Genomic DNA, 144,179 nt, shown 5'->3' on the forward strand with positions numbered 1-144,179 from the left:
ATCATAATAAAAAGTCAGATGTGAGTGCTCCCTCTCCCCTATTACACCTCCCTTTCTCTCCTCTGTCTCTCTCTTCTCATTCCCTCTCTCCATTCCTTTCTATTCCCCCCCCCCCTCTCTGTCTCTCAGTCTGCCTTCTCTCTCTCTCTGTCTCTCTCTGTCTCTCTGTCTCTCTCTCTCTCTCATCTCTGTCTCTCTCTCTTCTCTGTTCTCTTCTCTGTTCTCTGTCTCTGTTCTCTCTCTGTTCCTCTCTCTCTCTCTATTCTCTGTCTCTCTTCTTTCATTCCTCTCTCTAGTTCCTTTCTCTGTCTCCTCTCTGTCTTCTCTCTCTCTCTCTCTCTCTCTCTCTGTCTCTCTCTCTCTCTCTCTCTCTCTAACTATTCTGATAACCCATGTGGTTAGTAAGTGACTAACCAGCAGATAGCATATACAGCATGGATACATTAGACAAAGAGATGATTCAGGTCCCAGGCAGGATGGAGTGGGAGAGATAGCATGAGATTTCATCATGCTACTCAGAATGGTGCATGATTTAAATTTTTGAACATTTTATTTCTGGAATTTTCTATTTAATATTTTCAAATCACAGTTGAGCATAGGTAACTGATACTATGGACAGCAAAACCTAGGATAAGGGGGAGACCACTGTATTCTCTTCATCAGGTGTTATTTATCCACATATTTTTAGCATCTGCCATGCATTAGGTGTCCTGACATTAACCACCCTAATTGGCAGAACCATTTAAAGATTAAACTCCTTTAAACCAATGGTCCAAGGTTTCTATATTCACATTATTGGCTTTTAGGGCAGACCTACTGGAGATTTCTTTTCACTCCACTTTTCTAGTATTGATCTGCATAAGCAGGTGGGGTAAGAACAGACCATTATATTTTATTGTTTTCCATTTTGCTTTCAGAACATATGATGTAGCTTGAAAAGCCAGTAATGTCTGTCCTAAATTTGCTCATCTGAAAGTAATTTCAGTTGAGTAATTTAATGATTGGAACATTTCAGAGCTTTTTCCAAGGCACCAAAATTCTTAATATGGTTTATGAATTCTACATCACTCTCTGGCTTACTGTTCCCAGCTGTTGGGAAGCCTTTATCAAGACTCTCTGTAGCTCCACAGATCTGGCCTCACAAAGGGTTCTCATACCTTTCATTTCCTTAAAATATTTTCCAGTTGATCTTGGAATTAAGCTCTGATTAGAGGGAAATACCAGAGACAGGAATGATTCAAGGTGGGTAATATTACTGTAAACATTTACTTAATAATCATTTGGTGGAAGAGTTCTTGAATCTGGAGTCTAGGAACATTCAAAATTCCTTCTCAAGACCTGACAGGGTTCTGTTGAGTGAGAAGATTATGAAAAGAAAACTTCATGAACAAAGGCTGTGGTGGTTGTTACCACTACTTCCTGCTGCTTATTAGGGATTAAAAATAATAATAATAATTAAAAGTAATTTGTAGATTAAGTGCATAATGCGTGAATCCAAAAAAGTTTATCCTTAACTAAGTTTAGAGTGTCCTAATTCAGGGATCAAATATACTGCCAACCATGGAGATGATGCTATGGCTAAGGCTTCATTGGCAGAGCAGGCTTCACCGTGCACTATCAGTGAAGGCTCACTCACCCTCAACAAATGCTTTCTTCCTTACTTTTTTCTCCTTTCTGTCACTCCGAGAATTGTAAGCCGTATTAAAGAGTTGGACATACCATCAAGAAGAAAACTATTCGGGGCAGAATTCCAGAAAACACATACCCAAATGACTTCATTCCTAGCTCTATCACATGTTGTTATCCTTGGGCAATATGTGGCGATTAATATTCCCTTCAAATTCTGAAGTAGCTAGAAACCTCTTAAAGAGTTGAGATCTGTAACAAAGAGTATTGTAGATTTTTTAAAATGGCTTCATTATAGCAAAAAAGTGATTTTTTAGTTCACTCTTCTGTATCCTTGCTCAATCATGTCCAATCATGGGTAAGGAGAGGCTTCCCAAATTAACTTACAGATCAGTTAAGGCTAAAATGAGATTTCTGCTCTTTAATAGTCTTTGACAAAGAGGACACTGATTTTGGTTTATATGGTTAACAGGCAATATCCTTGGGCTCAACTGGATCAAGACAACTTGCTCTGCTAAAAAGAGCAAAGAACTGAACTTCTAGAAGGTCTTGGAACTCTTCAATTTAATTCAACATTTACCAAGAAACTGTTTTATTGAAAACTCTTTGCTGCAGTAGAGTTTCAATGATAATAAGACTTGGTCTCAAACCCTCCAAAAGCTCAGAGTGTGTATTTGATGGGGGTAGAATGGGAGAAAGTGAACAAATAATAAAAACAATACTTGATATTCTATAAAGACAAGTATGATAAATGTCCTCCTAGACAAATATAAATAAATGCCTATCGAAGAATAGGCAGAACCTGTTTATACCATGTATAAAATAGCAACAAATCTTGACCTTCAAAATATATGGTATGGAAATCCATGAAATTCAAAGTTGTGCAAGTACATATTTCAATGAGTAAATCAAATGATGTTCTCTGTTACATTCTGGAGAAAGGAAAACAGGAAGAACTGAGAGAAGATATTGCAATTGGTGAGGTCTATCTCTATTTTTGAAATCCTTTAAGAGATTCTAAAATATGGCCATCTGATGTGCTTTCTGAACATTGGAAGTTGCTTTGTCTGTGATGCACAGTAAAACTGAGGTCAACATTTATAACGGTTTTTCCAAAACATCCTCATACCTAGACTGAAGGGCCATGTGAGAGTTCAGTATCAATATTGTTTTTGGTCTCCTAAGGGAGCCCACCAAAGTACTCTGGGGAGAGAAGCCTGGACAACTGGCATCATGGCCTTAGCCCACATTCCAATAAGTAGAAAGAGAGCCCAGGAAGTAAGAAAAACCAGAGCAATTCCAGATATTGAAAACGAAGATGCTTCAAATCTACAGAGAATACTATATATATATTGTCCTCCCACTGAATGGATTTTCTCCCCGACTCGTTTTTCCTCCTTGACAATCTCTATGTCTCTGAATTCTGCCCATCTTGTTTAAGACTTATGTCTCTTTGACAGTTTCCACGCACATCAATCTCTTCATTCTTTGAGCAGTTCAGCAGCTACCTATTTTCTGTGTCATAGATGTACATCTTGGCTCCATAATTAAATTCTAAGCTAAGCCATTCATCCATTTGAATATGGAGTGTCTATTATATTCTGGGCACCACATACAGTGCTGGAGCACAGTAATGAACAAGGGCTGTTCCCCTAGTGATTCAAACTAATAAAGGACATAATTACACACTATGAAAAGTACTAGGAAGGAAATTAACAGATTCTATGATGGAGAGTATCAGGCAGGACATCTTGGAGGAGGCAGACTTCACACTGAGACCTAGAGCAAGAGAAAAGACCAGTCACATGAAAGGGGCTGGGGGTGAGAGGTTGCTCCAGCCAGGTGCATGTATACAGAAACAGAAGTGGAAGGAAGTCAGCCTTCTTAAGGAAGGGGCAGATGGTCAGTGTGACTAAAGTATGGTGAGCAAGAAGGAGGAGGCAGAAGATGAGATCAGAGAAAACAGAGACTACACCAGGTAGGCCTGTGAAAGGACCCAACATTGTATATCATTCAGTCAATATTTGGTACTCAGCCTAGGAATTCCTTCAGTAGTCCCCTTGATGCCCAGCACAGACCTAAACTCATCAAATACTCAACAATTGAAATGGCTGAAAGGTCTTAGTCTTGCATCAACACTTCCAGAAACTTCCAGCCCGGTAAATCAGTCCTTCTTCTGAGACTTGGGTTTTTTTCTCTGTAAAATGGGTCTAAAAAGAGAGCTTTCTCATAGGATTTCTATGAGTATTCAATGGGATGATTCATGAAAAGCTCATAATACAGCACCTGGCACATAGTGAGCACTTAATACACGATCAGCTATTGTCATATTATTAGTGGTATTATCAACCATGACCCTTAAAATACTCAAAATTTTCCAATTCTACCCTTCTCTTCTCTATATGTAGAAACCCTAAGGTGCAGCTGGGTGCCACTCCCTCTATGAGGGCTTCTCAGATACTTCAGGCAGGAGTGCTGATTCATGTTTCTCTCTTTCACTGCAGCGATGCATGTGCTCCACTTTGGTGATTCTTGATATTGCATTACATGACAATTGTTCAGGTCTGTCTCCCCTACAAGACTGTAGAGTCTGTGAGAACATTTTCATATCTCTGAAATTAAGGATGCATCTAACTAATAATGGCATGATGAAGTTAATTGACCTAATTGACAGTGTTTTTCCTTAGTGTCACATAAAATAATGATATGTCTTATAATAGATGACACCTGAGGTTAGGTGAAATATGGTTGCTTTGGGCACAGGCTTTAGAGTAACACTACTGGGGTCACTTATTTGGTATGTGACCTTGAGCAAGTCACACACTTAACTTTTATTGTATTTTCTGATTTGTACAATAGGCATAATGATAACTGTATCTCTCTCATACAGTTGTTGCAAGGATTCAGTGACAATATATCATTCAGAATAGTGCCTGACACATTGTAAACCTTGTAGAATTGTTAGCTACTGTTATCTGTGTTCCTAGTGTCCAACTCAATATCTGAGCAGAGTGAGGCTTGATAAATATACATCTGACAAGTACGTCAAAGAGCAAAAGACCAAATTCTGACAACCATTAGAATGCAAGCTCAGATCAAGTTTTACAAGGCCCCTGCCAAGGAAGTTAGCTGATTGCCCTCTGCCTTCTGGATCACACCCTAGCCAGCTACCAAGTATAACTGGGGTTCTAAAGTTGGGTAGTTTCTGTCCAACATAGGTTCTTCCAACAGCCAGTCTTTGCTTTGGGGCCCAGCAGCTGCCTAGCTGAGACTTTCTCAGAGGTGTGCAATGGCCTGAGACTTCCTATCAATCCTTCTTTCCTTCTCTTCTTTACCAACTATTAAACTTCCATCATGCTCTGGGGCTCCCTTCACCTTCTGTTCTTCCCCTGTATCCCTCACAGGGCTTTCCTCCCATAAATCTCTTCTTTGTCTAATTCTATCTTGGCCTCTGCTTCTGAGGGGAGCTCCTAGAAAACATAGTAGTGCCTATGTGGACCCAGGCAACACTTTCACATTTCCTGCCTGGACAAGCATGGTTTTGCCAGAGGAGAAGCAGCTGAGAACATTCAGAATAGCCCAGGAAGAACCTGATCCCCATGGAAGCCTTATCCCAGTGCCCACATTTGGTACAAACTGTACCAGGATTTCAGGGAGCATGAACCAGGCAACACTTGCTTAGTCAAGGAAATTCTTTCCTCTTTTCAGGCCTCAGGAAGGCTGTATGAGAGTCACTGCAAAAAGCAAAACTCAGTGGGAAACCTGAGGTAGGGATTTTACCCTCCTGCCCCACAGTGGACCTGGCTGCTTTGAGAACCTTTGCCTGGTTCTTTGTGCCCAACCACTAAACAAGGCCATGCCTGACTTTGGTTGTATTTGAGCACAGCCATAGCCTTTGGGATCTTTTCTTGGCCAGGAGCCAAAGGGGCCTAATTTTGTCTTCTGTTACCAAAAATACATTCTGTTTCCTCCCAGTCCTGTGCTTAATTCAAGAGAGTAACTAAAAATGCTGGGTAAACTCACATGCTATTTTTATTCCCACCTCCCATATGCACTCTCTCTTTTTCTTCCAAATGTGGCTTTTCAAAGTCTGCCCAATTGTTGCAATGGAAAAAATGAAAATGGTCTCTCTCAATAAGATGAACACTTGTTTCTACAGCGTGCCCCTTCTTCACTTGCCCTTCCTGTCTCAAATGCCCACCTAGCTTGTACTCCCAGGATGAGGACCATGTGAAAAAAGGGATCTGGCTTCTGTCCAAAGAAATCAATGATTGTTGGAGACAAATAACGACAAGTATGACTTGTGCTTGAGCCATCAACATGGACTCCAAGGCAGCCCCTTAGACTTTAGAATTATTTATCATCTCAGGAGGCCATCCTCCTTGTCTTAAGAGCTCAGATGGCGTACAAATGACCAACACATAGCATATACTGAGGAAATTGTTTTGAAATGCCAAATGGAGCCTGTATTATGCTGGTAGGTAAGAATGGAAAACCAATAAAGTGGAAAGTAATGGTTTATAGTATAAACTATTCTTTGTGTTTTTACACTGTCAATATTCCTTTAAATAGCCAACTCTCCAAGCACAAACACAAGTCAGGTATTGTGCTTTACACAAACATGTATTTTATATGTATTTTTAAAGGGTCACTTTACACAAACATGTATTTTTAGAATAATTTTGAGAGCTGCATCTTTGGTGAACAGAGACACGTTGCTGCTCATTGCTCAGCTCTGGCATACAAAAGGGGCTACTCTTCTGCACTTCCTTCTTCTCGGCTTCATGGTTGGACTTCACAGGTTCCAACATGGTGGTAGAGTGAACTGAGTCTGGACCCACCAGGCTGCTCTGAGTAGAAAGGTCTCTGTGGGCAGAGGAGTGGCTCCTGACAGTGGCCCCTCAGACCTTCCCTGAACTCTGGGCAATGATCCAGAGTTGCATCTGGCCAAGGGTCTGGGGAGGACTGGTTAGGGTGAAAATTACCTAAAAAGTAGAGAGGACTGGGAAGGTGGTGTTCTGAAGAAGGATGCTGATTCAGATCCTGAAAAGGATCATTTTCCACAGCAGCCTGGTACTTACTTGGCCCTCAGGGATTGTCTCAAATAAGAGTCCTCAGCTGTGGTTGCACAATAAACTCACTTGGGGAGATTTTTTTTAATATTAAAGCTAGGTTACCCCCTTATCCAGAGATGCTAATTCAGGTGTAGGTGGGGTGCTGAGATGAGTATTTTTTAAACACCTTCTCAGGTGATTCTAACATGCATCCACTGAGGACAATTGGTCATTCAACGCCTGACTACACTTCCTGGGACTCCGTCAGAGTGAGACAGGCTTTTGTGTGGAGAAACATGGGAGCAATGCCAATGTGTGTGGTGTTTGGGGAACACATGTGCATCGTGTATATATTGTGTAGATATCTTCACGTGTGTAAAATGTATATTTAAGTGTATTTATTTCAGTTAATATTGTAAAACCTGTTTTAAAACATTGATATTATGGACAAATATTGTATGATTTCATTTATGTGAGATGCTTAGAATAGTCAAATTCATAAAGACAATAAGTTAGAATAGTGGTTACCAGGGACTGGGGTAAGGAAGGGAATGAAGTGTTGTTGTTTAATGGGTAGAGTTTCATTTGGGAAGGTGAAAAAGTTCTGGAAATGGATGGTGGAGATGATCGCACAACAATGTGAATGTACTTACTGCCACTGAATTGTGCACTTAATAAAAGTTTACATGATTTTTAAGTAGAATTTTAAGATAATGTACTTTTTTGTTGGGTAACTTTTAAGGTTCTGGTTTAACAAGCTTCCATAATGCATATAGCATTGTACAGAATATAGCATTGTACAGAAACAAATCATTTGTTTCTTGCATTGGATCCCTGAGCAGTAACCTCAGCTTCCTGCCTATGGATTATCCATACCATACCAGGACCAACACTCTGAAATACCCACTCTAAATTTACTGATCCCCAGAACCAACTGAGACATTATACATAGCTTCTCACAAGAGTTCTCATCTATACCTACCATTCCCACCCCTGAGACCCTCTTAGTCTCACAGCTATTTCTTAACTACCCAGAAATTCTTGGAGGCTTTGTCATTTATAGCCCTTATTTGCCACTACAGACAGCTCTGAGTATGTTAGAATGGCACATCAAGGTTTGCTTGTAGGAAAAGGAAGATCAGTGAAGTTGGAGTTTAAGGAGTCTTTGAGTATACTGTTAAGTGAACATGAAGAATGTAGTACCAATTTTGGCTAATGAGTGGCACTTAAATGACAACAACATAAGTGGCTAAAATAAATCAGCTATTTCTTTTATTCATTCTTTAAAAAATTATGAGGAAACCATTATGAGCCAAGATTTGTCATAGTGTCAATGAGAAGATTCTGAGAAGTCCCAGACCAGTTTGGGAGATCAAATGGGCATTAATCATAGAACATAAGAAAGGCCATAAAAAAGGTAAAAGTATCTATTCTTTTGGTTGCAAGTATAGAAATTCATTAGGAAATTCATTAAGCTTTAAGTAAAATATAATGTAATGGCTCATGGGATAGAAAAGTCCAGGGTAAGTTTGCCTTCAGACACAGCTGAATTCAAGTACACTTCTTAAAAAGTTTCTCCTCTCATCATTTGACTCTCTGTGGTCCTCATTCTGAGGCAGACTCACCTCTTGTGGTGACTAGATTGAAAATTCCATATAAAGAGAACTCTTTTCCTAAAGTTTTGACTAAAATTCTAGGAGTGAGTCTCACTGAGATGAAGTGCCTATCTCTAGAGCTGGGGGGAGGGAGAAAAACAGGGAGTTGGCTTTACTCAAACTATATAGACTGATCAGGTGGTGAGGGAGATGTTTTCCAGTGGGAAATAAAATTGCTCTTATTAGAAGAGGAAATGGATCCTGGCCTGACAAGTAATTTTCCTCACCACGGTGTGGAAGTTTAGATGGTGAAGGGGGCTGGTATCCTATAGGAAATCAGAGAAGCCTTCTCAGAAAGACCAGTATTTAAACTGGTCTTTATGAACTTAAAAATGTGTAAGATCTGGTCATGGAAGGAAGGGAAGGGTGAGAGGGAGGGCACACCTAGGGAAGAAGCAGCACAAGAAGTATGGATATCAATCAATGATTTTAGATAAGAAGGTTCTATGTGATCAGCCTATTATTGGGTGATACAGGTTGATCCAGAGAGGACATTAAATTGAACAGGAGAGACCTCTTGAGCCCACCTTAGCAGACCTGCCTTGAGACAGCCTCCATATTTTAGTAATGATAATAAGATTTCTTGAGCAATAATGCAATTTTAAGTGAATTAAATATCAAGTCACAGTCACTCTTGGTCAATGACACAAGTAAAATACCTATAAAAGGTATTCCTCAGGTTGGGGTATAATTTGTGAAGTAAATTCGTTTTTGGTGCTCTTGTGCTTTGCTTTGTTTCATTTTGTCTTTTAATGTATGGTTATATTGGAGAGAACCTCACCCATTATGGGACTTCCAATGGCCTTGTGTGAAAAACATAGGTAAAAGAGTTCAAAGTACAGGATAATATAAAACAATACTGAAGTCTTAGAAACAGAGTTTAAATATTTCCTTTTGTTTCATTTTTTTTACTTTAAAAATATAATAGAAGCCCACAAAGAGGATTATTTATGAAAATACAACTCTATGGCCTGCTTCAGCCATCAATGTCAGATCACCTTTTCAGATATAAGTTATTTTCCAGAAAATTCTTTAAAATTCTGAGAGGTTGTGTAATGTTGAATTCTTTCATGGCTCAAATCAGGAATCAAACAATAGCTCTAGGTCTAAAAATGTTTCCAAATCTCTAAGGTTCCCTTACCAAATTTTAAAAATTCATAGCATATCTGCCTTGAACTCCTCAAACTATGGTCATGAGAGAGTAAATTTCCATTTTGTTGTAGACCCCTCCTCTTGGGCTAATTCTACATTGAAGGCAATTTTGACAACCACTGTTATCTAGCCCTTTTCTCAAAAAATGCAAAGAACCAGGAAGCAAAGCCAAAGAAATTTGGAAAACAAAAATAACAGCTAACATTTATTCTCGATTTTTGTCACTACTTCTTTCATGCTTCCTTACTTTTCTCCATATATTAAATATATAATAACCAAATTTTATTAATACACACACAAAGAAAACATGTGTAGCATGTAAGCATGGTAGGTAGTGGGTAAACTAAGTCAGCAGTTGGTTTCTGCGATAGCATTCTATATGGCCTATGGCAGGCTTGTGCCATTCCCAAATAGAAAAATCTCAAATGAAGGGTGACATAAGCCACACTGAGCTAAAAAAAAAAAAAAAAAAAAGCTAATAACACTGAAGAGTTACTGTTCAAACTAAAGGACAAAGGCTCCTTTTTAAATTTTTAATGAAACTTCACTTTGTTCTTTTTTCCAACAAATGTTTTTAAATTAGTGAAATGCCAAAGAAAACATGAGGAAGGGGACACAGGATGGAAACATAAAAAGCATAAATGGAATCCAAGAAGTTCTGTGGTAGACAACTAATAAATTTTCTTGACAAAGAAAAAATGAATAAACTATTTCATCATCTCATATTTCCCTAAAAGGGAAAAACACATAAGTTTTGTTTTGGGATAAGTAGCTAAGGCTTTTGTAGAGGGGGAAAGTGTTATGCGAAAATGAAAGTATCTCTAATGTCCATAGCACATAAAATATCTAAAAGTTACAAAATATTAAAGGACAAGAAGGTAAAAAATTTTAGTGCACATGTTGGTGGAAAGCAGAATTGTGGGATAAATGGTTGTATTACTGAAATAGAACTTGGTATATAAACTCACATTCCTTTCAAATTCAGTTTCTCAGGGGTTTGACTTCAGAGGCCTGAGCACTTTTGACATTATCTTTGTCTTTATTCTTCATTTGGATAAACACAGCTGCTAAAATTATACCTGAAAGAGAAAACTCAGGGTCAAACAGATGGGATCTTAAAATATACTGTCACATTCATTTATAAAGTAGTATCTTGGTAGGAAAAAATGACTCATACAACTTCGTTTTAGTTTGTGGTACAATAAAGTTTCGTTGTCCTGGTGAATAAGAGATTCTAGGCATTGGTTTTCTTAGATAAGTAAGTTTATCACTTATCTTATTGTCAGTAAGTATGTACTAAGTCCTAAGTCATATCTAAGCTAGTGGCTATCGCTGGGTCTCTATCAAGGAATATAGAACTTAATACCTGCACTACTCTGAAAACTAAGTGTGCAAGCATCTGACAATTTCCAAACTTTGTACATGCTCAGTAAATGTTGATTCTAGTCCTTCTCCTTCTCTAGAAAAAAATAGTCCAATCAAACAACCAGAAAGCTGTTCAAAGATCTGTTCACCTACCCAAAGCCTACTTTCACTGTCTCCAGTCGAAATATCACATGTTGGGGATGCTTTCCTCATGACTCCAGTTTGAGTAGACTACCTAACCTTTCATATTTCTCCTATCTTTAAACTCCTAGAAATTACATTGTACATTTTAGCACTAAATGTGTGTTAAAAATCAGAGACCAATATGGAAGAGGGAGCTGTTTTAAGGAAATTGAACTGGCAGTAAGTTCACATCACTAATCATCAGAGAAATGCAAATTAAAACCATAATTAGATATCACTTCACACCTATCATATAGGTTATTATCAAAAAGACAACAAATAACATGTGTTGGAAAGGATGTGGTGGAAAGGGAATACTCATGCACTGTTGGTAGAATTGTAAACTAGTGCAGGCACTGTAGAAAACAGTAAGGAGTTTCATCAAAAAAGCTAAAAATTTCTACTTCTGGGTATCTATCCAAAGAAGACAAAAACATGAATTCAAAAAGTTATATGTACTCCTATATTCATTGAAGCATTCATAATAACTAAGATATGGAAGCAACAAAGGTGTGTATCAATAAATGAATGGAAAGAAAAGATGTAATAGACAGATAGATGAGAGAAAGAGAGACAGACAGACAGGCAGACAGACAGAAATATATAGATAGAGCTACTGATATATAGATATATATAGGTATACACACAACACACATACACAATGGAATATTACTTAGCCATTAAAAAAAATGAAATCTTGCCATTTGTGACAATATGAATGGACCTAGACTGTATTATACTAAGTGAAATAAGTCAGCCAGAGAAGGACAAATACGGTGTGATGTCACTTACATGTGACAAACAAACAAAAAAAGTGAACAAACAAGATAGAAACAGTCTCACAGATATAGAGAACAAACTAATGGTTGCCAGAAGGTAGAGGAATGGGTAGATGAGCAAAAAAGGTGAAGAAGAATAAGAGGTATGAACTTACAACTGTAAAATAAGTCACAGGGATGTAACGTACAGCACCGGGAATATAATAAATAGTATTGTAATAATTTTTCATGGTGCAGATGGTTACTTGATTTATCACAGTGATCACTTTGTAAGGTACATAAATGTTGAATAACTATATCGTACACATGAAACTCACATAATATTGTATGTGAACCAAACTTTAAAAAAAGATAAATAAAATAAAGGATATTGCATGGTCTTTATTCTATTGTTATTTTTAAAAGAATCTTGCAATAATCCCAACCCTATTTTGCAAAAAGTAATGATTAAAACTATAAGATCCTATTACTTCTATCTATATCTGCAAATTCATCCAATCTTTAACTTGCAATAAAATTATGGGATTGAATGGTCATACTAGAAAGCTGCTATTTGGTATACAAGCTCAAAAATCCCTTAAGATGGGAAGTCAAATAGAATAAAAAAAGGCATAGCGGTAGAAAAGAGTTTGGTAAGTAATGGAACCTCAAAAAGGTGTGCACCAGACTCTGGTCATCAGAGGGAAATGATGGTCACCATGCACATATTAGGATGGGTAATAGCCATGTGATGAAGGCCCTGCCATATCATAATAATGAGGATTTTGGATGGAAGAGTATAGGAAATGAGAACTCTGTTAGTGCTGTGAATCAGGGTCCAATGTGACAGATTGGGTCATTGCAGAAAAGACAGATGCTGAGAGAATAATTAAGAATACTTAGAATAATCCCAGCCCTTCTTTTAAAAAAGAAAAGATATTAAACTATGTAAACACCTACACTCCAATACCCATGAATTGATGAAGTATCTATTTCCAATACTTAACTTGTGGTGAGAACAAAGGTTGAATGAGGGTAAGCACTCATTTGAGGCACTGAATTGTTCATAAAAAAGCAGACAGCTAGATTGGGGACTCTGCTATCTAGCCAGGCCAAAGACTAAGGCAAATGAGGCCTTTAATGCAGTGGAATTATTTGGAAGCAATAAAGATTTATGGTCCACAGTCATGGAAATGTACAGAGAAACGTTCTGCAACATTTCAGGTATGTCAACATCTCTGGAAGGCTAACTTGTACCTATTCCAAAAATGATGGACTAGATCATAAGCTCTGTGAGTATAGGTTTTGTTATGTCTTTCCCATTATTATTCCCCATACCAAGCACAGTGCCTGCCTGATAGATAGCAAAGTCACAGCTATTGCATTTCTTTCTCTTTTATCATGTATGCTCAGTAACTAGGCATAAAATACAACCATTTATGCTTTAAAGCTCTGTATATTTCTCAAACTAACCAACAAGGCAATGATGGGTAGAGGGTGGTACTAAAGCAGTATTTCCCAACCAGGTAATCTATATTCTTGGTTATTGCCTCATTTACTATTTGAACAGCCACTAGACCAGTCCATGAAGCAGAACTTAGGTGAACTTATGTTTCTGAAACCAGCACAGAAATCCTTGAATCTGAGATATTATACTCACCAATGACCAAAAACGTAGCCAGGAGTATGCCAACTGTCATGCCCACAGTGGGCATCCCAGGCTGGCGCCCTGCTGGCTGGAAGCATCGTTCTTCCACACAAGTGCAGAAAGTAACTGAAAAGCAAAACAGTATTTGGTAGGATAAATTTTTAAGCGAACATTTGCAGAACTCCATATCAAAGACTAGAATTCTTTCAAACTACCCATGGTGATAGACATTATCCCAAGTTGCCTACAGCAAAATACCTACCTGGTAAAAAAACAGTCCCTTCCATGGGTGGCCGACCACCATCATTGATGTGAACTGGGATATTATAAACTCTCTCCTCAAAGCCTGTGTGCTTGGTGGAAAGTCTGGCATGAGTTCCTGACAGAAAAGGAGTAAAATGAATGACATGGAACACAACTTCAGACCCCTGGATTTGCATGGTTAAAGCTCATCTTTATATCATATACTAAGATTAACTGGGAAATGGTTAGGTATAAGTATGAGTTAAACTACCTAAACTTTCCTAAAATATCACCATGTACCTTCCTTCCATAATGTCAAAAAGGGTTAAAGCATTCTTTAAGTTCTCAATTCCTGATTTCTCTGTAAAAATGAATACTGAATACAGTCAATTATCATTATTCACAGTAGTTATGTCCTATAAAATTGCCATGAACACTGAATTAGAAAAATAATTTAAAGAAATAATTGCTAAATTTTTCCCAAATTTAACAAAAACTAAATCCTCAATCCAAGAAGATCAGCAAATCTCAGAGAAAATCTTAAAAGCATCCAGAGGAAAAAAGACACATTACACTCAAGAGAACAAAAAAGAAGCAATATAATCCAGAACACAGTGGAGAAATATCTTTAAAGTACTGAAAAAAATCTCAATAAATTGAAAAGATTTCCAGTCAAATGTTTTCTGGTCACTATGGAATTAAATTAGAAATCAGTAACCAGAAAGATATAGGAAATACTAAAATATTTGGAAACTAAAAAATACACTTCTAAATAATCCATAGGTCACAAAAGAAACCTAAAGGAAAATTAGAAAGTATTTTGAACTGAGTGAAAATGAAAACACAATACATCTAACTTTGTGGAATGAAGTTAACGTGACACTAAGAGATGAATTTACATCAAATGCCTATGTTAACAAAGAAAAAATTCTTATAGCATAAGAAGAATAAAAGAAATAATAAATATCTGAGCAATGAAATGCAAAACAAAAACACAGTAAAGAAAAATCCATGAAACCAAAATTCTCTTTGAGAATATCAACAAAATTAATAACCTCTAGCAGACTGATCGGGGGAAAAAAGATACATAATTTTCAATATCAGAATGAGATTATATCACTATATATTCTGCAGATATTAAAAGAATAATAAAATAATATTATATATAACTTGTGCCAATAAATTAGACAAATTAAATGAAATAGACAAATTATATGAAAGATACAAGCTAATAGCTCAACTGAAAAGGAATCCATTACTTGAATAGCCCTGTATCTATTAAAGAAGTTGTATATGTAGAAAAAATTTCCTACAAAGAAAATCCCAGGTCCAGATGGCTTCACTGGTGAATTCTATCAAACTTTAAGGAAGAAATAAAAAGCAATTTTGCAAAACTCTTCCAGGTAACTGAAGAAGTAGCATACTTCCTAACTCATCCTATTAGGCCAGTATTACTCTGACTTACATCAAAACCAGACAAAGGCACTGTGAGAACAGAAAAATATAGACTGATATGCTTCATGGATATAGGTGAAAAAATTCTTAATTTTTATCATATTAAATCTAACAATAAAAAAAATGGTAATATTTCACAACCAAGTAGGCTTTCTCTCAGGAACAGAAGACTAGTTTAAGATCTAGAAGTTAATTGATATAATTCACCAATTAACAGACCAAAAAAACAAAACAAAACAAAACAAATCAACCACATAATCATCTAAATAGATGCAGAAAAAGCTCTTGAAAATTTTAGCACTCATTTTTATTTTTAAAAAAGCAAATAAACCTCTCAGCAAGTTAGGAATAGAAAATAAAGTCCTCAATATGGTAAAGGGTATTTATAGAGAACTGTACACCTAATGATGAAAGATGAATGCTTTCTCCTTGAGATCAAGAATAAGCCAAGTTATTTCTGCTCTCACATCCTTCATTAAACATTGTACTGAAGGTTTTAGCCAGTAATAAAGCAAGATGAAGAAATAAAAGGCATTCATATTGGAAAGGAAATAAAATTATTATTACTCACAAACATGATTGTCTATGTATGAAATTTATGGAATCTAAAAAGAGAGAGAACTAATAATGAGGTCATCAATGTTATAGGATACACAATCAATACATAAAAATCAATTATATTCCTATATTACATAAAAACTAAAAAATTTTAAATACCACTTAAAATACCATCAAAAATATAAAATGCTTAGGGAAAATTTTACAAGAACTATACACTTAAAATTAAAACACATTGCTCAGAGAAATTAAGGAAGTCCTAAATAAATGGAAATATCATGTTCATGGGTTAGAAGACTCTATTTTGTTAAGATGTCAATTCTCCCCCAGATTCAGCTATAGATTGATACAATCCCAATCATTATCTCCATAGGCTTTTTTTTTTTGCTACAAATGGATAAGCTAAATTTTAAAATATATGTAGAAATGCAAAAGACCTACAATAGGTGAAATAATCTTGAAATAGAATGAAGTTGGAAAAAATTATACTACTTGATTTCAAGTCTTATTATAGAGCTACGGTAATCAAAACAGTGTAGTATTGGTATAAAGTTAGGCAAAGAGATCAATAAAAAGTAAAAGAAAATCCAGAAATGATCCATATATATGTGGTCAGTTGATTTTTGACAAAGCTGCCAAGACAATTCAATATGAAAAGTATATTTTCAATCAGCAATGTTCAATAGATAGCCATCTTTAAAATAATGAACCTTGACCTTTACCATGCACCATATACACAAATTAACTTGAAATATATCATAAAACTAAATGCTAAGCTAAAACTATAAAACACTTGGGGAAAAAAGTGGAAAATTTTAAGTGACCATGAGTTTGGCCAAAATTTCTTAAACATCACACACAAAAAAGTCACAAATTATGTAAGAAAAACGTAAGTCAGATATCATGAAAATTTTTTAATTTCCTCTTCAAAAGACTGTTACAAAATGAAAATTCAAGCCACAGACTAGGAGAAAATATTTATAAACATGTATCTGACAGTGAACTTGTATCAAGACTATACAAAGAATACTTATGACTCAACAATACAAGCCAAAGAGGCAATTTTTTAAAATGGCACAATATTTGACTAGACACTTCACCAAAAAAGATATATGAATGGAAAATAAGCACATGTAAAGATTCTCAACACCTTTACTTACTAGAGAACTATAAATTAAAATCATTATGAAATACTACTACATACCCACAGGAATGGCTAAAATTGAAAAGACTGAGCATAGTGAGTATCGAGGAAAATGTTGAGCAACTAGAATTTTCATATGCTGGTGAGAATGTAAAACGTTACAAATGATCTGGAAAGTGATTTGACATTTTCTTAAAAATTTAACCATTTTCTAAAAATTTAACCATAAACTAACATATGATCCAGCCATTCTACTTCTATATATTTAACGAAGAAAATGAAAGCATATGCTCAAACAAAATATTTGTTCAGTGAATGTTCACAGCAGCTTTATATGTAATAGCAAAACTTGTAAGCAACCTAAATGACAATAAATAAGTGAATGGATAGCAAATTGTGATATAGTCATATAATGGAATGCTACTCCACCATAAAAAGAGATGAAGAATTGATACACACAACAACATGGATAAAACCCAAAATAAGTATGCTAAGTGAAATTAGCCAGACAAAAAAAAGTGTATATTCTATTATTTTGTTTTGATAAAATTCTTGAAAATGCAAACTAACCTGTAGCACACAGAAAGCAGATCAGTGGTTACCTGGGGATAGGGTAAGGGCAGGGTGAGCTGAAAATAGGAATTGCAACAAAACATAAAAAATTTTGGTGGTGGTGAAAATATTCTTATATTGATTGTGTTGATGGCTTCAATAGTGTATACACATATAAATTTTAACAAATATGTGCTATTTTGTATGTCAATTATACTTCTATAGAGCTGTTTTTAAAAAGCATTATGATATTTGCTTCTTGGCTGCCATTGGAAATTTTGCAATTGCTACTCAGATTGTTCAGCTGAGGGGGATGCTGTATGTTAACAATCTTTCCTTTTTTCAAAGCCGGGGGCTTTTTCCTCTATGGAGAACTTCCCTCTGCAAGTTCCCAGAGCATGAACTGCCTTCCTGGAGCATGGAAGAAAGCCTTGTTTTGAATGCTGCAAGCACACCTAGGCTAATAAAAACTAATTTCACCATACATCCGTTTTTTTGATGTACTTTTGACAACTTACCATTGATTTTGGAAACTTCCCAGTCTTTTTGTAAGCTTTCACTGCTAAGGGAAAATGTAAATTGGAGACCTCGAAATGACTGCTGATCATCATCGGTGGCCTCGAAAATGACACTTCCAGGTTTTCTGAGGGGATAGCAGAAGAATAAGCCTGTGTACTCCTTAACTAGCTTTGGGGGATTGTCATTCACATCAGTAAGAGTCAGGTGGAAATTCGCTGTGGAGCTCATGGAGGATCCACCTAAGGAATTAAGTGATTGAAACATGGTATCAACTCTCTCATTTCCTCTTAATAAGAAAGGAAATTTTCTTTTTTTAAAAAAAAAAAAAATTATAATTTAAGTAGCTGAATATATTGAGGTAGTAGGAAGATAACAAAATTTTATAATCAGACCTGGTTTAATTTCCTGGTTAAAAAGTCTTAATAATTATGACGATGATAATAATAATAATAACAATTAAGGTTTATGTGCTAATATTTTCTATACATCACTTCAAATAAACTTTGATTTACTTTTACAGATGAGGATGAGAGAAGTGTGACTTGCCCAAGGTCACACAACAAGAGAGGCTTCTGACCCAGGAGGTCTGACCTTAGAACCTACACCCTAAATTGCTCCTCAATACTGAGGCATTTTCATTAAGTTTTCTAAGCTTAATTTCTTCAGTCGTAAAACAATTGGCTTTGTGAGGATCCCACATGTAGTGTTCTTAGAAAATAGCAAAAGGCTACAGAATAGTTCTTTACAATGGCACAGTGGTGAGCAAGCTACTTAACTGTTCGGTGCCTTGGTTTTCTCATCCATAAAATAAAGTCAATAATTATACCTACCCCATAGTGTTGTATGAGGAGTAAATTTTTACACTGAGTGCTTAAAATAGGGCTGTTAGTGCAACATGAATGCTGTCTACTCTCTTTCTCTCTGACCTCTATCACAGATACTATTTTTGCAATTTCTGCCTCCTACCGGCTTTAATTCTAGTAAACCCTGTTTTCTTGCTTTTCTTTTCAACTGTCTTCTATGTTCCTGACAACACTTAACCAAAGTAGGAAAAGCCACTGTGCTCCTGAGGTCATTTTACCTATTTGCATAATTTCAGGGTTGACAACTGCAAATGGAGCAGGGTTCTGAACTCTGGTTTTGGTTTATGAAACAACTAAATGTGAGAGGCCCTTAGGACACATCCAAAGTGAAGTGTTGACCTCCACAGTATATTGCAGTGGAATGCACAGCATGAAGGCCCAGCCAGAACATTCCTCCTGATTAATCGGGAGCTTATAAATCAATAGTTAAATGTATACAATGTGATAGTGGAATGTGCTTAACTAGAAGCAATCAAGAAAGAGAGTCAGGGCCTCACCCACTTTGGCTAACCTGTCCACTCATATGTTCGTTGCAAATTCAACACACATTTCCTCATTTCTACCCTCATTGGTTTCACCTGACTACAGTATTTTTGTTTTTATTAATCTTTTCACAAGCAGGGAACATTTTTATGATTCTCATCTATTGGAATGTTCCCTATTCCAGCTCTCAACTCGGCCTCACATTTTAAAAGTTTATTTTTAGTCTAAAACTCTATTTCTTTAGTCATAATTTGTTCAATTCTCATTTTTTGGTAAACCAGGCAGATATATTTACTATCTAACTAGAGGCTCTAATCAGGATAAGATCAATGGAATTCCTATTCTAAATTGGAGAATTCGGTTTAAATGACAAGAGCCATCCTTACTATTTCTGTGAGTTTATTTTTATTGTAATTTTTTAAAGTCCCTGGAACTCCACACTCAGAACCAGTGGGTAATATAAATCACCACAACTGAATTAAATGAGTTGTAAAGATTACATCAGGACAATTCAAGCATTCTTGGCTTATCTAAATAATGTCTTTCCTTTTCAAAGTTCATTTTATTTCATCAAAACAGATATCCAGGGCCACCCAAACCCGAAAATCAGAAACTCCAGGAGTAACTAGGGTCCATACTGAATAAGCTCCCCAGGCAATTCTGGCACATATCAAAATCAAGAACATTGCATATAACATTTTGTTTCAAGAAAGACAAAACCTGAGGTGCTACAATTTAAGACCGAAGGAGCAAGTAATGGTCTAGGTGAGCAGGGCAGTAGTTTGACCCTGCTCTCAGGAGAAACCTCCAACCATTTTGGAGAAGGCAGTAGTTTGGTGGGCACACAGGAACCTTCCTAGAGCTGCAGTCCCTATAGGAAACCACAGAGTGAGCAGTATCCACGAAGCCGAGCCAGCTTGCAGGTGCAACCTTGCCTGCAGGAGCCCTGCTTGGGGAACGTGTGGTTCTCATCTTGAACAAAACAAAGAAGCACTTTCTTCCACTCCTGTACCCTCTTGTTCTTCCACTATAAGATTTGACCCAGTGAACCTTCCCACTCACCTTCCCCTCTCTTCCATTTCTATTGATGTATCCCCTAATAATTTATGTTACTTTTTTTTGCTCACCTACTTCAGTTGCCACCACTTGTACCCGATACAGACTTTCAGCTTCCCTGTCCAGCGGAGCCACACTAAATATCTCTCCAGTGACAGGGTCAATTTTAAGCCAACCTCTCGTGTCACCTCTCAGTGAATAACTTCATAAGGTGAAAAGAACAAAAGAAAGCCCACATTATTCTGCATGAAAATGTGAAGATAGTTTATGCATCACTACATCAGCACTATCCCTTGCATATTATTTACAGCATAAAAGATCATTATTTAGTATTATTAATGTTTTATTTGCATAACATCTATCTTCAAAAGGAGGACTATCTTTACAGAGTGGTAGCTGTACTTGTTTTATTAGAAAAAGAATAGTCACAAACTCTAGGGGAAAAAGTTAAACTTTTCTGGCAATCAAAGAATTTCAATGAAAACAACCTGGAAATATCTTTTAAAACTTATTAACAACCCACCCCTCTAAGAAAACTTGAACAACCGTTGTGTGAATGAATGGATATTCTGAGGTTGCTGGTGGCTCAGTGAATTCTCTCATGCAACAAACATCTATTGAGTGCTCAACAAATATCAGGCAGTGGACCAAGAGAGGAGATTGCAAAAGGGGGCTCTTAGGCCCATGGAGGAGTCTGATACAGAAATGATAATTTCAACAAAATGTGGTGAATACCATGGAAGGGGCCTCATGGAATCCCAAAGAAGTTCACAGGAATAAGAGCAGTCTTCCTGAAAGAGTAGATGTTAATTTAACTAAGGTCAGAAAAAGGAGGTGGCTTCAAGCAGGAGATGCATAAGCTAAGGCTGAGAGGCTGAGGATGAGCTTGCAGGTGTAGGGGAGTCAGACTTTCCAGCAGTGTTGGGAATAAATGGGAAGCAGTGAATGGGAATGATGAAGTCCCAGAGACTGGAAAGAGCCAAATCATGAGAAGAAGTTAGCAGCCATGGAATGATATTAAGCAGGAAGGTGCCCTAGTCAGTTTTGTGTTTTCAGTGGAACTCATTGGCAGGTGTGTGAAAGATGAATTTGCGAGAGACAAGACTAGAACCACATGAAAAACCAATTGAAAAGGCCTTTTTTGAAACAACACATCATAGTCATAAGGATGTCCATATCTTTAGGCCAAAGAATTTCACCTCCGGAAATTTTCCCCACACAAAAACAATTTAATAGAAGTTACAGGAGAATCACAGGTATACATATAGTCAAAATATTTTATATAATAAATACTGAAAACAACATACATGTGCAGGAAGAAGGTGATGATTAAAAAGTTATGATGTATTAAAAAGATTTGATGTATTAATTCATCAAATTAATTTTTCCCAATCTTAGTATATTCTATATGCCAAGTGCTATATTAGGCATGTGTACAGGTGATGAACAAGAAATTCTGTGTAATCAGAATTTCATCCTGAGTGAGATGAGAACCCTTCAGAGGGTTTTCAGAGGAGTCATATGATCTGATTTGCTTTTTTAAAGGACCACTCTGTGGCGAATAGATTTAGGGTGAGGTGGAAGAGTGGCACAGGGGCAAGGATGAATCCAGAAAAGAGATGTAGCCTGAACTATGGCAGAAGTGGTGATAAGCACTTGTATTCTGGATGTTTTTCAATGAAAAACATCTCTAATATTTGCTGGTGAATTAGATTAGGATCCATTGGTTGCTGATGGATTATAAGTTTACAAAGCTGAGAGAAAGAGAACAATTAACTTACTCAGGCCAAAAACTTTGGAATCATCTCCATTTTTAACTAATGTATTACTAGCATCTGAACTACTAATTGTTCCTCATTCTTAAAGCGCTTTCTTCATTTGGACTTCTCTTACAGGGCACTTCCCTTTTCAGACTTCTTCCTCATCTTCTCAATCTCAACTTAATAGTGTATATATATATCTTTTCTTTGATCTATTTGAGAAATTTTCTTAAATGCCTTTGTTTTCTTCACTCATAACTCAAATTTTTATTCACTTGTCTTTGACTAATGACAAGTCAAATGCTATTTTTAATAGCATTGTCGCAAAGGAGGAAGAAACATTTATTAAACATAAATGGTTATAAAATTATAAACATTTGTGCCCCATCATAATTGGTGGTTCTAATGTAGCATATCTACACTAAACCACACAGTAAGTCTCCCATGGTTTTTCCTCTCTTATGTTTGTCTTTATAAAACTAGAGAAGTAAACAAAAAGAGTTAAACAGTAGGTAAGAACTTTACTCTTTGACAATCAGAAAAAGGTCTTAGCACTGATTCCAAGTACCTAAATGACAGCTCATTGGAGGCAAGATTCCCCTCAAATGTTTAGAGAAACTTAAGGAATTACCATTCCTAACCACATACATTGTTTTAAATCATGCTGAAATATTTGCCATGCCTTAGACAGTAGGGCTAATGTTATACAATAGACGCAAAAGATGTGGGTTCAAGTCTTACTATGTGCTCATTAACTATGTGATTCTACAGAGGTTAGAAATATTGACAGATATAGATATATACATGTATGTATGTGTATATATATATATATACATATATGTATATATTTGGGGCAAATTAATTATCATTGTACTTTTTAAGAAAAATCTGTGTTGGTCCTATTGTACTGGAAGAAAAATGATTGAGAATTGCTAAAGTGGAAATATTAATACATTTTGTTTAATCACCTCAGCCTGAGCATGAGCCTCCCCAGGGGTGGGCCCTGGAATGAGTCTTGTTGCCCCAGACCTACTCTCTGGAATACCAAGGGACCTACCTATATACTCTACATTCAGAAGATTCCCTTATCCCTGCCGAGTCTGCCCAGTTGGGCTTTTGCTTCATTCTCTGTTTAGAACTCCAGTCTGCCTTAGGGTTGGGCTGGAACTCTTCTCCAAACCCCAGCCCCTGCCTGGGACTGTTTCAGACACAAGGAGGTCTCTAGATCCCATCTCCTGAATTCATCAGCTCTCAGTAGAACCTGTAGTGAGTGGGCCAGAATGGAATCTAACATGCTTACAACTTGCCTGAGCCTGAATCTCCCCACCATCTACCCACACCACCCTTCCATCACCATCTTCCACCTCTACCGTCAAGAACCAAGGAACTGCTGCCTGCAAGAATCAAGGTCAAGTTCACCATGTGTACTGGCATTGAGTTTCAGACCACTGGCTGCTCTCTTAGAGGAGAACCCTGGAGTCAAGCCAGCTCCTCTGCCCCTCCCAGCCCTTCCTCCTCCCCACAGGCCTTGGTCACTGCACAGCCAGGCCTGCCCAGCCCTCTCTCTTCTACCTTATATCCAGACCTTCCGGATCTTTGGCAGTCACGTTGCCCACTTTTGTGCCTACAGCCACACCTTCACTGACTTTTGCTTGGAATACTTGTTGGGAAAATTGGGGTGCTTCATCCACATTTGTTACAAAAAGACTGAACGTGGCAAAAGATCTGGCATCATACTCTACACCAGGCACCAGAGGCTCAGGATTTTCCGCATGGAACAAAATGTTGTGAATGAATGCTGTTTCGAAATCAAGAGGCTGTGTAAGGCAAAAAAGAGATACAATTAATTTTGGGATGACTAGCTCCCTTAAAAGATTTATTCCCTAGACTCCTTTACAAAACTCTTTTACAAAGCAACAGTTCTCAATTCAGTGTCAACAAAAACCTACTTTTCAGAATGGTAATAGAACCATGAAAAAGTCTGTGCTGCAGGATTTACCAGAGCTTTTAACATGCTAATATGCTTTTGACTCTCCTAGAAGAGGAAAAAAATGCAGCACTCCTGAAATTTATTTAACCCTGGAATAGTTCATTAAACAGAAATTTATTGATTCTCTCAAAAATAAAGGTCAGAATTAAGATAATGCTGAACATTTAAGTTTATCATCTGTTGGGTGCTATGTTAAGAGCGATATACATATTTTCACATTTACTCTTTCAACATCCTTATGAAGAAGTTGCTATTATTTCACCCATTTTTATAGATCAGAAAACTGAAGCCTGAGAGGTTACATCATTTGGTCAAGGTTATAGAGCTAGTAAGGACATCACCAAGCCTCAACAGAAATAATTTCCTGAGAGAAGCAAGAGCCTGGAGTCAAGTTTTCAGCTCTGCCATCACTGGGGTACCTGACCATATCTTGCTGTGGGCCTGAACCTCATCCATAGAGTGGGACCTAATCCTTATTCCTCAGAATCAATGTGAAAAGCAAAGGAGAGCATCTGCAGAAGTGCTTCGTAAAGTGAAATGGGCTACCTTTGTGGGGTATGGGCTTCTTGGTGAATTTTACAAATTACACATTTGTAATTCAGATGAGCAGTTGCTGACAGAATTGTGATTAAGAGACTTGGTTTATAGCCATGAGACCAAGGCATAGGCAACAAAAGCAAAAATATACCAGTGAGACTATATCAAACTAAAAAGTTTCTGCACAATAAAGAAAAGAATCAGCAGCATGAAAAGGCAACTTAGGAATGGGGGAAAAAAATTTGCAAATCACATATCTGATAAGGGGCTAATACGCAAAGTATATAAGATATTCCTACAATTTAATGGCAAAAAATAAATAACCTGATTTTAAAATGAGCAAAAGACTTGAATATAAATTTATTTTTTCCAAAGAAGACAAACAACAAGCCTACAAGTATATTAAAAGATGCTCAACATCACTAATCGTCAGAGAAATGCAAAAAAAAACCCATACCTGTTAGGATGACCATTATAATTTTTTTTAAAAGAAAGAAATAACAAGTATTGGTAGAGAAACTGAAACCCTTGTGTACTGTTGGTGGGAATGAAAAATGGTGCAACAGACATGGAAAACAGCATGGGGGTTTCTCAGAAAATTAAAACTAGAACTACTCTATGATCCAGCAATCCTTTTTCTGTGTGTTTATGCAAAAGAATTGAAAACAATATTTTTACTCTCATGTTTATTGCAGCATTATTCACAATTGCAACCAAAATGTCCACTGACACAAGAAAGGGTAAAGAAAATGTGACGTATACATACAATAGAAACTTGTGTAGCCTAAAAAAAAAAAAAAAAGAAATCTTGTCATATCCTACAACACAGGAAAACCTTGAGGACATTATGCTAATTGAAATAAGCTAGTCACAGAAGAACAAATATTGTGTGACTCCACTTAAGGTTCATAGAGCAGTCAAAAGCATAGAAACAGAAAGTAGAATGGTGGTTGCCAGGAGCTGGAGGGAGGATAAAATGGAGAGTTGTTTATTCAAAGGGCGTAGAGTTTTTATTCATGCAAGATGAAAGAGTTCTGGAGATCTGCTATGCAACAATGTACATATAGTTAACAATACTGTAAATTTTATATTATGTTTTTTTACTACAATTTAAAAGCATACCTTAGTTTAAACACTTAAATGATTAACATGATAATTTAGAAGCAACAGTATTCCCCTGATAGCTTAATGAATAGGGAATTAAAAGTAAGCCTAAGTCATACACAAGAAACCATATTATAAGTCTAATTTATTTAAAACACTAAAAACATATAAATACACACATCTTTTGTAGTAAATACACACATCCTAGGGGCAATTGGCTAACATTTGGTGTAACCTAATGAAGAATCCATACCTCAGGGGTGGTTGTTGCTTAGCATTTGAAAGATCTTACTCAGAGATCCCTCTCCAGAGGCAGCTACTACAGGCCTTGAGCTAGCACTATATAAAGCAGCACTAGAAAGTTTGTTAACTGGCAAAGTGATCTTACAAAGAGATATTGTGATATTAGTGGTATTCAAGACATGCAGTTTGGTTAAAAATATAGTATATCACTAGGTCATCACATGAACAAGAGTGTAAGTATCTGGCTAGTCCAGCAGCTTATTCCTTTCTGGGTTCCAGGACTCCTGTCCTGTTCTGCCTAGAATCACCTTTCTATGAACAGTCAGATGAATCCTTTCCCTAGAGTTCTGTTATCACAGTGTCTGAGGGACACAGAGCTAGGACTTCACAGGCCTAAAGCACAAGTTAGATGACCCTTTTCTGTGCTTGCTTGTTAACAATTGTGTATGGGACAAAAGTCAATAATTTATTTAGTCAATCAGTATTTATTAAATCTCTACTATGTGCCAGGCAATATTCTAGACACTTGGAAAGCAACCACAAACAAAATAAGGATATGACAAAGATTTTGGTCAGAGGCTCGCTCCATTGTAATATACTGCCTCAAGGTTGTGTAGGAGGATACTTGAAGTTCTAATCTACCACTAATAATCAGGGTTACCAACATCTCCCTAAAGGTGCCCATTAACCACAAATGGTCAAATCAACTTGTTTCCCAACAAGCCACCATGAAAAAATGTTGACGTGAGAATCATTCGTACTGAAATGGACAGGCCTCGAACTTCTCATAGACCCTTAAGAGAGCTCTGATCCTTGGGGAGGATGGGAGATATGCTGTCTGCAATACCCACTGCAAACTCTGAAAAATGCCCATTCCTTTATCATTTCTTTCTATAGTTCTTTTTCTCCACGTAGACAGCATGAATGGAAACGTCAGTTGTAATGGAAATGTCAGACTGACACAAAATGCTAATGATTTGAGTTGGTCCACACACAAACCTCACTGCTAAAACCCAGTGAGGCCTTCTGTTGGAAGCAGAGTAGATGGTAGATAATGGGATCAGGATTCTGACACTGTTCTTGGGCTTGTTTCACCACTAGCACTCTTCTCCTGGTGCTTCTATTGCCTATGAAATTATTTTATTTTGTCTTCAAAAGCCTGTACTTCAGCTTTCCTTTATTGTGGTTCAAAACTTTCCTCCAGAGTCTTTGTTTTTCTTTTTTTCTTTTTTGTAGCCTTCAGCACAAAAAAGAATATACTGCAAACCTTCAGCATGGTCATAAGTAAATTAATCAACAGAAAAACCAAATTCCATTAAAAGGCTATTTACCTTTTTAATCATGACATATCCAGCATTGGTTTGGGGATCTGTCTCAATCCCTAGTCGCCCTTCATTGTCTCCCTGTATAATATGATACAGGATTTTAGAACTCCCAGTAAATGGCTCATCATCATCAGTGGCCTGGATGGTTAAGATGACAGACCCAACAACTGCGTCTTCAGAGAGAGTTAGGTTTCCATACTAAGAAGGAAACAGGGGAAGGAAATGATGAGAATGTGCATTGTCATCCAGCATAATTGCCAAGAGCTAACTTGTCTCTTTGGTTTCAGAATGGACACAAGTCAGAGTTTGCATCAATACTTACCAAGCCTGCTCTTCTTATTGATGAATATTTTGCAGTTGATTTTGACATCAGTCACACTCATAGACTGATATCCACTGTACCAAGAAATACAACATCTCAGAGAGCTACTAGATATTTTAGGATTCTAAAAGAGACCCTCCCTCCCACATCCAATAATTATTATTGTAATTATTATACTAGTGATGATATGAATAGACACTATGTATTGAGTACTTACAATGTGGCAGGTACTTTACATACATTATTTTAATAAATCCATAATCAACCAAGAAGTAGTAGTTGAGAGCCTGAACTTTATAGCCAAATGGCCTGGGTATGAATTCTAGGCTTGTCACTTATTAGCTGGGTGACTTAACGCAAGTTACCTAATGTCTTTAAGTCTCAGTTTCTTCATCTGTCTAATGGTGGTAATAAAAATAGAACTACTCATGTATTCTGTGAGGATAGAAAGATAATGCGTGTAAAGCTTCTGAGTGCCTGGTACACAGTATGTACTCAATAAAGATAAGCAACAAGCCCTACTAAGTAGTTATATTATCTTCTCGATTTAACAGAGGAACAAAGAACTGGAGAGGTAAAACCTACTCAAGATCATATAGAATTGAGATTCAAACCCATATTTGTCCAACTTCAAAGCCTGCACTCTTAATCACTGGCCTAGACTGTATCCCATCCTCCACTCTCCCCACTGAAAATCTCCCAGATCATCTCTCTGGAAATCACAATTTTAAAGAAGAAAACAGCCAGAGTCCAGGAGAGGACCACAGCAGTGAAAGCAGCAGACTCACTTTCTAGAGCCCAGTTTGCATTTCCAAGCTCTGAGACTTCCAAAGCAGGATTCTCATGCTCAATCTAAAACCACTGTCTAGATGTAATGCAAGGAAATCACAACACAAAGATGGGATCATGGAGGCTGAGAAGAAAATGGTTCTGCCTCATGTTTGTTTAGCCTCAGTGCCTGTTACACAAGTTACATTCAGTCACTCATACCTCTTACCACCCCAAAACCTCTCATAAATCATCTTCTCTTCTTGGTCATAGCCTTGTCCTTATTTTGATTTGTGAACATCGTTACAGAGCTCTGTCTCATAACTGACTTCCAACATGACATAACAATCTAGTCAAACGGGCTTCTCTCTGCTCCAGAATAAATAAATGGAGACACCCCTTCTAAGGAGTAGTGGTAAAACTGCCCCTAGTTTAAAGCCTTCATCAACAATAAGTAAACATTTTTCTTGATGTCCTCAACTGATCTTTTTTCTCCTGCTTTTTCTGCCCATGTTCCTAATTTTTGCAAATGTCTTGAACACATTTTACTTTGGCTTAGGCCAGAGATTAGTTTTTTCTTCTCTTACCCAATTATTGCAAAATGAGTTTACTAAAAATGCTTATTTGAGACCTACTAGTAATCTATTTATTGTCCTATTACACACAAAATATATAATGACAAACTGCAAGTATCCATTAAACTCCTTTCAATTTGACAAAGATTGTGGTTGCAGTTTTTAAGCAGCCCTTAGAATAAATGAACAGTTGGCAGTTTATAAACAGATGTTCCCAGATACTACAACAGTTCCTTGAAGATTTCCACTGAAAAAGGTGTCTGCATTTGTTACCAGTGCATTGACTAAGGCTACCTGTGAAGTCTGGCATTTTTCCTAACTACTGTCTGTGTCTTTATTCCAGAGTCAGGGGCAAGTAATATGAACAAAGTAAAGAAAAAACAACAGATGACAACTACTCACATCTGATTTTTCAAAGACAGGAATCTGATCATTTATATCAATAACGTTGACTTGCACATGACAGAGGGTCTTGAAATCTGAAAATCAAAGTCACGTCACAAAAATTTTCACTGAAAAATTATGCATTAAAATTAGATACCTGCAAGAAAATATTGGCCAGTAAGTGACAGCCATAGTCACAATTTTGCCATTGATCTGCAATTTATATGGAAATGGTGTCCTCTGTTCCCCACTTGTACCTACAAGCAGGTCACCATGGGGAGGCTGAAAGAAGTCCTGAATACAGTTTCCCTGGGCTTCCTATAGCCCACCGCCTTCCCCTTCTGGAGTAAGGTTCGTTTTTGAGCAAGACTGCTCCTTTTCTGTGAAGCAATCTCTTTTTTCTAACTAGAGAAACTTAAATAGCCTTCAAAGCCCAGTGTGAAACTATCATTTCAGAAAGCCTTCCCTGAGCATCCCAGGTGGCTTTTTTCTTCTCTGAACATCCCAGCATCTCCTCTGCTCCCTATGGAGGGAAGGTTTGGGGTGCCTATTTCCTCCCCTTCAATGAAGAAGAGAGTGGTACAATTAGTCCCCTTCAAAAGGCTTTATTGCCCAGTCTGCTGGAGGCAAAAGTGGGGAAGAGGTGGCTCATGGAACCCTGGGGAAATGACACAGGCTTTAAGGGATGGGTTTGACAATCCCAAGTCCTACTCAGAGACAGCAGATTCAACCTAGTTTTAAGATGAACATGGAGTGTGGGCGAGAATGGAGAGCTCAGGGAAATATCCAGAATAAGAAACAACATGACAGGTTCTTTGTTTGGGTCACCGTTATTCTAATAACCACGATGTACTATACATAAAGATTAAGAATCTGGGTTCTAAGAGGTGATATCTCACTGATGTTTTAATTTGCATTTCTCTGGTAATTAGTGACACTGAGTATCTTCTCATATACCTATTGGCCATCTGTATGCCCTCTTTGGAGAAATATCTATTCAGGTCCTCTGCCCATTTTTCAATTGTATTGTTTTGTTTTGTTTTGTTTTGGTGTTGAGTTGTATGAGTTCTTTATAAATTTTGGATATTAACCCCTTATCAGACATATAATTGACATATCTTCTCTCATTCAGTAGGTTTTCTTTTCATTTTGTTACAGTTTCTTTTGCTGTGCAAAAGCTTTTTATTTGATGTAGTCCCATTTTTTACTTTTTTCTTTTGTATCCCTTGCCTGAGGAGATATATCAGAAAAAATATTATTAAGAGCAATGTCAGACAGTTTACTGCCTATGTTTTTTTCTAGGAGTTTAATGGTTTCAGGTATTACATTTAAGTCTTTAATTCATTTTTAGTTTATTCTCATATATGGTGTAATGAAGTGGTCCAGTTTCTTTTTTTTTTTTTTTTTTTTTTTTGCATATATCTGTCCAGTTTTCCAAACATCTTTTATTGAATAGACTTTCTTTATCCCATTATAATTCTTACCTCCTTTGCCCTAGATTAATTGACCATATAGGTGTGTGCTTATTTCTTGGCTCTATTCTGTTAGAATGGCTATCATCAATAAATCAACAAATGACAAGTGTTGGTGAGGATGTGGAGAAAAGCAAACCCTCGTACACTGTTGGTGAGACTGTAAGTTGGTGTAGTCACTATGGAAAACAGTTTGGGGGTTCCTCCAAAATTAAAACTAGAACTACCTTATGACCCAGCAATCCCTCTTCTGGGTATTTATTCAAAGAAATCCAAAACACTAATTCAAAAAGATAGATGCACCCCTGCATTTACTGCAGTATTATTTACAATAGCCAAGATATGGAAGCAGCCTAAGTGCCCCTTAATGGATGATTGGATAAAGAAGATAAAAAAAATATATATATATTTATGAAAATAAATATATATATAAAAATATATATGAAAATATATATATACATATGTGTGTGTGTGTGTGTGTGTGTGTGTGTGTGTGTGTGTGTGTGTGTGTGTGTGTGTATGTTACTTGGCCATAAAACACATTGCAATCTTACCATTAGCAACAACATGGATGGACCTAAGTGAAATAAGTCAGACAGAGAAAGACAAATACCATATGATCTCACTTATATGTAGAATCTAAAAAAACAAAACAAACAAAACAGAAAGAGACTCATAAATACAGGGAACAAACTGATAGATTGGGGGGGGCTGGGGAATAAATGAAAAAGGTAAATGGATTAAAAATACAAATTGGTAGTTACAAAATAGTCGTTGGTGTGTAAAGCATAGGGAATATAGTCAATAATATTTTAATAACTATGTATAGTACCAGGTGAGTACTAGACTAATTGGGGGGGAGCACTTTGTAAATCATATATAAATGTCTAACCACTATGCTGTATACCTGAAACTAATATAATATTAAATTTCAACTATAATTGAAAAATTAAAATTAAAAAAAAGAACTGAGGTTCTCGAAATAATACAAATTGTTAGCATTCTCTAGGTACCAGGCACTGTATTGAGTGCTTTACCTGTATTATTTCACCTTCATACTGTCTTGATGAAGTAGGTACTGTTATCATTGTCATTTAGTTCACAAATGAGGAAGCCAAGGGATAGGGATGTTAGGTAACCTGACCAAGGTCACACAACTAACTAGTGATGGAGCATAATTCAAATCTTTGTGCTCCCTTTCTCCTCTCCATCCACTTCCCACCCTCTACTCTGTATTGTGTCTAGGAGGCCTACCTTATAAACTTCATCATTGAGCACTCTGGTCCCTCTGGGTAATAGGTGAGTTCTGTCAGTGGTAGCACTGGCAGGAGATGTGAGGAAGAGCAGGAGGAGAGAGGTCTGGTATAGTTCCACACTGCCAGCAGCCTTGTCTATAGACACAGGCACAGGACTTGCTACTTCAGATAATGCTCCCTTCCCTCAACTCTTCACATCTTATGGTAGGAAGGGCCATTCATTGTGCTTCATACCTCTTGTTGGTTTCCCTTCATCTTGCCCACAACCCTCATGAATAATCCCTTCTTAAAACTTTGTTACTCCTTTTGAGGAGGGTCATCTATTTCCTTCTGGGGCCCTAAACACTATACTCAGGCAGTCTTACACCGTAGATCATGCTCAATGCCTGGTACCTGAGGCCAGGCATGTAACCTAATAATAATCAAAGTATAAATAAGTGCATGTTGATTAAAGCTGAAGCCAGTCCCAAAACATTTGTAAACAACAAGAATGGCAGAAGATTGGTAGTAGGGGCATAGGGTCGTGTCCTAGGACCTGCACACTGGCTCCCTTCTCTGTACAAACCTCCTCTGGGCCATCAGGGGGCCTCCTGGTTAATAAGCTCTCCCTGATTTTATGTAAAACTATATTAATTACAGCCTAGTCTAATTTTCTGTAGTGCACACTTTAATGTTTAATTCTATCAACACACATGCACACATATATATTTACATATAAATATATTTTATGTTCTGGCTCATATTTTTTATAGATGTATCTGTATACATAGACAATTTGTAATATGATTTCTACTTTAGGCTTTTACAGTCTTAAATTGCTTCATCTTCCCATGCATTTGAAAATGGGAGTTTTTTCTCCTCTGTAAACGCTATACTATTTTGTAACTTATCATATTCATCCTTCAAAACTCAGCTCAATGTCCTCTCTTCTAGAAAGCCCTACCTATTCTATCCTATTCATTTCTTTCATGGGCAACCTGTACATGCATCTTGCATTTTGTTTACTCACATATCTACCTCCTCTATCATAAGTGCTCTCTGAGAACAGACATTGGATTTTACTCATAGGTGTATCAATACCTTGAATAGTGCCTCAAATACTGTAAACTCCCAATAACTGTTTGCTAAAAGAATGGAAGGCTGATGGTATGAGATTGTTAATTCATCATGGTTTATTATACTTATCACTTTTGTTGTACCTTTTTACCATAACACTAGACAAATGTTAGAACCTCAATATTAGTCAAATTACTAACTCTCGAAAATTCAGCACTGGGGGCCTATTAAACCCCAGTTCACTCCAGTATTTCAACATCTGTGTAAAGGAAAAGAATGTGAAGCACAGTGTGAAAATTATGCCCCTTTCTTCTCCATACCTATATAATTTGTGCCATACCTATATAATTTGTTCCTCCCAAGTGTTATACACTTACTGAACTGTTTGTTACGCACTTACTGAATTATTTGTTAATCTAAGATGCAGTTTTAGTTAACCTAGTTCTTAACCTAGGAGTGTGTGTCTCTTTAAAATAAGCCTGTTTCCAAATACATGTGTCTGTGCACATTTGTCTGAGAATGTGTGCATTTGTTTAAGAATGCATGGTTTTCATAAGATTTTCAAAGGATCTTTTGATACAACAAAAGTCAAGAATCACTTGCTTTGAAATTACATAATGAGTAGGGAAGAAAATCTCCTAATATTATCAAATGGCCAACTAGAAGATAATAGGAAAAGATAGAACTTCCCAAAGATGCATTTTTCCTCCATTTTCATGGAGTAGAATCCTTTGAGTCCAACGAGAATTGGAAAATACAATTTTCTTGTTCATGATCATGGTGACCATGACAACATGCCTTGCTGACCTCCAACAACAGAGGGACCTTAATTGATGATGACTCCACTGCTGCACTCTGAAATCCATCACCACATATGCACTGAGGCCTTGCTTTTCATGGCTGCTCCTAGCCAGTGACTGAGGAAGGCAGGCATGCAAAGGCAGTTTCATTCTTAAATATTATAGACTCTTTCTCTGTTTAATTTTGGAGTCTTTAATGACCTTGCCAACCTTTTTTTTTTTTGCTCAGTGGTCTATGATGCTCCCACCAGCCTTTTTTTCCTCTGTCTCCTTCACTCAGGGTCAGGCTTGTATTGTAGTCTGATGATTCTCCCAGTCTTCTCCGTATCTCTCCCATTTTTTTATCATAGACATTTCCCCTAATAAAAAAAATCCTTGTACTTTTAATCCCCTCTTAGCATCTGCTTCATGGAGGACTAGGACTAAAGCAATAATGTTGCCTAGTTGTAACTTGGACCAGCTGCCTTTGTGCTGCATGTATGTTTCACCTGAGAAGCAAGAACTCTTAAACAGCATCCTTCTGTAATATACCCAGGCATTACAGCAGCTTAACAAATCACAACTAAAATGAAAACAAGTATTTTCACTCTTGACAGCAAATATGATACCAACCTTTGTCAGACACCTCTACTGTTAAATGGTACTGAGGAATGTCTTGCTTCTTCAAGGATTGCATGGCTAACTGGAACACCCCTGTGTAGGCTTGGACCAGGAAGAGCCCTTCTGTGGGAGACTTGGGGGCTTGATCCACAATTCTGTATTCTAAAAAACTGTTGATAGTGTTTGCTTCATCTGTGTCATTGGCAATAAGAGTCCCAATTTTGCTCCCTATGAAAAAGAAAAGAAGGAAATCTATCCATTACAGTCTCCTTTTAATCTAATATAAAATGGTTTCACTGAATGAGCAGGTTCCTAGAAACCACTGTAAATTAAATAGCTGACTAAAGTTATTAGATTTACTTTGATTCTTCTAACCCTCTCCATAGTATAGTGTGTTGAGTAGTATATTAGTTTTATAGGGTCACCATAGGGTACTTTAGCAACAAAAATTTATTTTCTCACAGTTTCTGAAAGCTAGAGGTCTGAGATCATGGTGTCAGCAGGGGTGGTTTCTTCTGAGATCTCTCCCCTTGGCTTGGAGATAGCTGTCATCTCCATGTGTCTTCACATGGTTATTCCTCTGTACATGCCTGTGTCCAAATTTTCTCTTCTTAGAAGAACACTATATTGGTGATAGATTCAGAATGTTGGATTAAGATTGAGTTTCTTCTATATATGTAGGCTAACAAAAGTATAAAACAATGCTCCTTTCCTTTGCCTGAGGGTGGGGGTGGTCTTACTGTTTAGCTCAATGAAATACTAAATTACTCCTTAATATGTCTATATTCTCTTGTTTGGTATCTTCTATTAGCCAGAATCTTGTGTGACTCATGTCCCCAAGTCTTAGCAATACCACCATCAATTCATTCGGATTAAGACCCATACTAATGACATCATTTTGCCTTTATTTCTTTAAAGACCCTATCTCTAAATAATAGTCACTCTTTGAGGTATTGGGGGTTAAGATTTCACCATACAAATTTAGAGAGAACATAATTCAGTCTATAACAAATAATGTCCCCCCAAAATTTAAGTTCACTCGAAAGCCCAAATATGATCTTATTTGGAAATAGGATCTTTGCAAATGTAATTAGTTAATGATCTTGAGATAAAATCATCCTAAATCTAGTGATTGGTATTCTTATAAAAAGAGAAGACACAGAGACACACACAGAGGATTAGGCCATGGGAATAATGGGGCGGAAACTAGAGTTATGCTGCCACAAGTAGCCAAGGAATGCCAAGAGGCACTGAAAGCCAGAAGAGGCAAGGAAGAATTCTCCTCTAGCTGGCACCTTGATTTCAGACTTCTAGCCTCCAAATCTGTGAGTATAAACTTCTGTTGTTTAAAGACACTAACTTTGTGGTAATTTGTTATTGTCACCCTCAGACACTAACATACAAGGCAAATGGTATAACTGAAGAAGAAGCCAACCATGGGTCACTTCTAAGCAACTTTATGGAACAATTGCAGAAACTGACTCTACCCTAAAGGTAACATAGGACAAAGAATAGGCATGCATCCTATCCTGTCTTCCTTACTGCACTTTATGGCCCTAAGTATTTTATTCCTGTGAGTGTTTCAGTCCAGGGAGTTTCAGAAGTCAGAGGCTATAAGTCAGTGCTTCACCCAGCTCTGGGTGAGGTCTGATCAGTACTATTGCTCTGTGAAGTGGGAATCGTGAGTTTCTCTTCATATACCAAGAATCCCACTGTGGGACTACAACTCGAATATATCTCATGTGTGGAGCTAGGTTTAACACCCTCTCTCCCATATCAATTGGCATCCACTGACTTATCTAGAAATCTGAAGGATTTTAACTGTGGGTGGTAGAAGGAAATACTTTTGTTATGTCTGTAATGGAACTGGACCCATGTAGACATGACTCATTATGCTGATGAAGGGAGGCATCATGAGCAATAGAGCAGATGAAAATATGTACTAGTATAGTAGCAGCTGCTATTTCTGAATCCACCACAACCAAGCCACCTTTGTGGTGTGTATATGCCCTTGTAAGAAAAGTATCTGTGTGCGGGATGAAAGTATTTTACTGAATTCTGTGATTCTTTGGTGTCAGCAGCCATACTTTGAAACTTTCCCCTCAACAAGTGAGTATAACCCAGAAGATACTGTTCTCTCACTCCACTGTCAGAGTCACCATGAAGCTGTTGACATAAGTGACTATGGAAATTCCGCTGGGGGATGTTACTCACTGTGAGTATAGAACTTTGTGGATGAGCCAGAAGTGAAAGGAGTGCCAAAGGCCAGGAACAAGTGGCAGCTCAAAATGACTTGGAGGTGTCGTAGCACCTCTTGGGGCACTCAGAAATACTTTATGAAAGACTAAATGTCCTGGATAAACACATAAAATTTGGTAGGAAATAGGATTCCAAAATTAATGTTAGCATTGCTAAGACTTGAAGAAATGAGTCTCATGAGATTTTGGCTAATAGAAGACACCAAACAGGAGAATATAGACATATTAAGGAATAATTTAGTATTTTATTGAGCTAAACAGTAAGCCCCCTAAAGGACAGGGACATTGTTTTGTATCTTTGTTAGCCTACATATATAGAATAGATTCAATTTGTGTTGATTTATAAGGATTCCTGGTCCACTAAGTCCATTCAAGACTTTGAAATATTGTTACAAAATAAATTCTCACTTTTAGAGAGGCAAATAGCATAAACAATTTATTTTACCAGAACAATTTATTCTACCAATAATAACTTTCTCACCAGTCTGAGAAAACTAATATGGCAGGCAGCCTCTAAAATGGCTCCCAACAACCCCTCGCCCTTATATTGATCCCTGATGTAATCTCCTCTTTTTGAGTGTGTGCTGGGTCTAGTGACTCACTTCTAATAAATAAAATATGAAAAATGTGATGGGATGTCACTTCCAAGATTAGGTAATAAAAAGACTGACTTCCATCCACTCGACATTTTCTTAGTGCACTCTCTCTCCTTCTCTCTCTGAACTCTTCCTCTGAATCAAAGGCACCCAGCTAGCTGCAACCAGGTTCCTGATTCACAGAAACTGTGAGATAATAAATATTTGTTATTTTAAACTGCTAAATTTGGGGGCAATTTGTTATGCAGCAATACACAACTAATACTAAATGTTAGGCTATATGCAAAGAGACTTGAGGTTTCATCTAGAAAGGTCTTCAGAGGTCTTTCGCCTTCATTCGTCATCTTAGACCATTCTAGATTTCCAAAAAAAGTCATGCTACAAGTATTTCTTGGCTATTGTCACACATTCCATTGTCGTTAGAAAATTCCTTCTTAAAATTAACTAAAATTCTTCAAGTTGCCATTTAACACTTTCTGTTGTAGCAAGAATTGGAATAAATGAAAATAAGAAGACCTAAGCAAAACACACTGACAACAGGTAGCCTACGTATGACTCCTGTCAGCAAGAAGAAAGAAATAAGCACTGAGCAAGCAAGCCACACAGGCAATGCTTATCAAGCTTCCAAGACACTACCCACTGTGTTAAAAGTATGCAGCAAGAAGAATAGAGAGACCAAAAGAAAATAATGAGAAGATCCACAGGCATGTGAGGATCTTCCCAGAGGGCAGCAAAGCCCTGGGAATGGTAGTCATACAAGGCTGCTAACCTTGTAAAGCCTCTAAAACTCATATGAAACAACAAATAAAACATTTCAAGAAATGCCAACCTGCTCAGCCAATATGCTCAACACCAATAGGTAATAGATAAGAGTGTTCCCAAATCCAGGGAAGTCATAAAACTCCCAGAAATCATAATGTTCTCATGGTAAGAGTCCTTATATGAATATAAAGCTATCATGAGATATAGTAAAGGAAACATAGCAAGTTAAGAACAAAAGGACAAAAATAGATAGGACTATATCATCAGCTTCCTAGATAGAAAGCATCAAGGGTCAAAAGTCAATTTCCATTTGTCATGCTTACTTACTACAGGGTATCTGACATTGAGTATAAATGATGATTTAAATTATTTAGCAAATTTAATGAAATTTTATCTGTTACTGAGTTTGTTAGAGAGCAAATAAGAATCTATGGGAAAATTTTGCAAATGAGATAACCTTATATATGTATACAGGATACTAGTGTAAGTGGAAAGAGTGGTAGTAGTAGTAGTAACAGTAATAGTAGTGGCAGTAATAGTGGTAGTAGTGGTGATGGTAGTTATAAAAACCTCCAATTTAAGAACACTATCCAGATATTGACTGAGCCCAAATACTGTACCTAGGTGAGTCTCAAGATGCATTGAACCTCTATGCTGTGCTAGGCATGGGAAATTGATCTCCAGTCAGGCTTACCTGCTCACTTTTTACAAGACAGAAAAGAGAAAGGGATTACAGAGTTAGCATAGAAAGGACAGTTACACAGCTGGGAACAGTTCTCATTTCTTACCTATTTTTTCATTCTCCTGGACCTCAAATACAGTCACTGTAGATGGACACGTAGGTGGATTATCATTAATGTCTTTAACTTTCACATGAATTTTCAGTGGGAATGCAAGTGGTATTCCAAGATCATCCTTTGCAACCACATGAAAAACATACTACAACAGAAAGATCAGAATTAAGACATGACTCTTTCATCACTGTCTTGGAAAGGTAGAGAAGCAGCTATTTCAATTATATTTTATTTACTCCTTACTTTGACTTTAAATGGAGAAAAAAATAAAATGGGTCAGATTTGTGAGGATATTATCATATCTTTGAGAGCAATAATATACTGTGGTTCAGAACACAGTTTGGGTTTTTTGTTGTTTTTAGGTAAAATCTTTTCTGCTCTCAGCTACTTATGGGTACAGGACTGAGTTTTGTCTCCTGTGAAACTCTTCTCAGTTTTACTCACTGAATCTTTTTCTTCTCGGTCCAAGGGCTGAGTCACATAAATATCTCCTTTCTGGTCAATTGAAAATGGGAATCTTGGCAGCTTCTCCTTTTCAATTAAGAAATAATGTGCACCTGGCTCATTCCACCGCACCTACAGGGTCCAAAGTCAATTGTGAGGAAAGATACATCTGGACCGAGAAAACTGGAAAGGAAATAAACAATTTTCTGGTTCTTAGTTTCAAATTTCTGACAACCTTGTTTGTATGTCTGTGGTTTCTTATAACTACTAAATTATATTTTTTATTTTCAACCTAAAATAAGCCTTTTTTATTTCTTTTTGCCATTACGTTGCTCAAAAAAAGCAACATAAGGGTATTTTTCGTCTCTAAAGCAATTTTTTGTGAACTCACTAAAGAGTTTGTAGGTTATTCTTTTGAAAGTCTCACTATAAAGGCTGCATATATCATCGATCTAAAAAACAAAATGTACTTTGTAGCTGGCATTATCTGAGGAATAAGCCATGATATATGAAGAGCTTCATGATATATTAAGAGTAAAGAAGAAACTTTAAACTCTTCTCCATGCTGTTATTTAAGTAAGACAAATGATACATAAATAAACCACATTCCCCCCTAAATATTTAGTCTTAAACACTTTAGGGATAAAAATAATTGCCAACTCTTAGGATTGCTTTGTAAAAACTTGGCAAAATAAATAATGTCAATAGTAAAAACAATCTATTTTCTATAGACAGAGCTTGGCCTCTCTGATATTCTAATACTAATAATAACCCTTATTGAGGGTTTACCACATGCCAGACAAAATTCTAAACACTTTTATGTATTATCTCTTTAAATCCTCAAAAGTCCTATGAGGTTGAGGCTATTGTTATTCCTATAAACGAGGAAACTAGGACACAAAAAGATTAAGTGATTTGCCCAAGCTCTTATAGCTATTTGAAATTTTCATACTAAACTATTCTCTCAGACAAGCTTGGGAAGGGTATCAAGGGAGCATCATTGTGGCTTGCTAGTTATTCAAGCATCGCCCTCTGTCCAAGCCAAAGACCATATTCCTGGGTCTAAGTGAGTACCTCTTCTACCCTAAAAATTCAGTATGAGTTCTCCTCTATTGAAGTGTCCCCCTCCACATTTATTCCTGGATTTCAAGAACCCAAAACACTTTCCCTGGGCCTAGGTATTGGGTATGGCACCCCATAATTTCTTTTCTTTGACAGTCCTGAGAGCAAACAAGTGTATGTGTTCTTTTTAGCATTCATAAATCCTTATGGGGATAACCTCAATAATAAATGGAAAGACTTTAGTAAGGAACTCAAATCTGCAATTCTCATGGTAGTGAGTTCTGACACGCCTTCTTAGCTGGCAAAGCAGAATACCACTTGCTTTCTTTTTTTTTTTTCCTGACAGTGAAGTTCATTAATTCAACATTCAATAAATAAAACTCTTTTAAGTTGTACAATAGATATGATGAGACAGGCTATTCCAGGGCCCTTTAACAACAACAGTGTTACTTTAAGACAATCTTAGGGAAACCACAGATTGGACTCAGAAATATTAATACCTGTCATTACCTTTCATAGATACTACTTCTCAGTTAATCTCCACAACAACCCGGAGAGTTGTTATTATCCCCATTTACTGATGAGAAGTTGGGGCTTAGAGTAGTTAAATGACTTATTAATGATAAACTATTAAAGTAATGGAGCAAGGACATGGTTTTGGTCATCCGCTTCCAAATCCAGTGCTCTCTCACTAACCCACAGATTTCAAGGAACTGCCTGATCTTCCAGAAAAGATTAGATCTCGGCAGAGTCTACGGTGAATTTCCAGGAGCTAAGGTAGGAGGAGACTCAGGATGAGAGCACCAGCCATGGAGGTAGGAAGGGGGAGCATGTGAACGGAGAGGAGGGCACACAGAGGAGATGCAGTTGGGGGAGATTGGTCTCCAAGAGTAAAAGTTGCCTACTCAACTCTTACTTTTGGCCAGTCCTGTCTGTCCTTTATGCTATGATGGGATGAGTATACTGGATAGAGATTTTTTTCCACAGAATAAGAAGCAGCCTTTCGAACTTCAAATCATATACATGTACATGATGTGTACATCATATACAACCTATTCTAGTGCAGCCGTATCACAGACTACTGATAGGGAACAGCAAATATTAGTGGTATCCACTTGGAAGGTGAAGGTGAATAAAATTCTCTTTTAAAGCTCAAATATATATATATCAGAATCCAATTTGGTGAAGTCCAGAGTTTATCCATAATAGTAAACTCCAGACACCTGGGGCCAGAGACTTTGTTTATTTAGTTTGCTTTATAATTATTCTATATAAAAATATATCTAATAAATCTGTCATTGAAGAACATGAGAGTGGGCTTCTACAAAGTGAGATCATTTATCTAGTAGGCTCTAGGCATTCCTTGGGCACTACCTGAGTGATTTTGATGGGATGAGGATCAGTTGAGTTTTCTATAATCTCCACAGGTTCTGGCGCTTTCCAAATATTCTCCTTCACTGTAATATCCACAGATGTGCTGTCACTGAGGGAATTCTCATTCTGGCCTCCCATATCCTTCACTGAGACCACCAGATTATAGAAAGTATTCTTAATTGGATCCAATTCCTGAGATCCTATGGAAAGTAGGAGAAAATAGGAAAGGAAATGTCTCTGAAGGTGACAGATCTAAGTCCCTTTTTCTGACTCACTCAGTCCTGTGAGTGCATCACCTGACTTACCTTCTGGGGTAAGTGAAATTGCTCCTGTTTTGTTGTTGATCTGAAAGTACATGACATTGTTGATCTTAGGAAGCTGAATGATAATTTGATAAATAAGCTGGCCATTGGGAGTGGCTGGATCATCCAGGTCTGTAGCATTGACAAACATGAAGGGCTTTCCTATTTAACAAAATGTACCCAGAAAAAAAAGATATTAATTGAAACCTAAACCAAACATAGTTACTTTTTCCTTCAAAAGAAAGGGGGCGTTGATATGGTTTCAGATTCCACATTGTAAGAAACCACCACTTGTTGAGTTTTGGTATAGTATCAAAGAATATCCACAGTTATTTAAAAAAGCTATTACAATACTTCTTCCTTTTCCAAGTACATATCTGTGTGAGGCAAGTTTTTCTTGATATGCTTCAACCAAAACAGTATATGGCAACAGAATGAATGTAGAAACAGACATGAGAATCTAATTGTTTTCAAGTAATGCAAACATCAAAGAGACCTGCAAAGATTAAAAAATGCCATTCTTCTTAATAATTCTTTTTGTATTTGAAAATATAATTATTTTTCATTAAAATATGCATTTTTAAATAAATTAATAAATATCCTGAAGTTTCTCAGTTTTAATCTTTAATATGATAAATACTGGTAGATATAACCAGTGATGTACTGAAGCCAGCTCAGGAGGGCCATTGTTGAATTTCCAGTTTTGTGAGCTAATTAACACCATTGGCAACTCAAAATAGGCCATGGTGGAAGTATTTTTACCACAGAATTAGGTAAATGCTACAAGTAGGGTTTTTTCCCATAGAGAGATAGCTATTAAACGGTTACCAGCATCCCTCTGGACATACTCCACATGTAACAACATTAGATATGTAAAAAAGTTCTTTGGAATCCTTAATATTTTTTAAGAGAATACAGGAGCCCTGAGACAAAAAAGTTTGAGAACCACTAATCTAAAATATCCTATTGATGAAAAGAGAAAGGGGAAGACCTGGAAGATTTTTATTCAGCAGAGCTTGTTAATGAGTCTTTGGTATGCAATTTCAGGGGCAGAGACAGTGAAATTAATCCATTTAATAAGGTGAAAGGAATATTTTTCCTAATTTATTAGAAGTGAGCATTAAAGAATGAGAGATAGAAAAGATTAAATAGCATAGAGGAAAACTTGACTGTTAGTTGATGGAAATGGCCAAGATTGTTTCTGAGAATTCAGAAGTCTAATATCCGTGTTTATTTTGTGCACTGTTATGATATAATTCTCCTTCACCTACACAAATCTTTAATAAAGCCTGTGGCACACATCTATGCCTTGATGAGGAGCTTTTGTGGAAATGAAAGGTAGAAGCACAGTGAATGGATGAGTCACAGCTACGGTTGGAAGTAAGAAAAGAAAAAGAACTGGGAGCAAGGGTGATCATGAGAATGTAGATTCCTGGGAAGATGTGGGAGAGCGAGTTTGTTTTTCCAGAGTGTCTAAAGTGTTATAGAGCTCTAAAGTGTTCTAAAGCTCACCCTAGAATAGTGGTTCTCAACTGGGGGCGACTTTACCTCCCAGGGAACATTTGGCAATGTCCAAAGTTACAATTTTGGATGGTGAGGGATGGTGTTGCTACTGGCATCTGGTGAATAAATGTCAGGGATGCTGCTGAACATCCTAGAATGCACAGAACAGCACCTGACAAAAGAAGAATTATCAGGCCCAAGACATCAATGGTGCAAAGTTGAGAAATCATGCCCTAGAGCAACAGGGATAATAAAACAACTCCTTGAGGATTGCTATGAAATTTTAATAAGATAGTGTTTAATGAGTGATAGCTGCAGTTGTTAGCCATGCAAATCTGCCCCTTCTGCCTGAAACTCTTCCATCTTTCCTTAAATATCTCCAGGCTCCTGCCTATTACCTGGGCGAGAATTTTGCCTTACTGAGCCTTCATACTTTGACTGGAGAAATGTGGGTCGATTGTCATTGATATCTTTCACTTCTATGGTGATGGGGACTGGGCCTTCCACTATAGTTCCATGAACATCCAGGGCTGAGACCTTGTGTTGAAATGAAAAGGAAAACACGTTGGTGAGTTTGGACTTCATATCACACAACAAAATTCACTTGAAGGAAATTAGAGTTCAAAGAACAAATAATCTGGTGACTACAAGAGAGTAAGAAACTTATAAAAACCTAAATTGGGAGCTGCTAAAATAGAGGCCCTATAAGTTAAACCTGGCTAATTATGACTGTATTTTTCTATCAGTGGGGTATGCTGAACACTGCATATGCTTCTTTTCAAAATAGCTGGAGTCAGTGAAATAAGAGAGCTTTTACCCTTGAGGCTATGGAAGTGTCATGTCCTCTTACAGAGGCATTTTAGTGGTCAACATACAGATTCATTAGAAGTTACCAAACAGAAAGCTTTTTCCTTGCTCTTTTTCCTGCAATTAGCTCTCATCCATTATTGTATTCAGATACCAACAATTAAAACTAAGGGGAAAGAAGGGGGGAGAAGAGTCTCTCTAGTTAGCCTCTGACCATTGGTTGTATTTGCTTCTTGCAAGGTCTCCATCCCAGCACTGATGCTGCCTTCTTTGTGGGTCCAGAGCCCACACAACAGCCATAGACATATACCAGTGATATATCAGAGCATTGTTGGCTTGGTTTTGATCCAGTTGCCTGGACACAGCCATACTTGGACAAGTAATGCCATCTGAGGGCCTTAACAATGTAAATTGGGTTACTCTGGTCAAAAAGCTTAAGGAAGAAGGGATTTTTGCTATAAGCCTCTGTAGTTGGTAAAAAAAGAAAAGAAAAGAAAAGAAAAAAGAAAAAAAAGAAAGAAAAGAAAAAGAAATAGACAAATGAGGTTTTCAATGTATGCAATTAATGTCGGGAGAGCCCTAATGGATGCTCTGCAAGGGATGAAGAAACCAGTGACACTTCCAGCACAAAGGGGGCTCATCAAGGTTGTAGTTAGATTCCTTTTTCTGGTTTCAATTCACCTGGAGTTTGTGAACAGCTCTTGTTTCCCTGTCCAGAGATCTGTTATGATACAGAAGTCCATCTGGTTGTATCTGAAATATTCCGTCTGTTTCCCCAGTTAGTTTGAAAGTCACTGCAGGAGAACTGGCCTTAAACTGGGAAAAAGCAAAGTTAGACGAGGTTGTAAGAAAAAAACAGTGTTGTAGAATTTGTAGAAAGTCACCAATTTTAGGTAACATTTTCATCTGTACAATCACAAAACAAGTTCGGAGCTTTTAAAGTAATATATTCTAAAAGTTTGCTTGACTATTAACTATTTAACATTCAAAATACATTTCCTTCAAGAAACAATGGATGATATATTTTAATATATTGACAAAAGGTCAATTGATGCTTTAAATTGTAACAAGTTAGGTGAGATTTTGCTGGGAATATCTGAAAGCTATGACATTACTATCTTCTAAGAAAATTAAAAAGGGTAGCTTTATTGCTAGAATAAAAATTTATCATTTAGTACTACTAAAAATTGTGTCAAAGATTAAGAGATATTTTAATATTAAGGAAAACAATTTAAAAGTAACTTTCACTTGATAGGATTCTATATGAAATCTCTTAATACTTGTTCAGAAATGAAGAAAATATCAACTTAGACAAAGTATAACACTTTTTAAACCACGAGAATAGAAAATTTACATAAAATAAAGACATAACAATTGTTCAACCTCATTAATAATTTTAGTGTATTTTATATATTTTTATTAACAAATTAAAAATCAATAACGGTCATGTTTCAGGATGTTGTAAAGGATGTAAAGAAACATATATTATTGATGCAAATATAAATTAACACAATCCTTTTGGAATTAACTGAGGCATAAAATGTTTGTAGCTTTTGATAGAAAATGTTACTAAACAGAATTTATACTAAAGAAATATTTTTAAACAGTAAACTACACACTTGTAGTACAAGTAGCCTTATTTACAATACTGGTAAAGTTGAAAACATCTAAATAGTCAAAAAGAAAGATGATGAAATTAATATAGCATATAAACTTGATAGAATTTTAATTATTAAAATGCTCATTCTACATATTATAAAGCAACATAAGAAACAATGTAATGAAGTAAAATAATCAAAGGAGAATGTTAGAGCAAATCTAGACTATGATTGTAATAGTACCAAAAGTATTAAAATTGGTGGGTAAGAAATGGAATTTTATAAAGTAAGTTTGACATTTTAAGTGGGTAGGGCTGTAGATGAAGAGTTTTTATGATTGTTTGCTTATTGATATTATGTTGTTTATGTAATAAATTAAAGTGGTATTGTATGTTTTAAGTTAAAAGTCTTTGTATATAAGTGGGAAAAGTAGAATAAGGATCTACAAAAAATATTTCCCTCCATAAAAGCAATGAGAAACTGGCAAAAATTGTAAATATCAACTTTTTCAGAATTAAATGTTTGTAAAATCCAAGGAGTATTTATTTAAGAACATGACTATTAGTAAGAACTAAGCATTGTGGTGATTTTGATTTGCTCTAATTCCATTGACCTTTCTCAAAATATGCAGTAGCCTTGAAAATCAATAGCCTCACAACCATAGCACTATGGAGACAAAGGGGTTTGGAGTTTCTGAAATGCCCCATCCCCAGAAAACTGTTATTATCTCATCTATTTCAAAGTTCCCTGGAAACACTAATTAACAGGGCTTGTCTTTTTGGACCTAAGTCAGAAGTCATTCACTGCAAATAATTTTTCTCCTGAAGAATTTGTTGTAAATCATCATCATCAATTGTTTAACATTGCAGCTCTCTAAGGCAGGGATAAAAGTTGGCGCAACAGAAGCTGACCAAAAAAAACATAAAATGTAAAGTTGGGGAATGAGATGTCCCTAGGGGGCATTGAAAATGTCCAATATATTCCTGGGAGTCTAGAAAGCCATACTCATGAGTAGAGCTGCACATATGTCCAGAGAAGACTTGAGAAGACCTTAATCTCTCGCCTCTGGCTGGTCTTGAGGCTCTGTACAAGCAAGAAGCGAAGGCCAAGATAGAGTTTTAAATTGCTTGCCACATCCCTAAATGTGTGCCCAACATGCACACATAACCCCTCGGCAAAGGCTGGAAGACTTATTGGTTCAAGGCTTTCAAGAAAGTCTCAGTTCAATCATTAGCTGAACACTAAACTAATGGAGCAGAGACTTGATTGTCATGCATGAAAAAGAATAAAGACTTTACAGAATTAGTTCAAGAAAGTCATTAAACAAACAGCAACAACAACACACCCTTGGAAGAGGAGGGATTATGATTTCTAGAGCTGCTGCATCCTATTATTTAACCCATTCCCTGTTTGCCCTGAGAATACTCACTGGTGGCACTTGCAGCTGCTGTGTTTACCCTGAGATAACGCGCTTATTACAGTACTAATCTTACCCCCAAAGTTTGCCATGAAATATCTTGTTTTTATTATTATTTTCACATATCTCTAGCATATCTAATCTTTGAAAACAAATAACATTATTCTATTTATAGCATTCTGTTTTTAGTATTGGTATTTCCATTTACAAAATATAGTAATTCTCAATAGCTGAAAATGTCAAATCCTAGATGGTCCACTTTGTGTTGTCTCATGCTTTGAAAATTACCACACCAAAAAAAAAATGATTAAATACTGATCATAATATATATTATATCATATAATCCTAATACGTTACATTAGGATTAGAGACGAGTTCTATTTAGAAATAACTCCAAAAACAGTTTTTATATTTTATTTTCACATTGAAAACCAGTCAGATTTTTTTTTAGCCTCAAAGAGCATGTTCATGTAAAATTAAACTAATGCTGGCAATGAGCTGCACTTTTTTTCTAAACAGGAAATGAGATAAAATGTTCAATTTTCAACAAATGATTATGAGACATGCAAATAAAAATAAAGACCCATACACAAGAAAAAAAAAAAGCAGTCACTAGAAACTGCCCCTGAGGAAGCCTAGATGTTAGATTACTAGATAAAAACTTCAAATTATCTATTTTAAATAAGTTTGAAAACTAAAGGACACTACTTCTAAATAAATTTGAAAAGTAAAGTATGAGTACATTGTCTCACCAAATAGAGAATATCAATAAAGACATAGAAATGATTTTTAAAAAATAGAAATTCTGATGTTGACGAATATAATAACTAAAATTAAAAATATATATTAAAAAGGGCTCAATGATAGATCTGAACTAGCAGAAGAAAAAATTAATGAGCTTAAAAGAGATCAGTTGAGATTATCCACCCTGAAGAAAAAAGAAGAATGAAGAAATATTATTAATAGAGTTCTAGAGACAATGGAACATCATAAATCAAACATATGCATAATGGGAGTCATAGAAAGAAAGGAAAGAGTGAAAGGGGCAGAAAGATTATTTGAAGAAAGAATTACCAAAATTTTCCCAAATTTGAGAAAAACATTAATCTATATATCCAAGAAGTTTGATAAACTCCAACTACAGTAAACTCAAAGGGACCCAAACTAGACACATCATAATTAAACACTTGAAAGATAAAAAGAACCTTGAAAATGCAAAGATTCATCACATACAACAGATCTCAATAAAATAAATAGCTGACTTTCCATGGAAGCCAGAAGACAGCAGAATGGCATATTCAAAGTGCTAAAAGAAAATGACTGCTAAGTGTTTATATCTGACAAAATTATCCTTCAAAACGAGGGTGAAATTAATCTATTAGAAAAAAATAGACTTAAAAACAATATCAATTTAAAATGAAAATTCTTACTGGAGACTAAAAAGGACATTCAACAATGATACAAGGATCAATTCATCAAAAAACTATAACAATTATAAACATATATGTATCTACCAACACACCCCAAAGTACATAAAGCAAAAAATGAGAATCAAAGGGAAAATATACAATTCAACTACAATAATTGGTGACTTCAAATCTTTACTCCCAAGATGGGGGAAGGGGTACAAGGCAGCTTTCAGCCTCCGTGTGTTTAGAGCTGTCCAACAATGGAAGGCATCTACCTTAGAAGGTAGTTTAACAAACCGCTGTTTCTCTCCCAGTGTGTGGGGGAGTGGGGATCATAGGTACCCCAGAGGCTCATCAAAGCATCCTCAGCCACTCCAAGGCCAAGCAGGCTTCCCCAGGGGATTTCTGTAAATATAGTAGCATGTTTTTCTTCCTCTCCATTACATTTCCAGGATTATTTCAAATATTTTTATAGTTGAAGTCTCTCACTTCCACCTACAGATCACCACTCAATCTGATGCTTTTCTCAGTTACTTAACTGAAAGAAATGACTGCCTCCCAGTGTGCCCTGGCCAACCCACAGGCAAGGGTTAGGCTCAGAGGAGGTAGTGATGCAAAGTGGGCCTTTGGCCAAACAGTGAGGCCATTCCAGCATTAATCCAGAGAACCCACATCTTCAAACATTTCAAGCAGCAAACGCATCAAACCAACAGCCTGATGATCAGATGGCCATCCCTTGCTAGAAGCAAGTTCCCTTCCTACCCTTGGGGAGAGGCAGAGCCTATAGGGACCAAGATCCCCACTCCCAGGATGGGAGAATTTGCCCCAGACACAGCTAAGGAAGTCCGAATATAGGATGTTAGGTTCAATGCCTTACAATACAGAGGCCACTCATCTCTCTGTTTAACTTAGCTTCTGAAATCATTCTTGATAATGAGATCTGGCATGCCTCTATTTTATTTCCTGCTACACAGTAGATAAGAGTAAAAGTTCACTGAGAGAGCATGAGAAATTAAGATGACAGTGAGAGTAGTCATTAAGAGTAGTCATTACCTGGAATATGATTTGACTTGCTTCTTGGCCTTCAAAAATAGAAAATGTCATGGGTTTCAGGGGTCCACTAAACCTCCCTTCTTGGCCATACCCAGTTGTCTGTTAAAAAAATAAAATGAAAATTAACATTACCATCTATTATGAATGTATATATGTCACTTGCTGATTTTATTGTGGCTTCCAAGACTGATATATAAAACATAAGATTTTAACCTGGCTCAAAGCAATATGAAATCTAGTCAAAACAGTCAGAAAGAACCCTGCTATCTCTTGAGGCTCTACTATGTCAGTGGTTTGCCATGAACCTTGCATTCCTTTTCTCATTTAACCATTCAAGCAATGGCCCTATAGGAGGAATATTAACTCTCATCTTACAAATGAGGCTCAGAAAAGTTAAGCTACTTGTTCAGAGTAAAATTTATAAGTGGTTGACACAGCACATACATGCGGATCTAACTGAACAAAAGCTCATGGTCTTCCCACAGTGCCACTCTGCCTTCTAAATTCTAGATGGTTTAACAACAGCTTCTTAAAACATCTCCCTTTACTTCTGTTAGTTCATAAGGAAATTCATGAAAGATTCCCTAAACTCTAGAGCTTATAGTCTCCCCAGAGACAATTGGGTTTGTAAGGGGAAGAAAATATATGCAGATATGTTTAGTACAATGCTTGCATGACACATAATTACATGGTAAATTCATTCAAATTTGATTTGAATTCGAACTGTAACTTTAAGAAAAGCTTACTGTTTAACATTTGTTTAACTATCTTTACTCATTTAGAAAAAAATTAAAGCACAGAATGTTTTCTTCAATCAGTAGCCCCACAGCAATTCGAATTTTCAAAGACCCTGAACTTAAAAGGCAAGGAACCCTCTGCAGATGCCCAAATCCAGGGACAATAAGAAGAGCTCACACTCACTAAGTTACTATGTGCTGAGCTCTGTCCTAAGCATAGTTAATCCTAACAACAACCATAAGGAGGTAAATTATTGTTAGCTCATTTTACAGGTGATGAGACTGAGACACAGAGAGGTTAAGTATTTTGCTCAGGTAGTGGCAGGAAGCAAGATTCAAACCTGAGACTCTAAAACTGGCCATCTCAGTCACTACCCACAAGAGGAAACAAAAGCGGCAGAGATGTGTGGGAAGGTATGACTCCTATCATTCCCAACCAGGTAAAATGGGGAGCATTCGGCAGCAGCCCCTGCCATCCCTTAGTTTCTAGGACAACTGCTCTCTGAAGGGAAACTCAAGGCAGAGTGGAGCCGGTGGCACACAGGAAAGGACAGCCAGCCAAAAACCCACCCATGGAGGGGTATGCTCTGGTAGGAGGGATTTAGCCCTCATACTTGATGCTGGTCTCCTCTCCTTCCTGAGTGGTTCTTCAGACTCCTACTTATAGTGAAAATTAGAGGTGGGATAGGTTAGAATCAAAAGCATGTGGCAAGTCAATAGCTTTTGAGCTAGACAGATAAAACTAAAAAAGTAAGAAGTGGAGAGGAGAGGGGTTTGTGCAGGGGAGAATTTGTTTTCTGTTTCTTTAGGGAGAGCAAGTATATTCTTGGCATGGAAATGCTGGCAATAACCCAGAAACAGTTAGTATGAGAGTGATGGGGGGAAATTATCTTACACTAGATCCTTGGGTTAATTGAATCTTAAGTTGATAATGGTTGTCTGGTAAAGGAACGATAACAAATGAGAATACAGAGGGATTTGGAATTTGGTCCCCTCTTCTTCAGATTTATGGCAGGCCCTTGGATTAGCTGCTCCCAGCCATTGTCAACTTCTCTCCCATGGGAAACCAAGTGGTCTCTTTCCTAGACTCCTTTGCAGCTAGGAGGACAGCCAAGTGAACCATTCTGGTTCATGGAAAAAAAAAAAGAAAGTCTCCTGGGGAGTTCTGGTCAAGCTTTTGTTTTCCTGATGAAAAAAGACAGATGTGGCTGGCATTGCCCTTTATCTCCCCTGCTGTCACTCAGATAATGGACCTTGTGTCTTTAGCTATGGCAGCCATCATGAAACCATGAAGGGACAACCCAGCTCAGAAAATGATAAAGCAAAAAGAAAGAAGCCCAAGTCTCTGATAACATCACAGAGACTGAACCTGCCCTGGACTGCCCACTTCAGGCTCCTTGTTATCTGAGGAAAACAAACCCCTAGTGAAGATCTCTAAAGTTAAACGTCCTGTTACTTATAGCTAAAAGTACTCTATACTAAAACAATAATTCTATAGCCTCTAGCTCATCTCTTACTTTCTAAGTTAATCTTCCTCTGGGGGATCTTCCTTCCTTCCACTCCTTTACTACATCTTCTTCAGGTCCATTAGCTCCTCTGGAAGTTGGGGCACAAGAACTGGGTGAAGATGGCCAGGTGCTGCCATGTTTGGTCCCAGACAAGGGCAGTGATTTCTGTGGAGCTACTGTTTGACAGAAAACTCCTTTCATCAACTTGCCACTTACATCAGCAAGTGGCCAGCCTTTCAGTTGATCATACCAGTGATGGCATCCAGAGGAAAACTGCATTAGTCAAGCAAACCTCACATAAATCCTGCATTCTTTCTACATGGACAAGCTGGCTTACCTATCAGGAAAGGAGGATACATCTCAGTTGCAGGGTTCAAAGTTGGGTTCCTATATTGAGGCAACAAATCTTTTTTCCTGCCCATTAACACAGCTATCTAGACTACAAAGACTTCAAAATCCATGCGCACACCATGAGTCATCAGATCATGCTGCCAGAATTGAGAAGGACAGGGTGGTAGAAACATATGAAAGGGCCAGAGGGTTTATGTAGGAGATGGAGGTAATAACATTCACCATCTTGTACGAAGAGGGGAAAGGAGAGATAGAAAATGGAACAGACAGTTCTGAGTGTTCTTCATGTGGCAGGTATGGAACTAGACCCTCCACACACATCATTTCTTCCGGTTTTCATCAAAATCAGGAAAATATCTCCAGAGAAGTCTCACAGCAGAAACACAGATACTTTGCTTTACAGTGGGATAGAGCCAGCTCTGTTGAACCAAGCCCCAACTCTGACCTATGTTGCTACACTGCCTTCCAGGCCATCAAAGGATGTGCAATTGCCAGATCTGCCTGCCTGGTAGCCACTCTCATTGCATTTTCCAGCAAGTGTTCTCTGAATTGATTACATAGTATTTATTCCAAGATATTCTTCCTTCTGGAAGAATCATAGTCCCAGGCAAAACTCTAAAATAGGTGATTTCTCCTTGATTTCCCTTCCTCCCTATTCATCACCTTTTCCCAAACCCTGGATTACTTACTTCCTCTCTCTTCAATACCTTTACAATATATTCATGCAGTGTTTCTAACCCCTTTATGAAAACCAGTTCTCAGAAAGTAACAGAAGAATCATTCACAGTATAGAATAAATGACTGGCGATCATTTTAAATTACTACCTCTGCTGAAGAAAGCAGTATGGTAAAGGCAAAAACTCCAACTAAACTTCCACTCTTCATAAGAGAGGGTTTGGGAGTAAAGATGGGTGGAGGCAGGAGAGAGAAGTGGCTCCATCTTAATGTCCCTGAAATCCCACCACAGAATTAGCAATTTCCCTCCTTCAACCAAAGGCAGCTGTGCTTTGTGACTATCTCCTGGGCAAAGGTCTTGCTATCAACAGTGTTTGGACAGTATTTCTTACTATAGGTAGAAATCTCACTGGGATGAGAGCAGAGAGAAGGAAAACTTATTTTCAACTTTTATCCAAAAAGAAGAATGCATGTACATTCTTAGACAAAAAGCAGATGAGCCCACTAATACCAAATTATTGATAGAATCTTCTCTTTCTCTCCCTTAGATCTCATTGTTGTTTCCTAATATAAGCCCATAATTATGAATTTAATTTCTACCTTGTTCCTGGCACTGTGCTATGTACTGAAGTTGCAAAGATGACTAAAATACAGTCCCTTCCACATGGAGGTCAGAGTCTATTTAAGTGTAGACACCGAATATTTAAAACCCTGTAGTAATGATAAGAGCTAATATTTAATGAGTGCTTAGACTATGCTAGTCACTAATCTGAGGGCTTTAAAAATGCGTTGTCTCATTTAATTGCCACAACGTTCTATAGGCAAGTAATCTTTCAGACCCATTTCACAGTGCAGAAAACTTAGGTTCGATGCTTGAGTAACTCACCCAAATTCCTATCACGGGTAAGTCACAGTGCCAAGTTTGAACCTAGATCTGACTTTACTATAACTGTATGATATATAGATAGCAAAGGTTGTTTCAGAGAGTAGGAAGAAGAGAGAAGTCAAGTGGGTATGTTTAATCCAGTTCTTAAGTAATCCTGTGACAAGCTTTGAGCCCTTGGTTTTTGAGGATATGCGTTGCTCATAAAATTTTAACTACAGGTTATCCACTCCTGGCCCTCCATCCCCAGGAGAAAAGCTGTGATATTTTCACAAGTTTCATTCTACTTCACTCTAAATATTTTGATCTGTGTGGGCTCTAGAAAGTTCTCTGAGACTTGAAATTTATATGTTACTTTATATGTTAAATTTATGTGTTACAGAAGAAAGTAACCAAGATTTGAGGTGTGAGCATCTACAGATGTGAGCATCACCTTCCTTCTAAGGTAAAAGCAAATGCTTCTCCATAATCTTGCTTCATAATACAACAAATTGGCAAGTGAATGACATTTATGGAGCTCATGAGTAAAATCAGGATAGCATCTCATTATCTGAGGTCAAGGGTTGGATTTCTTTAAATTTCATCCATCTCCACTGTTTACAAGCCTGTCAGTCAATAGGCTTAGCTCAATAAATGGCTAAAGACAAATTTAACTAGGAAACTCCAAAACATTTATAGAAAGAAAAGTACAGAGTAGAGCAGGGTTGAAAATAGAGAAAATTATTTTCTTCGTGTTTCACTGGTAATTTTTCATGGTCAAAGTAAAAAAAAAAAAATGGTCAAGATTAAGGGACTCAGACTAACACATGTGGCAATATGCTTTTATTTCCTGATTCCCTGACATGAAAATCTAAACTTGAGTAGATAGATTTTTTTACACTTTGCCCATTAAGTGCTATTGGCTTTTAAGAACTAAGGAGAAAATACAGACATATGAGTTGTAGACATTCTATTAAAAATCTCACTTTGGGGCAAACATTGAATTCTGATAGACTCTTTTTTTAAGTGATAACCATTGCTTCTCTGGTTTGGGGTATAAGGATGGCGAAAAATATCTTAGTAAATAAATAAAGAAATCCTCTTCTCTTACCAAATAAAGTGTAAGGAAATATAAGCAGTGCAGTTGTGCTTGCACCATCATGGTTTTCTTTATTCAATTTCCTGTGAATAAACCAGAGATAAAAGCAATTAGTTACCAGTCTGTTGAAATTATGTCCTTCCAACCACAAAGGATCATTGGACAATATCCAGTCACAACATAGTAGAATGGGAACCCTAAAGGCCAGTATCTCCTCTGTTTGGAACAATCTAGTCTTCCAGAAGCTTCACAATACCTCACCTATAGCAATGTATGAGTCAACATACCAAATCAAGCTCATGCTTCTTCCATTTCTTTAATCACTCCACTTTATTATAATCTTCTTTTAAAGATCTTAAATAATAGATGATAAATATAATTTTCACTCTTGCTACATGGATGGGGAAGCTATGTTTTGGCAAATTCCAGGATAACTAGATACTAAAATTTTAGAGGTCCTGATTCAAAGTTCTTTCCTGAAGCAGAAAGAACCCAAAAATGTTAACAATCCTTCTTTCGAAAACCTCATCAGCTGCCTCTTTGGTCTTCTAAATGTTGTTAACTATGCAATACACTTAAGGAAAACATGTTCTTCTTATTACTCTAAAAGCAATTAAATAAAAATCCAAATTCTGCCCTTATTCTCTGCTGTTTAATATTATTTTTCCTTTCTTTCTGTGACTTCACATTTCACAGAAATAATGCCTTTCACCATCATGACTAACAGATTTTAAAATCTAAGATAAATTTTCCACATGGCCTGTAAAGCAGGACTGTTGCCTATAATATCGGACTTCTCTAAATAAATTAAATTAAATTAAATTAAAAATACATTCAGAGGTGGTTCAAGATAGTGGCATAGGAAGATCCTGAACTCACCTCCTCTTATAGATACAAGTCTACAGCTACATTTGAATCAATTCCCTCTGAAAAGGACCTGAAGACTAGCTGAACAAATTCTCCACCACAAAGGATAAAAGAGTTACATCAAGATAGGTAGGAGAGATGTGGTCTTTCAAAACCTCGTCCCTGTCATGGCAACAAACAAACGAGAGAGATCTCACAAATATGAAGCTTATCCCTGAGGGGCAAGAGGTTCATGCCCTACATTGGCCAACCCAACCCTTGGGACCTGCACCAGATACACTGCCTCCAAAATATCTGGCTTTGAAAAGTAGCAGGTCTTATGTCCAAGAGAACCATAGAACTGTAAAGAATGAAGATTTCACTTTTAAAGGGCTGTAAGCAAACTCACTTGCCCAGGGACCAAGTACAAAAGCAGTAGTTTAAAAAGAACCTAGAACATATGTGATGGAGATTCATGTACTAATCTTAAAGTATCTACCAGAAGGGCAGGAGCCTGTTGGAACTTTCTCCAGGAACAAGGGTGCTGCTGAGGCTCGCTTTTGCATTTTCAGTCTACCTTGCTAGCATCAGCACTAGTGAGCACAATATTTGCATTCTTTCTCTAACATACTAGTGCCAGTGGGTACACTTTGCCATTGTGCCACTCCCATGGCCCCATCAAGGTTGTGCACATCACCATCCAACCCCCTCATCACTCCCATGGCCTTGACATGGTCAATAGGTGCATGCAGCCCACATAGAGGATGTCCCTTGAATACCTGACTCTGGTGGCCAGACAAGATTGCCTTTCTGGGCACCACATGTCTGAAATAATTAGAGAGACAGATTTTGGAAGGCTATCACCCCAAGGACACTGCAAAGACAGCAGATGAAACACATTTTCAATCTTGTGAAAAAGACCTATTTTCTTGTCCTGGAGCTCCAGCCTGAGGGGCAGACTTCAAGTATGTCGCACATCTAGAGGTTACAAAAATGCTCTCAGGGAATATAGGATGGGGAACATCATCTTTGCTCTCTCCTTTGCTTCATTATAGCTCACCAGTACCTCCCAAATAAGAGCTTATACATTTGTCTAGACCCCAATTTTTACTACTGTCACCAAGGGGAAACCTCTAGATCAACTGGGCTGGAGTTCAGCAGGATTCACAATTGCAATTCCACAGGGCTGTCTAAACATTGCATGCATTAAAATCTGTTGTCTCACAGTCTAGCTTCCATTCATCCTAAAACTAGATGCTGACTTAGATCCCTCCCTCTGGAACACTCATAGGTCTTGGTACACCCTCAAAAACTGGGACTTATCAGAAATAAATCAGGCTTCTATAGACAATCACAAAGGTTGGAGAGACGATCAAGAAATTGGGTAAGGTTAAACAATAAGGTTAATCTCCTACACAGGACTACTCTTTCAAGACTTGTAAAGAAAACTCTGCCATTAAATACATAGAAACAAACACAGAGAGTCAGGCAAAATTAGGAAATAAAGAAATATATGCTAAATTGAATAACAAGAAAAAAAACCTTAATGAAACAGATATATAAGTAATTTGCCTATTAGAGTTCAAAGTAATAGTCATAAAGATGCTCACTGAACTCAGGAGAATAGATAAACACAGTGAGAACTTCAGGCAGAGATAAAAAATATTAAAAAGTACAAAACAGAAGCAACAAAGCTGAAAAATACAATAATTGAATGAAAAAAATACACTAGAGGGGTTCAAAGGCAGACTGGATGAAATAGAACAGATCACAATGTGGAAGACAAGGTACTAGAACTCACCCAAACAGAGTGGCAAAAATAAATAAATAGATAGATGATAATAGATGATAGAAAGATAGATTAGATAGAGAGATAGATAAATAGATAGATAGATGATATAGATAGATAGATAGATAGATAGATAGATAGATAGATAGATAGATAGATAGATAGATATAGATGATAGACATAGATGAGAGAGAGAGATGATAGAGCAAGCTTAAGGGACCTATGGGACAGCATCAAGCTGAATAACATTTATATTATAAGGGTGTCAGAAGGAGAAGAGAGAGAAAGGGGCAGAAAATGTATTTGAAGAAATAATGACAAAAATTTCCTCATCTGGGGAAGGAAGCAGACATTCAGGTCTGGGAAGCACAGACTGTTTCAAAGATAAACCCAAAGCTATCCACACCAAGATACATTTTAATTAAAATGTCGAAAATTAAAGATAAAGAGAGAATCTTTAAAAAGCAGCAAGAGAAAAACAACCTCCATAGGACTATGAGTTGAGTTTTTAGCAGAAAATTTTCAGGTCAGAAGAAGCAGAATAATGTATTCAAAGTGCTTAGAGGAAAATCTTCGAAACAAGAATACTCCACTTGGCAAGGTTATCATTCAGAATCGAAAGATAAAGAGTTTCCAGATAAGCAAAAGCTAAAGGAGTTTATTACCTCTAAACTGGCCTTACAAAAAAATGTTAAAGGAACTTCTTTAAGCTGAAAAGAAAAGGAACTAACAAACAACATGGAAATATATGAAAGATAAATCTCATAAGTAAAGGCAAATATATATTAAAGGTAGTAGATTAACCACTTATCAAGCTAGTTTGAAGGTTAAAAGACAAAAGTAGTAAAGTTAACTATAATAATAATTAGCTCAGATAGACACAAAATTAAAAGATGTAAAATATGACATTAAAAACATAAAACATAGGGGTGGTAAATGTAGAGTTTGAAGAATGCTTTCAAATTTAAGTTTCTATCAACTTAAAATAGACTGTTAAATATACTATTATATGTGAACCTTATGATAATCACAAAGCAAAAACTACATAGATGCACAAAAGATAATGAGAGAGAAATATAAATATAGCACTACAGAAAGCCATCAAACCACAAGAGAAGAGAGCAAGAGCAGAAAAAAAGAAAAAAGAGGAACTACAAAAAAAGCCAGAAAAGAGGGAACAAAATGGCAATAAGCACATACCTATCAATAATTATTTTAGAGAGGATTCAAGATGGTGTAGAAGGTAGAGGCAGCACACATCAACTCTAGAGACCACACCAAAAGTATAACAAGACTACAGAGCAACTAGTACACAGAGTTGTCAGAGTTCTGGATAAACAGAAGCCCTAAAACTAGGTCACCTCAAAACAGAAGGAGGGACAGAGACAGGAAACGACCAGTCCCACAACTGTGTGTGGCGTTCGAGAATCAGGAGGGCTATCTTGGCTGCAGAGGCACTTCCCCCACCTGAGGAGTGAGGGGTGCCAGCCAGACAGAGGTGCAGGCAGAAGCCATTGCTCTGTCTCTGAGCCCTCTACCCTGCCAGCCTGCAGACGCAGGTGCCATCAACCTGGATAACACAGGTCGCTCTGCCCAGGGGATTCCCTGAGACTTTGACTCTCTTAACTTGTAAGCCCACCCAAGTCGCTTCCAGTAATTTATTCCATACAAACAGGCTGTCTTGGATCCTGTGGCAAATTTTAATAAAATCTCTCAAAAGCTCACAAAACCCAGAGAAGCAGCATCTGGGCTCGGTGTGCCCTATACCTCTTGCTGAGCAGCCCCGAACCCCATACCAGTTGCAGCTGGCCTCAGTTCCTGACTTAGATCCTCAAGGCACCTATAAGCCCAGCATGGGTGGCAGACATACGTGGATTGCTTGGTGACTCTTACTAGGTAGTCCTGGAGGTGCACAGACTGCAACTAAACGTGGCCTGCAGGTGGACCCCTCCCAGGTCTTTGCCAAGGGGCCCCACAGCACACCTACTACATAAAGCCATTCTATTAAGACTGGGAAACTTAGGAGCCCTACCTACTACATGGAAACAGATACAAGGAGGCTGCCAAAATGAGGATATAAAGAAGCATGTCCTACATGAAAGGACAGAACAAAGCTCCAGAAAAAGAATTCACCAAAATGGAGTCAAGCAATATACCAGATGCAGAGTTTAAAACATTGGTTTTAAGGATGCTCAAGGAACTTAGGAGAAGAGTAGGTGAACTCAGTGAGAACTTTAACAAAAAGATAAAAAACATAAAAATGGAGATGGAAAACATAATAGGGAGCCAGTCAGAAAATGAAGACCACAATATCTGAGATGAAGAGCACATTAGAGGGAATCAACAGAGTGGATGAAAAGGAGGATCAAATTGGCAACATAGAGGATGAGGTAGCAGAGGACACCCAATCAGAATAGCAACAAGAAAAAAGAATCCAAAAAAATGAAAGTTTAAAAAGCCTCTGGGACAATATCAGGCATAACAACATTCACATCATAGGAGTACCAAAAGGAGAAGAGAACAAGGAATTGAAAACCTGTTTGAAGAAATAATGATGGAAAACTTCTCTAACCTGGTGAGGGAAATATACATACAACTCCAGGAAGTTCAGAGAGTCCCAAGTAAGATGAACCCAAAGAGGCCTACACCAAAAGTTAAATTCAAAGAGAGACTCTTAAAGCAGCAAGAGAAAAGCAGTTAGTTACATACAGGAGAGTGCCCATAAGACTGGCAGCTGATTTCTCAGTGGAAACTTTAGAGGCCAGAAGGGCTTGGCACAAAAAATTCAAAGTGATGAAAAGCCAGGACCTACAACCAAGATTACTTTACTTATCAAAATTATCATTTAGAATCAAAGAACAGATAAAGAGCTTTCCAGACAAGAAAAAGCTAAAGGAATTCATCATCACCAAGCCAGTATTATAAGAAGCCAGTATTATAAGACTTCTTTAAGAAGAAAAAAAGTGTGTATCAAAAGTCTAAATAAAGAATGGCAATAACTACATACCTATCAATGAGTACTTCAAATGAAAAAGAATTAAATGCTCCAATCAAAAGATAGGGTGGCTGAATGGATAAGAAAACAAGATCCTTATATATGCTGCCTACAAGAGACTCACTTCAGATTAAAAGACACACACAGACTAAGAGCAAGGGAATGGAAAAATGATATTTCATGATGGACCTAGAGGGTAGTATGCTGAGTCGAGTAAGTCTGATAGAAGAAAACAAATGACATATGATTGCATGTGTATGTGGAATCTAAAGAACAAAATAAATAAACAAACAAACAGAAACAAACTCACAGATACAAAGAACAATTAGAAGGTTACCAGATTGGAGGGGGATTGACAATGTTGGTGAAAAGGGTAAAGGGATTAAGAAGTAAAAATTGGTAGTCAAAAAATAGTCATGGAGATAGAAAGCATAGCATAAGGAATATAGCCAATAATGTTGTGATAAATGTACAATGTCAGAGGGGCAATAGATTTATTGAGGTGTTCACTTTGTGAGTTATATAGATGTCTAATCACTATATTGTACACCTGAAACTAATATAGTATTATATGCCAACTATAACTAAAAAATAAAAAATTATTAAGTTTTAAAAAATAATAAATGTTAAAGAATATAAAAATAATAAACTTTTCTCTAATTATCCACATCTAAAAAAAAGAACCTTTTCTTTAAAAAAAAAATTATTATTTTAAATGTAAGTGGGTTAAATTCTTCAATCAAAAATAACAAGACTCATTTATATGCTGCCCATAAGAGACTCACTTCAGGTCTAAGAACACATCCAGACAGAAAAATCAGTAAGCAAAGTAATCTAAAACGACACATTAAACTACATTAACTTAATGGATATATACAGAACACTCCATCTAAAAGCAGCAGAATACACATTCTCAAATGCACATGGATTATCCAAACTAGATCACATGTTAGGCCACAAAATAAGTTTCAATAAATTATATCAAGTATCTTTTCTGACCGCAATGGTATGAAACTAGAAATCAGTTACAGGAAGAAAAATGAAAAAAAAAAAAATCACAAATGTGTGGAGATTAAACAACATGCTACTGAACAACCAAAGTGTCAATAAAGAAATCAAAGGAGAAATTAAAAAATATTTTGAAATAAATGAAAATAGCAATACAACAGTCAAAAATCTATGGGATAGAGCAAAGCTGTTCTAAGAGGGAAGTTTATAGCAACACAGGCCTACCTCAGAAATAAGAAAAAAATCTCAAACAATCTAACTTTACACCTAAAGGAATTAGAAGAAGAACCAATGAAGCCCAATAATAAAGGTCAAAGCAGAAATAAATAAAATAGAATCTAAAAAAAAATTATAATTAAAAAATGCCAATGAAACTAATAGCTTATTCTTTTAAAGGATTTTAAAAACTGGCAAACTTTTAGCAAGACTTACCAAGAAAAAAAGAGAGATCAATATATAAATAAAATCAGAAATGGAAGTTTTTTGTTGAGGATTTTTGCATCTATTGTCATTAGGGATATGGCCTGTAAGGATCATAAGAAAAACTGTGAACAATTATATGCCAACAAATTGGACAACTTAGAAAAGATAGATAAATTCATAAAAATATACATTCTTCCAAGACTGAATCAGGAAAAAAAGAAAAAGAAAAATCTGAATAAGCCAATTATTAGTAAGGAGATTGAATCAGTAATTTAAAAAAAAAAAAAAAAACCTCTCAATATACAAAAGCCCAAGATGAGAAGGCTACACTGGTAAATTTTACCAAACATTTATAGAATATTTAATATCTATTCTTCCAAAATGTTTTCAAAAAGTGGAAGAAGAGGGAATGCTTTCAAGTTCCTCTTATGAGGCCAGCATTATTGCTTCCAAAACCAGGCAAAAACAGCACAAAAAAATTAAACATAGATGTAAAAATCCTCAACAAAATATTAGCAAACCAAATTCAACAATATATTAAAAAGATAATATACTATGATCAAGTAGGATATATTCCAGGGATTAAAGAATTGTTCGAAGTCCTCAAATCAATCAACATGATATACCACATTAACAAAATGAAAGATAAATATCATATGATTATCTCAATAGATGCAGAAAAAGCATTTGACAAAATTTAATATCCATTTATGATAAAAAAAAAACTCTCAACAACGTGGAAATAGAGGGAATATACCTCAACATAATAAAGGCCATATATGACAAACCCACAGCTAACATCATACTCCATGGAAAAATGCTACAAGCATTTTTCTTAAGATTGGGAACAAAACAAGAATGCCAACTTTCACCACTTTTATTCAACGTAGTATTGGAAGACTTAGCCACAGCAATTAGACAAGAAAAAGAAATAAAAGTCATCTAAATTGAAAAGGAAAAAGTAAAATTGTCACTATTTGCAGATGATATGATACTATATATACTATGTATAGGAATCTAAAGACTCCACCTCCCCTCCAAAAAAAACTGTTAGAACTAATAAATGACTCCAGTAAAGTTGCAAGATACAAAATCAATATACAGAAATCTGTTGCATTTCTATACACTAATTACAAACTATCAGTAAAAATTAAGAAACTAGTCCCATTTACAATTTCATTTGAAAGAATAAATTTAACCAAGGAGGTGAAAGACCTGTACCCTGGAAAATATGACATTGATAAAATAAATTGAAGAAGATACAAATAAATGGAAAGATATTCCATGCTCTTGGACTGAAATAATTAACATTGTTAAGAATCTCCATACCACCCAAAGTAATCTACAAATACAATACAAGCCCTATCAAAATTCCAGTGGTATTTTTCACAGAACGAGAACAAATAATTCTAAAATTTGTACAGAACCATGAAAGGCCCTGACTAGCCAAAGCAATCTTGAGATAAAAGAAAATAGCTGGAGGTTTTACACTCCCTCATGTCAAACTATATTATGAAGCTATAGTAATCAAAAACTATGTTATTCACATGAACACAGACACATAGGTCAATGTAACAGAATAGAGACCCCAGAAAAAAAACCCACCTACATGTAGTCAATTAATTTAAGAAAAAAAAAACAAGAATATACACTGGGGAAAGGACAGTCTCTTCAATAAATGATGTCAAGAAAACTGAACAGCCACATGCAAAAGAATAAAACTAGACCACTGTCTCATACCATGCACGTAAATTAACTCGAAATGAATTAAAGACTTGAATGTAAGAACTGAAATGATAAAATTCCTAGAAGAAAACATAGATAGTAAACTCTTGATATCGATTTTGGCATTGAATTTATGGATCTGACTCCAAAAGCAAGAGCAATAAAAGAAAAAATAAACTTGTGGGACTACATCAAATTAAAAAGCTTCCGCACTGCAAAGGAAATCATCATCAAAATGAAAAGACAACCTACTGAATGGGAGAAATATTTGCAAATCATATATCTGAAAAGGAGTTAATATCCAAAATATACAAAGAATTCAAACAACTCAATAACAAAAACAAAAACAAAAACAATCCAATTAAAAATGAGAAGAGGATCTGAATAGACTTTTTTTAAAAACATAAGATGGCCAACAGACGCATGAAAAGATGTTCAACAATAGCAATTATCAGGTAAAATGAAAATCAAGACCACGATGAGGTAATCACCTAACACTTGCTAGAATGGCTATTATCAAAAAGACTAGAAATAACAAGTGTTGGTGAAGATATGGAGAAAAGGGAACCCTCATACACTATTGAAGTGAATATAAATTGGTGTGGCCACTATGGAAAACAGTATAGTGTCCCAAAAATTTAAAGATATGACTGAGCTGGGAAACATGGTGGAATGAGAGACATCTCCAGATCTCTCCCCTTGAAATGACAATAAGCTGAACATCTAAAACTCAACAAAAATCATCCAACTGCACACCAGCACATCCGAGTGTGGGATCTGCACATAAGAGCTACCACAGGTCAGAAGCCCAGTGGTCTGGGAGAAATAAAGAAGCTGCCTCTCACAGCCTCTGGAGCTCCCTGCAGGAGGAGGGAGAGAGGTGAAGGTGCAGGAACATCCCTGAACTGCCCTGCCCGTAAGTGCTGTGAGTTCCACGCAGAAGGCACCAGGGCCCGGTCATCAAGGCAGAAAGCAGAGAAGTGGGATAGGACCACAGAGAAACAACAGTTGATTTTTACCAGCCCCAGTGGCAAAACCAAGGCTGAGCCAGAGCCCCCAAGTCTTGACCCAGAGGGCCCCTCCCCCTATACCCTCCAAGACCAATCACTGCAGAGCCCCAGGGGAATCTGAGCAAACACTAATGAAACTGTTGCTAACACTGACAGGGACTGAGACTAAGAGTAGCAAGTGTGATTAAATATCTACAAGAAAATAAAAAAGACATTATTTAGGCTTTAAATAAAGCAGGGATCCAAGAGGCTTAGACACCACCTACTGGAAACCAAAAGAAAAGCATCTTCTTTGCAGCAGGCTAAAGAGAGACCTTTATATAATAAATCTTCTTTTGGGAAAAGCAGCAGAATACACTTCTATTAATTCCCAGGTGAAGAAATAGTCCATTAAGCACCATGAACAACCAAGGTGACAAGGTGTCTGAAAGAAAGAAAGAAAGAAAGAAAGAAAGAAAGAAAGAAAGAAAGAAAGAAAGAAAGAAAGAGAAAGAAAGAAGAAAAAGAAAGAAAGAAAGAAAGAAAGAAAGAAAGAAAGAAAGAAAGAAAGAAAGAAAGAAAGAAAGAAAGAAAATTTTCCAGAAAATAAGCTTATAGGCATAGCAATATGTGATTTAAATGACACAGAATTCAGGATGGTACTTCTGAAAAAAACTCAATAAGTTCCGAAATGAGTCATATCAACAATTTTAGGAACTGAAAAAACAACTAGATGAGCAGAGCAAGAAGATTGAAATCTTCAAGAAGAACAGGATAGATGTTCTGGAGATAAAACTCACAGACACACACAGACACACACACACACACACACACACACACACACACACACACTGCAAGGGTTGAAAAATGAAATAGCAAGCTTGGGAAATAGAGTCAACCAAATGGAGAAAAGGATCAGTGATAATGAAGACAGAAATCTAGAAATAAATCAGAAGGAAAAAGAGAGAAACTGAAGAATGAAAAATGATGAAAGAGAAATACAAGAATTAGCTGATACCAAAATGAATTAAAGACTTGAATGTAAGAACTGAAATGATAAAATTCCTAGAAGAAAACATAGATAGTAAACTCTTGATATCGATTTTGGCATTTCCTCAGGAGAGGAAACATAAGAATAATGGGCATTACCAAAGGCGAGGAAAAGGAGCAGGGACTAGAAAGCATTTTCAGATGAATAGTGGACAAGAATTTCCCAAATCTAAGGAATGAGCTGGAGCTTGGAATTCAAGAAGTCCATCCAATTACCTCAACCCCAAAAGGCCTTCACCAAGACCATTGTATAAAGTTATCGAAAATCAGTGACAAAGATAGAATTGTCAGGGCAGCCAGGAAAAAGAAAACAGTAACTTATAAAGGAAAACCCATTAGATTACCCTCGGACTTCTCAGTGCAAACCTTACAAGCCAGAAAGGAATGGAATCAAATATTTAAACTATTAAGTGAAAGGAGCTACCAGCATAGAATAATGTATGCAGCTACACTCTCCTTTAGATATGAAGGAGAAGTAAAGACCTTTCTAGACATACAAAAATTGAAGGAATTCTCCACTACAAGGCCTACACTAAGGGATAAGCTCACCTAAAACAAAATAACAACAACAACAACAAAAACATAATTAGGAGTAAGGTGACGAACAGGCAAATAGAAGCAGCGGAGTGCAAGCCTTACTAAGAACAGGTCATTATAAGCTTAAATAATAAGAAGAGAATTGCTATAGCAAGATAGTAGTGAACGTTCAGCACATATAGGGACAAATAGAGATAACAATGACTGAAAAGGGGTGGATTCGAAGATCAAAATTTGCAAAGAGGAAAAGAGATAAGGCACACGCAGAAGAAAACGGATGACTATATATACATAACAATCCTTTACATATTCGTAATGGTAACCACACACAGAAGATTCAGAACTGAAATATATAACATAAAACAAGAAGAACCAGAGGCAAAACCCACACAACCCAACCAAAATAAAGAAAACAGAAACACAAGGACAAGGAAGCAATGGAAACACCGAACTACCAGAAAGCAAGAGATAAAATGGCTATAAGAAGACCTCATATTTCAATAATCACCCTAAATGTAAATGGACTGAACTCACCAATAAAAAGGCACAGAGTTGCAGAATGAATTAAAAAACAAAACCCATTGGACTGAAAAAGTTGAAAATCACATGATATTAGTTATATGTGGGATTTAAACCTAAAAGCAACCAATGAACAGGACTAACAAACAGAGACTTATGGACGTGGTCTATAGTCTAGTGGTTAGCAGAGGGTATGGGTTGGGGGAGGAGGGGGGAGTTAGACAGGGTAAAGAGGGTCAAATATAGGGGGAGGTAAAAAGTTGAGTAAAGGAGATCAAATATATGGTAGTTGAAGGAAATTGGACTTTGTGTGGTAAACACACAATAGAATATACAAATTATAATGTACTTATGAAAATTATAGAATTATATTAACCAATGTTACCCCAATAAACTTAATACAAAGATAAAATAAAAACGAAAAATAAAACGTGACGTGAGAAATCGCTAGGTGGACAGTTGTTTAGAATCCTCCCCCCCGGGTCTGTTTCTCCACCTACAAAAATGGAGACAATTCTGTCTACCTTGCAGTGTTCTTGTGAAGATTTTTAAAAAGTAAAGTGTGTTGATGTGTATACCTCGAAAAAAAAATTAAAGATAGAACTACCGTATAATCCAGATTTTCCTTTTCTGGTTATTTATCCAAAGAAAACAAAAATGCTAATTCAAAAAGATACATACAACCCTTTGTTCACTGAGGTATTGCTCCCAATAGCCAAGATAGGGTTACAACCTAGGTGCCTATTCATGGATGAATAAAAAAACTATGACACACACACACACACACACACACACACACACGAATACTTCTCAGCCATTAAAAAAAAGGAAAAAAATCTTGCCATTTGCAACAACATTAATGGATCTTAGGGGTATTATGCTAAGCTAAATAAGTCAGAGAAAGACAAATACCATATAATTTCACTTATATAGAGAATCTAAAAAACAAAACAAACTAAAATAAAACCAAACAAAACTCATAGATACAGAGACTTGATCGGTGGTTATCATGGAGGAAGAGGGTTGGGAACTGAGCAAAATAGGTGAAGGGGGATAATTGTATAGTGATAAATGGTAATTAGACTTATTGTAATAATAGTTATGGAAAATATACAAATGTTGAATTGTTATGTTGTAGACTTGAAACTAATATTATGTTATATACCAATTTATTTCTATTTTTTAAAAATTCATTCATTTTACTGAAATTTTAATCACTTTATTATCTCCAAGGAGTATAGATGATCTTGATTCATTTCACCTCTTTCTTTATTTTTAAAATTTTCTATGTTGAACATATATCACTAATATATTCGATATGGAAAAATGGTTATTAACATTCTAAGCACTCTAAAACTTTAGACCTCGAAATTTTTTAATGTCTTTTTATTTGGAAAGCTTACATATGAACTTTTAAAAGGTAGAATTACTGTCCCATTTTAGCCTTCCAAATGCCGTGGGAGAGAAAGAAAGAAATGAGTATTTAAAGCATCATCTGTGTGGTAGATTTATGGAGGGTCCTTTACAAATAGATAACAGTGACACAGAAAATGGACTCTACATCAGAGAGCCTGGACTGGAAACCCAGCTCTGCCTTTTACTAGCTGTGCAGCCATGGGTAAACTACTTAATCGCTCTGTGCCTCAGTTTCCTCAAATGGAAAATACACAGCAATTATGCAATAATAAATGTATGCTCTTATGAGCATAATGAGTTAGAAATTGTAATTCTGATTTTATATATGAGAAAATTCAGGTTTAAAGTTAAGCAATTTGCCTAATGACATATAGCTAGAAAGTGACATTGCTGTGCTTCCAATCAGATCTGTCAGATTCTAAAGTTCAAAACCTCTTTAAATTTTTTATATTATATGCTACATAGTGGGATAGCTACAGAGAAGTTGGTATAAGCATAGAGATATATAAAATGTACATATTGCTTATATATGCAATATAAATTAAGCACCTCGTCCCAAGTTTCTGCAGCTATTTTAAGGAACAGCCTCCACTCAAATCCTTCAGGAAAAATTCCATGAACGTTTAAAAATTAGCTTTGCCTCAGAATTGATTTGGTTTAATGTGTCTAAACATCATTTTAGAATTGGCTCATTATGTTAAATACAAACAAGACATTTTTCTACTGCTTTAGACTGTTTATATGGTTTGGAAACATATAGAAATGAATAACAATTCCAGGTTCTAGCATATTGTAAATGAAATATATAAAAATGAATAAATTGCTGTTCTTACATCTAAGTAGTTTTTTTTTATATTAGAAAAAAATGATCATAATCAGCAATCACCAAGACTTGCTTAAGAAAAGTAAAAATATAGACAATAATGACACATTTGGGGATCTTTCTCCTCACGTTCCTCAGAACAAGATCTTTCCAACACTCTTCCAGCCTTACCTCCCACTCCCTTCCCACACCCCGTAACATTGTACACCCAGGTGGACTTTGCACCCTGAGCTTTCCTGTCTCCGTGCTTTGGTACTTGCTGTTCTCCCCACCTAGCACAGGGCCCCACCTGGAGTCAGTAGACAATTGACCTTTGCATCATGAAGTTGGACTGAGAGTATCCTTCCTCTACTTCTACTTCTCATATCTAGGTCCAAAGTATTCGTTTATTTTAAAAGAATTGAATTGTTATAAAAAGCATCTATAATGCTATAGATCTTGTGCTAAGAACTAGGAAACCAAAGTACAGGGTCTGCCTTCCTAGAACTAAAACTGAAATCTTACTTCCTTCAGAAACTCACTGTTGATTTTCAGCCAGAAGTATCTTCCTCTCAAAGCCCCTCCTGTCCAAACCTTACCTTTCATTGTTTATTTATATGTTTGTGTTACTATCTCTACTAAAAAATAAAATCCTTCAAGACAGAAAGAGGCCTGATTTCAAAAAATGATTTCTTAACTCTACAGCTCTTCACACTATGCTTTGCATATATTAAGCCCTTAAAGCAACATCTGTGTGGTAGATTAATGGAGGGTATTTTACAAACAAAATAACAGTAACACAGAAAATGGACTCTACATCAGAGAGCCTGAACTGGAAACCCAGCTCTTCCTTTTACTAACCGTGAGGCCACAGGTATACTACTTAATCTCTCTGTGCCTTAGTTTCCTCAAAAAAAATTTTTTTTGGAGTAGAGAGCAATAACTTCTATTTTTGTTAAATTCTAAAACATTTGTGATTATCTAATATTGATATCCTATTAATTTGTCCAAACTGTAAGAGAATAGATTTCAGAATAACATAAAATTTTAAAGGAAACTAATGAGATTTAAAGATTTATTTTGATGCAAAATAATGAATTTTGATTGTTGACAAAAAGATTATTTCATTTTTAAATATACTAATAAATATTTGTTCAGTAAATAGGTTAAGAACAGGTTGATATACATAGTCTCTCCTTCAACTGATTTTCTTTTTAGCACTTTAATTTTCCAAATACACATAAACTGAATGATAAAAAAGCAAATAAAATAAATGCCTTATTTCATTCAGATGTGCAGAGAGGCCACTGGTAAGGTGTTCTGATGGAATCTGAAAAGTAAAAGTAGTAATGTACCTATTCTTTATTTTGTCACTTACATTTATTCTTATCCCTCACAGAAAGGTTTTCCATGAAAAATAGAATTTATTGCTTTCTACTCCAAAGGCTTAGGGTTTCATAATTTATTTGCAGACAAACCTCCCATACAGTGATCCAATTGTTAGGAGAGCAGACCCTGGAATTATTAGACTGACTGGTTTGGATCCTGACTTCTCCACTGACTTATGTCTATTCATCTGTAAAGTAGGGATAGTAATAGTATCTAACTTTGAAAGTTATGCGATTTAGTGGATTAATATTTCTAATAGTGTTTGCCAAAGAAAAATTCTTTCTGCCACCCAAGTTTGCTTAGTCACAACCTTAAACAGTATATAAAGGACATCTCCTTTCTCAATCCCCAGCTTTTGGTGGCCCCCATAATGATAATACTCAAGAAGTAGCCTTCAGAACAACATCCCCACAGTCAAATGAAATGGCAAGGCAAAGCCTTTATCCAATGATCCAAGGCCAACTACATTAATGCTAGAATCATGCCAGAAGAGGACTTTGGCCTCTCAAACAAGTGTTGCCTGTATTTTCTCTTTGCATGTGATATTCCACCAATGAATATCACATCCTGGATCATAATGATGATGGCAAGAAACAATAGTTTATAACTTAAATTGCCTAAAACCACCAAGTTATACATACTTGACAGATTTACTCACAAACATTATTTTGAAAAGGACTGGAGTAGCTTTTAGATAATTCAGTGACATTTTATTTCAACTAACTGAAATTGTTCATCCAATAGTATTCTTGAACTTTTACTATTTGTCAGGGTCTCTCTCAGATTTAAAGATTAAAATCAGACAGTGTCTATGGCAACTATCCAAGAGGCCAAGCATATCCTTAGCAAAACAGGTCAAAGTTTTGCAAAAAGAAAAAGAAGTTTTGAAAACCAACCACCACCTACAAATATGGAATCAGGGCTGCTGGTCTTCATGCTTAGGGCTGATGCTTTCATTTAATTCACCACAACCCACAAAACACTAAAATTCTTCCACATCCTGAATCTGTGTTCAGCCAGGATACCAACACAAAGGCAGCTAACATTTACTGAAAAAAGGTTGCCACACACGTGCTGAGACTTCTATATGAATTATCTTATTGATTTCTCATAAGAACCCTATGAAGCATGTTTACCTCTTAAAGACCGAAAATCAGAAGGTAAAGGTCAAAGAAATTAAGAGACTTGCCCAAGATCACACTGTCTAGCTAATTCCACAGCTATGCTCTTATTCATATATTATTCTCCCTCTGAAGTCACAAACACCCTAATAATATCATCTAGTATCAATTCACTTGCTATACATCTTTCCAAAAATTCAAAACAGCTATTTTTCACTCAGTGGCTACTCTTCCTCTTCATGCTGATATGACTGCCCCTTCTCAGGAGAACATCACCCAGGAGTTTTATTTCTCATAGCACATATATTTTTCTGCTGTTCCGTCTCTCCTCATTTCCCTTCTGAATTTTACCTCGTCAATCTCCCATTTTTTGACAAATTCAGGATACAAATGTTATGGGTTGAAAAGTGTCCCTCCCCCTCAAAATATACTGGAGTCCTAACCCCCAAGTATCTCAGAATATAAAGTGTTTGGAGATAGGGTCTTTACAGAGATAATGAAGCTAAAACGAGGTCATTAGGGTGGACCCTAATTCAAAATGACTGGTATTCTCATAAAAAGGGAAAATTTGCATACAGTAACAGGCATAGAGGCAAGATAACATAAAAAGGCATAGAGGGAAGATGGCCACTACAAGCCTGAAAAAGATCCTCACAGCTCCAGAAGGAACCAATCTTGCTGACACCTTGATTTTGGACTTACAGCTTCCAGATCAGTGATAATAAATTTCTGTTGCTTAAGCCACTCCAGCTGTGGTACTTTGTTACAGTAACCCTAGCAAACTAATACACCAAGAAACTCTAGTTTTCACTGTAAAAGGTGCTGTCATCCCAGAATAGAGGTGGCCCCAATGGAGTTTATTCAACTATTATAGATATGGCTTGATTGATTCTCCTGCTGGGTTCCAATGCTCCCAAGAGCCATTTTAATCACTCTTGTCATTTTCCCATTTATATGAGTAAAGAGAGAGAATTTCTAGGTTCCCAGTCTCAAAACTTGCAAGTGGCTCAATACACAAGCATTGATTTTCCCCCTTACAAAAAACTAAGGGATAGGGAAGCCTTAAATAGAGTCAGTTATCTCTCATCCTTTTGTTTAAAAAAAATTAATGGTATTTTTTTTAAATACCATTAAGAGCTTAGAATTTAATTAATTTACCCTGTTCTAAAGTTGAACCATGCATTTCCAAAGAACAAAGAAAATATGGAAGAAGACTGAAAATTCATTTTTAAATATTATAGGTAATGTGAGCAGGAACGAATGTGACTGGAATTCCTAACATCACCAGGACCAAGCAACACCAAATATTCTTTGTGCCATTTATTTTACCACTGCATTGTATATTGCTAGGAGCAGTATAAATTATAAAGCAAGACCAGATATGAATAAAGATCAGACTAAAAGCTCACTCACACCATTGTTCATCAAGTGATGTGCAGACCAATAATGCCTCTTTTGAGTCTCACTCACAAATCTCTGGCACCAATTACATCATTTAATGTTTAGAAAAATCATGGAGGGTCAGACCAATTAGACTCCTGACAATTTTGGGACACAATTAAAGCAGTCATTAATAAGCTAGAAAAAGGCAGGCATAAAATCAGGACTGCTGCCTTGCACTTTAGGCTGATTAAGAGCAAAAAAGGAAAAAAGAAAAGGAAGGGTAGATGTTTCCCTTCCCTGCACACGCATATACATAAATGTGAGCACTTTTTTCTTTCACTAAACTTTTCAATATAGATATGTCAATCTTTCAGTATATGAAAACCTAGATTTACAAAAGTGTAAAATTGAAGGTGATTATTTGTTTTATCTATAGGTTCCTGGTCAGATAAATGGACTCATAGGAAGATAAATGGCTGAATTTGGTCTACAACAGAGCCCCTACCAAGAGGCCCCAGAATCAACACACCCAGTAGCCAGCTTCAGACCATACCACAGCACCACCCAACCACCTCCACAAACAATACACTCAAAGGGCAAACTGGGAAGACACTAGAGCCCTACGAAAGAAAATTCTGCTCCATAGGGTCAGCCTCTGCACAATACCTCTTCCACGATAGTCATAGCCAGTCCTTACAGCCAGTCAGCTTGAGGGTCAATCCCTCTTATTGATAAGCAAATAGCAACTGAGGCTCAACTACCACAAGAGGGCACACACAACCCACAGAAGGTACACACCTGGAGCATCCTGCTCAGGTGACTAGGGAGACAGTGCCATCAGGCCCCACAGGACACCTACTACGTAAGTGTGCTCTACTAAGTCTGGGAGATGTAGCAGTTCTACTAATATATAGAAACAAACATAGGGAGGCAGCCAAATAGAGAAACAAAGAACAAAACAAAGTTCCAGGAAAAGTACTAAACAAAATGGAGACAAGTGATCTTCTAGATGCTTGTTCAAAACATTGATTCTAAGTATGCTCAATGATCTCAGTAAGAACTTCAATAAAGAGATAGAAAACATAAAAATGGTAATAGAAAACATGAAAAAGAACCAATCAGAAATGAAGAATACAATAACTGAAATAAAGAATACATAGAGGAAATCAGCAGTAGATCAGATGAAGCAGAGAACTGAATCAGAAATTAGGAAGACAAGGTGAAGGAAAGCAACAAATCAGAACAGCAAAAAGGAAAAAGAATCCAAAAAATGAGGATAGTTTAAGGGGCTTCAGGGAGAACACCAAATATACCAACATTCACATCATAGGGATACCATAAGGAGAAGAGAGAGAGCAGAAATTGGAAAACATATTTGAAGAAAGAATGATGGAAACTTCCCTACGTTTCCATCATTGAAGACTATTGACATACAAGCGCAGGAAGCACAGAGTCCCAAACAAGATGAACCCAAATAGGCCCACATCAAGACATATGATAATTAAAATGACAAAGGGGGAAATCTTAAAAGCAACAAGAGAAAAGCAGTTAGTTGTCAACAAGGGAGCTCCCATAAGACTGCCAGCTGATTTCTCAACAGAAACTTTGCAAGCCAAAAGGACTTGGCATGAAATATTCAAAGTGATAAAAAGCAAGGACCTACAACCAAGATTACTATACCCAGCAAAGCTATCACATAGACTCAAAAGACAGATACAGAACTTCCCAGACAAAATAAAACTAAAGGAGTTATCACCACCAAACCAGTATTACAAGAAAAAAGGGACTTCTTTAAAAAGAAAAAAATGATCAAAAAATATAAATAATAAAATGGCAAAAACTACATATCTAGCAACAATTGCTTTAAATGTAAATGAATTAAATGCACAATCAAAAGACTTTGGATGGCTGAACAGTTAAGAAAACAAGACCGATATATATGCTGCTTATAGGAGACTCATTTCAGATCAAAAGACAAACAGACTGAAAGGAAAGGGATGGAAAAAGATATTTCATGAAAATAAAACCTAAAAAAGAAAAAAAAGCTGAGGTAGCAATACTTATATCAGACAAAATAGACTTTAAAACAAAGGCTATAACAAGAAACAAGGAAGGACCCAGCAATTCCACCCTGTGTATTTATCTGAACACTACTTTGAAGGGACATGTGTATCCATATGTTCATTGCAGTATTATTTACAATAGCTAAGTTATAGAAGCAACCTAAGTATCCATCAACAGGTGAATGGATAAAGAAGTGGGTGTGTGTGTGTATATATACATATATTTCCTTCATATCTAGCAGACCATCACAAAGTCTTCACTGGTCTAAAGAGGAGGGTAGGAATCACTGTTTCTTACAAAAGATGGCTTAATTATTTTTGACCAAGTTTTTTCCATGTATTATACAACATTTCTCCATATATACACATATACATACACACACACTCACACACACACATATATATATACATAAACATATATATATACATAAACATATATATATGAAAGACTATTACTGAGCCATAAAAAAAATGAAATTTTGCCATCCTTAACAACATGAATGGACCTAGAGAGCATTATGCTGAGTGAAATAAGTCAGACAGAAAAAGATAGCATATGATTTTACCTATATGTGGAAACTAAAAAACAGAATAAACAACAAACAAAACAGAAACAACTTCAGATACAGAGAACATTTTGATTGTTGCCAGATTTGGGGGTGGGGGCGGGTCAGGGGATTAGGTGAAAGGGGGGAAGAAATTAAGAAATACAAATTGATAGTTACAAAATAGTCATGGATATGTGAAGTATAGCATAGAGAACATAGTCAATAATATAGTCAATAATACTATAATAACTATGTATGGTGTCAGATAAGTACTAGAATATAGTCAATAATACTGTAATAACTATGTATGATGTCAGATAAGTACTAGATTTATCACTTCATAAGTTATAGAAATGTCTATGTCAACTATAATTGAAAAATAAAATATTATTAAAAAGAAAAAAAATTACTGGCACAAGTATTCTTATCAAAAAGAAGAATGATGAGATCTAAGGAATATTTATTTCTGGCTGGCTTTCTTTCCACCCAGCACTACCCTAGAGGGAGCAAGAAAAGGGGCAGCTGGGGTGAAGAGCCCTCTCTTCAAAGTCACACATGGATGCCCAGCCCTGAATGGAAGCATCGACCAGACTAGGTCAAAGAGAAGGCAAACCCCTTATGGGGGCAAAGGATAGCTCTTCTGCCAAGGTGCTTCCCTGCTGTCTTAAGCAGTATGGCAGTATCCCTAGGAGATAGGCAAAGAACTTTCTTTCCTTCATATCTAGCAGACCATCACAAGGGCTTCACTGGCCTAAAGAATCACTATTTCTCACAGAAGATGGCTTAATTATTTTTGACCAAGTTTTTTTCATGTATTATACAACATTTCTCCATGTATTATAAAGTGTACAGATGAGCGTTTTATCAAGATAATAAGGTCACAATTTCTGGCCTTAGAAATTCAGTATGAAGTAAGTCCCATCCCACATGGTTTAGACACTGAGATTTAAAAATAAATAAATAACTTCAGTAATACTAGTTTCTTTATAAGGTGACCCTGAGGCAAGATTCTTCTGACAAAAAGGTGTAGTTATGCTCAAGAATGGTAGATTAACTTTCTAATTTTGGTAATTAAATCATAAATGGCAACTGGATAAATATAAATTTATTAAGGGATACCACATCACTATGAAATCTCACTCATGAGTTAGCTTTTTATAATTGAAACAAAAATATATATAGCTAGCATTTATTAAGTCAAGCACTTTGGGCAACTTATTTTATTTAAATATCACAATGAATCTATAAAATAGATCCCGTTGCCATCCTACAGAGCAGGAAAGTAAGCTAAGAGAGGTGAGGAAGGCAGTCATCTGACTGCCAAGACCAAATATGGAACTCTCCATATGAGGAAAATGTGTTCGTCTTTGGTTTAAATATTCCTTAAGAGCACAAATCTACAATTGTGATTTCTCTTTGTTTCTTAATCAAGAACTATAGGTCCTAATGTTTTAAAACAATTAAAATATGAAAACAAATTATCGATTCAGATTATCATGGATGAGAGGATTCAGTATGTCAGTTTTACAGAGTACTTTAAGAGAAATTAAGATTTTTGTGCCACACACCTAATAATCAAGTATAGCTTGGTCTATTACATATGCATAAGTGAAAAATCAAATTTAGTATATTTAATACCTCGACCGCTGGGTAATTCTGCTTTTATTAATATTTTTTTGTACCTAAGTAAATGTTTCTGTTTGTTCTCACAATTAACAAATAGGTAGGTAGATATTCCTCTAACAAACTTTAGTACCTCTTTCATTGTTTAATCAATAAATAAGCTACAGAACAACTAGCCTCATTCTAAATTTGATACCAGGTATTTCTGAGTGAATGCAAATTTATGACAATGAATAAATCTATATATCCTTACCCATGTAAACCCATTAAAGTACTTATTTGTGAGCTTTTGGAGAAAGGAGCATGATGATGCCCAGCTTTCTTTCTCAGGGTCATCTCTCTTTCTATGGAGGATAAGTATGGGCACACTCTCCTTTCCAGAGAGTTCCTTTGACAATGAAACAGGAAGTTGAGTTACTCCAGGACATATTTTGCCTTCTATAAAAGAAAGGAGGAGGTACCAGAAATACATCCTTCGCCTTGAACAAAGGTGACTTTTCCCACAGGTCATCTTGCAAGTTTCAAAGGATGCCACACCCACACCTCATCAGAAGACTTGCATATGAAACATCAGAGGGACTTTTAAATGCCTCCGATTAAAAAAAAGTAAAACCCAATTGTTTCATCATTCTTTTATATTGTCGGACCCCACTTTCTTAACATAGAATTAGTTGCTCTCTTGTACAAAAGAAGATATAATTATTGCAGCATTATTGGTTTTTCTTTTCCTAGAGAATGAAACAGCAACTTCTCAATTTGGCCTGAATCACTTAGTTGAACTTTCTCGTGAAAAGGAGAGCTAACATTCATTGAACATCTATCAAGTGCCAAACAATGTACTGAGTTCTTTACACGATTATCTAATTTACTCTCACAACTACTTGGTTAGGCAAGTATCTCCATTTTATAGATGAGAAAATTAAGGTTCAGAGAGTTCAAGCAATCTGCTCAGTGCCTGCCAGCTGGTAAATGATGAACCCGGCCTAACCCACTGCCCAACCCCAAAGACTCATAAACTATATACCCTGTAATCTATGATAAACCTTCACTCAGTGAAAGATTCATTATGTTTCCTGATGGGAGCTGAATGTCGTCCATTTTCCTTGTCACCTAAACATGTACTTTCTTCTTCTTTCAAACTATTACTCGCTTGCTAAGTTTTTTAAAAAAAAATAAAGGCAAGAAAATATCAGAGGTTGCATTGTCCTTCCAATCTCCTGCTCTACATCTTCCATCACAGAGGGAATCTGTCCCCAGAAAGTCATAATAAAGAAAAAAACAAAACAGAGGCAGGAACTAGAATTTTGAAGACACTGATATGTTGTATATGATTTGACAACTCCAAATAATAACTCATTAGCAGATGGTACATCCACAAGTGAGGCCGAAAGAAGTATCAGAAGCCAACAAACACACACATCAAGCCTTGCATTGCCAATTGTGAAGGCAGGTCTGTCTGTTTTCAATTCTCATTCTAGTACTTTTAAGAAAGGCTCCTTTTCTCTCATGCATTTTCCCTCCCCCGCTGTCTTAAGAATGCTGAATTGAATCTCATTCTCTATGAAGTAGTAGAATGCTCAGTTTGCGAAGATTATATCTGAGAGGACACTTTGTGAGAACAAGATTACAACTCCAGTTTCTAGGATACAAGAGCCAGAGCGTCTTAAGGCTAGGCACTTTAAATTTTAATCACAAAGAATGGGTGTAATAGTCATTTAAACATCCAAAAACTCAGTCTTTCCTTCCTTTCACTATCAAGTTTAATTCAACCAAAACCACTTCATCAAATAAATTTATGAAAGATAGATGAATGAAAAGAAACCACTTAAGAAATTATGCTCCATAAGCAAAATTTCTCATACTAGGAATAAACTTCCTATCCTAGCAATGCTGCATAGCACACTTCAAGAAATAAATTTGATCAAAGACTTCTCAAGTATCCCACCTCCACCACCTATTTTGTCATTCTTGAAGAAATACATCATTGACATATTTAGGACATGTTGACCCTTACCTTTCTGTAAGTAAATAACAAAATAGTTGTTAAAAGTTATTTTCTTCCATTCAACTCTTGAGATTCTTGCTGAGACTTGAGTATCTCTCCAGAAGAAACTCCCTCTATACTGCTCTGCTTCTCCAGAAGCCTCTCCCTTCACCTTCAGTCAAACATTAATCATCGACTAGTTTTATTGATTTTCAGGAACCATCAGATGTCATAAAACATATTATTACATTTAATCTAGGAAAGAAATGAGTTTGTACCAAAAGAAATTAATTCACAACCAATACATCTCAAAATAGATTTCTGAATTTTTGAGTATAGATAAGTAAATTAGAAGACAAAGAGAAGTTAAAGAAGAAAAACTCGCTGTGTATATTCAACTATCTCTAGAGTGTGAGATCTATGATATCGAAGACAGAATTTCATCTACCTCCTGCAGCACCCTCAATACTTAGCATAGTGTTGTTATAGAAAACTCAATTGACAAATATTTGAGTAGATTACATTTCAAACATAGAGTGCAGGGTGCCATGTCCGAGCAATGACACAGTTCACTGATAACCAGCTACAGGAGACATAGGAAATGACTCAGAAGATACAACCAAAGACACAACCTGGCTGCTCCTCTTTCTGAGATTCTACTGTTCCCTTCAGTGTCTTCATGAAGCAGCCAACAGTAGCCCTCACCCAAAACACAAACCAAGTTCTTTGGGGAGAATAGATTGTTCCATGATGTGACCACTGTTTGTCCTGCAAGCTGGGCCCGGGCCAGAACAGAGGTTGCTTTCAGCAAATGCCCCTTAGAGAATGTCTGATCATAGTTGATGTTCATTCTGACATAAATCAGCTCCCCTCCCTTACCTCCTTCTATGTGCTGGTTCCTGGAACAGGTTATTGTCCTGACCTGGTCAAGCATGTAATCTCCCACTCCTGGTAGTATTCACTTACTATTACCTGTGACTGTCCCCTGCTCCCTGCCCTTTTACCCTATATAATTCATTGGCAACTGCCAAGCTGTACAGGGATCCATTTCATCTTGCAGCCACCCAAGACGTGCCTCATATGTAAGTTTCCCTTTATAAACTCTATTAATGACCAGACTGGAGTGACCCAGCCTCTTTCTTTAGTCATTCTCTGCCCTCCACTTACAGAGGGAGACTCAGTTTGGGGGCTTTTCTCTGGCTCTGTGTATGAACATGCTTTTTCTCACAATTCTGTGAATGGATTTACCTAAGAACAAGTTATTTTTTTCCACTCGAAGTGAGATTTCTGATTAAAAAATAAAAGCCAATAGCTCCAGATTTCTTAAGTCAAGGTCTCTTTTAGACTGATTTCTGATTCCCATCGCTCAGTCACTCTGAGAATCTACACTGAAGATGAGAATCAATGTTATTTTTGTGTCAAACGTGTTACACTTTACTGTGTTTCTTCTGATATTCATTTCTGGGCTTCTCCTGAGCTGTGCTGTGTTTTCCATTTGCCTCGAGTGTGCACCTAGCACAATGAAAGCTTGAGAGCACTGTCCAGATGGGCTTCCTCCTTCCCAGCTCCATTGAGATGACTTTATAATTGCTCTATGCCTCATTTGTCTTGAGGACCCTGAAAGTGAATCCACCTAGTTGCATACCAGTGGTTAGCACACTTGGTAGACCAGAAGGTCCAGGAAAATTCCTTCTTCCTTTGTCTCACTGCCAACATAATTATGTTTGGGGAAATGAGGTCAGTGAGGCTAAGTAATTCTCAAATTCTTAATACCTCTTCCTTCTCATTAGCTGAATAAAACTAACTTGTTCTATAAAATTAAACACACAAAATCACTTGTGCGTTTTACTTCCTGGAATCATTGACAAGCATCTCATGGCATTGCTCTGAAAGGAGTTTGTGTCTTCTTTAGAAACTTTTAAATAATGTATATAAAAGGTGCTTTTAAATCTATAAATTTTTAAGTGTATGTATGTATCGCTCTTAGTCATTGTTTTTCAGCAATATTATAGAATTATGTTCATGATATATTGGAGTATTGGTTAAAAAATGTTTTCTCTTTTAACCTTTATAACATGTCCATAAAATAGAGTGTATATTATAGACAGATAACAGAGGCACAGAGACGTTTTAACTCTTACCCAAGTGACATAGCTGCATTTTAGGAATCCATTTTCATGGTAGTTCAATAGTTTAATACCAACTCAGTAATAACAGGAATAAGAAAATTTAATTGATAAAAATTACTGGTTCCCTTTATCAGAGCAAAGGAGATATAAATAATTTATATGATGGAAACAAGTGAACAATTGAAAGGATTTGGGCAAATCTAACAGCTTCATAGTGTTAAATACATTTTAGGACTTTTGTCTCTAGTAATGTTTTAGCTATTCCTCCAATATTAGCCCTAGAAAAATCTATAAGCAATGTTTCACTTGTGGACAATGCTAGTTAGCAAAGAATAAAGTTTGGATAGTCTCCCAGGGGGAAAAAAAATCTTGTGAAAATTTGGAATTATTATTAAATTTCAAAGTATGTTACATTTCTAATATTTTATTCTTTAAAACAAAGTAAATAGAATCTATGAACACTAAACTTTTCCATTTTTCATGCACTTGCACATTAATATGTACTTTATTAATGTGTTACATATCACATTTTGAAAATATTTATCATGAGTTTATCAGCACTGAACCCTCACCTAACAGAAGTGTATAATATTTCTAATAACTTATTAATACCTGTCTTGATCCTGTTAACTTAATAATGGCAGAAACTGTCTTTCATTGGCACTCAGTAAATACTTTTTAGAATTGAACTCCTTTCAGTTATTTAATTCAATAATTCCAAATAGTTAGGATTCGTAGGCTCAACCAAGGCTGATGGGAACTCAAGTGAATGATTTTGCACCCTCTCAAAACAATATTTTATGTTTTTATTCCACATTTATTTAGCAGAATGAGGTGAAACTAATTTTCTGCTAGTGAACATCTTAGGCTGAAGTATAATTTTTCCTAATTACTTTCACTGTCCAGCACAGAGTCCATTTTCTATTTAATTTAAGCAAAACAGCTCTCATTTTCATGTAGCTCTTATACTTGTCTCTGGGTTTGTTTGAGTTTGTTTTCATGTTGTTGTTCTTTTGGGTGGTTTGGAGGTAATTTTCCAAACCAGGACTCCTTAAAGAATCATTAAATGATTTAAGACAGATAACAAAATAAATTACTAGTTCCAAAATGCGCTGAACCATACATAATGCTGTTACAAAATCTTAGCTAATATCCACTTAAAAATATCCAAAAAAAAAAAAAAGAGAGAGAGAGAGAGAGAGATAGTTTAAGGCTAATAAAGGTTGTTTTCCTCCCTACTATTTATTTTAATAGAAGTGGGCCCAATTTCCAGTTTCTTATCTAGGAATATTTTAACTCCATTTATAGATGGTTCCTCTCGGCAACTTCCCAGTAGGCAAGGTCCTTAATCTGGCTCTAGTTACCCATGTTATTAAACTGCTGGAGAATCTTATGAATAGAATGGTTAGTAAATATCCACATCATCATCCATGCTTCTAGAGCTTTCTAAACCTGGAGAATTTATTAAACCTGAGACCCCAGTTCAGTAGGTCTGAGATGCATCCCAGGGATCCACATTTTTTTAAAGCACTCTGGGTTTCTGAACCAAGTGATCACGTGGACCCTTCTATGAGAAAAATTAGCTTAGAGATTTTGTGGTTTATCTGCAAGTAAATCTTCTTTAGCAAGGCCTGTCCCTGAGATTAATTTTCCCCCCACAATTTGGGGTCTATTTCTACAGGAATGTCTTAGACAATGATGCAGTTGGTTTGATGTTATGACATGCAGGTTGGAACTAGCAGACACAAACATTTTCATCTGATCTAAGACATTTTTCTCACAGTCTGCTGAACTTTTTATTTGATCTCAGATTTTCTTTAAATTCCAAGAAATTACAATAATCTTGTTGGTTTTCTGAGACCTTGCTCTGTCTCTCTTAAAAGATTCCACCAACATGAGTCTTTGCTCACATCCAGTTCACTGCTCAGGCCACTGCATCTGCTTCCACCTTCACTACCCAACCAAAGCTTCACTCGCCAAAGTGGCCAACAACCTTCTCATGATAATCAGAGACACTCTCCACTCTGCACTTTACCAAACCTCTCATGACATTTGACACTATCAATAGCTCTCCTTGAATCTCCCTTTAGCCTTAATTTCCTCACCAATATTCTCTCCTGGCTTTTCTTCTACCTTTTGGCCAGTCTCTGGAGTCCTATGTGTGGTCTATCAAACTCTTTGAGTTAGTCCCAGGTTATCTTGCCTTGTCACTCACTCTAGGATGTTGGATTTGCTTTCATCTACAGGACAAAGTCTCAAGTCTCTCCAACCCAGATCTCTCCCTCATTTGGGATTTCAGTCTTTTATATCCAACCACCTAGTGCCACAGTTCCACCTACATGTCCCATATGCACAACAAATTCAACATGTCCAAAATTAACCTCAAAGTTTTAACTCCTCCAAAAATGATCCTCTTGGGATACTATCCCTACACGTTAGCCCTAGGAGTCATCAAGCTTAACCAGAGAGTGTGCTGTGATTGATTAGTAATTCCTGTTATGGGTACAAATAGGATACTGGCAATGCATGTGCCTGTGATTCTCCCATTTTGCCTAGGATGACAATGAGACTTAGAAACTAGAAACTCAGTAAACATCAGTTTTCATTCTCTGCTTGAAGGTCTGTCGCTAAACACCAAAACACTGGGATTGCCTCTGAAAATGTTTTTAATAAGTGTTTCCTGGAAAAAAAAAAATGATCTTTTCAACAACTGGTAATGAAACAACTGGATATCCACATACAAAAGAATGAAGTCAGACTCCTACCCCATACTATTCAGAAAAAATTAACTCAAAATGGCTCGGAGATCTAAAACTAGAAAACTCCTAGAAGAAAGAGTAAATCTTTGTGTCCTTGGATTTCGCAATGGTTTCTTAGATATGACCTCAAAAGCATAAACAACAATAGACCCCCAAAAAATAAAACAACTTAGACTTCATCAAAATTAATAATTTTGTGCTTCAAAGAAAATTATTAAGGAGGCAAAAAGACAAAACACAGAATGGGAGAAAATATTGCAAATCACATACTTGAGAAGGGAATTGTTTCTAGAATATACGAAGAACTCTTACAGTTCAATAATAAATAGACCAAAACCCAATAAAAAATGAATAAAAGATCTCAATAGACATTTTTAAAAGAAGGTATATAACTAGCCAACAAGCACATAAAAAGATTCTCAACATCAGTAGGCATAAGCAAATGCAAATCAAAATGGCAATAAGATATGACTTCACACTCGTTACGTACACCCATAGGATAGCTATAATAAAAAAGATAGTAATAAGTTTTGGAGAGGATATAGAGAAATCAGAATCCTCATACAATTCTGGAGGGAACATAAAATGATTCAGCCACTTCAGAAGTCTGGAAATTTCCTCAAAAACTTTGAGTTAACATTTGACCCAGCAATTTCACTTCTCAGTGTATATCTAAGGGAAATGAAAACATATTTCCACACAAAAACTTGTACATGAATGTTCTTGGCAGCATTATTCATAATAGCCCAAAATGAAAATAACCCAAGGTCCATCAACTGATGAATAAATGTGATGTATTTATACAACAGAATATTATTCATCCATAAAAAGGAATGAAGTATTGGCATAAGCTACAATATGGCTGACTATTGAAAATATTATGCTAAATAAAAGAAGCCAGACAGAAAAGGCCAAATACTATATGATTCTATTCATAAGAAATGTCCAGAATAGGCAAGTTCATAGAGATAGAAAATAGATTAATGGCTGCCTGGGGTCAGGGGGTATGGTTGGGAGGTGATAGCTAAAGGATATGGATTTTCTTTTTGGGGTGATGAAAATGTTCTAAAATTGATTGCAGTAATGGTTGCACGACTCTGAATATACTAAAAATTATTGAATTCCATTTAAATGAATAAATTTTATGGTATATGAATTTCATCTCAATAAAGTTATTACCACCCCCTCCCCACCCCCCGCAAGGAAGCTATATTCCGTACAACCAATCCTACTCTGATATGAATAGACAAGATGGGGCTCAACATTTTTAGTTACTTTTATCCAGTCACTTCAGAACAGATCATTCATGTTTTGTTATCACAAATATTTCAAGGTTTTTTAATCACTATATTTTTCATTTAAATATATTTATTTTTACTTATTTTACTTATTATTTGATCTCCCCATTTATGTTTTACTTTTTAAAATGTGAATAGGAACATTTCGGTACTCGAAGATTATCTTTGCCCAAGCAGAGAAGGAAGGAGAAAATAGCAATGTGACCTCAAGGGCCCTTCATTCTCTCTCCTAGTGTTTCAGCTCTGGCAGTTCAAAACTAGATACACACTTTCACCTCACTGCCTGCTCCAAAGAGAAGATTTTTTCTATGTGACTAAATCTAGTAACTCAAGAGACAGGGGCCAAATTTTTCTCCCTTAGGTCTTCCTAGTCAGGATAACATTAATCCTAGTCTCAGTAACAACTCAGGAGAATTTCTGGGAAAGCCCTGTTATCTTAAGCCTGTAATTTTCCAGTTGCTGTATGAGAAAACACAAGAACTGAAATCTCACATTTGCAGTCCACTCAATTCTTCTTCCTGAGCTTGTCCTCGGGAGAGTCCACAGTGTAGAGGAAGGAGGAGGAAGATCCTTAATGAGTGCTCCGGCACCATCAGTCTCCCCTGTACCAAGGCCTAGAGGAGGCCCAGCAGAGCATCCTTAATTAAATTTCTGGGGTCCCATATACCCCACCCGCCCCCGGTTTGAACCTGATTAGATAGACCAGTGTCTCATGGAGGTAGGATTCCAGAGGGATTGTTTATACTTGCAGATCTTCCCATTTCTGCTCCCTAAGCATGAGAAACAAGGGGAATTGCCTGGAACTAGAATTATATCCAAGTGGATTTATAAGACAGGTGGTTGTATCTTCTCTAAATTACCACTACATAAAAGAAAACCAATAGCAGTTAACAACACAGGACTCCATTAAAAGTTAACTAAAATTCACTACTCTTTTCTATCCTCTAAAAGAGTTTTCTAAATACAAATAATAAATAAGTTTTAGTACAGGGGCTCTCAACCCTGGTTGCACAGAATCATAGGGATTCTCATTTGATTGGTCTTTGGTAAAACCTGACAGCAGTGGTTTTTAAAGTTCTCATCCATGTCAATGCACAGCTGAGGTTGAGAACCACCGATTTAATGTTGACCCTTTGCCAAGTGCTTTTCTAATTGCCCTCTATACTATCACATTTAATCTTCACAACACTGTGAGGTAGTACTTATTATAACAAAAAAGGAAATTGAGGAACAAAGAAGATAAAATATGCTCCAAATTTTGAATCTAGGTCTGAATTTTTTAAAAAAAATATCAAAGCACTTAACAGCTGCCCTCAGCTGAGCTCCAATAACCACCCACTGAATGTGTCTCTTGGAACACTCTACTTACCCATGAAGAACAGCGATCATACAAGGATGGCTCAAGTCCACTAAGCAGATTGATTACCTCACAGATCCACAGCCAAAATATCAATACTTCCACCCCAATAACATTCCGATTAGCTGTCCCTCCCACTCTACATTTTCTGAGAGTTCCATCACTGGGAATCCTGCCCTGACTGAGAAACCTTCCCAGATATCGTCTCCATTAACTGATAACACCAACCACTTCATCTCATAGAGCATTTTGTTTGTTTGTTTGTTTTTACCAAATCTCCTCTCCAGCTGATATCCTGAGATTTTCTCCTTACCTCCCTAGTTATGGAGCAATAACATCACTTGGCTGACATGAATACAGTCTCTCTCTTTTATCTGGTATGGAGGAAGGTTCCCTCTACTAGAACTAATGAGGAAGTGGTTAGCTTTACTATAGCTCAGCTCAGGCCAGGCTTGTCTGAAACGAATTCCATTCAAAATGTTGCACATAGCACCAAGTGCACCATACCCCCAGCAATAACTAAATTATTCTTGACTCAGTAGGCTTTCTAAAATGCACCCTCCCCTCAATAATGGAACATTATCTCTATTACTGTCGTATCATGTGGCTCCCCATATAATCATGCTGAATTGCTGACCTTTGTTCTAGAACATTTAACATTGGTCTACAGGGACCTTAGACTTTAAACATTAATTTTCTTCTATCTTTGGAATACAGGGCTCTTTGGTCCTTTTATTTTTTGGTCATGAAGCAAAGGAATGTAGGGAGAAATACCAGGGAGCCATTCTCAGAGGTCATAGTGTCAGTGACATATTTCCTGAGCCTGACAATGAAAACTCATTTCTCCCATCTTATTCAGCGCTCTAATAAATTAGTCTACTATTCTTTAAGACAGAGTGTTTAAGACCACAGACTTTGGAGACTGTCAAATTGGAATCGGAATCTCAATTCCAATGTTTTTCTTCAAGTTCTATATTTCTCATCAACATAGACTTGAAAATCTTAGACTAGATTTTCAATATCACATCCCCTACTCTATTTGTGCTCATAACTGCAATAGTCTAATCAAGTGGTAAAAAAAAAAAAAAAAAAAAAAAAAAGCGTGGGCTAGGGGCCTTTGTTAGGGAGTTCTGAACTCTGTCTAAAAATTGTACCAAGTTAATTAAGTATTTATTGAAGGTAGAAAGAGGAGATCCCAATATTTTTCATTAATTACTCTTCTAAACAGCTTTTCAACTCTACTCCACCCTCCTTAAGAGTAATTTCCCATGTACCTCCTAACCACATTCAGACCAGAAACCAACAGCAATTAGCCTCATATGTCCTAAACTTAAGCAACTAGGAGGCTGGTCACCCTATCTCATGTATTACAAAGGCTGCTAGAAAACTAAAATTAAAACCTAGTGTTATTAACATACCAAACCAAATAAAGGAAGCCACAGAAACTTCAAATCCTTGTATAAATTCCTATTTAAAAAGCTAAACTACAGCAATTAATGAGTGAGAAAGCTTGAGATGAGCTATTAGACATCATCATGAACACAAGTTGGACATATCATTTCTTACCAAATGGCTTTGGAAGTATGACAAGACCTCTGATTTCTATTGGTAGCTAACTAGATAGTTGCCCTGACTTTTTAGCCCTGTAGTGATGTCATTGTATTTTGTGGAGCTTACAACTCTCCCCAGCAGGAAACTTGCACAATTTCAAATGTAGCTTATCTGCTCCAGAAGCTACTTTGCCACCTAAAGTGTTCATCTATTGGACTTAGGGATGGGCCCCAATTCTTGCTTAACTATTTACTCTGATAATTAAAGTTACTTTGGTGACCTCTATTTAGCAAATGTCTATTCTCTACCAGGCCCTGGGAAAACTGCTTGGCATATTATCTCTAATGTGCACAAGTCTGAAAGGTAGGTCACAATCTCCAACCCTCATTTACACTGAGGAACTGAGGTCCAGAGAAGCCAAATACCTAGCTCAAGGTCACATAGCTGGTAGATTATAGAGCCATGATTTGAACTCAGATGTGCCGACTCAATATCTGTGCCATTGTGTATACCGCTCCTACCCTGGTCACGTTGGCCACACCCTTTCTCTGATCACTTGGCCTTGCAGTGGCTTTACTGCCACCAACCAGAAGACGCCTTACTATGCAACAACCTCCATTTTACAACAGTTTTTTAAAAAGCTCTAGAGAATTTATGCCAAAACTAAAATTGTTGCTTTGGGCAAACTCTCTAATGTTCAGTTAGATAGTGTTAAACCAGCACTATTTATTCATATGCTTTCTGTTCCCTCCAAGACATGTTTATATAAATTCAGCCAGACTGCTCTGTTCAAATGCAGTGCTCTCAATTTCAGAAGCTTCCTAGGCTTACTAGGTTCCCCCGAGGTTGAGGAAGGCAACTGGTGGTAGCCTCCCTTAGCATTTTCTAGTTTTAAATCATGTCTTCTGTGCTGTGTGGAGAGGGGTTCTAGGTCACAAAGAAGTAAATAAATGAAGTGAGAATGGTAGAATTTGAATATTACCAATTTGCAAACACTCACTGAAATTAGTCTACGCAAAGATCATCAATGGTTACCATGTCACGAATAGACAGTGGTCACAATATGCCCCCTAGTAGTATGCAATACTACTTCTGCAGGATTCTTGTTGAAAAGAATTGTACCTGAATCAGATCCAATCTTTGATTCTAAGAGGGTAGATCTAATAATATAAGAAGCAGTCTCTTTGTAGTGATTATATGGAAAATGTAAGAACATTCTATATAAGAACATCTTTTATGTCCACCATCGATAAAAGAAAAGGATAAAAGGTACCTTAGTCAAGACTTTTCTGCTGTGGTTTAAGTTAATATGGTCCATCCAAGCACAGCATTCTGCTGGTGATTAATTTGATTCAAGGATAGATGTAGAAGGCCCAGAGGAGTAGCTGTGGTCAGATACAAGTGCGTCAGACAAGCTGTATATGTGACTTGAATTTTCTCATTTTAACATTTTGTAATAAAAATTTTCAAACATAAACAGAAGTAGAGAAAATAATGTAATAAACACCATGTACCATCATCCAGCTTCAGTAATTATCAGCTCATGTCCAATCCTTTTTATCTATGTCTACCTGTACCATATTATCCCCTTCTCCCAGAATATCCAAATTGGCTTTTTACAGGAAAAATAATGGTGTTCTTGTCTGGAAGCAGCCCTCTGATCAACTCTGCTAGAGGTAGAATGGCCCTCTCTCACCTGGAATACAGTCCAGGCTTGCCAGTTCATAAAATCTTGCCAGCTTTGTTCTCTGCCCACCTGGTGTCCAAAGTACAGAAGCTTATGAACAGGGTGGCTCTTGGAGGCTTTCCCAAGTCTTTTTTGTGCTCACATCTGAAAAGGCCCCATGCAAGTTACTTTTAACGTCACCTGTTTGTGATAAACAGTTTTGAGGAACTTTTGTTCTGCTAATCACAGAGGTTGGTTGTGTTTTGACTCTTAATCACAGAAGTACCTGAATTGAGAAGACTACATATTTGGCTACCTCCTCCAATCAAAAACCTCAGAATAACCACTTTCCAGGCTCTAACCAAACAGCCAAATCTTTGCCTGGCTGCTGCTACCAAAACCTGAATGAATATGGGAAATATCCATTACACACACATACAGATACATACATACATATATACATACATACACACACAAGGATAAATTTCAAGTAAATCAAAGATTTTTAAAAAAATGTTTTTAAGGAACCATACAAGCACTGGAAGAAAATATGGGTGAATTCCTCTACAGCTAGGGAATGGAAAGAAATTCAAAATCCAGAAGCTACAATGAAAAGATTGATAAATTTAATAATATTCATTTCTTTTAAGTTTACATGGAAACAAACACTAAGAACAAAGTAAAAACAAATGATAGACTAGGAGAAAAACAAATGCAACACATAACAAAGTTGATATATTTAATGTATAAGCACTTTTAAAAATAGAAACAAAAGGTCTAAAAATTTGTAAATGTAGACATATGAACAAGCAATATAAACAACAATTCACAGGAATGAAATATAAATTACCCTAAAACATATTTTTAAAAAACACTTTACCTCACTAAAAATAAGAAAAATATAAACTAAAGTTTATTTCATACCTATCAGATTAACAAAAACTCAGACCCAAACTACATGTCCTGTTGGAGAGCCTGTGGGGAAAGTTACTCTCATAAGTTGCTAATGAGAATGCAAAATGAAACAATCCCATGGATTGGAATTTGGCAATATTAGCAAAATTACTCTTATCCTTTGTATTAGAAATCTCCCTTCTAGAAATATATCCTATAGATACACAGGAAAGATTATCCAAAGATGTATATACAAGGTTATTCATTGAAGCACTATTATTACAAAAAAAAAGGAAACAAACAAGAGATTTTTGATTAAAATTAAAATATTCCAACAACCAAGAGATAGTAAAACATAAAGTAATACATTAATATTGTTTGGAACCAAGATTTTAGGCAGAAGAAAGAAGATGTATAAACACAAAATTGAGAAAGTTAAATTTTAAAAAAATCTGCAATACTAAGTTCAAATTCAAAATATTAAGTTTCGAAAAATCCTAAATATTTTTTATCATTTGTCCACTGAAACAGCCTAGAAACAATGACCAACTCTTAAACACTGGGCAGCTTTAAAGCCAGTTTGTGATCTTTAAATAACATTTTTCACAAAAGGAACTGAGCTTCCTTGGAGAAATTGTTGATTCCAGGTGTGGAGCCGGAAATGTATAAAATATACCTAGAACATTTGTCACACCGGGCAACAAGGAAGTTATACTACTGGTGTTCTATCAAAGGATTCAGAAGCCCACAGAAAGAGGCTCTCACTGACAAAAGATAGAAATTTGGGGGAACCGGTAAGAATAATGACTGCAATGACTTGAAACACATCAAATATGTTAAAAACCCACGAGGTCATAATTAACCTCAAAAACAAAACTTATTGTTCACCTTTGGAGGATACTAGGGGATTAATTCATTATTCTGAAAACATGTAAATACAAGGCAAGAACCAAGGATTTAAACTGCCCTTGCTATACAAGCTGTATCATAGGGTAACCAAATAGTTTTTAAGGAAAATTTGTCTTTATAGAAGTCTCCCAGCTAATATATTAAGGAGTAATAGAATTAGAATATTACCATTTTGCAATCCCTATTGAAGTAATGTAGTTAGGATAATTGCTTATAACCCCAATATCAGCTCAGATTTCCCTGACCATTGGGGATATAGAGCCCCATATCAAGCTAAGGAAGGCTAAAGACATTCCCACAATGTTTGCAAATTCTTGAGGCTTAGTCTCAAGTGGACAATCGGCTCCTTTCCCTGACTCCCCCTTACTTCAAGATCACTGGCCCTTGTGTCTGATGTGTTTCTGTGTCACTCTGTACCCACCTGGCCATGAATTCCTAGCAAAGGAGAACTGTTCTGTTTTGTTACTAATATTTTAATACCTTGACCTCCAAATTTACCTTCTAATTCAGGAAGCTTTATTTAAATTTTCTGAAAAGCTAGATCCAGAATGTTAAATAAGAGAATTCAGTACATGATGCTTTGGTTGAATAGTCTCTTCTCAGGCAGCTTTCCAATTTGAATGTTCTCATTTCAGACCATGTACTAAACATTTTATATTAATTACCTCATTGAATCCTCACAATCCTTACCCTCCCCCATGACATGTGCATTAGCACCACAATTTTACAGATCAAAAAAAGGAGATTCAGAGAGGTCGAGTAATTTTCTCAAGGTCACACAACTGGTAAATGACTTAGTTTGTTCCGTAACCTAGGAAAGTCTGCCTACAAAACCATATCTCCACTGTTTGGGTTTGGCAAGCCACTGGGCAGCACTGAATGGACACCAATAGTTGGTATTACTGTTGGTCATGCACAGAGCATTTCCTGGGTGAACATCCTAACCCATGAAATAAAGGCAACAGCACCACCTGGGAAAGGATGAGTGCCATGTAACAGAAAGCAAGTGAGTTCAGAAGAAAACTCGTGCTTCAGTTGTTTATTGAGGCAGCAAATCCAAGAGAAAGCAGTCAGAAAGCCTGGCAGGTGCTAGTGGGCAATATGTTAAGAAGGAAGTGTATTTCACACCTCTGTTTTCCCATCACCTTACATAGCTCATAAATGATCATAAATGATATTTTTATAGACAAATACAGCCACTTACCTTCAGAAGCAAGTAATGCAATAATAACTCATTTATTTAGCATGCTATTGATTAGAAAATAGTAGTCCAATGCAACGGGAATTGAGGACTATAAAAAAGATGACCCAATGGCAGAGAGATATCCGAAAGAAGTTTACACTTCATCAAAATGCAATCATATTACAGAGAGATAGAATGTTAAATGCATCTTATCGAATTACATTTATCTGACAACTGCTCAGCTGCATATGGTTATATGAAATCTATATAACCAGAATATTTGATTACCCAGAATAATGCATTCTCAGACCACGCTGGCTTTTCTTCCATTGAATCTAGATAAATATGACCTCTGCCATACATATTTACTCTATCATATGAAGATTTGGGAGAAAACAAGCTTAAAACTGAATTAGAAATAATACGGTAGAAAATGACCTGGAAACAGCCCTTTCAAAATATGTCATTTCTGGGGAGAAATTTAACACCAGAACTTGATAGCCTGCAATGATTCCCCAGTACATTGGGAAGGCCTCCCAAATCCATGATCATGTTTAAAGAAATAATATATGTAAAGTCCTGTATATGCCCAATAATTGGTAATAGCTCCTAAGTAGCAGCTATTGTTATCAATTCCAAGGTATGATTCTATTTCTTCTTCTTTCTTTTTTTTTACATTTTTCCCAGCTTTATTGAAATATAATAAAGATTTAGTTGCTCATATTTACATTGTACAATTCAATGAGTTTTTTTCCAATTATAGTTGGCATATATAATATATTAGTTTCAGTTGTACAGCATAGTGATTAGAGATCTATATAACTCACAAAGTGATCACCCCACTAAATCTAGTACCCCTCTTCCCCCTTACATATTTTTTATAACACTATTGACTATTTTCCTTATGCTATATTTTATATTTCCATGTCTATTTTGTAACTATCCATTTGTATTTCTTAATCCTTTTGCCCTTTTTCACCACCCCCCCTCAACTCCCCCATTTAGTATCCCTCAAAATATTCTCTGTATCTGTGAATTTGTTCCTGTTTTTGTTGTTTTTTACTTTGTTTTTTAGATTCCACATGTACATGAATTCATGCGATAATTGTCTTTCACTATCTGACTTATTTCATTCAGCGCAATACCCTCCAAATCCATCAAGGCAATATCTTTTTCCAATCCCTTCCTTTTAGTCTGTGTGTCTTTTAATCTGAAGTGAGTCTCTTATAGGCAACACATGTAGAGGTCTTGTTATCTTATCCATTCAGCTTTCCTATCTATTGGTTGGAAAACTTAATTCTTTTCCATTTGAGGTACTTGTTGATAGAAATGTAGTTATTACCATTCTTTATTCTTGTTTTTGATACATGTTTTTTCTTCTTAAAGAAATCCCTCCAACATTTCCTGTAATACTGTCTTGGTGTTGATAAATTCCTTTAGCTTATTTTTGTCTGGGAAGCTCTTTATCTGTCCTTCAACGCTAAATGATAGCTTTGCGGGATAAAGTATTCTTGGTTACAGATCCTGAGTTTTCATCACTTCTAATATTTTGTGTCAAGCCCTTCCTTCTGTCTTGCATAATTTCTTTTGAGAAATCAGCTGCCTGTCTTATGGGTGCTCCCTTGTAATTGCTTTTTCTTGCTGCTTTTAAGATTCTCTCTTTGTATTTAATCTTTGGCATTTTAATTATAATGTGTCTTGGTGTGGGCCTCTTTGGGTTCCTGGTTTGGGGGACTCTCTGAGCTTCCTGGGGTTGTGTATCTATTTCTTTCACAAGGTTAGAGAAGATTTCCATCATTATTTCTTCAAATAGCTCTTTTATTTCTTCTTCTCCTTAAGGTACCCCTATGATCTGGTTGTTTTTACATTTAATTTTGTCCCATAGGCTACTTAAATTATTATAGTCTTGGCTTCTTTTTACTCTCCATTCTGATTAGATGTCCTTGACTTCCTCATCCTCTATATTGGTGGTTCCACCCTTTTCTTTATCGACTCTGCTTGTTCCCTCTAATATACTCTTCATCTCAGATAATGTGTTCTTCATTTCTGAAGAAATGGAAATTTCCATTTCCATTTTTATGTTTTTTATCTCTTTCTTAAAATTCTCACTGAGTTTATCTATACTTCCTCTAAGTTCATTGATCATCTTTATAAACAGTGTTTTGAACTCTGCATGTGTTAGATTGCTTGACTCCATTATTCCTGGATTTCTTTCTCTCATATGGTTTCTGTTTCTTTGTTTTCTCATTTTGGCTGTCTTGCTGTGTCTGTTTCTATGTACTAAGCAAAACTCCTAAGTCTCTTGGTCTTATTAGTGTGGCTTTGTGTATTTGGTATCCAGCAGCACAGTCCTGAGAGCAGTTCAGCTGCAGGCCAAGTTTAGCCCCAGCCTGTGCCCCTCCAGGGCCACTTGTTAAGATTCAGCACGGAATCCACAGATGCTGTGCTTATAGTAGCCTCAAGAAGCCATGCCAGAAACTGAGGCCAGCTGCCTCCAGTGTGGGTGTTGGAACTTGCTCAGCAAGTTGCACAGGACTCACCCAGGACACAACTGGATGGTCTACTTCCTCTTCTTTAACAAGAAAAGTAATCAATTCAGAAAACAACCATCATTTATCTGAGATACTACTTTATAAACCTCTGAGGTAAATATTGTTATGTCCCTTTCACAGGTGAAGGAATTCTTTTTGGTTAAGTGACTTGACCCAGCATCATCATCTAATATACAGAAGAATCTAAATTTGATCACAGGTCCTTAAAGTCCATATCCCTTGTGAGTTTTCTTCATGCTGCCCCAGAGGTAAGGGAAACAAGAGCAGAAAAATTCATATAACAGATGTAACTTGTAATGGTAGGATTACATGTTGTTCCATGATTTCATCTCTGGTTAGGAGAATCATGGGAAAGAGTACTCACACAGACACATACCCAAGCCTATTGAGTGCAAACCATTCCTCCTCTTCTAAAGAGATTCAGGGATGCTCTTGGTAGCAAGACATGCACATGTTTCCCAATCCATCAAACCTCTTGACAATCATCACTTGTCGCAGGTTTTTACTGAGGCCCTGGAAAGCCTCTCACATAGGCAGATGGTCTGGTCTCTTATCTCTGCCAACCCCAAATTTAGACTATAAGGTTGCTAATATTTTGTGGCAGAGCTATTCCAAAGAGCCACTGAGAGGCAGGGAGCCAGCGGCAAGGCTGTTCTCTGACCTCCAGCTGGCTGCTTCTATCACCCTGGGTAACTCACACTAGGGATCCCCTTGGGAAACCATGTCTTTAGCTCATACTCAGAACCACTCTTTTTTATGTCTGGGTGTGCTGGGGGTGGAAACACTGAATTGGAGATATATGAGAAGGGGATTGTAATAGAATCACTTGTGCTCTTTGCTTTTAAAGTTTGTGTTGGTATTTGGGCTGGGAAAGCAATCTATCTCTTTCTTCTCCCTCCACTCTCCACTTCCCAGATAACCCTATTCCTGCTTTTATCCAGTGCCTGATCTCCAAGTAGAACCAGAAACCTGGGAAATGGATAAAAGGGTGAGTGTGTGGCAGAGCTACAGGCATGCCAGATGCAAACATGAAAATCACACACCAACCTATGGGGTATGACCCAAGAGACGTAATCAGAGCAAGCCAGATAAGCCATGACCATCTTTTAGCAAGAGTGCCTGCCCCTCCACAGTGCCTCTTGCTGCAAACAATGGGCCTGTGCGCATTTGCCAAAACTCTGATAATCATGGCTAATCTGAAAAACAATGCAAGAGCAGCCAGCCATGTGCAAGTAGGAAATGGTAACTGACGAGAGGTAATACTAGACAGTCCAATGCAAAGATACTAACCAGAAACCAGGAAAGTGTTTGCCTTAATTCAAAACTTATACTGCTAGCAATAAGACAATCACCCCAATTGAATTCCTATAAAGAGAATCCTGCACTGGAAAGAAGATAATACATTGACTCATTCAGATCTCAAAATGACCCTATGAGGCATATACATACTATCATTATCACTATTTTATAGATAAGGAAACAGGCCCAGAGAAGTTAAGTAAATTTGTACAAAGTTTAACACAACTAATAAAGTGGTTCCACCAGGATTTGAAACCAGGAAGTTTGACTCCCAAGTCTAAAAACTTAACCATTTCACTATATTGCATTCTAATTTTGTAATTTCTTTCTGCTTAGGAGACTTTATGAGGGCTGTTGAAATTTGTCATTTTTTATTCCCCCATCTTATTTTGCACAAGAATATCACATACATTGGTTTATACTAAAAACAATGACAAAATTGTATATTTTCTAAATACAGTAATCCTCCCTTATCCACAAGGGGGATTCCAAGTGGATGCCTGAAACCACAGATGGTACCAAACACTTTATACCCTATGTGTCCTATTTTTTTTCCTATACATACATACCTATGATAAAGTTTAATTTATAAATTAGACACAGTAAGAAATTAACAATAATAACATAATAAAATAAAACAATTATAATAATATACTGTTATGTGAATGTTCTCTCTCAAATTATCTTCTTATATACTGTACTCACCTTTTCACTTAAAAGAAAACACTTTTATGGCTTCACTTCAGTGTATACGAATTGCTTGCATCACTACTTTTGTGCTTTGGGACATTTTTAAGTAAAATAAGGGTTACTTGAATACAAGCACTGTGATACCATGACAGTGGATCTGATAACCAAGAAAGCTATTAAATGACTAATGTGCAGGGAGCATATACAGTGTGGATATGATGGAAAAAGCAGGGATTCACATCCCAGGTGGAAGGAAGCAGTATGGCATGAGATTTCATTATGCTACTCAGAACGATGCTCAATTTGAAACTTATGAATTGTTTATTTCTGGAATTTTCCATTTGATGTTTTTATACTGGGCTTGGCCACAAGTAACCAAAAGCATGGAAAGTGAAACTGTGGATAAAGAAGGACTGCTATATTTTATAATTTGAATATTTTTTTCCACCGAATAAGATTTGGTCTATGCCTTACCTTCAGAATTTTCCATATATGTGACTTATAGTGGCCTGGCCAAGTTTTAATGCAATTTGGTTATTTAAAATATGAGGTCACAGTGCTCATTCCCCTATACTATGTTGATTCTTTGAGGTCACATTAAGTTTTAGCTTTTTTCAAGAATGATTCCATTTTATCAGAAATTAAAACCTTAAATTGAGCTCTTGTTTATTTTCACATATCAAATTTGAGTTTTCTGATTTTCATTTTTTGGAAAGAATTATTTTATTTTCTTTTCTCCCTCCCCTGCCCTATCCCATTTTCTTTTTTGTTTTTTGTTTTGTTTTGGTTTTTGGGGGTTTTTTTGTTTGTTTTTTTTTTTGAAGCAGGGGTTAAATCAGGGTCTTCTAAAATCATACCATGGAGATAATCTCATTCAGCACTTGCAGATAGGCAAGCAATCTGTTTCAAGGTGAATAGAAATTTTATGAGTTTTTTAAATGTCATTCCAACGCCTTTAACAATCCTTTTGGTGTCACAGCTGTGCTATGAACTCTTTACTTAGTTGCGTGAAACTGTAACATTTTTTTAATAAGTATATTGGGTAACATTTGTTAATACAATTATATAATATTCAGGTGTACATCATAATATCACATCTGTATATTCTATTGTGTGTTTACCACCCAAAGTTCAGTTTCCTGCAGTTACCATATATTTGATCCCCTTTACCCAATTCATCCACCCCCTAAACCTTATATTTGACCCCCTTTACCCCATTTACCTTGTCTCTCCTCCCCCACCACCTACCCTCTAATAACCACTAGTCCATTTTCAATGTCCATGAGTCTCTTTTTGTCTTGTTCATTTGTTGCTTATAGGTTTATATCCCACACATAACTGATATCATGTGATTTTCAACTTTTTCAGTCTGGCTTATTTCGCTTAGCATGATTATCTCGAGGTCCTTCCATGTTGTCACAAAAGGCAGTATTTCATCTCTTCTTATGGCTGAATAATATTCCATTGTATATATATATACCACAGCTTCTTTAGCCAATGATCTGTTGTAGGACACTTCGGTTGCTTCCACGGCCTGGCCACCATGAATAATGCTGCTATGAACATTGGTGTGAAAATATCTTTTTGGATATGAGTTTTCAAGTCTTTGGGGTAAATACCCAGTAGAGGAATTGCTGGATCATATGGTAGATCAATTCTTAGTTTCTTGAGGAACCTGCATATTGTTTTCCATAGTGGCTGCACCAATTTGCAGTCCCATCAGCAGTATATAAGGGTTCCTCTTTCTCCACATCCTCTCCAACATTTGTTATTACTTGTTCTGTTGATTATAGCTATTCTAACAGGTGTGAGATGGTATCTCATTGTGGTTTTGAGTTGCATTTCCCTAATAGCTAGTAGTGATGTTGAGCACCTTTTCATATATTTGTTGGCAATTGGTATGTCGTCTAGGGAGAAGTGTCTATTCAGGTCCTCTGCCCATTTTTTGATTGGACCATTTGTTTTTTATTGTTATTGAGTCGTATAAGTTCTTTGTTTATTTTGGATATTAGGCCCTTATCAGAGGCATTGCTTACAAATATATTTTCCTATTCGGATGGCTGTCTCTTTACCTTGTTGATGGTTTCTTTTGCTGAGTAGAAGCTTTTTAGTTTGATGTAGTCTCATTCATTTATTTTAGCTTTTACTTCTGTTTTTGAGGTCAAATTCATAAAATCCTCTTTAAGTTTAAGGTCCTTGAGTTTAGTGCCTATGTTTTCTTCTATGCATTTTATTGTTTCAGGTCTTGTATTCAAGTACTTAATCCATTCTGAGTTAATTTTGGTGTGTGGTGATAGACAACAGTTTAGTTTCATTCTTTTGCGGGTGGATTTCCAGTTTTCCCAACACTATTTATTGAAGAGGCTTTCATTTCTCCACTGTATTTTTTGGCTTTTTTGTCAAAAATTATTTGCCCATATAAATATGGGTTTACTTCTGGACTCTTGATTCTGTTCCACCGGTCTGTGTGTCTGTTTGGCTGTCAATACCATGCCGTTTTGATTACTGTCGCTTTGTAGTATAATTTGAAGTCGGGCAGAGTGATGCCTCCAGCCTCATTCTTTTTTCTCAGGATGGTTTTGGCAATTCGGGGTCTTTTGTGTTTCCATACAAATCTGATGATTTTCAAAATAGACTTTAAAACAAAGGCTATAACAAGAGACAAAGAAGGACCTATCAGTTCCACTCCTGGGTATTTATTCAAAGAAATCCAAAACACTAATTTGAAAAGATATATACATCCCTGTTATTGCAGTATCATTTACAATAGCCAAGATATGGAAGCAAACTAAGTTTCCATTGATAGACGAATGGATAAAGAAGAGATGATATATATATATACAATAGAATGTTATTCAGCCATAAAAAAAATGAATTCTTGCCATCTGCAACAGCATGGATGGACTTATGCTAAGTGAAATAAGTCAGACAGAGAAAAACAAATACCATATGACTTCACTTATATGTGGAATCTAAAAATAATAAACAAAATAAACAAACAAATAAAACAGAAACAAACATAGATACAGAGAACATTTTGATGATTGACAGATGGGAGGGGTGTTGGGGGGATGGGTGAAAAAGGGAAGCGATTAAGATATACAAATTGTGGAGTTCCGGGACAAGATGGCAGAGTAGGTAAACACTGTGCTTGCCTCCTCTCACAGTCATATTAAAAGTACAACTAAATTATAGAACAGCCATCATTGGGAGTCGCTTGAAGTCTAGCTGAACAAATCTTACAACTAGGGGCACACAGAAGAGGCCAGTTCGAGACTAGTAGGAGGGGTGGGGACATGAAATGGGCTGTTCCTACTTCCACATGTAGTGGTTAAGAATTGGAAAATATGTCTTGGCTGCTGAGGTCCCCCCAAAGGGGTCAGGGGTCCCAGCCCCACATGAGGCTCCCCAACCCAGGGCTCCAGTGCCAGAAAGATAATTCTCTACAGCTTTTGGCTGTGAAAACCAGCAGAGATTGTGACCGAGTAAGCCAAAAGACTGGGGGAGTCCCAGATGCTTCTCTTAAAGCACCCTTCATGAACTTACTTGCTGATAGACTCACTTGATCTGAGTTCCAGTACTGGAGCAGCAGTTCAAAAGGCACCAGGAACATATGGAGAGGAACTGAATTGTCTGGCTTCAGGGCGAACACTGGAGGGGCAGCTTTCTCTAGACAGAAGTGCTGGCAGAAGGCATTGTTGAGCTCTCCCCTCCTGCCTGGCTTGCAGATCCAGGCAGCCACCATACCTGAGTCTCTGGCAACATAGCTAACACTGGTTGCCCCCATCCCCAGTGTCTCTGAGACCCCACCCTGCCCAACTTGCAGGCCCACCCAAGACGTTTCCAGTGGATTTTCCATACAAACAGCCTGTATTGGCTGCAGACTTTCTTAAAATTTCTCAAAAGTTCACTAAACCTAAGTAAGCAGCATCTGGCCTCAGTGTGCTCTGTACTTCTCGCTGAGTAGCCCTAAGCCCGGCACTCGAGGCTGCCAGCCTCAGTTTGTGGCCTGGCCACTCAAAGCACTGCCAGGCCAAGCGTGAGTGGTGGCCATCTGCAGATTGATTCGTGTCTCATGCCAAGTGAGCCCAGGCCGCAGCTGAACTTGGCCTGCGGCAGGATCTCTCCCAGGAGGCCTCAGCCTGTATACCCAGTGGCCAGCTTTGGTCTAAGCTAGAGCACTACCCGGGGTCACTTATGAGGACAATACACCCAAAGGGCAGGCAAAGCAGGCACTATAGTCCTGCTAAAGCAAGTCTTGCTCTGTAGGGTCAGCCTCTGCATAACAACTCCTCCATGACCAGTCATCAAAACCAATCAACCTGAGGATCAATCCTTCCCATTGATGAGCAAACAACCACTAAGGCTCAACTACAAAAGGAGAGCACACACAACCTATACAAGGGACATACCTGGAGCACCCGGCTCAGGTGACCATAGAAGATTGCGCCACTGGGCCTCTCAGCACACCTACTATATAAGGCCACTCTGCTAAGACCAGGAGACATAGCAGCCCTACCCAATACATAGAAACTAACATGCATAGGCAGCCAAAATTGGAAGACAAAGAAACAAGTCCCAAATGAAATAAAAGAACAAAGCTCCAGAAATGAAAACTAAATAAAATGGAAACAAGCCATCTACCAGACATAGAGTACGAAACACTGGTTATAAGGATGCTCGATGAACTTAGGAGAAGAGTAAGAGAAACTCAGTAAGAACTTTAACAAAGAAATAAGAAACATAAAAGTAGAGAGAGAAAACATAAAAAGAAACCAGTCAGAAATGAATAATACAAAAAGTAGAGAGAGAAAACATAAAAAGGAACCAGTCAGAAATGAATAATACAATAACTGAAATGAAGAATACTTTAGGAGGAATTAACAGTAGATTAGACGAAGCCAAGGATCTATCAAAGATTTAGAATATAAGGTGGCAGAAAACACCCAATCAGAACAGCATCTTGAAAAAAGAGTCCAAAAAAAATGAGGATAGTTTAAGGGGCATCTGGGACAACATCAAGTGTACCAACATTCATATCATGGGGATATCAGAAAAAGAAGAAAAAGAGCAAGAATTGAAAACATATTTCAAGAAATAATGACTAGAAATTTCCCTAACCTGGTGAAGGAAATAGACATCCAAGCCCAAGAAGCGCAGAGTCCTAAACAAGATGAACCCTAGCAGGCCCACACAAAGATATGTTATAATTAAAATGTCAAAGGTTAAAGACAAAGAGAGAATCTTAAAAACAGCAAAAGAAAAGCACCTAATTATCTGCAGGGAGTCTCCCATAATATTGTCAGCTGATTTCTCAACAGGAACTTTTCAGGCCAGAAGGGATTGGCACAAAATATTCTAAGTGATGAAAAGCAAGGACCTACAACCAAGATTACTCTACCCAACAAAGCTATCATTTAGAATCAAAGGACAGATAAAGAGTTTCCCAGACAAGCAAAAGCTAAAGGAATTCATCACCACCAAACTAGTATTACAAGAAATGTTAGAGAAACTTCTTTACAAAGAAGAAAAAAAAAGATATAAATAATAAAAAGGCAATAACTACATATCTAGCAACAATTACTTTAAATGTAAATGGGTTAAATGCTCCAATAAAACAATAGTGTGGCTGAATGGATAAGAAAACAAGCCCCTTACAGATGCTGCCTATGAGAGACTCACTCAGATCAAAAGACACACACAGAATGAAAGTACAGGGATAAAAAAAGATGTTGAATGAAAATGGAAACAAAAAAAGTTGGGATAGCAATACTTATACTATACAAAATAGACTTTAAAACAAAGGCTATAATGAGAGACAAGGAAAGACCCAGTAATCCCACTTCTGGATATTTATTTGAAGAAACACCAAACGCTACTTCGAAGGGACATGTGAATCCATATGTTCGTTGCAGCATTATTTACAATATGGAGGCCACTTGGGTGTCCATCAATAGATGAATGAATAAAGAGGAGGTTATACATCTATACGATGGAGTCTTACTCAGCCATAAAAAATAATGAAATCTTGCCATCTGCAACAACATGAATGGACCTAGAGGGTATTGCGTTGAGTGGAGTAAATCAAACAGAGAAAGACAAATACCATATGTGGAATCTGGAGAACTGAATAAATAAACAACAGAAACAAGTTCATATTTAAAGAGAGTATTTTGATGGTTGTCACATTGGAGGTTGGGAGTATAGGTAAAGGGCAGAGGGAATTAAGAGAAAGAAATTCAGTTCACAAAATAGTCATGAGGAGGTAGAGTGTAACATGAGGAATATAATCAGTAGTATTATAATTATGCATGCTGTCAGATAGGTATTATATTTATTGTGATGATCATTTCATAAATTATATAAATGTCTAATTTCTGTGTTGTACACTTGAAATTAATATGTATTGTATGTCAACTATAATTGAAAAATAAAATAAAATAAATATATGAAAATTGCCAGTCATAAAAACACTCATAGGGATGTAAGTACTGCATAGAGAATATAGTCAATAATATTGTAATAACTATGTATGGTGTCAGATGAATACTAGACATAGTGAAGTGATCACTTTATAAGTTATATAAAAGTCTAATTTTTAGCTACAGCAATAAGACAAGAAAGTGAAATAAAAGGTATCCAAATTGAAAAGGAAAAAGTAAAATTCTCGTTATTTGCAGACGACATGGTACTATATATGGAGAATCCTAAAGATTCCACCAAAATATTGTTAGAATTGATCGATGAATTCAGTAAAACAGCAGGATAAAAAATTAGTATTCAGAAGTCAGTGGTATTTTTATATATCAATGATGAACTTCCAGAAAAAGAAATTAAGAAAACAATCCCATTCACAATTGCATCAAAAACAATAAAATACCTGGGAATCAAACTAACCAAGGAGGTAAAAGACCTGATTTCAGAAAATATGCACTGATGATACATATAATAAGAGGTTAATATCCAAAATATATAAAGAACTCATACAACTTAACAACAACAAAAAGAAAACAATCCTATTTAAAAATGGGCAGAAGACATAAACAGATATTTCTCCAAAAAGGAAATACAGATGGCCAATAGACATATGAAAAGATGTTCAAGGTCACTAATCATCAGAGAAATGTAAATTAAAACCACAATGAGATATAATTTCACACCTGTCAGAATGGCTATCATCAGTAAATCAAAGAAAAACAAGTGTTGGCAAGGATATGGAGAAAAAGGAACCCTCATACACTGTTGGTGAGATTGCAAATTGGTACAGCCACTATGGAAAACAGTCTGGAGGTTTCTCAAAAAATTAAAAATGTATGTACCTTTTGACTCAGCAATTGCACTTCTGGGTATTTATCAAAATAAAATTAAAACAATGATTTGTAAAGATCTATGCACCCCTATGTTCATGGCAGCACAATTTATAATAGCCAAGATATGGAAGCAACCTAAATGCCCATCAACAGATGACTGGATCAAGAAGTTATGGTTCATATATACAATGGAATATTACTCAGCCAGTAAAAAAATAAAATCCTACCATTCTCAATGACATGGATGGACTTAGAGGTTATTATGCTGAGTGAAATAAGTCAGAGAAAGATAAATACCATCTGATTTCACTTATATGTGGAATCTAAAGAACAAAAAGAACAAACTAATCAACAACAGACTTACGAATATAGAGGACAATCTGGTGACAGAGAGTAGAGGGGTTTAGGGGCTGGGAGAAAGGAGTGAAGGTTAAAGAAGTACAAATTAGTAGTTGATAGATGGTCACAGGGATGGGGAGCATGGCATAGGGAATGCAGTCAGCAGTAATGTAATGGCTATGTGGAGAGCCAGAGGAGAGAAAGAGCAATCAAGGAGTTGTTTTATAAACTATATAAATATCTAACCAATGTACTGTATACTTGAAACTAATAATAAAAATTTTTTAAAGCCTAATCACTATGTTTTATACATAAAACTAATGTAATGTTGTATGTCAATACAAAAAAAATTATTTAAAAAAATAGAATAGTGATGAAGATGACCATTCCCTAAAGACCAGCTGTTTGGGCTTGAACAAGTCCCCATTGTGTCATGAATAATCCAAAAGAGTGGAGGTTTCCTGCTGAGGAAGGGCTGGGCTAAGATTTTGTTTTATTTTAAAATATAATAAAAAATGTGTCACATTTCACATCTTAGTGTCACAGAGAGATGTCACATAGATAATATGCGTACCAAAACAAATTGATGAACTATATTTCTGTTTGGCTTATGTGAGATCATCATTAAAGCTGTGAGCTTATAAAAGACATTTACTTGAGTTTGACTCCCAGCTTCCCAGAATGAACTTGGAATTTCAGTTCTACTTCTCAATGCTTGGATTGTGTGTGTGTGTGTGTGTGTGTGTGTGTGTGTGTGTCCTTGCCCTTTATGTAATATAGGTCTAATTTACGCACTGAAGAAAAGAGCCAACCAGGATTTAACAAGTTGTACAAGTATGGAGTTTTTTTTATTAACAAATGAGATCATTTCCCAAAACATGTTCTAGAGAACACCAATTCTGTAAGATGCTCTTAAGGGTATCTTGGACAAATAGGTATGGGAAACATTACATGCTTTTTCCTACCCAAGATTCTCTCTGAGAAAGTTTTCGATGAAGAAAAGAGTGAGCATTTACTGTGTGGCCTGCCCAGTATGCCTTCTCCCTCCTATAATTGCATTCTGGTTTTCCTTTGGGGAACCACTCCTTCTCTCCCATCCACTCCAACTTTGCCTTTCATGTGGTCTTGTTTGTTGAGACCATTCAGTAAAAATGCTACTTCATCCTCAACACACACACACACACACACACACACACACACACACACACACACACACACTTCCTCCTACAGACTCCCAGCCAAATATGATATCCAGCGCAGAAGTACACATGCACTGATTATTGGAGCTGATCTCTCAGATCACAGCACTATTAAAAGTATTCCATGCATTCCTGTTACTTAGATTCCTGAAACTTGGCCATATTCTGTACTTTCAGAGATTTTACCATTCAGATTTTTGCTTACTTTCTGTGAACTATCTAAAATAATTTCAATAATTAGCCTATCTCAGTTTCTGTTGCTTGTAACCAATGAATCCTAGATGATTCAAAAAACCTACTTCCCACATGCAAAAGAAAATTAAGTTGGACCCTTAAGCCATATACAAAAATTAACTCGAAATATATCAAAGATCTAAACATAAAAGTTAAAACTATAAAACTCTTAGAAGAAAATACAGAGAAAAACCTTTATAATTTTGGATTCATAATGATTTCTTAGATATGACGCCAAAAGCACAGACAACAACAAAAAAAAATAGATAAATTAGACTTCTTCAAAATTTAAAATACTTGTACATCAAAGGACACCATAAGCAAAGTGAAAAGGTAACCCATAGACTGAGTAAAAATATTTGCAAATCATATGTCTAGTAAGGAATTAATATCCAAAATATATAAGGAACATTTACAATTCAACAACGAAAATATCAAACAATCAAATTTAAAAATGGACAAAGGACTTGAATAGATATTCCTCCAAAGATGGTATATAAATGTCCAATAAACACGTGAAAAGACACTCAACATCACTAATCATTAGGGAAATGCAAATCAAAACCAAAATGAGATATCTCTGTGACCCAAGTAGGATGGCAGAAAAAAAAAAAAAAAAGAGAGAGATAGGAAGTTTTGGCAAAGATGTGGAGCAATCAGAACCCCAGCAATTTTACTTTGGAGTGTATTGTCAAAAGATTGAAAACAATGACTCAGACAGATATTTGTACACTTATGATCATGACAGCATTGTCACAATTATCAAAAGATGGAAGCCCAAGTGCCCATTGATCTGTTTATCAGTACAGACTGGGCAATTATAAATGTTATTTTAGATGCAGAAGATAAGGACATTTGACTTATTTTAAAAAATCAAGTTAATAGTAACCAAACATATCAAGGAAAACAAAATGTGGTATACATTTGAAGATACATACAGTGGAGAATTATTCAGTCTTAAAAAGGAATGAAATTCTGATAGTTGCTACAATGTGGATGAACCTTGAAGACATTGTGTTAGGTGAAATAAGGCAGTCACAAAAGGACAAATACTGTAGGATTCTACTTATATGATGAACCCAGAGTAGTCAAATTTAGAGACAAAAAGTAGAATGGTGGTTGCAAGGGGCTGGGAAAGGAGGGGAATGAGCTGTCATTGTTTAACAAGTACAGAGTTTCATTTGGGGAAGATGAAGTTCTGGAGATGGATAGCAGTGATGGTTGCACAACAATGTCAATGTGCTTAATGCCACAAAACTGTACACTTAGAAATGGTTAGAATGATAAAATTTTATGTTATGTATATTTTATTGCAATTTAAAAAAGAAGCCTATTTCACTTTCTATTACCTAATTTTCCCTAAATGTATTTGACCACAGAATGCTCTCTTTTCACCAGAACTCACTTTTCACCAAGGTCCCAGAGAATATACTTTGGGAAAGGTTGGCATGTGGCATTGTGGTTGGACTTTCAAGGATACAATCTGTGGTGGAGTAGGAGGAGGGTTTCTCCTACTGTGGAGAGAAACATATTTGGCCAGTAATCTAAGGAAGGAAGATGCCAATATTTCACTCAGTAAACTAGGATTCAGAGGGAAAGCGATAAATTACAGAGAGCAGACATGGCATCTGGTTCTGTGCATCTTGATGTGAAGACATCTGTAAGATAGTTCCTAAGTCAGGGAACTTAGGGGAACGCTCTACTGGAGGCAAGCTTTGGAAGCTTAGAAACAAGAAATCTGGGCAAGAGGCCTGAGACATGCACCCAACATACACCCCCAGGGCTGGGGGCTTATTACCTCCACCATTATAGAGTCTATCATTTACATGCAGAATACATCAGAACTTAATAAAGGCATTTTGAAATTTTAAGCCTGTTCTCACCTGCTGAGGGGAACTCCTTTGGCAGGGAGCTTGGTCCACTTATTGGCCAGGGCATTAGAGCTAGATTACCGACTTACAAGGCTTTTGGTTTTCACTTGATTAAAGAAAACAAAACATAGCTAAAAGTTTTTGAGCTTTTGTCATGTGCCAGGGTCCATACTTTGTTTGCATTTTCCTATTTATTCCCTGCAAAATCCTAAGAATTAGATAATCTTTTTATTCATTTACTCAATTTTTTCACTCAGATGAAAAAAATGAGCCTTAGAAAGATTAAGTTGTTTGCCTACATTACCCAGCTGGGAACAGGTGAAGCTGAGATCAGACCAGGACACTGGACCCTAGAAAACCCACTCCTCACAGCCACATCATCCTGTCCTTTCAGCTACCCTCTCACATGGCTGCCCAGTCTTCCTCTTTCTTCTCAGTCACTAAGAAGGTGAATTCTTGTTGTATACTTCTGTCTTAATTCTCAAACTCACAAGGAAGTACCTGTAAAACCCTAGAGTTCCACTTACCTGTTGGGTAGAGCACTGTTCTGCATAAAACCTGGGGGATGGACAAGGTCACTGTCAACCTGATTTTTCTATGAGTCAAACATCCTCATCTGCAGCACCTAAAATAGCATTTCTCATTGCCCAGTCTGTATGGAGACTCCCAAAGGAATAATAAAGAAAATAAAATTAGGAGTTTCTCATTTTGCTGTCAGAAGAGAAAGCATTGGCATTTTCCCAACTGCTAATGTTTTTTAACTAACTTTATACATTCCAAAGAACAATGACCAAAGCCTACCCAATATCTCAGCAAAGCAGATGAGCCTCTACACGCTGGAATCCAGAGGATGAGCTTGGGGAGAACACTGAGAAACCTACCTGCTCCAAAATATCTTCTCTCCTGTGCCAGACAGATGCATGCTATAATTCTCCCTCAAACATTGTTGGAGCCATTGATATGCGAACAATCCCTAATACCCCCTTATATGTGCATAACCCTTTAATAACCCTGCAGAGATCTGAATATTGTTTTCTACAAAACACTTTTTTACAAACACTTCTACTTATCTCATCTTGTCATTTTAAAAGCCCTGTGGGGTTGGTATCACTTTTCTTAATATATGTGAGGATTTTTAAACTCGCTAGTGATTAGCAAAGCCAGGACTAGTATCTAAGACTTTTAACTCCAAGTCCAGTGGATGTAAGACATTAGCAGTTATCAACACCTCTTACACAGTTCCATCATCTGGCGGAAGCCTGAGCCAAAGACAAGAAAGTTTCAATGGGTGTACTGAGAAGGGCCAGTCTGGAGGATAGCATAAGAATGAAGGAAGGCCCAAGCAGGGTGACTAAAGAGCTCCTCTCTGAAGAGCTGGGAAGGGAGGCATCTGCCTGACCGTGGTGGGCCCAGGGCACAGCATGTCCTCTTGTGGAAAGAGCACTGAACTGCCACCTGCAGCCCTGGGTTCCAACTCAACTGGGTTACTGAGTCACCCTGAGCAATCACTGTTGCCAACATCTCAATTTCTCTGTGCAAAAAGGAGAAAGTCTCTCTGGTATCACAGACCCTCTCGAGCTCTAAATTTGAGTCATCTTCGGGAGTCAATAAGTCATGTGTTGCTGCAAGACCAAGAATAATCAATAAACATTAGCATCAAGAATTTAGCTAAGCTACTCCATGGTATCACTGCCTATGCATCCATTTTGTCTGGACAATGACCTCCTGGGGGCCTTAAACTGACGCTAGCAAATGCATGTCCTAGGTAACAGCCCTCACAATCACAAGCAAATGTAAGTTCTTGACTTCCCCAGCAGCACTTGTGAGCAAGTCTCCCTCGTCCCCTACCCTTACCTCTTAGCTAAGACCCCTTTGAAGTTTACCAAATCTCCTGCTCTTTTCATTTTGAATTGACCAATCCTGCCTTAGCCTGAGAACCCCAAAGTACTCCACACAGGACCCTAATAAAGGCATGTGCCCCACATCCTTCCTTTCTCCCCTACCTTGACCTCGTGTGGCCGCTCAAAGCGTGCTGTGTACTTCCTCCAGCACCTGTGTATAATAAACTTCTCTATTTGAATTTCTCTTGTGGTCTTTTTTTTGAACTGCAGCTCACCATCAAGCACCCTGTGCTCCACTTAACAAATGTTCATTTAATATAGTCATAGCAATTAGCTACTACCATCCTTATGGACAATAATCTTGACTATGACTCAGATAATTCACACATGACAGTCAAAATGTGTCCCTCACCCAGAGCTAAGTGAAGTTATATTTAGGCCGTCCGCCTGCTTCCTTGGTTGCATTTTATGGTGTTGCGGTTCTTATCCAAAAGACATCTGGACACCTCGGTTTCATTTATTTTTTTTCCCACCTTAATGCAGAACTACTTTTGCCCAATCATTCCTCAAATAACCCAAGCTCCTCACACTGCTATTTCCAAATATTGGAACACAGAATGGCAGGCAACTGCTCCATCTCATAATAAAATAAAGCAATCACAAGGACATTTCCTTTCAATTTTTAGTAAGATGTCCACTCCTACCTCATTGCCTTGTCTGGCCTGATGTTTACAAAAAAAGAAATTACTCTTTTCAAGTATACCTGATTGCATATTTTAGTTAACTAAGAGCTGACTGACTGCTGGGGCTGCATTCTTCACAGCTCTGAGCCTTGGCTGTTCTCTGACATTCACACTCTTGCTCTTGTTCTGTGTCTTTGGTGCTTCTGATAAGGTGTCCTTTGCCAGCATTCACATGAGGGCTATAATTCCCTCATCAGATAGTCATTTTAAAACATCTTCTATCTCTACTACTATTATCCCCTGTCTTTAAATGAGGCTGGTGTAAATACATGTGTGTGAGTACATATATATATATGTAAATATAAATAGATATGCATGTATACATGTATGGACACATACATATGTAAATATAGGTATGTATGTATACTGTGTGCATACCTATATGTGCAAATATAGGTACGTATTATATGTATACTGTGTGAGCACATATATGTGCAAATATAGGTCTGTATGTATACTGCATGCACACACATACGTGCAATGTAGGTACATATGTATGTATACATGTGTGTACATATATGTAAATGTAAGTATGTGTGTATACATGTGTGTTCACATATATATGTAAATATAGGTTCTTATATATGTATGTAGATGTATATGCATGCATGTATATGTAAATATAGGTGCAGGTGTATGTATACTGTGTATGCACACATATGTAAATTTAAGTACTGTGTGTGTGCATGTGTGTACACATACATATGTAAATATAGGTATGTAGGTATATATAAATGTATATGTGTGTAAAACTGCAAATACTCTTCAAGAAAGTGCCTTCCAAAACTCTTCCAAATTACCACAAGGCAGCTAGATTTCTCCAAGTCAAACAACTGCCTTGGGACCTCTGGGCGATACTAGCGAGAGTACTTCTCAGTCCTCCTGCATTTCAATTTTTCTAAAATCTTCTCAGCAAGTTATTAAAAACCTCAGTACAACAGAAGACGCAGGCACATTTTTGTTTTGACCACAATCCCACTTAAATTACCACTTGTCTTGAGTTTCAGAAATGGTACACACCTCTTGATTACACCATTTCCTTGGTAGAACTTAAATAAATAAGGAACTCTACATTTCCTTTAACTGGAGGCCCTCTCTTTCCCCTCCCCAACATGCACTCATATGTACACACACTCAGGCACTATGTACACACACATGCACACACATACACACACACACTCAGGCACTATGCACACATACATGCATGCATATGCAGAGTCACCTGTGCAGACAACAGTATTCCTTTGCTAAAAACTTCAAATCTAGGTCCTTGATTTTCACACATTTTTCCCTAACCACATTACAAGAAAATCAGGTATATAATATTAAATTCCTTATTTCCCTAACAGTTAGACTGACACTTGCTTATAGTTTAGGGTCTCTTGACATTTCATGGCTGTTTCCTAGGAATTCACAAAGTCAGAATCCAAGGTAATCTTGTAATCAGGGCCTCAGCTAATACTTGAGTCTGTCCCACTCTGCTGCCTTTCTCTCGCTGCCATATGCACTGCTATCTGGCTGTTATAGGCATCAGTCCTCATTGCTTTGTGAATTCTCCTTGTTCAAAACTTTTAACACTGCCAGATATGTACTCTCTGTAAGTCCAACGAGCACATCAAATGGACTTTCTGAGGGAGGCTTCTCCCATGATCAACATCCTTCCCCCTGCCAGGAGCACGTTACCCAGTACGCTAGGCTAGGTATTCTGATGACTTCTTCACCAGCTCCTCCCAGAGGGTCTTATGCCTTCTGGTTCCCACCAGCTCAGCTCTCTTCGGTGGTGTTCAGAAACAGTGCCACTCAATCTGTCATATCCCTGTTTGGAAATATCTGAGTGCATACACATTGCCTTCCGAAGCAAATCCATACTTCTCAGCCTGCAAATCAACATATTCTACAATTGCTCTCCAACTTATTTTCTGGTTACTTTCTCTCTACCTCTTAGACAATAAATTAAATCCTTTACATTTAATCCTCATGATAATCCTCTGAGATGGGTATTATCTTTGTTTTTTGATAAAGAAATTGAGGCTTATAGAGGCTAAGTAACTTGCCCTTAATAACCCAATGTATTTCATTTCCTGATATTACCTTAAACTTGGTGGCTTAAAACAACAGAAATTAATTCTCTTGCAGTTCTGGAGGCTAGAAATCTAAAATCAAATGTCGGTAAGCCATACTTACCTTGTCGGTAAGCCACACTCAGCCATACTCAGCTCAGCTGCTGGTGGTCCCAGGCATACCAGACAATCCTGTGCTTGCAACTGTGTCATTCCAATCTTTGCTTCTGTCTTTACACAGCCTTTCTCCTTGTATATCTCTTCTGTGTCCAAATCTCTCTTTTCTCTTACAAAGGCCCACCCTAAATCCAAGATGATTTCATTCAGGATCTTTAACTAATGACATCTACAAAGACCCGATTTCCAAATGAGGTGGAAATCGGGTCTCCTTCCCCCCTCTTATGTCCACATTTTAAGGTGGACATAAGAGGGGGGAAGGAGAGAAAGACACAATTCAACCCATTACATCCAATAAGTAAGAATTTGAAACTATGTCTATCTGACTCTAAGCCTCCTACATTTAACCACTCTACTTAACCACCTCCTAGAAAGTCCTGGCCAAATTGGACTTCTCTCATTTTTCTAAACAGATTTTTCTTTCTTGCCTCTGTGCCCTTGCTCAACTTATTTTCTTTACACAGACCAACCTCTCCCTTTTTCTTTCCTTCAACCAACTCTACCCATGGAAATCTTGAGTAGTCTTCAAGATCAAAGTAGCTCAATGCTACTTCCTCCAAGAAGACATCCTGATTGCACCAGTCAAGTAGGGAATCCTTTTTCCCACTCAGATTCCAACTGCCTTATTTTACAGATCTCTGCTGGCCCTTTGTATTGTCTACATCATATTTTAGGTTTTTGTGTAGTTGTCATCATTCAACACAATGCTTGCTTCTAGCTGCTATATTACAACTATGTTACAAGCTAAGTCTTAATTATATCATAAGATTTTTAATGGCAAAACTGCCTTCTCCCATCAGGCATTCTCCATAGAACTTTGCACAAGCAGTAGCTCCATAAATTTAGCCAAGTGAATTCATATCATCTACCTCTTTTCTTGTATTGAAAAGTTCATGTATTAGTAAGCGAAAATGTAAGATGCTTAAAAACCAACCTTTCTCCAATGCTCCCACTTCTCCAAAATGGACTTTTTTTAAATGGACTTTTTTCTGCATCAAATTCAATCAATTTAATAATATTATTTCCTCCATTTGAATTTTATCTAATGACAGCAAATCCAGTCCTTTCCAAGTATAATCTTTGAGTGGTTTTGTTGGTGTGGGTTGTTTTTTTTTTTTTCATTTTTTTCCTATGTCCAATACCGCTTTCTTTTCAGGACAAATTTACTACTGTCAAGGGCCCTGAGAACCAGAACATCATTCCCAGCACCTGACAGTGCCTGGATGCCCAGTAACGTCTGAAGAATGCATGAGCAAATGAAAGCGTGAATGCTGCATTAGGGTAGAAGTGGAAGCATTTTCCTGGGATGATAACTTACACTTTTCCAGGTCCCACATTATCTTCACCACACCCCTGTGAAGTAGGCATTGTTATCCTCACATCACAGATGAGAAAACAGGTTGAGAGGATAAGGAAGCTACTCTTGGTCACACACCTAGTAGGTGATGAAATCAGATTGCAACCAGCTCTGTTTGACTCCAGAACTGTAGCTCTTAAACAAAAACACCTCTCAGGGACACCTCTCAAGTTAGAATGTGATCTAAATTGTCCTGCCCTGGCTCAAGTTGAGGTAGCATTGGTGTGACAATCCTGAACATGCCCTTAAGCTTGGGAGGTATGGAAACTGTTGGCCATTGACTGAGAAGGTGTGAAATAAATGAGGAATCTGTGAGAACAGAGAATAGTGTAGATAATGTGTATGGGTAGGGTGTGTGTGTGTGTGTGTCTGTGTGTGTATGTGTTATGGGATGTATGGGCACATATGTGGCATGCGGGATGTCTATAGTGTGGGATGTTTGTGTGCTGTGTTTGCTTTATATATGTTATATATGTGTGCTGTGTGGAAGGCTGTGTGATATGCATGTGATTTGTGTATGTGTGTGGTATGTGGTATGTGTGGTAGTACATGGGATAAAAAGGGCTGTGTCTATAGGAAAGTTTTAGATACTAAAATATGCAAATGACTCTGAGGCCCATCTGGACACCAGTCCTGACCTAGTTATTTAACATCTGAATGAACTTGGACAAGTCACTTATCTCCCTGAATTTGGTTGCTATAAAATGGCCTGCCAACCTCACAGCCATTGAAAGGGTCTATTCAAAAAGAAATACTATGAAAGTCCCAGTACATGAAAGGCACCGCACTGACATGAGTAGAAGGATGAAAAGGAAAAAAGTAGTGGTTGCTGATTTTAAGGAGTTTCCATTCCAGTTGGGGAAGTAGACATGAAAAACTAACTCTATTTTATGCATAATGGAAGACATGTGACAATGAAAACTAATATCACTTGAGCTCCTTATGGTTTGGCAGATTAAAAGATGTCAATTTCACAACCACCTTACAAGGTAGATGTTATTAGCAAGCCCATTTTGGGGATGAGAAAACTGATGGTTAGAAAAGTTTAAATTTTAACTACTCCAAATATATACTCATGTTAATTGACCCTGCCAAAATTCAGCCCAAGTCTGTGTGTAACCTGAATCATTACTCTTCTCACTTCCCTGTACTGTTTCCTTGATCAATTCAAAGATGCAAAGAGTACAGATGTGGGAACCTTTGCTCTCAACCTTGAAAAAGCAGGAAAAAGGCCCAAGAAAGCAGAGAAGAGACATCTTTTAAAACTGTGTTACTTTAGTCAATACGTGAGGCCCCACGATTTTCACTATTAGTGTATGTCAGATTACAAACTCAGGAAGACAAGGAGGTGAGAATGAAAGAGGGCATATGTAGGAGCCAGAGAAGATGTGAAAGAGAAACACCAGGAAATTCCATTCCAGCAAAACAGTTACACACTGCCATTGGCTAGATGCCACACGATTAACGTCAAACTGTATTAATGTCAGAGAGGAGAATTTGGTTAAAGCCTTGCCTGTATAGATCTTAGGCTAAAAATCATCAGTTTTCTTTTTTTTCTTGTAATCCTTTATAATTTCCTCTAATGCTTTAGTCAAGCTTAGGACCGTGAGCCTTCAGGGAGCAAAGCAAGACACATCTGTTCAGCCAGAATTTGCCAAACCAAAGTAAAACATCAACCTGGCTTTTACTACAACTTAGAATTTAGATGACCCCAAATATTTCCCGATCGTATCTGCCAAAAATAACTTTGCATTACTGTGAATCCTGGTTGCAAGAAGAGACGTCAAGGATACTTTTTAAACAGATAAAGACTGGACTATTGCTAATAAAAAGAAGTAAAATAATAAGTATATTTCTTTAGAATGTGCTTATTCTAAGAGCTATATCAAAACATGTAATTATAATCATCTTGGTTGGGGAGAAAAAACATTTAAGAATGTCTTTTTTTTCAAAGATTTTATTTATTAAAAGACATAGAGGTAAAAATTTACATATTCTGAAAAAGATAGAAAATGGTAATAAAATGGACATTTTTCTTATTAAGAAATATGTCATAGATATGTTTATCAAATGATATTATTTTGCAAAATAACAATAAATAGAGCAGAGCTGTGGCATACAAGAGTTAACTCAAAGTATTATAAGTATTTATGTTTTGTATTTTATAAAAATTCAGACCTTTGATTATATTTTTAAATTTGGCATTTTGCACTCTAGGTTATCATTAACTTAGATTTTAAAAATATTTTTATGATGGCCCTATGATTTAAAAAATAATGAAACACAAAAGGTGGTTCGACTAAATAGAATTTGATTAAAATAATTTCCCCTGAATAAAAAATAATAAGACACAAAAGTAAAGATATAATTTTTAAACCCATAAACCTATGTATGAGTTCCCAATTCTACAAATTTTTGGTTCCCAGCTGTGAGCATTGAACAAGAATTGTTGGCTAAGCTTTAGTTTCCAGCAAGGTCCATCATTTCTTTTCACAGCTTGATGGAGCGATAATAGTCATAATCATGACAAGCCCAGTTCTTCAGTCCTAGAATGTAAGATACAAAGAAAGTTCTCCCTCCTTTAAATAAACCCTTTGATGTGTTCCTGTATTTGTTTATGACCCATTGGCCTCAAATTCACATATCAGAACACTGGGAAAAATTTTAATAATGAAAAGTTACTGTTCTAGGCATTCTATTGTGGGTTTCAATTCTCTACTATCCAAAGGAGAGAGGAAACACATGTGAACACCAAACACATCCTCTAATGAGTCTTGGGTGTTCAAGTAGCAAGATCAGGCTTTTCCTGTAAATAAATATTGACTCTTTACAAAGATCTTTCATTTCCCATGCATTTTGTTGCCCATGAGGGTAACACAATTCCCAGCTGTACTAGGGGAAGCCACACCTAACAATACTTAAGGATCCAATCTAATATAGATTATCAGTCCCAATGGCCCTCAACGACATCCATCAGGGGGACATCTGGGTGGCTCTGGGTGCCTAGAGCACCGAGAGGTCATGGCAGGATTTAGACTTGAGCTTGAAGGCCATATTCTTGTTGTTTTTGGCCACAATCTTGCCCCAGAAGCGCCTGGCTTTCCTGGGAATGCTCTCCTTCCTTTTCTGGTAGGCCAGCCGCCGCTCATTCTTCTCTTTGCTGTCCCGCCGAAGGCGGACCTGCCGCACGATACCCTCAAACAGCTCCTTCACGTTGTGCTGGACAGCCGCAGAGGTCTCAATGAACTTGCAGTCGAACACCACAGCACATGCTCTCCCTTCTGGGAAGGGGAGAAGGAGAGAAGAAAGTCAGAGGGGCAGCAGAGTATGATACCACACCATACATAGCTAAGTTGGAGGACTGCTGACTTTAAATGGTCCTCAAGGTAATGAGTATCACGGGCGATGAATGAATATAGGAGGCAACTGTGACACATGTCCTCTCAGGACATAAATAGAAGCAAAGAGTCTCACAGGAAGATTCCTAGAAGCTGGAGAGATGGGCTTTAGATCTGGCCTACCAAATTCACTGTGTGAAGGTCCTAGTTCATCGAATATAGTAAGATTTATTATAACAGTAAAAACCGTAACTTTATTTATTGCACTTACTATGTGCTAGTAACTGCTTTATAAACATTTCTTAATGCTCACAACAGTCTTGAAAAATACATTATCCTTTAGAGATAGATGAAGAAACTTGAGGGGAGGGCGATCTTTTAAACACCTGAGGGAGTGCACAAAGCCAGTAAACGGCAGATGTGAATCCAGGACTGCTTTATTCTCAGTATTACATTCTTAACTCTCCTCTGACTCAGTTTCCTGAACTGAAAATAAGAATGCTACTACATGGCTCTCCTCTCAAAAAAAATATTTTTTTAAGTTTTGATGAGAAATTTTGAAAAAAATTTGAAGACATCACAAATATATGATTCAATTACAGAAAACTATACAAACAAGCTTTTCTGAAAAAGTCCCAATTTCAAATGTTCCATTGTGTTTAATAATCATGTGTCCAAGTTTTGATTTGAAAAAGTGATCACTGTAGACACTTAAGAGTAAGACATTCCCAAACTAATTGTGTCCATTAAGTCTTTAATGTTTCTTTTCTCTTGAGCAGAGTCTGGCAAAGCACTTGGGTATCCACTCAGTATAAAGGAATTACGCCTAAACTAAATGTGAAAAAAAAATGTGTGTGACATCATCAAACTGATGTCTTAATTGAAATTTAGGATGCAAAGGGTGAGGGGTGAGGAGGGTTTCTAGGGTCTACAGGAAATAGAGGCAGCCAGAGTAGAATACTTATCCTCAATAAAACTCTTCACCACAGTTCCCTTAAATCAGAATTCCCATCCTTCTTGGATGAAGATGCTACTTCCACTTCCCTGAACTCTTGAGATCTCCCTAGAGAATAGAAGGAAGCAGGAAAAAAGGTTGGGAACTGCCAGTAAAGCCCTGAGCATGATCTCTTCCTTAAAAGAATCCCAGGGAAACCCTTGTGGGTGGGGAGATTGGAATCCTGCAGGTAGACAAGATGGATGAGGGAGCAGCACCCAGCACAGAGATGACCTAATAGGAATGTAGGATTCTCAGAGTATATATAAAACTCCATGTAGCATTTTAATGAATCCAGCTTCATGAAAGAGGAAGTGAAGAATACCTGTTTGAAAGAAAATGCAGGTGAACCAGAGATTGTTTCTATGCCATTAGCACCACTCCTCTTACCTGAAACAGACACTTCCCGGCATCGCACCAGGTCACTTTTGTTGCCAACCAAAATAATAGGAATGTCCTCTGTCTGGCGGGCCCTGCGGAGCTGGATTCGTAGCTCAGATGCCTTCTCAAAGCTGGTTCTGTCTGTGATGGAGTAGACGATCAGGTAGGCATCACCGACTTGCATGCAGTGGTCTTGGAGCCATTCGTTCTCCCCCTAATGAAATAAGATCTTCCATGAGCACAGGTTGGCCTAGTAAATGAGGCATCAATTTACAAAGAAACAATACATGTATCCTAAAGTACCCTTGCTGATGTGAGAAAGGAAGAGAACTTATTCTAACTCCCATAATGCCTGCCAGACCCTAAAGTACTTATGCCAAAAGACTTTTACTGTCCAATTCCTCCTACAGCTTGACTTAATAAAGTACACAATGGCTCTGCCAAACATTATTTCCAATTTCTATCTAAACTACTGAAAATGAGCCTTATCTGACTTCCAAAAAAACCCCTTTGGCCCATCCCAAGTGATAAAATTAAGAATTCTTTCATGAGAATAGGAAGGTTCTCAATAAATAAAAAGTCTAGCACATATGCACAGAAGCCCAACATCTTTAAAAATCAAATGTTGAAGACTAGTATTGAGAATGTCAACTTCAAGTAATATGGTTTTATACAGTTTAAAATTATCATTCATACTTGCTGGTACCTTCCCTAAAACAAATATTTTTTTTGTATTTTTGAACAGAATAAGAGCAAATCACTGCAACTTGCTTGTTATTCAGAGCTCATTTGTGAATCACCTGTTCCTTAGAACAGTGTCATACTTCAAAAATAAAAGCTTTTAATCAAGAAAATGAGCCTGCCTCATCTGGAACACCAAAAAGGGCAAGGTCATTCTTGCATCGAACAGTCTGTTGGAAGGCAAACCCTGAAGGAATTTATAGAGCGCTCTGGGCTCTGTATACCTTATTTTCCCACATGTCCAGGAGTATGATTGTTGCACTTTCCCCATCCACAATCAGTGTTCGCTCATATGTATCTTCTAGAAAAGAAAGCACAGTGGTATTGGAGTCAAGCAAATAGATAAAAACTTTTATATAAGACAGTCATGTAGAAAATCATCCTAGAAAATAAATGTGCCAAATAAGCAATTAATTATATAAATGTAGACCAAGGCAAGTTGCTAATTTTTATCACCTTCAACAACATTCTACGAATATTCCTCCACTACTTACTAAGTGGAATGCCTAAGTTCGTTGAATGTGTATCACTAAACGAAAGGCATTCATTTTCCTCTTTCTTAAACCTTTCATTTAGGAAAATCATTTGAGTATAAACTCACTTTAGAGTTTTTGACTCAGATTCAAGCTCTGATGCCATGAAAAAACACTAATTGTCCAGTGGCACTGTAAGCCCCGTTCGTAAGCCTTACATGGAAATCCACTGCACCTTGCAGTTGGGTGATTACTGAACATTCACTGGCAATTTCAGCAACTTTGAGCTCAGAGACATTTCTTTTGAGACATGCAAGAAAACAAATCTTGAGACTATCTCTGTTTCGGCTGAAAAAAAAAAAAATACAGTTCCCTAGGCATAAACAGGCTTCTTTCTCTATCTTAAGTACAGCAGAAGTGCAGCCTTCAGCTCTCTACGTGGTAATGGAAACTTTCCTCTCTGCACTTGAGCCCAGGTCAGGTGTAGATGAAGGGTGAACACAGTGCAATGAGCCAGAGCAACTCGAGCCCAGGAAAATCGGGCAGACAGAGATTGAATTAACTCAGATTTTTACAAGAAGGATTCCATCAACTCCAGACAAGTGGGCCCATCCCTACTCTATTTTCACAATGAGATTTCCTGTTTTGAATTTCATCATTTGAAACATAATTTTCATAATGACTTTTGAAATCATTTTTCTTGCTGTTCCTTTTGCCTAGAATCTGTTCCCTCAAATATTCAGAAGATTTGTTCCCTTACCTCCTTTTGGGGAAGGTATTCCTTGACCATTTATTTAAAATTGCAATACTTCATCCCTCCTAATATTCCTTACTCCCTTCCCTGCTTTATTTTTCTTTGTTGCACCTACCCCCATCTAACATGCAATCCATTGAACTTACTTATTGTATTACTTTTTGACCCTCTCATCCCCTAGAATGTTAAGGCAGAGATTTGCATCTGTTCTGTTCACTGCTATAACCTCCAGCACCCAGGACAGTGTCTGGTATATTGCAAATGCTCAGTAAATACTTATCAAATGAATGAATGAATAATACATACAGCATTACAACTGAGCACAAGCAAACCTAAATTGGAATCTGAGTGCCATTCCCTATTAACCAGGCGGCTGTGGATCACTTATTTAAGCTCTCTGGGCCTCAGTTTCTTCATCTGTGAAGTGCGATTGATAAGAGTATCCATGCCTTAGGGCTGTGTAACAATTACATATATTAAGCCTGGATACAAAGTAGAAATGCAGTAAATGTTAGCCGTTATCACTTCTTCAGATGGAGGCAGTTGGCTCTTGCCATACTTGGCATTTTCTACTATAAGTAAATCCTAGCTTAAGAGCGCTATGCAGGGGGAACCAGGACATTCTTGTTTTGTAATAGTGAGGAGTTTCTAAAAAGCATTGTTCCTGGTTTAATGTTTCTTCATCTAGGAACTGGGAAAGAAAGGAAAAACATGAACAAATGAGAAGTTAACCAGGGATGGCTCTGTGTTTCTGTCCGCTTCCCCACCTCCTTTAGGTATCATTCTTCTAATCAATGGTGATTTTTAATGCCCCATTGGGACATTAAAAATCTATTATGCCTATCATGTTTGCCTTCCACAATATTCAGCATGAATAGGATCACAGTGGGACATATAATTTGGCTTACTAGAGAGTAAGGCCTCATGACCTCAACAGGCAAATTTATACAACCAAATGGTTGTAGAAATCAGAGCCTAAGCAGATGAGGAGGTGCGGGGCTGACTGCTCGAAGTTTTTTCTCTTTTCTCTGAAAGCCCTCCCTGCACTCAGAAAACTCACAAAAGCACTTTCTCTGTACTCAGCCCATCACTCAAAAGCATGTTCAAGGGACTCCCTTGAATCACCAAAAGTTTGAATACAAACATACTGTATTCCAATAGCTAAGGAGAAAAGCAAACAAACTTTCTCTTGGTTTAAGTAAGATCAGAATAAGTCCAAAGATAAAAACAGACTAAGGACAGTGTGAAAGTAGAGCCAAAGTGTTTTGCTGTTCTGGAAAGTTCCTGACAGGATCATTCTGTCCAGATTTACTTCTGCCTGAAAATTGTGTTGGAAACTCCAGAGCCTAAAACAATACATCTCCACCCTGCTTTGTGCATATACAAACCCCACACCTGGCCTCTGGCTACATACAAGCACACAAAGCACACGAAGATCCTGCTTGACAGCCTTCCACAGGCAGGAGAGGGCCTGCCTGCCTGCAGTCAAAGTTCTAGATTCTCTTCTTCCCTAGTCAGTCACCCTTTAGCTTTTTCAGGTGCTAATCAGGTGAAGAGAGGGGAGATAAAAGAAATAAAATTCTAGAAGAGTCCTTTGAAATTTGCTCTGGGTTAACATGTGTGGAGAAAGGGTTGAGGCCCATGGGCTTGTAACCTGGGTCTGGGGAAATCCTCATTTCCCCACTGCTCTTGATAAAGGCTGGGGATGTACATTCACACTCTGTATATCAAGAGAGACCATTCTGCTGGGGCTGGATGGAGTTTCTATGATTGGGTGATTATGGTCACTAGCCATTTTCGCTGGGCTAGTGTACTTCATTTGTCTTTCCTCATGTGACCCCCACTGCACTTGAAGGACCCTCTTGCCCAAGACTAACTCAAGTGCTATGTGTGGAACCTGCACAGGTGTTCTCTACATGCTGGAATCGGCTCCTGCAGTTCTTCAAAAGTTCCGAGGCTCCAGCATCCCTCTCCCCAAAACCTCTCAATGGCTTGTGGCTTTCATAGCCCCATGGATCCCAAGGAACCCTGGAAGGAACACCTGCTCTAAGAACACTGTCCTCTCTCCTCTGGAGGCTCATGTCTCCTCTTTGTATCTCACTGGGCCCCAGTTAAGAGTGACCAAAGTGGATGGGGACTTCAAGCAATCAAAAGTATCAGTTTTGAAAGATAAGCCCAGGGAAAGAAAATGGTTGATTCAGAATTAGCTCTAACTAATGTTTGTTTTGTACTTGCTATGTGCCAGGCACTATGCTACATGCTTAATACATGTTATCTCCTTTAATCCTCTTAGTACCCTACCAAGTAGGTATTATCCCTATTTTACAAATGCAGAAGCTTGAGGAGTGTATCTCATCCAAGAGCATCCAACCAGGTCAGTGTCAGAGCTGGAGTCCAAACCCACATCACCAGACTGTAAATCTAGTGGCTCATTTCGGTACTTCCTGTGTGCATGTACAGTGCCTTCTTGCCTATCTCAGGGCTTCCAAATCCTTAGAGTCCAGCTCAGAGACCACCTTTTCTATTCACCCTTTTCTGCTTTCTACAGCCAGAAGTAATATTTTCTCCTCTGAATTCCCACAGCACTGTCCTTGTGCTTCTTTCAAGACACTCATCACACCTTATCTTGAATTATAGTTGGTGTATATCTGATCTCTACTGCATAGATTGTAAGCATCTGTAGGGAAGAAGCCCCACAACTCTACGCGTCCCACAATGCTTCACCAAGTTCCATGTTATATGTTCAGTAACTGTTCAGGGATGAAGAATAAATGAATAAATGAATGAACAGCATTAAATGTGTACACAGTCATAAGATTATTGCAATATAACTATATAACATTCATCTTTATTAGGAAAAATAATGATGAGAGTATTGTGTCATTTTTTTTCTGATAGTCAGTTAATGCTGAAAAAAAAAAACGATGTAGGTGTGTGCCTTGGAAAACCCTCCTCTGGGAAACATAAAGCCACCCAGTGATTCCTATAGCCACCTACAGATAAGGGATTAATCCTAGTCTGTATAAATTAAGTTACTCTAATAGGACACATTAGATAGGATGGGTCACCTGAGAAGCTTCTTGTTGTCAAAGATTCCCTACTTGAAGAGACAACGAAAGGAGTCTCCTCTCCACCCACCTTAAACAGAGGTTTCCCTGCCTTCCTAAATCCCAGATACGAGTTAGTCTTTGGAGATACCACCCTCTACACAGATGCCACTCCACTCTAATCGACAAACACTTTTGAAAGTCTGCTATCCACTAACTTTTTCAATTCCTCCCTCTTAAAAAAATAAACAGAAACTCTCAATTGATCACTTTCTTATGTCAATCTCCAAAGCACTTAATTGTTACTTAAGGTCATTATGAATTTTGGCCTGCTCTGAATTTAGCCATTGACACTCAGCTACTTCCTAAGAGGTCATGCCATATCTTATTCATCACTGGGGACCAGAGAGCCAGGCATGTGACCAAACACAGCAGAAAGTGCTGTCATACTTAACAGCATTTGGATGTTAAATCCAAGGGCTGCAGGGTACAATGAAGGAACACAGGATGTGGGTTCAATCACGACTAGGTTTGAATCCTGGCCATACCATAGACTAGCTTTTTCACCCTGTGAAAGTCATCTGACTTCATAAGCCTCGATTTCTTCACCTGTAAAATAAGAATATTAAGTGCCAAACTGGTTTAATTTTTGTGAGAATTATCTAAAAAAATGATTGGAACTACTTAGCACAGTCCTGGCACATAGCAAGTTCCCCACCAACAGGAGAATGAGAGCACTGCTAAACTAAAATGATAAAACCCTGAGTTCGAATCCCAGCTAACCCAGTAGGTGATTCTAGATAAGCCACTTGGTATCCCTGAAACTCAGTTCACTCATTTGAGTATAGAAATTTTGTGAGCACCAAAATAAGCTGTAGCAAATATAGGGCACCCAATAAAGTCCCTCTCCCATTCCAAATGAGCATTCTAGATATTAGTTCTTCCCTTTCTCCAACAGTGACAGCCATTCACCAGCCCTTACAATGAAAGAGAAAAGCAATTGTACAACCTATCTCTCCGTTGACTCTTGCTTAGCTATCATCCCTGAGATTCCAATGTGAGAGGAGAAATCGATTTACAGACCAGTTCGAGAACTGCCTTATGAAGCAGTGAACTGCCAGCCACTGGAGACAGTCTAGAAGAATAAACGCTTAGTGGAAGTGGGCAGACAGTCCTGAGGAAGGAGCAGGATTCCTACGCAGCAAGTACAGGGCAGAACCAAGTCACCACTAAGGTGACTTCCTACTCTAGAAGTCTGTTATTCAGCTGTGAGTCGCAACCGAGAGTACGGACAGACCATGCCACTTGGGCAAGAACTGGAAGGTTCTTTCTTCATTTCTACAGCTGCAAATAGGGACATGCAGCCACCCTGGTCATGCATGCTAAGATGGAGGCTGTGGCTGAAAGACACTGTATGAATGCCATTGACTAGTAGGATCTTCGTATCATTTCTCACAATATAATGCTATGTTTTACATGTGTTCGAAACATAAATGCATTTTGGAAATTATGTCACCTCAAATCAGTTTTGGAAATAGGCAGTGCTTAAATAATATTTTAAATGAGACTGTACAGGGAAAATTATCTTTAAAAACTGTAAGACTATACAAACATATGTATCATCGTTATAATTCAAAATATTTTAAAATATTATATTATTTCAATTTTACCAATACAGATTTTAAACTATTTTACACCTTCAGAAGATTCTAATATTGGTGGAAATAAACTAATGAAGCAGTTTTTCCAATCTGTTTTAGGTATAACCATTAAAAAAAAAAAAGCTGTGTCTACACTGAGCTCTTGAAAGATCCAGGTTGGAGTTGGCAAAAGCCAGAGGTGAGAGCCAGTCCAACTGGTTCTGCTCTCTTTAATCAGTGTCCCCCAGTCCCTTTAGAACTGGAATCTAAGGCATTCCCATTCTAGCCCAGGTTTTATCTATGAGCATTTTCATTTTCTTGTCCCGCAGGCCTGTGCCAGGGCTTTTCCGGGGACTCAGCTCCCCAGCCGGGGCCAAGAATGCATAATCACAGTTCCCAGCTCTGCAGATAAATGACCCACCTACTTGTTCTTTCTGCCTGGACAATTGCTGATGGACAGAAGCCCACTGGGGCTGGGCCACCTACCTCCCAGAACTTCACAGTCGCTGTCCATGCTGTCATGCACACCAGCAAAGATGTTGGCCAGAGTGGACTTGCCCACCCCCTGCGCCCCTATCAGCACCACCCGGTAATAGGTGTTCCCTGACTCAGAGGAGATGACTGAATCCGTGGAGTCGGAGGACCAGCTCCGGCGGCAGTGGTCCTCAGGGGCAGCAGAGTGATGGTTGCAGTGGCTGTAGTGATAGGGCTCTTTTTGAATGATCAGATGCCTGCCATCGGCTGGGATGCTCCAGCGCTGCTGCTGTGGCTGCATGCCCACAGTGCCCTGGCGCATGGTGACATTATTCAGAGTCATCATTGGGTCCTGAAGAGCAAAGCAGCCAAGATGTTAGCATTAGTAAGCATGAGCAAGCGCTCAGGAGGCTAAAGCACACAGTTAGTCATCAGTGATATTCTATTAGATGGGGTGAGATCCAAAGAGTCCTAACATAAGGAACACCAATGAAACAGTCCCCAAATCTAGGCTTTCAACTAGTCTCACACACATACACACACACACATTATCACATGACACACATGCAAGCCGCAACACACACACACACACACACACAATTAGTAATCAGCTCCTCAGGCACACTGGCATCTGCAGAGAAAAAAAATACCGTTAGCATCACCCACTGGCCTTGAGGTTCCTCCATCCTCAAGGAAACCTTGGGATCCCACTCAGAGCTGGTACAGAGGTAGCCAGAAGGAACCACAGTCTTCAGAGACAACTTGAAAATCAAGGAGTTAATGGAGCTGGGGATCAGCAGGCCAGGTTCGCTGCTCTTGTCTAAACATGGCTCTTGACTGCACTAGCATCCAGTGGGCTTTAGTGCCTTGGTGGGAAACACGTGGCAATGACATCACTCCCCCTGGCTGTATTGGACAAGCACTTATTGGAACTTCCATGTTTAGTAAAGTTGCCCTGATGCTCTCTAGCTGCCTGAATAAGCTATTATATGCGACTGGGTGGGGTGGGTGGGGATTCTGTTCAAGGTTTATGCCTCAGCTCTGCTCTCTTGCCCACAGATATCAGTTTAAACATCCCAGCCCCAAGCCTTGTTGTTCTGGCAGGGAAATGACCTGCTCACGTTCAGACCTATCAAATTTGCAGCGAAAATGCTTCACTTTTATTAAACGACATCCGCTCTGAGAGTTCTTTAATTTAACTCAGATTTCCACCCTCTTGAAGCAAATCAAGGCCAAAGACTCTCCTAAATGACATTCAACAACTTGGCTACAACTTTCCCTTTGCAAGACCTCCTCCCCTTGCACGGAGGTGCGCTCTCCCAAACTGCTTGAGATAAAGTAGAAGCATTCTCATTTTAATCAGTAAGATCCACTCATGAGAATGAGAAGCGCACAGACACTCCCCTCCCCACACTGGCCCCACGCTCCACACTCCAACACATCGACCTCTAGACAGGATGTCCGCCCGGTTTTTTACTTTTACAAGCAGCGCCTCGGTTGGCACATTTCCATTCATACAACAAAAACATGAAGTATCACTGAGGGCTGCCCTCTGACCACTCAGTCTGTAGGAAGAGGTGACCCTCCTACTACTAAACTGAACTGAGGAACCTGCTGATGACAAATGGCATTCTTTTCACCTTAAACTCCGCCCTACCCGGAAAACCAAGATGCCGAAAGCATGTTCCAGGGGTTCAGTTCTCAACATAGAAAGTTTTTCGGGCCGGGAACGCCCACTCCCTCCCCAATCATCCCCCGGCGGCGGCGGGAGGGCCAGTCCAGAAGCGACCCCTTACCTGGCTGGGCCAGGTGGGCATCTGGGTGTCAGTGCGACGGTGCGCGGGTCACCGCCGGGATCCCGGGCCGCAGAGCGCAGGTGCTCCCGCGGAGCTGCCTTCGGTGTAGCGCCCGCAGCCGCCGCCGCCTGGCGGTTTATAGCGCGCCCGCCCGCCTACCCGCACGGGGCTTTTCCGTGACGTCAGCACCCCCGCCGTTAGGGGCGGCTCTGCAGCAAACTCCGAGTTGCAGCTGTCTTGCTAAATCAGTTCCTCGCAGTCATGTGACTCTCTCCCCTTTTGAAAAATAACGACAGTTCAGTCCCGGGTTCCTTTATTTTGATTTATTTTATTTTTACCAGGTGGACGCAGGGAAATGGAAAAATACACTAAATGCCACTTCATCGCGCTTCCCAGCAAAGCACTTGCGAGCTTGTAGGGATAAAGGACGGAGACAGAAGCAGAGTTTGAGTTGCTAGCCCAGCTTTGCCAAAAACAGGGATCAGCGGGCTCGCGGAGATTTTAGCCTCTAGGATGGAGCTGCAGCCACTTTGAGAAGCAAGGGCTTGTGTTAGCTGCATCTTCCGCAAGGACAATAGCCTCTGCCCGCCTCCTGTCACATTCTCTCCGGAAGTGGGGAGAAAGAGTGTCTTCCACTACTCTGAAACTTCTCTAACACGGATCCAGAGAGATGGGGCCAGAGAGAGGTGAGGAAAGGGGACAAGACCTTAAAAGGGGCAATTTTGAAAAATAATTAGGTTCCACTACATTGTAGTACATGTTGCCGGCCCTCCTGCTTTGGGCCAGGATGCTGAGGTTCCTCAAGCGGGGAATTTAATCAGTGTCCCAATCAGCAACATCTCTGTGCCAGACTGCCTGCCATAGCTGGACCTGGACATGGAGCCAACAATGCCTCCCAGCCATGGGGTGGAGCCCTGAGCTAGTCACTGGGGCCCACATCCCCAGAGAGATTCCCCTGAGTAAAGGGCACAGAATAATAACAATAACTACTACTACTACCATTTACTAAGTACTTCTGAGTACCCGTACTTGGTAGATACTGTTAGGCCTCTCTATTACCTCAATCATTACCACAGTTCTGCAAGGTGTATTTATTGTTACTCCCATTCTATGGAGGAGAAAAATGACACTCGGCCACAGAACTTCCCCTAGGTTACACAGCTGGTATAAATGGCAGAGTCAGGATTCAAAACTTGGTTTACCTGACTCTTTGCACTACACCACCAGCTGAAAGTTTTCAGTGACCTCTTTCTGGGAACATGGGCATCTCCCAGACGCTGTATTTGGAGATGACACTGGCCTTTTTAACATCTTCTTTTCCAGCCATTTTCATCTCTGAGTTGGCTGGTGGCTCTAGGAAGCAGCCAAAGTCACCAGCATCTATTCAAGTGGCCAGACTCTACTATGAGTAGAGTCCCTTCAGCTATCTTGCAGTCAGTTATCTGCTCTGGGGGTTATCTAAGTTACAGCTGCTGAGACCTACCAGGCCCCAAGCTGGCAAAGGTAGAATCCATGGACTTTAGAGCTATTTTAGTTCTAGGTGACCTGGCCCAACCTCCTACTTATTTTATATCTAAGGAAACTGGGACGCAGAGGGGTAACTACCACTGAGTTTGTACATGGCAGAGCTGGAACTAGAAACTGGGTTTCATACTTTCCTGGATGGTGCCCTTCACTTTGATGATTTTCCTTCTGGGCTTAGCCAGGAGGGATGGCTACAGATGTGGGGAAAGAAGAAGTGTGGGGTTGAGGAGGAGAGAGAGAGAAAGAGAGAGAAGTTATGAAAGAGAGAGAGATCATCCAAGAATATATAGACTCCATGCTAAAACGCATGTAAAGTAACTTGTGGATGATCTGCATTTCAGAAATATCCATGCTTTTTCCATGCTGAGTCTCCTACTCTGTCAATTTGGTCTCGACAGAAACGTGGGTAAAAATTAAAAATCAGAGCTTATAAGCCTATCATATAGCCTCTTGATTCTACTTTTGCCCATTAATAAGAACCTAAATCTTCACACTAATAACAACCTAATTCTATGCCTAGACAATGTCCACTATGAACTATTTTTCATTGGTATATGTAAGGCACACAAAGAAAACAAACTCTAAAATTGGGGAACATTCAGCCCACTATTGATTGGGTGACTAAAGCCATGTTGTATTTGGATAAAAGAAACTCCTTTCCTAAATTTTCTGTCTCTCAAGAAGCTGAATGAGAAAGCAACAACTTAGGGAAAATTTCAACTGAATGACAGTTAAGTTTGAGAGAATGTTTAGACAAAAATCACACACACACACACAAAAAGCATATTTGAGAGCCAAATTATATCCAGAGGAGTCTCAGCTACCTTGTCCAGGATTCCAGCTCACTGGAACCATCTGAGGTTATGGAGTAGAAGAAAAAAAGGTGGAATCAGGGCATTGGGAAGGTGGCAAGTTCTGAAGAGGAAAAATGCCAGAATATTGTAGTCTCTTGTATGAATTATTCTCTTCATAATCCTTCTGCCAGCAGTTGAAGGCTTTCTCAGGTTCTAGCTAACACAAGGAAGAGGATGGCTAGGAGACAGAACTCAAAACAACAAAAATAATATTTAGTGAACTCTACACATGCCTTATCTCAGTTAATATTCATCACCACTGCATTTATCCATGTTTCATGGATGAAGATGTTGAGGAATGAGCAGAAATAACTTGCTCAAGGTCACAGAGCTGGTAGGTAGCAGAGCTGTGCTCTCTGGGGCCACAGTCTCCACTACTGGTCTATTTAGAGTAGGGAATATACTTCAGCCCTATTCCCACACTAGCCCCACCTCAGCCTACTCCCTTCCTAACTCCCCTCGAAAGAGAAGTTTTTATTTGACTGAGAAAATGCTCCAGAGAATGGCAGTTTTGCAGTTCCTTTTATGTATTAGAATTAAAGGAGAGGTATAAGGAGCATTACATGAAATCCACAGGTGATAGATTAAGGGGGTGAGAGAAAGCAAAGCAGGGAAATCTCTGGGATTAGATAAAAAGTAAAATGGAGAGACAAATACTTTTTTTTAGTTGTTGGGTACAGGATAGTTAATAAACATTTACAGCACATAGAAATGGTATATGGGGAACAAGATAACAATGAGAGGTTCTGTGGTCTAGTGCTCTGGTACCTGAAGTTATGCCTTCAGTGGGTCTGGAAAGAAAACTATTCCAACATTTCAAAGAAATGTTATCCTAGTTGCATAAGAACAGTGGACAAGACTCACTTAAGGTAAAGACTGGTCTTTGCTAAAGAAGCTATAGGACATGACTACCAACTGTGACCTGCCCTGCTGGTCAGATCACCTGTATAATCAGATCACCCTGTGTGGTTACTTTTGGTCACTGAGTTTGTCAGGCCTACCACGTGGCCCCCTGAACTTGTCAGGTTTTATTTCATAGCCCATTTTCTGTTCACAAATTTAAAAAGGAATGAGAGAGGGAGGAAAAGGAAAAAGGTAGAGAAGGAGGAGTAGAATCTTCAACCAGGGCTGTGAGTTAGGGCATCAGGAACTCACACAACCATTAATATATTACTTTGAATCTTACCCCTTGAAAACCCGAGGTCCAGGATCTGTACATCTGTAATTCTATCCTAAAAGCAATAGAATCACTCAATCTTCAATTTACCATACTGCTTCGGCTATACTGTAGACTCACACAATCATGGTCATAATTAACCATGCCACCAAATCAATGCTACTCAGTGGTAAAGGTGACACTGTTCACATGTCCTCCCTTTTCTACCAACAAAGAGGTAAAATTATAGACTAGCTGCTGAATAGGCAACAAAATTAATGTTTTTTAGAATTGCTTTTTAAATGCTTTGCATTTTGATGCCATTAGGCAAGACATGCTTTCCAATCTCCACAGTTCTCACTATTCCCTAATGCAGGGATCCCCGACCCCCAGGCTGTGGACCAGTAACCTTCTCATGGCCTGTTAGGAACAGGCTGCATAGCAGGAAGTGAGCAGGCAAGCAAGTGAAGCTTCATCTGTATTTGCAGCCACTCCCCAGCGCTAGCATCACCACCTCAGCTCCACCTCAGATCATCAGGCATTAGATTCTCATAAGAGCACCCGGTCTCTAGTGCCAAAAAGATTGGGGACCGTTGTAATGTATTATACTCCAGCTAGCTTCTCACATTTGGATTATCTACCAGGCCCCAAAGGCATTTGACTTTGTGACCCTACAAGGGCTGAAAAAAAATATGTAAGGGTTTTAGCATCAGAAAAGCAAGTTCAAACCTAGGCCTTTCTTCTTCCTAGCAACATGATGCTGGGGATGTCACCAAACTCCAGAGACTTTGTCTTCCGTCACTCAGAGAACTAAAGAGCTACTGAGTGTGGAAGTGCTTTATTAACTACAGAGCACTGTGTCAATGCAAGTGATTATGATTATGACGCAGGAGCCAAGGACTGAAGCTTGGCCACCTGCCCTCGGTTTTTCTGCCTGTTAAAGCTCAAGTTAAATTAATTCAGCAGATTTCAGGACACATGAAGCAGAGGGAGGAAGAGCAGGAAATGTATTTACGTTGCTGTTACTAAGAATAATCATCAAGGAGAGTGGTATGGTTAAGTTCTTTGTAAACAAACAAGGAATGAGAGTCAAATCCCCGCACACAGAATAGGTCTCCATCAGCCATAAAAGCTCTGGGGGAGAGGTAGGTGGAAGGCGATGTGCAAAGTGTTTGAGCACAAAAAAAGTACCACTGAGCCCCTCGGGGAAGTCTAAAGAAGGAAAGAATTACTATATGAAAAATCATTGCTTTATAGAATGAGGGTAAAATCTCCAATTGCAAAATCAAAAGAGCTCTGATTAAGAGAAAATAATGATAGAAGAAAAAATGGCTAAGAATAACCTCTCAACATCCAGAGGCCTGTGGGATCCAGATGGACACTCCCTCCAGCTGCAGCCTCCCTCAGGCCAGCCTCTGTTTTTCATTAGACTCTTGCTGAGCAGATTTAATTTTCCATTGAAAAAATTTTGGCTCTAACCTTTCCTCCACTCCATTAGCCCAGACTGCTGCAGGCTTTAAAGCTCCTTCTAAAATCCTGCAGGGGAAGTGCAGAGTGCTGAATACATCTCAAAAGGCCAAGAGGAGCTTCCTGAAGTAAGCAGACATTCTCTGCCCGGGTTCTCTCATTTCTTCATTCGTTAAACAATGACTACTGAGCCTCTACCTTATGCCAGGTCTGTTTCAGGGCTGAGGATAAGCTTATGGAACATATGTTCTGATAGGAGAAATAATAAATAAACAAAACAAGTATCACCATATTCATTCATTCACTCATTCTCTATCTGAGCATGCCAATCTTCAGCCTCAGTTTTCTCAGCTGTTAAAAGGGGAATGATAAAACTGGAGATGTGCAAAGTAAGGATCAAGCACATGCCCATTCAGAAGTCTAACAATGCCAAGGCAGGTGAAAATGTAAGGTGTGGGTGAGGAGGTTCTCCTGCCCTATGATTAGAGTATAAGTTGGTATGGTTACTTTGGAGATGAACTATCAACATCTGAGATGGGCATATCCTTCCTGATCCAGTGATTCCACTTCTAAACATGTGTCTTCTATACTGCACAAGGAGATGGACACAGTATGTACATCAAAGCACTGTTTGTAATATCAACAATCAGCAACCACCTAAAGATCATCAATTAATAATGCATTGTGGTATATTTTTTTACAATGAAATATCATGTGGCAGTGAAAATGAGTAAAGTAGATCTACTTGTAGATTTATAAAGATAAATATGGAGCCAAATATTAACTTGAAAAAGCAAATCGTAAGACCCCACACTAATATTTTATAGTTAAATACACTTAATAAAAGTAAAAGAACATGGGTGAGAAAAATATGCACCAACTTCAGACCAGAGATTACCCATGGGAAAGAGAACTGTGACTCTTAGATGGACAGTTGACCTCTCAAAAACAACCAAGAAGCCAGCAGAAAGTTGCATAAGATCAAAGTGCTTAGCAAAAATATCTGTCAACCTGGAATTTTACATTCAGTCAAACTGCTGTTCAACAATGTGAGGTAAATAAATATTTATTGAGCAATATCTTAAGCCCCAGAAACAGAGTTATTTAAGACCAAGTTCTTGTCCTCAGGGAGCATAAAGTCTGCTGTTCTTTTCCCCAGAAACTGCCAAATCCATGAGAAGATCATCCAAGAGCTGCATTAAAAACTTCAGACTAATGTATTTTTGGTTTCTCAGCCAAAGCAATTTTTTTCCCTGGAGTTCCTTCCTTAGGCAACAGAAAAATCAATGAAACTATTTAACAAAAGGAGTCAAAACCAACTTAAGGCAGAGAACTTGATTTAGCCAATTATAGTGACACAAGAATTCTCCAGTGATAAACCTTTCATTCGTGGTTATAACTATTCCTGTTGCCTGCTTTGTTTGTCTGATCTCATATCTTCTCGATTTCCTTAAGCCTTATTCAAACAATTGCATTATTCCTCCAACATATAAAAGGCAGCAAGTCTTTTTGGCATTGGTAGGATGCATTTAACTTGCCCCTACAATGACTGTCATCCTGAATTTTTTTTTAAAAGAACCAAGCCCTTAATTGATGAAAAGTTATGTCTAAATTATTGTTATTTTTAAAAGATTCCTCCATAATCAATTTAAAATCTGGCAAAAATCTTTAATCAACAAACATATGCTGTGATCTCTAAATAAGCTAGATATCATTTTTTAACCCAAAATTGCACATTTATTGGAGGTAGTGAAGCTGACAAATGAAATGACAACAGTCAGTAGCAATCATGTGTGTCAGACACAGACATACAAAATCTAATTTAATCTTTACAATTTTATGAAGTAGATACCACTATTCTTCACATTTTGCAGATATGAAAACTGAGATTATGGGAAAGGTTACACAGCTCAGAAATAGCAGACTCAGTCTGTCTAACTCTCATGTACCACTCTAGCCCATGTGAGGAGATTCTCCACAGCTCCTAAGGACAGACACTGGACCTGCTCCCATCCTCTCTGGTAGCATGAAGTGAGTGAACAAAACTGGACAATGTTACATTAGTAGATAAAGAGATGTCAGGGAGAGGCTGGCTTCTTTCACGCTGGGACTTACATGAAAACAAGGCGTATATCATGTCCATCTCTATATCCCAGATCCTAGGAGTTAGCATGGCACACAGCAGGGACTCAACACATGTGTTGAATAATAACTGAATAAATAAACAATATGCACCACCACCTTATCCAGCCAGTTATTTAAAACTTCCCGATTATGGCATCACACAGTGACTCTTTAGCAGGCCACACCTCCATCTACAATCCTGAAGGCAATGGAGCTGAATGATCAACAACCATGTGCTGGGCCTTCAGCGTGTGTGAGGACATGGGTGAGATGGTGTGCAGGGTACACAGCCAAGAAGAGTACAGGCCACACACTTAAGGAGCTCAGCACCTAGAAAAAGAGGAAGACAGAGAGTATGAACTGATGCAGAAGATGGTGAGAGGCTATGATAAATGTGCACACAGGGAATGAGAGAGGGACACTAGACCACACAGTCTCCTCTGCTGTAGGAGAGCCATCTCTTCCCCTCCTACATGCCTACCTGGGTCCAGGCTGCACAATATCCTAATTGTAATCTTCTGTCCTTTGGGAAGAACAGCACTGGGAAGCACGTCTGCCTTGGTCTCCTCCCTGTACATATTCCTTCCAATGTAGATGGCAAGACCCTCCTGATTGATGAGATCAAAGAAGAAAATGAGCATGTGAAATCAGGCCTCTTTACTTCTTGCTGTTGGGGCTGGGATGCTTGTGGGATGGGTAGCTTCTTTTCTTCTTGATACCCTTTAACCAGCTCACAGCTGTGGTGGGGAGAGGCTCTCAGCATAAACAGTGTGGCAATCACTTTAGATGACCTCCCAGCAGCTCTTCCTCCCCTCTTCTCTCTAACAGAGCTGTTCTGGTAGTAGATGGAGGACTCCTTGTAATAGAGGATGAAGTAGTCTAAGTTGGGCAAGGTAAGTACAATCTTTGCCAGGGATTGGTCTAAATATGGTCTTGTTCTGACCAATAAAATGTAAAGGGATGTCTATTTGAAAGCAAATGAGAGAGAATTTCCTCATTAATAAAAAGAAAGCGCTCAAGATTTTCAGTCAAGAAGGTGGAGCAAGTAAATGCTATGCTCGCTTCCTCTCATGACAACAACAAAATTACAACTAAACTGTAGAACAACTCTCATTAAGAATAGCCTGAAGTCTAGCTCAACAAAAGTCCTATAACTAAAGACATAGGGAAAAAGCCACCTCCAAAATGACGACAGCAGAGACACCCAACAGATTGGTCCCACACTCACATAGGAGGGATATCTCAGCTGTGGAGGTCCCCTGGAGGAGCAAAGAGTGCCAGCCTCACACCTGGCTCCCTAGCCCAGGTTTCCAGTGCCAGGAAAACAGGTCCCCACTACTTCTGGCTGTGAAAACCAGCAGAGTTTGTAGCTGCATGAGATGAAGAGCTGCTACAGTTCCAGGCATTCCTCTTAAAGGGTTAGCACACAAACTTACTTGGTGATGGACTCATTCACTATGAGCTATAGCACCGGGGCGGTATCTCGAAAGCTCAGGGAAATATGGGAAGGAACTGAATTATCTGTCTTTAGTACAAGGGCTGGAGGGGCAGCTTTCTCTCAGACAGAAGTGTTGATGGAGGCCACAGTTTTTTTGTTGGGACTCCCCTTCCCAGTATGTAGATACATGAGGGCACCATATTTAAATCTCCATCAACCTAGCTAACACCATTCGTCCTAGCTTGGTGATTCTCTGAGACCCTGCCCTACCTAACTTGTAAGCCAGCACAAGCTACTTCCAGTGGCTTTTCCATACAAACAGCCTGTCTGGTCCATGCTGTGAAATTTCCTAAAATCTCTCAAAGGTTCACAAAATCCAAACAAGCAGTATCTGGCCTCAGCATGACCCATACCTCTTGCTGAGTAGCCCCAAGCCTGGCACTAGTGGCAGCCAGCCTCAGTTTACAGGTTGACCTCTTGAGACACCTACAAGCCCAGGGCAGTGGCAGCTACCTGAGGATTGGTTGGTGGCTCATGCCAAGTGGCCCCAAGCAAGGCATAAACTGCAGCTGAATTTGGCCTGCATCAGAGCCCCTCCCAGATGGCCCAGGACCAGCTCATCCAGTGGCTGGCTTCAGACCCAGCCAGAGCAACACCCAGGGCAGCATCCAAAAATGACACACACAAAGGGCAAGCTGAGAAGCCCCCAGAGCCCTGCTAAAGTGAATGTTATTCTGTAGGGTCAGCCCCTGCACAACAGCTCCTCCACTGTAGTCACCAGCCAGTCCTCACAACCAATCAGCCCTACCAATGTACAAACAGCAACCAAGGCTTGAATACAATAGGAGGGCACGACAACCCATACAAGGGACACATCTGGAGCAGCCAGCCAAGTGACCAGGGAGAATACGCTACTGGGTTTCACAGGAAACTTGCTACATGAGGCCACTTTATAAGCCCAAGAGACATAACAGCCCTACCTAATACATAGAAACAAATACAGGGAGGCAGCAAAAATGAGAAAACCAAAAAATCATGTCCCATATGAAAATACAGAACAAAGCTCCAGAAAAAGAACTAAACAAAATGGAGACAAGCAGTCTACCAGATGCAGAGTTCGAAGGATGCTCAAAGAAAGAATAGAGAAACTCAGTTAAAACTTTAACAAAGAGATAGAAAACATTAAATGGAGATAGAAAGCATAAAAAAGAACCAGTCAGGAATGAAGACTACAATAACTGAAATAAAGAATACATTAGAGAGAATCAATAAATTCGATGCAGAGGATCAAATCAGTGATTTAGAAGATAAGGTAGCATATAACACCCAATCAGAACAGCAACTAGAAAAAAAAAATCCAAAAAAGTGAGGGTAGTTTAAGGGGCCTCTAGGAGAACATCAAGAGTACCAACATTCACATCACATGGGGTACCAGAAAGACAAGAGAGAGAGCAAGGAATTGAAAACTTGTTTGAAGAAATAATGACAGAAAAACTTCCCTAACTTGATGAAGAAAATAGACATACAAGCCCAGGAAGTGCAGAGTCCCAAACAAGATGAACCCAAAAAGCACTCACCAAGACACATCATAATTAAAATGCCAAAGATTAAAGACAAAGAATCTTAAAAGCTGCAAGAGAAAAGCATTTAGTTACCTACAAGAAAGCTCCCATAAGACTGTCAGCCGATTTCTCAGAATAAATTTTGCAGGCTTCTCAGACAAGAAAAAGCTAAAGGAGTTCATCACCACCAAATCAGTATTACAAGAAATATTAGAGGAGCAAGAAGAAGAGGAAGAGGAAGAGAAAAAGGAAGAGGAAGAAGAGGAGGAAGAAGAGGAGGAAGAAGAGGAAGAAGAAGAAAGAGCAGGAGAAAAAGAAGAAGAAAGATATAAATAATACAATGGCAATAACTACATATCTAGCAACAATTACTTTAAATATAAAAGATAGGGTGGCTGAATGTATAAGAAAACAAACCCCTTACAGATGCTGCCTACAAGAGACTGACTTCAGATCAAAAGACACAGAGAATGAAAGCAAAAGGATGGAAAAAGATGCTTTATGCAATTATCAAAAACCTACCAAAAAGTAAAAGTCCAGAGCCAGATGGCTTCACCAGTGAATTATACCAAAGATTCAAAGAAGATTTAATACCTAGTCTCCTCAAACTCTTCTAAAAAAATGAAAGAGGAGGCAATACTTCTCAACTCATTTTATGAGGCCAATATCACCCTGATACCAAAACCTGGTAAAGATAACACAGAAAAAGTAAACTACAGACCAATATCTCTCATGAACCAGATACAAAAATCCTAAATAAGATACTAGCAAACCAAATACTGCAACATATTAAAAAGATTATACACCACAATCAAGTGGGCTTCACCGAGGGGCACAGGGATGGTTCAAAATATGGCAATCGATTAATGTGATACATCACATAAACAAATTAAAAAATAAGAATCATATGATTATATTGATAGATGCAGAAAAACCCTTTGACAAGCATCCATTTATGACCAAAATACTTAACAAAATCTATATAGAAGGAAAGTACCTTAACATAATAAAGGCTACATATGACAAACCTTCAGCTAACATTATGCTAATGGTGAAAAACTAGAATCCTTCCCTCTAAGATCAGGAACAAGGCAAGGCTGTCCACTATCACCACTGTTATTCAATATAACATTGGAGGTACTAACGAGTGGAATCAGGCAAGAGAAAGATATAGAAGGCATCCAAATAGGAAACTAAGAAGTTGAACTGTCACTATTTGTGGATGACATGATTCTCTACATAGAAAACCCTAAAGACTCTACAAGAACACTACTAGAAACAATAAGCAAATATAGTAAAGTCTCTGGATACAAAAGCAGCATTTAAAAATCCATAGCGTTCCTACACTCTAATAACAAAGTGTCAAAAAAAGAAGTGGAAAAAATAATTCTTTTTGCAATTGCAACAAAAAGAGTAAAATACCCAGGAATAATTTTAACGAAACATGTGAAGGACCGATATAATGAAAACTACAAGACTTTATTAAAAGAAATTGAAGCAGGTACAAAGAAATGGAAAGACGTTTCGTTTTCTTGGATTGGAAGAATCAAGATAGTTAAAATGACCATATTATCTAAAGCATTATACAGATTTAATGAAATCCCCATCAAAATCTCATCAGCATTTTTTAAAGAAATAAAACAAAAATTATCAAATTTGTATGGAAGCACAAAAGACCCCAAATTGCCAAAGCCATCCTGAGAAAAAAGAACGGAGCTGGAGGCATCACTCTGCCCGACTTCAAATTATACTACAAAGCGACAGTAATCAAAATAGCATGGTATTGGCAGAAAAACAGACACACGGACCAGTGGAACAGAATCAAGAGTCCAGAAGTAAAGCCATATTTATATGGGCAAATAATTTTTGACAAAAAGCCAAAAACAGACAGTGGAGAAAGGAAAGCCTCTTCAATAAATGGTGCTGGGAAAACTGGAAAGCCACCTTCGAAAGAATGAAACTAGACTGTTGTCTATCACCACACATCAAAATTAATTCAAAATGGATTAAGGACCTGAATGTAAGACCTGAAACAATAAAATATATAGGAGAAAACATAGGAACTAAACTCAAGAACCTTGGACTTAAAGAGGATTTTATTATTTTGACCTCAAAGGCAAGGGAAGTAAAAGCTATAATAAGTGGGACTACATCAAATTAAAAAGCTTCAGCTCAGCAAAAGAAATGGTCAGCGAGGTAAAAAGACAACCACATGAATGAGAAAATATATTTGCAAGCAATACCTTCCATAAGGGCCTAATATCCAAAATATACAAAGAACTCATACATCTCAATAATGACAAAAAAAAAAAAATGATACAATCGAAAAAAGGGCAGAGGACCTGGACAGATACTTCTCCCTAGAGGACATACAAATAGCCAACAAATATATGAAAAGATGCTCAACATTGCTAGCTATGAGAATAATGCAAATCAAAACCACAATGAGATACCATCTCACACCTGTTAGAATATCTATAATCAACAGGACAAGTAATAACAAATGCTGGAGAGGATGCAGAGAAAAAGGAATCCTCATACACTGCTGGTGAAATTGCAAATTGGTACAGCCACTATGGAAAACATTATGGAGGTTCCTCAACAAACTAAGAATTGATCCAGCAATCCCTCTACTGGATATTTACCCCAAAGACTTGAAAATTCATATCCAAAAAGATATTTGCATACCGATGTTCACAGCAGCATTATTTACAGTGGCCTGGACATGAAAGCAACTGAAGTGTCCAACAAATTGGCTAGAGAAGCTGTGGCACATATATACTATGGAATATTACTTAGCCATAAGAGATGAAATACAGCCATTTGTGACAACATGGATGGACCTTGAGATAATCATGCTAAGTGAAATAAGCCAAACAGAAAAAGTTGAAAATCACATGATATCACTTACATGTGTGATATAAACCTAAAAGCAACAAAGGAATGGGACAAGCAAACAGAGATCATGGACATGGACTATAGACTAGTGGTTACCAGAGAGAAGGGGTGGGGGAGGACGGCGAAGGTAGACAGTTAAATGGGGTCAAATATAGGGGAGGAGGGAGAGGGTGAGTTGGGGAAAGGAGATCAAATATATGGTAACCGAAGGAAACTGGACTTTGGGTGGTAAACACACAATAGCAAATACAGATGTCAAATTATAATGTACACCTGAAAATTATATAATTGTATTAACCAATGTTGCCCCAATAAACTTAATTTTAAAAAAATGCATGAAAAGAGTACCAACCAACACTTATCAAGATCTTTCCACATTCAGGTTCTTTGAATGTGGATTATATCTTTTAATCCTCAGAACTACCCTATGACTAGGTCCTATCATAATGACCATTTTACAGATGAAGAAACTGAAACATAGAAATTTCAACTTGTTCAAGGTCTTACAGCTAGAAAGTAATAAAGATTTTAACTCCAACTTCTGATTTTAAAGATCAGGGACTTAATCTGGTAGGCTTCTGGGAGCCATCAGTTTAACAATTCAGCTCAACAAAAGACCTATTATTACATGCCAGACTCCAGGAATATAGGGTACACAAGAGATAGTCCCTGTACGAGATGGTTGGAAAGAAAAACTGAGGAGTTAATAATATTAATAGCTGTGTTTTACTGAGTCGGGTAATTTGCTAAGTGATTTACATATATCATCTTATTTAATTTTCTTGACAACTTTATCTCATAGTTATTAATACCATCTCCACGTACATGTTAGGAAACTGAGGCATAGAGATATTAAGTAACTTGCCTAAGATCACACAGCCCAGTGATGGAGCTGTGATTTGTAGCCAAGAAACTTAACTTCAGAGCCAGAGCCTTCATATCCAAAACCATGCAAGTGATATGACAGACATTGTCACAGAGTGTTTGTGCAGAACAGTGGGGCAGCAAGAGGGAGTAATGAACTATGCTCGAATGGGTTGGAGAACACCTCACAGAGGAAACTTTGGTCTGAGTTTTGAAGTATGGAGAGAAATTGGCAAGGGGGCATATGTATATGTTCACATACACGTTCTGTGCACATATATACGTCACCATAGGGACAGGGACTAGGAAGCAGGAACCATTCTGCTACCAGTCCAAAGTCTGTGTGCCTGACGCTTTGAAAGGCTAAAGCTCAAAATGTCAGAGTTTGGAGTAAGAAAAGTTTTATTGATTGAGAAGGCACCAACCGAGAAAACGGGAGACCTAATCTCAGATCCATTTTAAGAAAGTACAAAGTTTAGGCTTCTTTTATGTCAAGGCAAGGGGATATTGGTGGGACAAGATGACTGCAGACATCTGGGCACCAGCAGGGGTCTAGGAATATTGTGTTTAGTCCGTTGATCCTTGTTGATGTGAGTCCAGTCACCGTCATGAGGTTCCTGCCAATCTATAATATATGATACATACTTCCCTTATCTTCTCAGAAGAGGCACTTTCTGGTAAGGGGCTGTTTTTATAAAACTCAAGCCACAAGCAGAATTCCTCTAATGATTAGCAAGTCTATGAAAAACTAAGCAAAAGCTATTAGCCTGAAAGCCATGAGAACAGAGTAGGCTTGAACAAGATGGAGTTAGAGAGGCCAAGAATTTCACTCTGTTACAATTCCAGTTTTCAAAAATAGCCAATGCAAAGGCTCAGAAGTATGAGCATTTGGCGAACTACATGTCATCTGAGAAGGCTGGAGAACATGGAAATTGTGGAGGGAATGAGTGAGAGAGCCAGAAAGGTGGCCAGCGGGTCCTCTGTGAATTCTGACCTATGGAGGGACAAGCACAATGCTGTTTACCTCATGAACTCAAAGTTTCAGCAGGAGCTCAGGTGATGGGAGGGAGGAGAAACCTTTTGAGGTACAAGAGCAAATGAAACCAGCTGTGCCAGCCTCAGGGCCAATTGGGTGCAGGAGCCATGACAGGCTTTTGCACATCCGACTCTTCCTACATAAGGGGCAAGAGGGACCTACAATTTTTATGAGGGAACAGCTCCAAAAAACAGAACTAAGAGGCTCACAAGACCCATTGACTGTGCTCCCAGAGTAATAGGGACGACCTGGCATCCACCAGGACCAGCCAGACCACCAACTGCACCTCCAGCTGGAGCAGGGAGAGGCTTCCTGCCCAAACACCCACCTTCTATTCAACACTTCCACATTCTCCTCTCGAATCCCTTCTTCGCTCTTCTCTACTTCTTCATCCTTGCTCTATATTATTTTTCTGAGCATTCAATACAGTGGTTGGTGCTCAGCCAAGGAATTCTCATCTATACCCAATGTTTAACATCATGGTTGGATGGGGAACAAATGTTCCTGCCAATTAAAATTTATATAAAAACTATAAACGTTCCTCTAACACGTGAAATAAGTAGAAGTCTCTGAGAAATTGTGAAGTCATCTCCCCTGGAGTGATGCATGACCCAGTGGCAACTGAGCTTGCCATTTTTCTTTCAAAATGAAAGCACAATCTGGGGTAGAGAAAAGCAAATTCCCTACAAATGACACATGGACCCAATATTTTTATCTATGTTTCTCACAAGGGAATTCACATCTTGCATAGTGAAGATACTATCATAATTAATATCCTAAAGAATTATATTAGGCATTTATCCATCTGCATGTTTAGATTATGTAATTTACTATGTGGTTGGGTTTCAGGTTTTATATTCTGTGCAGTTTTTT

The 144,179-nt window shown here is 37.7% G+C and overlaps 3 protein-coding genes across 3 annotated transcripts in view; all 3 read right to left on the reverse strand.

Moving 5' to 3' along the window:
* Positions 1-10,468: 10,468 nt before the first annotated feature.
* On the reverse strand, positions 10,469-79,443 carry CDH17 (cadherin 17). The gene is made up of 18 exons (XM_039877132.1): positions 79,358-79,443; positions 55,130-55,200; positions 49,886-49,984; positions 45,090-45,224; positions 44,000-44,138; positions 42,102-42,260; positions 41,797-41,996; positions 39,361-39,492; positions 38,911-39,061; positions 34,519-34,734; positions 29,341-29,417; positions 27,280-27,471; positions 23,647-23,891; positions 20,386-20,516; positions 17,912-18,151; positions 13,704-13,820; positions 13,454-13,567; positions 10,469-10,566 (listed from the first exon to the last, which is right to left on the reverse strand). Exons 2-18 carry the CDS (start codon positions 55,178-55,180, stop codon positions 10,469-10,471), a joined length of 2,496 nt encoding a protein of 831 aa, XP_039733066.1. The 5' UTR covers positions 55,181-55,200; positions 79,358-79,443.
* Positions 79,444-116,686: 37,243 nt separating this feature from the next.
* GEM (GTP binding protein overexpressed in skeletal muscle) lies at positions 116,687-128,537 on the reverse strand. The gene is made up of 5 exons (XM_039877146.1): positions 128,384-128,537; positions 126,600-126,939; positions 120,424-120,500; positions 119,468-119,672; positions 116,687-118,026 (listed from the first exon to the last, which is right to left on the reverse strand). The coding sequence occupies exons 1-5, from the start codon at positions 128,402-128,404 to the stop codon at positions 117,749-117,751; spliced, it is 921 nt and encodes a 306-aa protein (XP_039733080.1). The 5' UTR covers positions 128,405-128,537; the 3' UTR covers positions 116,687-117,748.
* A 6,494-nt stretch (positions 128,538-135,031) lies between these two features.
* RAD54B (RAD54 homolog B) overlaps positions 135,032-144,179 on the reverse strand; it is a 179,007-nt gene continuing 169,859 nt past the window's right edge. Inside the window, exons 13-14 of the mRNA XM_039877138.1 lie at positions 135,990-136,116; positions 135,032-135,838 (exon numbers count right to left, since the gene is read on the reverse strand). Of these exons, the coding sequence (XP_039733072.1) occupies positions 135,731-135,838; positions 135,990-136,116 (235 nt within the window). The 3' untranslated portion in view covers positions 135,032-135,730. The remainder of the gene's footprint in view (positions 135,839-135,989; positions 136,117-144,179) is intronic.

Source organism: Pteropus medius, unplaced genomic scaffold (assembly GCF_902729225.1).
Source record: "Pteropus medius unplaced genomic scaffold, Ma_sr-lr_union100, whole genome shotgun sequence".
NCBI classification, from domain to species: domain Eukaryota; kingdom Metazoa; phylum Chordata; class Mammalia; order Chiroptera; family Pteropodidae; genus Pteropus; species Pteropus medius.

What these genes read in the sequence shown, in the direction of transcription:
- CDH17 (XM_039877132.1), bottom strand. Translation starts at nt 55,180, where the DNA reads ATGATGGTGCAAGCACAACTGCACTGCTTATATTTCCTTACACTTTAT. An exon ending in AATTTCACTTACCCCAGAAG is followed by an intron (nt 41,997 to 42,101) that starts GTAAGTCAGGTG and finishes TACTTTCCATAG; the next exon opens with GATCTCAGGAATTGGATCCA. An exon ending in GGCTACGTTTTTGGTCATTG is followed by an intron (nt 10,567 to 13,453) that starts GTGAGTATAATA and finishes TTTCTCTTTCAG; the next exon opens with GTATAATTTTAGCAGCTGTG.
- GEM (XM_039877146.1), bottom strand. Translation starts at nt 128,404, where the DNA reads ATGCCCACCTGGCCCAGCCAG. An exon ending in TGCCCACCTGGCCCAGCCAG is followed by an intron (nt 126,940 to 128,383) that starts GTAAGGGGTCGC and finishes TTTGCTCTTCAG; the next exon opens with GACCCAATGATGACTCTGAA. An exon ending in TGGACATGTGGGAAAATAAG is followed by an intron (nt 119,673 to 120,423) that starts GTATACAGAGCC and finishes TTATTTCATTAG; the next exon opens with GGGGAGAACGAATGGCTCCA.